This window comes from Tetrao urogallus (assembly GCF_951394365.1).
Source record: "Tetrao urogallus genome assembly, chromosome: 7".
In the NCBI taxonomy this organism is placed as follows: Eukaryota; Metazoa; Chordata; class Aves; order Galliformes; family Phasianidae; genus Tetrao; species Tetrao urogallus.
The window spans coordinates 51,602,772-51,725,156 of record NC_136820.1 but is presented as its reverse complement, the minus strand read 5'-3'; the positions used below and the strand labels follow the sequence as shown (position 1 = coordinate 51,725,156).

Here is a 122,385-nt window from a genome sequence, read left to right as displayed (position 1 = left end):
GAGCTTGCACAATGTAGCAAAGATGACAGGGGAAAAACCATGGAAAAAATGCCATCTTTGTGGATCGCTAGGGAATGCAGGTACTGGGTGAAAGTTACGGTTGATGGACAAGAGTAAGCAGTATGAGCTGCTAGGAGCTCCACCAGCCAGCAGTTCTCAACAGCTCACTGCCCACCCGTCCATCCCACGCCCTGACTCAGCTTACCTACAAGATGCTGCACAAGACGGGGTGAAAACGAAGGCACTCAGTCGCTGCACAAGGGCAACAAGCGAGCTACTCACGCAGAGCTCAAGCGCTCCAATGAAGGGACGCAGCACGCACTGCTCCTCCCCTCATTCCAGCCGCTTGTGACATCACTAAGGGCCACCAGGCTGCTCCGCCATGACGACAGGGTGGGGAGGCAAGACCATGTCACAGGACCAGAAGATTCCAACACCGCACCCAACATTCTAGAATCAGCGGGCGGTTGGAATTCCACCTCAGCCCAATCCTGCAGAAGCTGCCATGCGGTTGCCATGACCACAGCGCAGGACCCAGCGCTTGCTCCTGGGCAGCCTCGTACGGCTGGCCTCAGGCCGTCCCTCTGCAGGGCCTTCCTGCCCTCGGGCAGATGGACATTGCTTCCCAACAGCGTACCTTGCAGCGCAGGGCCTATGCAAAATCCACACTGGAGTCCTATATATCTCTATCAAGCTATCTATACCTAGACACACAGTCACCACTACCATCTTTTTTCTTAGTCTTGAGGTACACCATTCAGCTGTTTGTTTCATTGCCATCAAACAACCCCACTGACGTCACACTGCTGACACAACGTCCTTGCAAACACAGCAGCAACTCCTGGCACCGATAGCTCCGGCTACAACAAGCACAGGGCTCTGGCTTGCTTTGGATGCAGTTGCAGCATGCATCTGAGGGCTTTGTGGAAGGGGATATATTTCAAACTGCACCGACGTTTTCCGACCATTTCTCTTTCGGCATGGTCCCAGCACCTGGCATGCTGATCATCATCCTGAATATACATTTTGTCAAAGTTCTAGAACTAATGAAATAGTTCCTTACCAAACGCAATCTGATCACTCTTCTGGCCATATTTTGTTCCAGCTACCGCTTCCTGCGGGCGGCACGAATAGCGCTGCATCACCTATAGCTCTCTGCTCTTACCGTTCTCATGCTGTCTGGGCAGTCCTCGTGGCCTCAAAACTCTCTCATGCCAAACGTGCCACATTCTGAGGCACAGAATATATATCACACTACTTCAAAACGCCTTTTTTTTTTTTTTTTTTTTTAATATAATGATACTAGGGATAATCATCTGGAGCTAGAGCAATATGAAAAAATTCCCTTTAGTTCAACCATAAGTCTGCCCCATGGACTCCAGAAGAGCTCTAAGAATACGCAGGGTGGACATGGATGGCAGCTACCATAAGAGTAAGCAATGAAAAATGAGGTTGTGAGCCATGCTGTGTCATTGCATCTGCAGGCAGGGATTTCTCCTTGGACTGAGCAGAGTGCAGATGTAGCCTGAGAAAAGAACTTAGGATCATTCAGGAAAAGCAAATGAGTTGAGTAATTAATTGAAGAAACTCACGTTCCAAAGGTACTTAGAAGGAGAGAGTATTTCCCAACAGAATGGGTTTAACTGTCTATGACCTGTTTGGTTAGACAGGTCTACTCTATGTATGCTTAGACTGACCTGAGAGGGCATGCTTCAGCACACCCCAGAATTTCCAGTTTCCAAATCGTCCAGGCAGCGCAAGTGCGGTGTACGTCTCCCTTGGCACAGACATCAAGCTTTTCTTCCTGTGCAATAAACTAATTATGACGGGGGAAGGGGACAGTACAGGCCGCACAAGAGAAGAGCCTAGGGGAACGATTTTACAGCTGGGAGTGAGGCAAATGACTCGGCTCAAGTGCATCTATACCAATGCACGCAGCATGAGCAACAAGCAGGAGGAACTGGTAGCCATTGTGCACCAGGCTAACTATGATCTAGCTGCTGTTACTGAAACATGGTGGGACTGCTCCCATGACTGGAGCGTTGAGATTGATGGCTATGAGCTCTGCAGAAGGGATAGACAAGGAAGGAAGCCAGAATATTCATCAATATTGAATTGATCCTGCAATTCAGGAACCTCACAAGCAACCTGAAAAAAGCGTCTTAAAAAAAAAAAAAAAAAAAAAAAAAGAAAAAGGAGAAAAAGGTAATCAGCATACCAGCAGCTGTTCTTCTTTAAACCATGGTTCCCAAGCTACTGCAGCTGGACAAGCTATAGCTTATCACATCAAAAGCCATCTAGAAGATTCAGTTATTGGTACTGGCCATGTTGGCATTAGCTCACTGTAAGCATCCGCAGGACAAGTCTACGGACTGAATGACCTTGTGCACCCATCCTTCTGTCTCAGCTGCAAGAATAATCCTCACTCCCAGCCATTTCCAGTTTTCTTTCTTACAAAAGATGACAGACATCAAGAAGCTCTTCATTCAAGAGTTATCTTCTTATACAAACAACTGAATTCCAGCCTGGTTTAATCCAAAGTGCCATCTAGTTTGCATACAGAGAACTAGGGTGCATATAGGAAAGAACGCATGCACACTCTAGTTTTCAATGGCCAGAATATCATAATAAACACATAGAAAAACAGCCTGTACTCTGGAGGCTTGTATGGCAAAGCCAATTGTTTTGACCAGCTCATTAATATACTATATCTAGTTGGTAAATTCCAGCTACGTATTTTATATGTCATTATTATCAATGATTGTGGAAGCCCAAAGGGCAATCTCTCATTTTCAACAGACCTCCTTTTTGACAGAGATGGAATCTATTACATTTCAAATTCATCACTCCTTTTGGTTTGCAACATTGCCCTCTGCCAAACTCCTCAACACAATCAGCTGAAGTCTTCTACCTGAATTTCTGGTATGACTGTGACAAGTATTCCTTCACGATGCTCAGAGGTGCACCGTCTCCCATGAGCATCTTACTGGACGCAGCGTGCTGCAGCATCTTTGCAACAGAACCAAGGTTTCTTCGTTGATCTGTAGTCAGCTGCCCTCCAGCTGAAAGATCCATTATGTCAAATGCATCCGGTGCAACCATGGCTGGATTCACGTAGCGGTGATAGAGTAAGTTGCCAACAATCTAGGACAAGTTGAGGAGAGAAAAAAACACGTGGAAAACCAGTGGCACAGACCTCCACTGAGTCTTACTGAAACTACTCTCAGTGAGTTCTGACAAATTACTTGCCTGTGAACTGTGGGCCCCGTTCAAGATGCAGGGTCTACTGCGCTGCCATCAGCAAGCACGTGCTGTCCCAAAGAATCTTAGTTTCACACTGTAACATACATACACACACTAAATAAATGCACAACTGTCAACATAGAAGCGGTAAGACTGACCACTACTAGTTCCAGAACAACACAACTGCAGATATTCCTACACACAAAGGTTTTCAAATTTAACTTTTAATACCACCTGTCTATATATTTTTAGAAGTTACCAAAGAATTGCTCATACAAGCGTAAAAGTTACACTGAGAATTAAACAAAGCTTAGTCTAACAGAAGGCAGAACAACTACACTACAGAAAAACCTGGTACTGCAGTCTCATTAAGGGATAGGAGCTAATTCTTAACACAGGTGTGCAGAATTGACCACCATCTCCAACAAAGCAAAAATGGTGAAGCGTGGAAAACCAAGGAGCTGAGCTGAGAAAACAGCAACTACTTTCTGCCCCTTTTCCAGAGCACTTCTTTCTCTCTCTCAGAATACCTCTTTGATTAATCAGCAACATTTTTAGCTACAGATCCCCAGTTAAACACAACTGAGAGGAACTCAGAAACATTTAAACCAGAAGTAAGAAACTCAGAAGTACCGAAGATGAGCGGTATTTGACATTTCAAAAGAAGTCCAATTCACCCAGCTAAGTGAGCAGCAATGAACGCTGAGGCCCCAAAGATAAAGACATCCCGTTATCCACGTGCTCATCCATGTTCTTCTAACCCGTATTGGATATGTGCCTGCAGTAATTCCCACAACAAAAAGGCATTGGCCCAGCACGCTGACATGCAGCAAAAGGTCCCACGCCACACACTTCAGTATTCCCTGGTGTTTCACATCAACCTGCGCAGAGCCAAGTCACAGAATCTGGGCTTCTCCTGCTTCACGTGCGATTTGAATGCACAGGAGAGATCAGAGGTGTGAAGAAATGGCAAAAACAGAAAGAATAAGCTTCGCCATTGCTAAGCTGCCCCAGAAATTAACTGCTTTCAGAGAGGTCATGGTTTTGACAGCTGTTTCAGCTCTTGCTGTCCTATCCCAGATGACAGCACATGGTCACAACAAACAAAACCGTTCACTACCTGTCACAAGAAACACATTTGTGAGAGAAATCATGTTGATAATAGTAAAACTGGTAGTAGGAAAACAAGAACAGTACACTGTAGGAGTAGTTTCAGGCCCTAATGCATCTACAGGCAGTCACCGCACACAGCTGCAGTTCTGAGTGCGGCATGGACCGTGACATTGTTTCCACAAGGATTAATAATAACTGCAGCTTTCCACCTAAATTTACAGATGGAAAAAATGAATTCACCTGCACAGAAAGAATCCATGCCTCACAACGGGAAAGCACGGAACCAGAAGAGAGAAGAAAACGGCATTCAGATTGGTAATTACTTCGTAATGAAGCAGGGACAGAAAAGCTTAAAGAGACTGTGGCAAATAATGTAAAATCCACTCTTTGCTTTATTAAGAAGAAGAGCCCTCACAGACACAAAGACCTTTAAAATCACAAAAGCCAGGACAATTCCAATGAAAGCCACAATGCTGTGCTCATTTGGAAGCATTTACTACTAACATCCTTTTCGTTCTCCAAAAGTACGGAGATGTACTATACAAAACTGCCCACACATCATGAAAAATGACACCATATACTTTGGTGCAGCTACTGTAATGCCCTAGAATATTGTAAGGGAAGTGAGAATAGTAGAATTTTGCACACGGACCTTTCTAACTTGGCACTGTCTCTTTAAAAAAAGAGCAACTGACTCAGATAACACCAGCAAAACCAAGGTGCACCATTCAGCAGCAAGAGCATCCCAAAGTCAAGAAACCTCGGGGGCACAATGCCCAAGATGTTAAAAGCAAAAGGAAAAGCAATAGGGTGACTTCTTCTGAACGCTGTATTATGTCTCCTTTGACAAACATGTACCCAGCAATCCAAAGCACAATGCAAAGTGCTTTATACCCATAACAACAAATAGCCTGTCTACTTAAACTGCAGCTTTTAAACTTCTCTGCACACGTACACCCAACAAAGAACACTGAGATGCATCTGCTGCAGTCAGCGTGGCAGACAATTATTCACAGAGCTGCTCAGCTCCTTACCTTCAGAAGCTCCTCCTCGCCAGCATCAGGAACCTTGTCATGCCGGGAGTCTTTCAGTACCTTGGCCATGAAACGCATTCCGTAACTTCGAAGGAAATAAAAGGCAAGTGAGAATTCCTCACGGATGAACCCACTATTAACTGCTGCAGGATAATGCGGTGACACACCAGGCTTACGGCATTTTGTCAGCTCAACAACGATGGTTGTCGTTGACAACGAACTTGTCTGTCATTGCCTTCACATTTCAGATTGAGGCATCCTGGTGCGTCCTCACCTCACCATGATGAAGAGCTTGTTCAGGTGTAACATCGTACGGCAACTTGCTATTTGGAAAAGTCAGATGTGAAGGTGAGCACTCCTCAGCCTAATATACTTTTGTCAGTGCCAGGCAGAATTTTTGGCTTGACACAGAAACAGATCCACGCTCACCTGGCTGCAAAAGGCTGCACATGCACTTTAATTAGAATGCTAGCACTGAAAGAGTAAAGGACTTCTCACGTCCTCTGCTGTCCCTGCAGCAGTCACTGTGAGAAAAGGCCCAGCTAACTCTAAACTGTATCTTTCTGTACCACATGCAGACACGCTCTCTAGAGTCAAGAAGGTCACCTGCGATACGCAGTAGTACCTCAGGTCGCAAATAAATCAGTGAAAACACAAGCTGCACATTGCAGTGTTAACACAGTAACTCACGCAGCGTGCTGCGCTGGGAGAGTTGTCTTTGACTTCATAGCATTGCTTTTCCACCACTTCCCTTGAAGTGTGTTAAAAACAAAACAAAAACAACCAACAACAGAAGCCTCAAAATCTGGTGAACATCAAGCACTGGAAGAAACACAGAACTCTGACTGGGGACGGATGGGAGCCGATCAAGAGTTTATAGACACACATTAAAGGGAGGACAGGGACAGATGACGTAGCAGGGGATCTACAGGCCAACCAACCCAGAATGACCAAGTGGATGAAACCTTCTCGTGGGCAGACAGGAACAGCTGCCTGCTACGATTCTATGAACACGGCCTGTGTTGAGAAGGACCACAATGCTCATCTCGTTCCAACCCCCCGCTGCGTGCAGGTTCACCAACCGCCAGACCAGGCTGCCCAGAGCCACATCCAGCCAGGCCTTGAATGCCTCCAGGGATGGGGCATCCACAGCCTCCTTGGGCAGCCTGCCCGAGTTGTGGGCAGAGATTGGCTTGGAAGAGGAATATCTACGGCATCTGTATCTATGAGTTAACACAGAAGAAATGCTTTGGGGTCTTTTTTTGGCCTATCTCTTAATGAGATTCACTTCTAATAGTCTCAACACCCCTGTCACAAGATGATCTTTATACCATTCAGAAGAAAGCCATCTCGAGCTGATGGAAAAAAGCTGGTATCAATTGGACAGATGCATACCATGAATCCAGGGATGGTTTGCAACGATTAACAGAGCAATGCAAAGCAGCTGAGCAACTTGTAGAAAAAAACAGTAGCAACAGCTTCCATACCTGGCCTCACCATTCTGAGATCCCATCTGGTTAACCCAGGACTTGTAAATATCCACTGGATCCGTTTTGACGTTGAGCGATTCGTCCTCAATTATTTCCTTCACAACTGGGGCCAAGATCTGCCTCAGTGCTTCTGACCACGGGCACCACGGTTGAAAGAGCGCATCTCAAAAATACAGAGGAAACAAAGGGAGTTCTACACAGGCAGAACTATTTTATTTCAGTATTTAAACAAGTAAGCAATCAGCAACTAAAGCCATTCACAGCATGCCGCTATGGCAAATCCAGCAGCAGAGAATAAAGCATACGCATGCACTTTCCTGAACTACTACTCCAAGAAAAGATAATAATAATTAAACAAACCTTTTAGACGTTACCTGTTGGGGGGCACATACCATCCTCATACTTAAAAGCATCAAAAAAGGCATGATTGCCTCCAACATCGTATGTATTTGGTCTTCCTAGCAAGTCGTGAAGCTCCCTATCAGCCAGAAGTCATAAACACCAAACTCCTAAGGGACAATCCACTCAATTATGCCGACAGACAGCCAGAATCCTTAAGCCTGACAGCCAGTAAAAAACCCAAACCAGACAGCATCTGATTTTCAGCCTCCTCATCAGTTTTGGAAAACAGTGTCCTTCGCGTCAGCTTCACTCTGGCCTGTAAAGCCCAAGCTCGCAGTCTGTTCCAAGTCCTTCTTACTAGACAGCAGAGAACTTAGATTGGACTGAATCTTAGGAAAGCACTGCATTACATCAAAAATAGTGCCTCCCTGAGCAACAAAGCATTGGCTAAAGAAAAATGGCTTTAATCCTAAAGAACAAAGGTAATTCCTCCTCCTTCCAGGTTACAGAAAGGACTGACGCCAAACAGCACGAGCAGAAGGCAGGGACAGTTCAGCATTATCAGCAAATGAGCACGGGACATCACACCAGAACAGATTCAATTTTAGCAGCGGCCCAAACTGAGGCAACAGCAAGGCTGTGTCCTATGCTACAACGTACTTGATCTCTTCCTGCAATGCTGTTTGCAACAGCCGCAACAGCAGAGATTCCTCTCTCTGACTGCATGCGTAGTTATGCAGCGTGAAGATGGCTGAATCCATGAACTCTGTGGGTTTGTTTTGAGGCATCTGCAAAAGCAGCTTGGCCAAGTAAGTATGTTGGAGTAGTCTAAAACAAGAAGAAAAATTACTTAGTGCACGTGTATAATCAATGACTATTAAGATGCTGTAATTATGAAATAAACAAGAGAGTATGACTCTCTTGTTCAGTCAGACTAAGTCTCTTGTTAGTCAGACTAAGATAACGAAAGGAGAATAAATAGAAGGCTTACCCCTATCCTGGGCTCACTTACAAAACTCCAGCAGAGCAGATCTCCAGCAGAGATCCTTCCCCACTGGTAGCCAGCTCTTAAACAGGTCTAGGAGGGCTGTAGCCTGGCTGCACCCCTTCCAGCAGCACAGCTGCATTGCCTTCACCTGTGCTCCTCTGCCTGACTCACTGCTCGCCTCAGGTGATCAATCAGAGGTTCAGGCCATGACTCAGCAGTTCCCATACAGCACGTGTCCACAAAAGCCAACACCACAAAGACAGACAGTGCCTCAACACTGCAGAGCATAAGTACAGACTGTTCCAATACACGTAAGCATCTATGACAAGAGGAGTGAATGAAAAGCTGCATACCTCAAGTAGAAAAGATGCTGATAGGCTTCCAGCTTTTCCCTCTCCTCTTTGCTCAAAGCTTTCAAACCTCCCTTTTGCTCGTTCAGCGTCATCGCGTCAGAGAGCTGTTCCGTGTTCTTCTTGCTAAGATTTTTGCTATGAGAAACAACATCCTGCAAAGAACACAGAGGGACAGATTCCACATTTAAATAACACGCAATATGGGAAAAAGCTGCACGATAGCACTTCCTTTTGTGTGGATAAGGCAGTCAAGGTACATCAGGAGATCATGAAGTGAAACATTATCTGTTATAGCAGCGATTTCTGTCTTGTCCCCACGTTCCAGAATTGGTTGAGAACCTACAAGGACTAATTGCTTTGAGCAGGGACTACTGTCAGAGCTGGTAGCCTTCTGAAGATGCTTGAAAATGCCTTTCTTTCTCAACTGCGCTTGAAGCCCCAAGCCCTGTTTCCATTTTGCTGACTCACTGCCTCCACTGCTCTGATATCGATGACACTTTTTGCTGACAGCATCAGCCCAAGAGCTGGAGCCTCCTTTGGAACTGAACTTTACTGCTGCCATGGTTCAGATTTTACACAAGGTCAAGCCTAGCGCCACGCTATTCAGGACCAAAAGAAAAGGTGACTGTAACTTCAGCTTGAATTTAAAAAAGGCACCGCTGTATCAGCAATGTTGTTCTTGTGTGCAATCAATCGTCAGCAGTGACAGAGGGGGCTTCCATCAGCCAACCAACACCAAGCAGCCTGAGCACATTTCCTGCTTCGAAATCACCTCCCCCTTCTGATACAGCACACAAAACGTGAGAAGAAATTAAGGTGTGCAAGTCCATGACTAATGTAACCACAAGTGAACAGACAAACAGTTCTCAGAGCCTTCAAGCATACCATCTATTGCTTTCCCTTGGTCCCGAGTGGGTTCTTTTCTGGTGCTTTGTTTTTACAACACTTCAAGTCTTGATGTTTCTTCTGCAGTTATCTTTCTAGGGATACATAGTAATAAGTGGAACAGTTAGGAACTTACTGGGAGGAAAACCTGTAACTCTGGGGGAAACATTTCCCACTGAATCTGAGTAAGTGAGATCCAGGCTCAGAAGGTCCTCATGCTAACTGCCATTGGCCTCAATTCACTCTCCTAGTCTCCCAGCATTGCATTTCCTACCTGCAGTGTCATTCTGATCTTCACTAGCAGTCCAATCTTGATGTCCATGAGATTGAGGTAATTTTCAAGCTGTTGATTAGATCGGATCAAGCTCACAACTTCCTCACACAGTTTCATTAGCTCCAGCTCCTCCTGAAAATCTGGGTCCGATCGAGCAAGTGAACAAATTCCCGAACCACAGCCATAGCTGGGTTTTCAGCAGTAACTAAAAACAAGTGACAAAACATCAGAGGACAGGAAACAAATTACTGCACGTGTTACCTCTGTGCAGACAGCATGTCAAGCAGCAGCCAGTCCAGGATCAAATTAACACCAATGGGCTTGAATAACTCCAGACAGCATCCGGAACTTCTTGCATGGAATAAATCATCCTATAGCGTTGACTTCTGTCATGAAGTCAGTATCAGCTTCGGGGAGTCCACCTTGCAGAACTTACCCCAAAGATCAGCGCTCCTATTTCCCAGCAGCAAAAGTACTACCGTGAACCAAGTTTGCACAGAATCACAGAATGTCAGGAATTGGAAGGGACCTCCAAAGATCATCTCGTCCAATCCCCCTGCTCTGGAGCAGGATCACCTACATTAGGGCACACAGGAACATGTCCAGGTAGCTGCTGAATGTCTCCAAAGGAGATCCCACAACCTCTTTGGGCAGCCCATCCCAGTGGTCTGTTACCCTTGCCGTGAAGAAGTTTTTCCTCTTATGTATGCGGGACCTCCTATGCTCCAGCTTGCACACATTGCCCCTTGTCCTATCACTGGATGTCACTGAGAAGAGCTTGCCTTCGTCCTCCTCACACTCACTATTCACACATTTATAAACATCAATGAGGTCACCCTCAGTCTCCTCCAAGCTAAAGAGACCCAGCTTTCTCAGCCTTTCCCCATAGGGAGATGCTCCACTCATCAGGGCACAGTAGAGGGGAAAGAGAACCTCTCGACCTCCTATCCATACTCTTTCTCATACACCCCAGGATGCCCTCTTGGCCACGAGAGCACAGTGCTGGCTCATGCTCCTCCTACTGCCCACCAGGATCCCCCGATCCCTTTCTCCTACGCTGCTTTCCAACAGCTCAGCCCCCCACCTATGCTGGTACTCAGGTTGCTCTTGCCCAGATGCAAGACTCTACACCTGCCCTTGTTCTTTCTCATTCCGTTTCTCCCCACCCAACTCTCCAGGTCTCGCTGGAAGGCAGCACAGCCTTTTGCTGTATCAGCCACTCTTCCCAGTTTTGTGTCATCAGCAAACTTGCTGACAGCGCATTCCACTCCCTCAGCCAGAGGGAATTTTTCCTTCAGCCACCTTCCTACCTACCTATCTACTCTTTGCACCACTTCATCCCAACTGATTTTCATAGCTGTCTTCGTGTTGCAGATCTCACTAACAGCATTTTTCTGCAAATAGAGATTCAAAGCATATTAGCTTTATTCTCTTGGCCACACTTCCTGAGGGTTTTGTAGTCTTCTCCTGCTTTGTTTCCTCGGATAAAAGCTTGAGTTTTTATAAAGTCATTTATCTAGAATGGAAAAAAAAACCCAGCCACTTAAACTTGTTAAGGGCAGAGTAAAAAAAAAAAAAAAAAAGTGTCAGACACTGAATTCATTTCACAATCTCTTACGTGGTCTCTGAAATATTGCAGGTGATCTCTGTAATGCCTTCTGCCTTGATACATCCTGGCCAGTGACTGAATCTATAGGAAAGAATCCCAAAGCAGCTCAGATAAAAGTCTTTTCCACAAATTCCCAGCTTGAATTTAACCTAGCTGCTGGTGTGAAAAGGAATAAGAAACTCTTTTATAAATACATTAACAGTAAGAGGAGGACAAAGGAGAATATCCACTCTTTGCTGGATGAGGCTGGGAATGTGACCACTGAGGATAAGGAAAAGGCGGAGGTTCTGAATGCCTTCTTTACGTCTGTCTTTAAAAGTCAGACCAGTTATCCTCAGGATACCCCTCTCTCTGACCTGGTAATCTCGGCCGGGGAGCACACTAACCCCCCTGCGATTCTGAAAGAAACAGTCAGAGACCTACTGCTCCAGCTGGACTGTCACAAGTCGATGGGGCCAGATGAGATCCACCCAAGAGTGCTGAGGGAACTGGCGGAGGTGATAGCCGAGCCGCTTTCCATCATCTGTCAGCGCTCCTTGTTGACTGGTGAGGTCCCAGATGACTGGAGGCTTGCCAATGTGACTCCCATTTATAAGAAAGGTCGTAAGGAGGATCCGGAGAACTACAGGCCTGTCAGCCTGACCTCGGTGCCAGGGAAGGTTATGGAGCAGATCGTCTTGAGGGAGATCATGCGGCATGTGCAGGGTGACCGGGGGATCAGGCCTAGCCAGCATGGGTTCATGAAGGGCAGGTCCTGTTTGACCAACCTGATCTCCTTCTATGATCTAGTGACCCATCTGGTGGATGAAGGAAAGGCTGTTGATGTGGTCTACCTAGACTTCAGCAAAGCCTTTGACACTGTCTCCCACAGCATTCTCCTGCAGAAGCTGGCAGTCAGAGGCTTGGATGGGTACACTCTTGGCTGGGTGAGGAGCTGGCTGGAGGGCCGGGCGCAGAGAGTGGTGGCGAATGGAGTCAAATCCAGCTGGCGACCGGTCGTGAGTGGTGTTCCGCAGGGGTCGGTGCTGGGGCCTGTCCTCTTCAATATCTTTATTGATGACCTCGATGAGGGCATCGAGTGCACCCTCAGTAAATTCGCAGATGACACCAAATTGGCTGGAAGCGTGGATCTGCCTGGGGGTAGCGACGCCCTACAGAGGGATCTGGACAGGCTGGAGAGCTGGGCTGGAGCCAATGGGATGAGTTTCAACAAGGCCAAATACCGGGTCCTGCACTTCGGCCACAACAACCCCAGGCGACGCTACAGGCTTGGGGCAGTGTGGCTGGAGGACTGCGTAGAGGAAACGGACCTGGGGGTATTGATTGATGCTCGGCTGAACATGAGCCAACAGTGTGCCCAGGTGGCCAAGAAGGCCAATGGCATCCTGGCTTGCATCAGAAACAGTGTTGCAAGCAGGAGCAGAGAGGTGATTGTTCCCCTATATTCAGCACTCGTCAGGCCGCACCTCGAGTACTGTGTCCAGTTTTGGGCCCCTCACTTTCGCAAGAAAGATATTGAGGCCCTGGAACGTGTTCAAAGAAGGGCAACAAAGCTGGTGAGGGGTCTGGAACACAGGCCATATGAGGAGAGGCTGAAGGAGCTGGGAATGTTCAGCCTGGAGAAGAGGAGGCTCAGGGGAGACCTTATTGCTCTCTATAACTTCCTGAAGGGAGGTTGTAGTGAGCTGGGGGTCGGCCTCTTCTCTCGTGTCATTAGTGATAGGACCAGGGGGAATGGTTTCAAGCTACGCCAGGGGAAATTCAGGCTGGACATGAGGAAGTATTACTTTTCAGAAAGGGTGGTCAGGCACTGGAATGGATGCCCAGGGAGGTGGTGGAGTCACCGAGCCTGGGGGTGTTCAAGGAAAGACTGGATGTTGCGTTGAGGGACATGGTTTAGTAGGAGCTATTGGGAATAGGTGAACGGTTGGACTGGGTGATCTTTTAGGTCTTTTCCAACCTTAGTGATTCTATGATTCTATGATTCTATGATTCTAAATATTGCTACCAAAAATGTTAACAAAAAAAAAAAAAAAACAACCAAAAACCATAGCATTTGCTACCTTCACTACTTGGTCCTTGTGTGCTCGTCAGTAATCCAAACGGATTTGATATGCCTTCCTCTCTTTATAGCCACGCCACTGGGACTGAAAACACACACAAGAAAAAAGGCGACTTCTCAAATTGAAGAGCAGTAATTTACTGTTCTATGCTTCTTTCTGCTGCTCAGTTTCCACTTCCCTTTGGCTGAATAAAATGTAACAGAGACATGCTCATCTTACAAGACAGGCCGCAAGAGGTATGCAGTGAAGCCTTAACTATTTCTTCCACCACCAGCTGTCATGGTGAGGGACTTAGCAGCACCCCCCACCAAGGGCAAAACACAGCTAGAGAACAAATGGTGAGCTAAACAACCAAATGCACCATCCATTGCACAATTCTCAATGCCATCTTCAATTCTCCAAACCCACGGACTAATGGGAAGAGGGAGAGAAGTAATTCATACATAGTGATTCTCAGGGAGAAGGAAACGCCTTCCAATACTTTGCAAAATGAAGATAATTGTGCGTGGCAACTGCTTGAGTTGAACAAAACCAGTCAGTAAGCGTGCATGTGGAGAGCAACTGACAAGCACAAGTTTCAAACAGAATTAGGGGATTTCATACCTGCATGCAAGTGATGGCTGGAACTTGCTTCTTCAAAAACCTCATTCTGGAGTTGAATTCCTGACAAACAAGACAGCCTCAACAACAAGCCTGAAGCTTCACCATCAGGTTCTCTTGGGCCAGCCACAACTGCTCTCGGTCGTATGCTGCCGTGACTCCAGATACAGTGCTCTAGATTAGTGTTATGGTAGGGAGAAGAGCCAGGAAGAGAAAAGGGAGATGCAAAAATGACACGTTACACAGCAGCTTCTGTATTATGCTCAAGAGAAACTTACAAGTTGCTTTTCGGTGAGCAGCAACACCACCGTCTTGTTCTGGGGATAAAGGTGTGCACATTCTCCACAATAGCACAAAGAGGTGCTGACGCGCAAAGTAGACAATGAACAGCGAAATAAGATACAAAGCTTGCTAACATCACTACTGTGCTGAAACATTACTTCTTGAAGTTGCAATAAGGCCTGAAATAGGGGCAACTTCAACTGCAGAGAAAAAGAGCACGTACTTTACCTGCATCTCCTCCCGTGACAGCTGTGTGTCATGCTGCACAAATTCAGTCCGCTCATCCCATCCTCCCTCTCTGGTCCTCAGGTTATGATAATCATGACAGCCTCCTCTCACCCAGTGTTTCACCCGTTCACTGCCACTGCCTCCTAAAAGCAGAAATGGTGCTATGTTGAAGGCAAACACGTCTCTAGCTTCCGCACATACAAATACTACAAGAAGGAAATGCATGGAGAGGGCCCTTCCTCCAAGCAATAGAAGGAATGCCTCAGATTCCAATGAACCACCCCAACAACTACCTAAGCACAATATATTCTACAAGTGGGGAATATTTCACTGCTCACTTTTTCATTTCCTTCCTACCTTTTTCTTCTTTCCTTTAACAAAGACTTCAGTTTACAAGGCAGCCTCAATCTCCTGTAACATGAGATTCTAACAAGATACCCAGAACGCAAGGCTTCTCCTCACATTTCTCCCCCTCTGCTTTCCATCCTACAGGCAATCATCTTGAATTTACTGCACTAGCAGTTAGCTATTTGGGGTTCACCTGTTGCCATTGTTCTCCTTTCCACTTCTGCCAACTCTCGCTGCTATGTCTCTGCACACTCCGGAGCGACTCCGCACAGCCCCACATCTGGTGAGCGCAAGGCACTCAGGGTAGGGCTGGTATCTCCGTGATCAACTGCTTCATTCACAGCCAGAATTCCTAAGGAAACTTCAACAACAGGAGGAGGCAGGTTACCTGGGCAGTCAGGAGCTCAGTGACTCACAACAAACTTCAGAGAGCAAGGCACTGTGCGAGTGTACACAAATACCTTCCTGTATTTATGCATAAAAATACGGGTTAAAAAAAGACAACTTGGTGTACAACAATCTTTTCAGTACAGTGTGCATCTGTGTATGGCACAGTGTCTGACAGCGCTTTTTTGTGTGCTCTTAGTCCTACTACGGTGCTGACTTATCGACAGTATTTCTCTACAACCTTTTATCCATTCACTCAGCTGTACTCTGACAACAGCTGCAGTCAAGGCAGCTTCTTCTTGCAGAGCCCTGGTACAGCAGACAGCTGACTCAAAAAGCACCTTTCCAGCGACTGCACCGTTCCTAGCAAGAATAGCAACCTGAACACAGAACAGGTCATCAACAAGAAAAAGATGAGGAAAGAGCTAACCCAGGGCTACTCCAGAACGCTGTTGCAAACACAGTACAAAATCAACCACAGGTATCTCACCGATGCAGTAAACACGAGATACAGTCATTTTCAGCACTGAGCAAATGTCTGTTCACACACACAGAGGTAGAAGGGTATCTGAAGATCTTATTCTGGCTCAAAGAAGCATACTTTAATCCTGCTTTTGACCAAATGTTCTGTGGCACAGTCCACCTGCCAACTGCACTGATTTGTGTTTTTATCTGCACTTAGTGCAAAAAAAAAAAAAAAGTACTTTGAGAAATACTTCATAGAATTAAGGCAACAGTACAACACAAATGAAAGCTAAGATGCACCAGAACGGCGCACATGAACATCCCCACGCTTGACTACCCAACCACAGACAGACACAGTTATCTGCTAATGTCAAACACTTTGACAGAGATTCAATAGGTATCTCTGCCTAGGACGTAACACAGTCACAAGCACAACTGAAACAACGACATATGCTTCCAAAAAGATGTAAAGAATTGAAATTTAAAGGCTGCGACATTCATTGTTGAAAGAAAAAACTTCTACACCTACCTGAAGCAAACACTTGTATTCTAATTTCCTTTGCATGTGTACATTTCTTGCTCGCATTCTTCCATTTGGTGACGAATATTGGGTTGACAGTGGCATTGAACCACGGTATTTGCCACAATGCTTACATCTCTGTGACTCTTCAGTGTCCCTGTTAGCCTTCTGAATCCCATCCTGAGTTTCATCGAGCCAAAGCACAGCTGTTTCATCCTGAGTGTCCTGAAGAGAATATGATGAGGAAAGCATTCGCAGCATGAGGAAGAGTGTCACTGGTTGTGCAAAACAAAACCACCACCTCTGAGCAATTGCAGTCTCAAGGGATACAGGAAGCACTTCAGTATCTTTCTAATCAATTTCAACACAAGGCCATAATGGACATTTGTTACCAGCAGAAGCAACTACAGCATTACCAGGCCAAAACTCTTCTCAGGACAAGGAACTCCCACCAACAAGTTCCATCAGTGGTATCACTCCAACAAACATCAGGACATCCCAATGCCAAGCAATCCGCACTGGTCAGTCCTAAAGCTGTATTTGCCAACAGGACGTGCCTTTCCAAGGAGCCCAAAAAAGAAAATCACGGCACAATTTAAGATGGAAAGGGACCTCTGAGCTCATCTGGGACAATCCCCTTGCTCCAGCACGGACACCGAGAGCACATTATCCAGGACAGACCAGATCCAGATGGCTTCTGAACAACTCCACAGAAAAGACTCCAGTCCCTCTCTGCTCGACCTCCGCTACTGCTCAGTTCCCTCCACTGTAAAGTGCTGCCTGACGTTTAGATGGCACCTCTTGAACCCCAGTTTGTACTCAATGCCTCTTGTCCTCAACTGCATCCTCACTTCCAGCTTTCACATACACTGAACAGATTCCCCCCAAGCCCTCTCATCTCTAGACTCAAGAGTCTCCTCACCCTCAGCTTTCCTCTCTGGAGAGGTGTTCCAGTCCCTCAGGCACCTCAGGGGCCCTACGCTGGCCTATCTCCAGAACATTCGTGTCTCCTGTTTGGGGGGCAGGGCAGAACTGGACACAGTACAGGAGCAGCCTCACCAATGCCAAGTGGAAGGATCACCTCTCTACTGAAGCCTTCCAGGCAGCACGAGCACACTGCCGACTCACAGCCACCTGGGTGTCTGCCTACCAGCACTCCTAGGACTTTTCCTGAAAAGCTTTGTTCCGCCGAGGTGGACACAAACATAGACTAACAAGAGTCCTTCCCCAGTACCAGGCTGCAAGGACTTGTTCAGGGAAACTTTAGGAAGTGGAAATGCACATACAGGAGCAGCAACCAAAAACTGATGGCTAACTAACGCAACAGCAGGCTGCTCTTGTCCCGTCCACAAAGGGTTGCAGATTGCTGGACCAGCAAATCAAAAAGCACTGTATGTACTGGGGGTAAATACAAATGTACAACAGTAAAAGCATCTCTCAAGTCTCTCTTTTAACAGACCATCTGCTGTGGAGTACTGATCACACCGTATCTTATGTTTTGGCTGAAGAAACTCACTAAATAACGTTACACGCAGAAATTTTCCAAGAGACAAGTGTTTAGCAAACCCCAAAATACACGTAATGAACAATAGTCCAGCAGCTGCCAAGCACAGCTCCTCCACCCCCACTGTTGCCTCCTGGGGGTTACTATGGAAGGAGATCTTAAGAAGCAATTGCCATCCCTCCAACAACTCCTGATGTGCAAACAGGACACAGGAAACATCGACTTCTGACACGGACTAATAATCACTCTGCACAAAGAGCCACTGTATTCCAGCATGAAGAGCTCTGTGGCAGGACTGAAAATTGACATTTCCTTACATACCCTCCACATTACCACTGCTTTGGATTGAAACCTACATCCCTTTAACAAGTTTTATCTGAATGTCCAAGGAGTCCCATGACTGCTTCAGCAATGTAGAAATTCCTGTTGGGGAAGGGTGGCAGACTTAGAAGAACAAACTCTTGCACTGCCATCTCTACCAGCAGAGTCATCAATCCCAGGACTATCAAAACCCTCTGATCTTTCCCGTGCATTTACTGAACTACAATCCCTCTCAGTCCCAAGGTACAGAAGTCACCAGCTAGTAAGCACGTTGACTCAGGACAGCAACTGTTCTACCCACAGTGCTAGTCTGTACCACGATCTCACCATCTCTGAAATTGCTGCCATGTTGCAGGGAGGAGCCCTACACTGAACATATGCCTCAGTGAGCTAATTGCACGTCAACTGAAGTCACCAATCCAGCCTGGCAGAAGCTTCCATGCACACTAAGAACAACTCGTTCTTTCATTCTCACTCAGCAGGAGGAAATGCTTCAGCACAAAATGGGTTCCTGAGGAACATGAACCCTTTCAGGGCCACTGACGAAGCTGCTCAGTGATCTTCATCACCAGCGCAGTTTTCGGACACTGCCATCGTGAAGGTTTACACTTACTCAAAAAAAACAAAGCAAACAAACATACAAAAAAACACCAATGTTGAACACAGTATCATCCCAGTCTCTATGCTAAAATCCCTGCTGGAATTAGAACAATGAGCTCCACAACTGAAAAGATATTACAAAAAGAAATTAAACACACTTAGGCAACTGAAAGGAAGCACATCTGCTACTTCTGTGTAAGCATAAGGAAATAAAATAGCATCCCACTCATCTGTTAAAAAAAAAAAATCAGTAGCATGTACACCACAGAATCACAGGGTTGGAAGGGACCTCAAGGATCACGAATCTCCAACCCCCTGCCCGAGGCGGGGCAACCAAACACCACCCATACAGCGTTTCATCTTCCTTCCTAAAGCAGTAAGGTGAGATCATTCTTCCTCTCTCCATTTTCACCTGTACATACAGACCAGTTACACAAAGAGGCAACTCCACCTAAGTCAGGAGAAGTCCTGGGCTACCACAACACACAACCACCATGCAAAAAATGCATAGCATCTGCAGTGTCACCTAGTGAGTGACAGGCATTCATACGCATCTTGCTAGAAGCATATATTTTGTTTTCCATTTTCCCCTCCTTCTGAACAAATTCATCACCTAACAAGTTTTTTTTCCTATTTCTCAAACCTCATTTGTGCTTTATGTAACTACACCTATGGATACATTTAACAAATAGCACTGAAAAACGGAGACTGAACGAGACTTGCATTTGGAAATTCACAACTATTAGGATAAACACTGCCTTCTTATAAAAACAAATGAAACTGAACCATCTCCTTATATCTCCAAAAAGAAGGTACGTGTGCCACTCTGGACGTACGATTAGCTAGAGCAATCCATCTCAAGCAGTTCATATCTTTAAGCCCATCTCTGTAGTTCACAAAGATTCACGTGTTATGCCTGCATCTCTCTTGCCTTCATACAGACAGATCCAAACTGGCCAGGTGACATCAGCTGATAGCATGCAGCGTTCACCCTTTCATTTCCACATCTGTTTCCCAGCTTTTTTCCCAACATCAGGAATGCCCTCAGTACACAGATGCAAAGGCTTCTGGAGAGGTACTTTCAACTACACCCACCGGTGCTTTCTCTCTCTTAGCCCCAAGCAGTGTGCCCTGATAATGCTGACCTACCTGTGGGGTTACACCCTCCAGTTTTGCTGCAGGAACCTGTAAGGCTTGCAGAGTTTTTCTGGTGTCTCCTTCATCCAGTGCCTCGCTGATAAGCCCAACAGCCAAAACTGTGCTAACAGTATGCTAAACAGTAACAGCCAAAAGTGCTATTAGTGCTAAACCAAATACCCGCTGAGACCGGTCATGAGTGGTGTTCCCCAGGGGTCGGTGCTGGGGCCTGTCCTCTTCAATATCTTTATTGATGACCTCGATGAGGGCATCGAGTGCACCCTCAGTAAATTCGCAGATGACACCAAATTGGCTGGAAGTGTGGATCTGCCTGGGGGTAGCGAGGCCCTACAGAGGGACCTGGACAGGCTGGAGAGCTGGGCTGAAGCCAATGGGATGAGGTTCAACAAGGCCAAATGCCGGGTCCTGCACTTTGGCTATAACAACCCCAGGCGACGCTACAGGCTTGGGGCAGTGTGGCTGGAGGACTGCGTAGAGGAAATGGACCTGGGGGTATTGATTGATGCTCGGCTGAACATGAGCCGACAGTGTGCCCAGGTGGCCAAGAAGGCCAATGGCAGCCTGGCTTGCATCAGAAACAGTGCTGCCAGCAGGAGCAGAGAGGTGATTGTTCCCCTATATTCAGCACACGTCAGGCCGCACCTCGAGTACTGTGTCCAATTTTGGGCCCCTCACTTTCGCAAGAAAGATATTGAGGCCCTGGAACGTGTTCAAAGAAGGGCAACAAAGCTGGTGAGGGGTCTGGAACACAGGCCATACGAGGAGAGGCTGAAGGAGCTGGGAATGTTCAGCCTGGAGAAGAGAAGGTTCAGGGGAGACCTCATTGCTCTCTATAACTTCCTGAAGGGAGGTTGTAGTGAGCTGGGGGTCGGCCTCTTCTCTCGTGTCATTAGAGATTGGACCAGAGGGAATGGTTTCAAGCTACAGCAGTAGAGATTCAGGCTGGACATGAGGAAGTATTACTTTTCAGAAAGGGTGGTCAGGCACTGGAATGGATGCCCAGGGAGGTGGTGGAGTCACCGAGCCTGGGGGTGTTCAAGGAAAGGCTGGATGTTGTGTTGAGGGACATGGTTTAGTGGGAGCTATTGGGAATGGGTGAACGGTTGGACTGGATGATATTTTAGGTCTTTTCCAACCTTGGTGATTCTACGATTCTATGATTCTATGATTTTAATAGCAATCATTTTCTACTAGCAAAGAAAGCAAGACCACTTCTCCACCTTAAGGAAGCCACACATTTTTGGACATACTAATAAATAAAGGAAAAAGCAGAAAAAAAATCCCTCGGGGAGACCACGTGAATGGACACAACTGAGCTCTTCAACACGTAGCTCAAATCCACTAGAAGAGAATTATCAAAACCTCAATGGCCAGGGCTAGTAAGTCACAAGTTTTCAAGAATCCTTCAGAATAAAGCTCTTCACACCAAGCTATAGCTTTGCACAGAACGCCATTCAAAAATACAGTGCCTTCACTTCTGAAATACCAGGATTTACTGGATGCATGTACTATGAGCTGTATTACAACAGATGTCGGTGCTGCCAGGCACAGCGAGGACTACAGTTCAACTAACTGAAAACAGACATAAATAGACAGCTTACACTTAGCTAAATGTGAACAAAGCCTGAGTCACACATGCCAAACCTACAGCAAATCACAAAGTAACTTGGGTTGGAATGGACACCCTGAGATCGTGTGATGCAACGTATATTGAATATTCAATTCTTGCTTGCTGAAAGAAGCAACAGTTCAAATCGCAGTTGGAGAGTTTACAACAAAGATCTTTTGGAAGAAAGCGAGGAGCTCAGAGTGGATACAACTTGGGTTAAAATACCCAAAGACTGCAGCTTTTTCTTCTGCACGCAGTAGGAGAATCACAAAGTGGAACGTTTTATAGCAGGCACTGCATTTGGACAGTGATGTCTAGGCTGTAACAGCAAGTTTGTCTCAGCATCACTTGCATTTCCCTCTCAGTATTATCTTAGCCCATAGAATGCCTGCATTTGTTCTGTCCTTCATCTGACAACTCCCCGTCACCTAGGCAGACTACGGCACAGACTGCTTGCTTCCTCCTACAGTGCGTACACACACAGTATGCACACCTTTAGGCATGCTGCTCTCCCCATGAGAGAAAGCGGGGGGAAAGTAGGAAAAGAAAGACCTTTCTTACAAAAACACACACACTACGGTTGACACTACTCCATCTCATGAAGAACGAAGGAAAACAGACACAGCAACTTTTGACTTAGGAAAGGACAGAGAGGACAAGCAGTAATTACTTGAAACAGCCATTAAAAAAAAAAAGCTGAAAGTTCCATAGCTCAAATCAAGTAAGCCTTATGTCAGTAGGCAACAGGTAAGCTAGTTCTAACACCTCACGGAGCAATCCAGATTTCTGACACAGACCATGGAACAAAATTTAACACAAACTGCCTAGGAAAAGAATTATTGAAGGCAGACACAAGCCCCATGCTGCTCAGCATTTCATCTCATCTGCTGTTATCTCAAGCAGTATTTTTAAGAGCTCGATAGAAGACAGAGACAGCTGTCATGATTATTTTCCATGTGCCAGGAGCCTCAAACTACTTAAAGAACATCCACGATAGTCTGACATAGCCCTGCTATAACCTCATGTGAACACAAACACTGCGCTTTCCCATCCTTCTGATCACACCCCACAGCAACAACAACATCAGCTCATTCCGTGCAAATAGCTCAGCAAAGGGAATAAACAAACAGAAGAAAACAGCCTTTCCTTAAGCCACTTCAATTAGTCACAGTAATGCAACCAAGTCACAGTATGTTACACCCATTACGGACATATGCATCCAGCGCAGTGCCCAAGACCTACTTTGCTGAAACTGGACACATTTTTCTAGGCTCTGAAGGCACACGATCCCTTACATCTCTGCTTGGGTGTACCCTTTCAGAAAATAATGCACTGAAGACATACAGTACAAGTAACGACTTCACAATTTCACTTGCAGTCTCCTTTACTTCAGACTCCTCTTTTCCACAAACCAGCAAATCATCTACATACTGCCACAGCTTTACCAACTCTTCAACCTGAAACTTTCCCAAAACTTTCTCCAGCACTTCATTAGTTAAAACAAAAATAAAATATAAAATATATAATGTATATAAAATAACACATAATAACACAATATATAATACCTATAATAATATAACACATAAAATATAATAAAATCAATTAGGTGACTCTATGAACCCTTGGGGTAAAGCAATCCACCTATCTTGCTATTTTTGTCGCATTTTTGGATCCTCTCGTACAACAGCAAAAAGATCTAGACTCTCTGAGTCTAAAATGCAGGTCCAGAAAGCATCTTTGAGGTCTGTTACACTGAACCATTTGTGTCCGTGTGGGATTGGACTCATTAAATTACAGGGCTTAGGAAGCAGGGAGTGTCACTTGAGAACTATTTCATTCATTTCTCTAGGATCTTGTACCAGTCGATAGGTGCCACCTGCTTTCTGTAAAGGCTGTTTTCAATTATTTTGAAATCATTCTCCCTGTTTCCCTTTTCCAGAAGCACGGATCCGCGGATCCCTCCACCCCGTCAGTCACAGAACAGGGCCGAACCAGCCTGTAAATCACTGACGCCTGGGCAACCTGTTCTTGTGTGGCACCACCCGCTGTGCGAAAAACTTACTCCTAATATCAACCTAAACCTCCCCTGTCTCACTTTAAAACCATTCCCCCTTGTCCTATCACCATCCCCCCTTGTGAACAGCCGCTCCCTTCCTGCTTATACACTCCCCTCAAGTACTGCAAGGCTGCAATAAAGTCTCCCGCAGCCTACTCTTCTCCAGGCTGAACAAGCCCACTGCCCTCAACCTCTCCTCACAGCAGAGCTGCTCCAGCCCTCTGACATCTCAGTGCCTCCTCTGCACCCGCTCCCACAGCTCCACGTCCTTCCTGCGCTGCGGGCCCCACGCCTGGATGCAGCGCTGCAGATGAGGCCTCAAAGGAGCTCAGTCGATGAGGACAATCACTCTCTCTCCCTGCTGGTCACCCCTTTTGCAATGCAGCCCAGAACAGGGGCTTCATTTTTTATAGAAATCTACATACCCACGCCTACAGTCCCCCCACAATGCACTACAGCTTCATATTCCTTCCTCCCTACAGCTCCCAACAGCCCCCAATAGTCCCATATGACCCTATGGCCCACCACAGCCCCCTACCTCCTATACACCACCCTCAGAGCCCCGTATCTGCCTCTCCCCCCAGCAGCTCCCCATAACCCCTACATCACCTCCCAGGCGCCTACAGCCTCACAACTCACTATATCACCCCCCCCCCCTCCCCGTCGCCTCCCCGCAGCTTCCTGGAGCCCCCCACAGCCCCTCTCCCCGTCCGGCACCGCTCTCCAACACACCTCCGGCACAGCTGTCCTCAGCACTCGCTCCCGAGCTGCCGCGGCTTCCCTCCCGGTGCCGCCCGGACAGCTCCGGCTGCCGCCGCGGTCTCCTACGGGGCAGCACAGGCGGCTGCAGCGGCGCTCATGCGAGGAGAGCCGCGCCTCCAACTGCCAGCACCCAACGTCGCTCCCGCGCACGGCGCCTCAGCCAATGGCAGCCGGCGGCGCTGCCGCGGACCAGCGAACGCCCGGGGTCGGAGCGGCGCTGCCGCGGACCAACGAGAGGCAGGCAGGGGCGGGAAAGCGATGCCGCTGACCAATGAGAGACGGGCAGGGGAGGGGGGGGAACAGCGCTGCCGCTGACCAATGAGAGGCAGGCAGGGGCGGGACAGTGCTGCCTCTGACCAATGAGAGGCAGGCAGGGGCGGGACAGCGCTGCCGCTGACCAATGAAAGGCAGGCAGGGGCGGGACAGCGCTGCCCCTGACAGTGAGAGGCAGGCAGGGGCGGGACAGCGCTGCCCCTGACCAATGAGAGGCAGGCAGGGGCGGGACAGCGCTGCCCCTGACCAATGAGAGGCCGGGCCACGATGAGCTCGTCCTTCTGCAGTGTGATGAGGACACGGCTGCAGATGATCTGCGCAGGCAGCTCGGAGGTTGGGAGCCAGGAATGGACGCGGCCGGAGGAGAGAGGTGATAGGGAGCAGCCAAGGCATCACAGTGCATCCAAAAGCCCTGAAAGGCATCACAAAGCCACCGCCAGGAAGCTTGGGGTTATCACGAGCAGCATCCAGGATGCTAGAGATGGTTTGCTACTGTACCAAATGGGAGCTGCAGACATCCCGAAGCCAGACAAAACAGGAACAAACCTGGAGCTCTGCTTCGTGCACTCCACAGCCTCAGCGTTGCAAGCTGAGGTGCTTTGCTGTGTGTTGCATTCATCCCAGTCCCCGGGAATGAAAACTCCTCAGGCAGTCAAGGCGTTGAGTGAGCACAAGTGTGCTTTTATTACTAAAGGAAAAGACAGGAGGGCGTGAGAGGTCCAGGTAAAGATGGCAATCGTCCTCTCTTGGGTGGAAAGCTCACGGAGAGAGTGGCTCAGAGCTCTCAGTGCTGCTGCCCGGTGCCTGGGACTGGAGGCCCGATTCTAAGTCCCCCTCCAAGAGGCTCTGCTTCTCCTCGCTGGTGCTGACCTGCTCCTGTATGGAGGTGCTGCCGTCGGGGCACTCAGGCTCTGCTTGGGCTGGGCTGCACTGCACAGGCACCGGGTCACAGTCCAGGCTGGTGCCTGTGGTGTCTGGCAGGCTCAGGTCAGCATCTTCAGCAGAGCTGGGAGAAATGAGGGCTTCAACTTGGATGAGCTCCTTGTGTGCACCACTGTTGTTATGCGGCACGCTGTCAGCTGAACCGCAGCCATTTGTGCTTCCTGCGAGCTCTCCATTCATGGAAGCACACAGCCCAGCATCGCTACTTGCTCCAGCTCTGCTCGGTTGACAAGAGCTCGAATCACCTATAAAAGAATGAACAGGGCTTGGTGTCAAACTCTCCCAAGCTGAATTACAAAAGTGGTTCTTGATCAGGGGAGAACTGAAGGTGTCAGGTATGGGCTGGAACGCTAGAAGGAGATACAAGCCCACTGACAGCAAGAATTCTACGTTGCTGAGAAGCAGGGTGTTGAAAGCTGGATTTGCACCCTTACCTGCCAGCACTACAACGTCTGTCTCTGAGGGCTCCCTGGGACGGCGCTGCGGTTGGCGTTTGGCCACAGAGGATGGTTTTCCCAGGCTGAAGCAGGAACACCAACAGCCAGCTGGTGATTCCTTCATCCTGCTGGGTGGACTTGGTCTGGAGAGAGAAAACAGGGAATGGTGTGAGCCGTGCGTGGAACTTCAGAAGCATCTCTGACTCTGACGCTGACAGCTCATCGGCCCCATCTCACTGCCATGTCTAGTTTCTCGTGCCAGCAGGTCTGACCAACAGCTCTGCTTCGAGGACAACTGGAATTGGATTCAGGCACGTGGCCCTCAAGTCCGGAAAACCCCAATGTTTCCAGGTAAAGCCAGCACAGGCCGGGATGGACGTCAGCATGGCTTTATGCAGCTCGTGACTGCCTGCCCAGCTAGGAGGGAATGCCAGCCTTGTGTGGCTAAACTCAGCCCGGCGGGCAACTGAATGTGAGTTCAGTCTCACAGTGCAAAGGGAGTGGAGATTCACTGCAACACTTCAGGTACCATCAGTTTAACTGACTTTCAGCAAGCTTTGGCACTAGAAATAGTGGGGGCAAAAAAAAGAAAAAAAAAAAAAAAAAAAAAAAAAAAAACACCAAGACAAAAGGAAACCACAAAAACCCACCCAAACAATGATGATAAGGTACTGGAAAAGGAAGTCCTCTTTACCTTTCAGATGGAAAGTCGATGACTGTGTGGAATTTCCCCCATACAGCTGCGGAGCCTTCTTCCACCTCTATGTCCCTGCTCTCTGTCACAACCACAGGAGAGCTGCTGTGGCCTCGCCTCCGTGCCTGCGCCTCCTCCAGGCTGAGCAGCTCTGTGGCAGGAGAAGACGCCTGCACAGACTGGGGCCCTGACAGAGAACTGTGCCCTGTAAGGGAAAACCACAGGTGAGAGCCAGGATCAGAAAGCGGCAGCACTACGGCCATCACAGGTCCGGGGGAGCTGCTGTGTTTCTCTCAGATTTGCTTCTCCGAGCCGCTGCAAGAAGAGCAGCTCAAAACAACCATGTGCTCAGAGGTGTGTCTATGGCAAAGGACGCAGTCATAATTAAGAGCAGCTCCCTGTATCAAAACAGGCAAACAAAAACCCTAGAAAGCAGGTACGGTGAACTCAGAAAGCTTTGCTGCCACACATTAATCAAGCTTCACCTGCTTGCAAAACATCATAATGACAGTGACGGTTTTCTTCTTGTCATGTTTGGGCTTGCACATTCTCAGCATCCAGCAACAGGGTGCCAGATTCTCACCTAAGCCCAGAAGTCTGCTGTCCCCTCAACGGGGAAAGTGTATTTCAAAGGACTTGGAGAAGGCCTGCATTTGATCCAGGTGTCTGATCGAGATAAAGCTAATGGAGGAAGACACTCACCTGCTCCATCTGCGATGTCAGGTCCAGATGTGGAGCAGAAGAGGACGTCTGTGTGGTTGATGATGAATTCCACCACGGCCGACTGCGTCTGCAGTTCCATGCAGGCAGCTCTCCCGCTGGCACAGGCAGACTCGCTCTGCTGTGATCTGTAGAAAAGGCCGGTTTTAGAAGTCATTTATCCAAGATCGCTTCCCCAGGTCTGAACTGTTGCAGCCCAAAGCTGTCAAACTGGGCCCCGGAGACTTCCGCAGTGGGCAATCAGTGATGCCACTGAAGAAGTTCTCCTGGCTGATCAAGGACACACCAGTCCCACCTAAACAAGAGAGCAGCAATGCTCATCTAGAAATTGTGCCCACGTGGGGTTGGAGAACAGTCCAGGCTCCTGCTCTGCTGTCAGCCACTCACTGCAGATTTTACAGGAGAAGAGCACATGTGGTGCAGAAGAAGGGAGGACTGCTTTATTCTAGTGGAGAACAGACGTAAGCGTTCTGTTGAAATGGAAAAAGAAGTTTACCTTAGGAGGTTTGGAGCCCACACAATGGCTAAGTTCTTAGCGTGCATGTTGGTGACAGAGCTGTTCGCAGCCAGACAGGCCAAGTGTCTCATCAGATACGCCAGGGTCCTGGGAAACAAGAGCGGCAAATGTTCAGCACCAGCCAGCATCCCGTGCTGCGACTCACAAAGCAAACCTCAATTCACACTAGTTGTTATTACTGCTACTGATGCTGAAGATGAAGTCGACCCAACTTGACCAAGTGCCACGCTGCAGCACCCAGCTCCAGCACAGCCACAGCCATCAGCTGCTCCAAGCGTGCCCCCGTACCCAGGAACTGACCCCACAAATTAACCCCATGCAGTGTTTCAGCACACCCAGGCATCCCGTTGCTCGCGTGAGACAAAGCCTGGAATTGCACTTTGCCCCCTGAAGTGCAGCAGGGCTGAGCTCAGCGGGCTGAGGGCAGCACTGACCTGTAGTGAGGAGCGGGCAGCTGCTGGATGGCGTCCCGCATTCTGACCAGCTGCTCCTCCTCCGTAGTGGCACCAACAGCATCCTGGAAAAGGGCAGAAAGGGATTGAGACACAAATCAGGCGAGATACCTGCCGCAGGGTCGGGAACCATGGGCACAGCGCGCTGCTGGTCAGCACTGAGAAAGACTTTAGGCCTCCCCACAGGCATCTGGGGAACATAGCGGCACACAGCTGGTGCCACCACGGCCAAGGAGTCCAAGCACCGGGCCGGTTTACAGCCTGGTTGGGCAGCTCAGCTCCTCGCAGGGGGCATTCATCTCCAAGTACACTTGGCTATTAATCCCCTTCCCGTTCCAGAAATAGCTGGGGAATAGCAACAAACAAACAAACAAACAAACAACACAGGAATTCTCGCAAAGCATTGTGAATATGGAAATAACCACCTCCTGGGGCCACCAGAAGTGGCATCAGCACGATGCAGGATGTGGCAAAGACATGCAAGTAAACCCCATGGGGCTAACAGAAGAAGGGCCTCGGAGCTGGGGCACTGCTGCAGCCATCTCCCAAGAGGCCCACGGAAGAGGTAAAGGAACGGCGTTGCCTTGTGCTTACCGAGAACTTGTCGTACAGCTGGTCGGTCAGCAGGGGGTTCGGGAGCTCCCTGAAGTACATTTTGCAGAGGGAGCTCGCGCTGTGAACGTCGCGGACGGTCAGCTCAGGAACCTGCTCAGACTCAAACTCCTGGCTGCAGAGAAGGACACGAAAATGGTTGAGAAAGAGGAAAGCAAGTCCAAAGCCACACCCAACGCAATCCAGAGTTGGAAGGGCTTCCTGATGTACAGCAGAACACAAACACTCGGCCACCAGCACCACGTCAGCCGTGCTGGATGGGATGTTCCCAAAGGAGACCTTTACTCTGTGCTAAGGCATTGCCCGCAGGCCTCTGAACGCCCGCAACAGGGCCCGTGCCCCTGCTGGCAGCTGTGTCTGTCAGTCGCAGCACTCTTACCGCAGTCTCTGGACTCTGGACGCGACGCCGGACAGGCGGTATATCCCCTGCACCACACCGTGCTGCTCGATGAACTCGGCGCAGCTCTGGAGGACCTGGGGGACTAAAGAACACGTGCCGGCGGTTACTGGAGCTCCTTATTCAAGTCCTGGCTCAGGCTGCGCTCCCGTCACATCCCATCCACTAAGCCCAGCCAGGCTACTGCTTAGCTCTTCCTTCAAGGGGAAAGCTGTCAGAGACACCTCTGCAGGAGCTGCTGAGGAAACTGGACAGAGATGTGTTCTTTGCGTTCCAGAAATGCCAGGACCTAGGAATCAGCCTGGAGAAAGTAATTCCGGGGAAGCCGCAGACATTGCAAGTCCCATCACTGCTCCCACGGGAACGGAGGTGGAAAATCTCACGCCCGGAAGGAGCTGGGAAACTGATGCAGGACACTCTCTTTGGCCAAAAGGCTTCCTTTCTTTTCAGGCTACCAGGGGATTGGCTTACAGGCTTTGCTTTAAGCAAATACAAATGTGCTTGTCCCTTGGGAGCATTTACCTTGCAGCCATCACCTACTCAGTTGATCTTTCAGTCGTCAACTCCCATTCCCCGTTTCTCCACCTGTATCAACCTGCCCCTTGCTACATACCATCTCCCTTTCATCTTTAGGTTCCCAAACAGGGAAGCTCTCAGGCATGGGCCGTCCCTTACCATCACAACCAGAGTGGAGAAGATGCTCTCCCAGGTCACGGCCAAACACCCTTTCCTTCTCCACCTCCCGCTCTTTCTGTTGCTTTGGGCGGGCCTTCACCACGGAACAAAGGAAGGAGAGGAGCTTGCCGCGCTTCTTTGGCACTGCACAACAAAAGGAAGAAACCAGTTCATTTTAGGCTTGGCTCCGTTGGACGAGGCCGAGCACAACACATTCTACAGAGCACCTCAAAACGGGAAGAACATGATGAGCAAGTGCGTACAAAAATGGATTTTCCCCAACCCTGGAGGAGTCCAAGGCCAGACTGGATGGGGCCCTGGGCAGCCTGGTCCCACAGTCCCACATTAAATGTGGAGCTTGGTTGGCAGCCCAGCTTGAGGCAGGGGGCTTGGAGCTTGATGATCCTTGAGCTCCCTTCCATTCCCAAGCCATTCTACAAGGATTCTAGGATTTCCCCAACTCCAGTCATAAACACAGGAGGACCGGGCCAAATCTCTGCACGTTCTGATGGAGTTTAATGCACTCCTCTTGCTTAGCTTGCTCAACCTGGGGATTAAGGACCCTCTTGAAAAGCCACGTTCTGATCAAGCGTGTCACTAGCACAACCAGACCTCTATCTGTCCACCAGGGACGCTGGCTGTTCTCAGCCTCGTACTGACTTGCAGGAGAACTGCCTTTGCCTTCCCTCATTCTCCCTGCCTACAAAACACCAGCCATACGCCCCGTGCTATGCATGAAGGATCATCAGCACAGAGGATAAGGTGGGAAGGATAAGGGAGGTATTAAACACGGAACACACCCAAAAAAGACTCCATTTTGCTTCCCTGCACCATCAAATGTATCATCGTACCTGGCTTTGGCACTGAATTGATGAGACTCTCCGGGACTTTTCCGTTAATGAGCTCCACACACTCACCGGGGAAAAATCCAACCTGTAACAAGAAGAAGAAGAGAGGTGCGATACTGAAGGCAGCATTTCTCAGGCCTGAACTGTTCAAACATCACATTTTCCTCATAACGTGCCTGCCGGATGCTCCGTAAGACAATCCAACAAAAAAATGGCCTGCTTAAAATTAATAATTATTCAGAACTGGCAGCCAATTATCCATGTAACTGCATATGGAGCAGGGAAAGGACAAGTATGCTATGCACCCCTAAATCTCAAGCGTGCCCGAAGGGAAAGACTTCATACAGAAGCTATAGATTATGATAGATTGATGCAGCTAGATCTGACTTAGCACAGCCTATGAACTTTCTACTTGCTGACTGAGATGCAGCTGCCATCCCCAGCTCTGAGCTACCCAGCGTTCGGCAGCCAGCAGCAGCAGCAAGCACGCAGAGGCTCTGTTACCCTGCCTCATCTCAGCTGACAGGCAGCGACTTCCTGAAAGACACTGACTTCACCTTCTGCATGGGTGCAAGCACAAGTGCTCTGAGACACTGAAACACGTGTCCTAGCTGCTGCATTTCCAAAGGTGCGGTTCAGTGGCCGTGACCTGATGCATGTTGTGAGGGCTCTTCTTTCTAAGTTAATTGAGGAGACAGTTTGCTACAAAGACCAACTTTCAGCTCTGGCCTAAGCCCACAGCAAAAGGCAAAGTCCCCTGACACCGACACAGGGAAACCATTTTCCATGTGGAGCCATGCTGTGCAGGCAGGGCAGCTCTAAGCTGAGATTCCTGCCTCGACCGAAGTTGCGCTCTCACGTCTGAAGCTTGTGCCTACCTGAAAGCCGTGCTTGCCTCTCCAGCGGGGGCTCAGCTCCTGAGGCGGCATATCGATGACGCACACGAGGTCTCCCACCTGCAAGAGATTGCAACGTCAATCCCAGCTTCAGCACGGCTGGGAGGAAAGCGCAGCTCAAATGACTGCATTCTTCTGCACTGCCCAATATCGTCAAGCTTGAGAGCCATTGCACCAGTGCAGCTCTTCAGGCATTTGCAGTCGTACAACTGAACGTGGAGGTAGAAGAGTCACTACAATACACAACATACAGAATTCAGCTGTTCGGTATGAAATGGTTCTCAAAAGCAGCAGGCTCTTTGCCAAAGGGAGAGCTCCAATTAAACCGCAGGCATAAGTCAGCGGAACAGATCCTGAACAGATCTGCACACTCCATACACTGGTCTGCCATTGCTCAGAGACCAGGCTACAACACTGGGCAGTAGCTCTTTGATCAGGAGATTCCAATGCCAAATAGAGCCATACTTTAGAGGTGGCTGAACTCCTCCCTGCATCCAACCCACTGCAAGTCTAATCTGGAACTGAATCTTCTGGGCTTCACCTCACCAAACACTCTGAAGGTCTCAGAGAATATTCCTGATGCGTTCACGCCTTATACTCTTCTGTACACGACAACTAGGAACGCCCTTAACTGCTTACCTCCAAGGAGAGTTCACCCGGTGCCTGGGCAACGTATCTCTTGAGAACATGGGCAGCACCAATAGCTGGAATATTAAGAGATGACTCCTCACAGACCAGCAGGGGCTTCCCGTTGTTCTCAGCCTGAAACAGAGAGCACAGGCCACGGTGAGGAGCTGAGGGCTGCAAGGAGGATTTCAGGCTGAGGAGCACATCGGCAGAGAAAGCTGCAGGAAATGCACTCGGTCCTTATCACGAGCGCTTAACAAGAAACTGCAAGTCTAATAACAGCTGTTTCTCTTCCCGGCGCGCAGCACTATCGCCAGGCAGTGCAAAGATGCATCTCTCTACCCAGACTAAGAGGACAAACTCCACAACCAAGACGGCTCCGGCAGTTTCATAAACTTGCCACGCTTGCACTACTGCCTTTCCAAAGAGGAGCGTAAGAGTCTGCTCACTTCCTGCCACCTATTGCCTGGAGACCTCAGCCGTGGACTGGACACAGCAGCTGGGCCACTGACCCAATCCTTGGCTCACTACAAGTGCCAGCTTCCTTTAACTTGCTGAATATGAGAACAACACGTTGTCTGCGGGTGACAACATCCAGGCAGGACGGGGAAAATGCTTCCGCACGTTTATAACGCCGCATCTGATTTGTCGGTACTACGACTTCCACGGCCATCTAGATGCCCGCAGCAAGGACATGAAGCTTTTAAGGCAGCTTTTCAGTGACAACGATAGAGCTGGAAGGACTCTGCCTCTCTTGAAAAGCAGGAGAACACACCTGCGGCTCACTCTGCTGGCTCAAGTCAGGGAACAAAGACCAATCAGAGCTTCATACTCTACCTCCATCCGTGCGATGTCAGGCCCACGGCTGATCTCGCTGCACGCGACGCCCATCACAGCAGGCACGACAAGCTGGAATGAAAAGAAACACCCTCGTATTTTCTCTGTTCACACACCACTCCATTGAGAGACTTCTTCAGAACTACCCTCAGTTATCCACTGGCATAGGCAGATGTTCTAGAAACAGCCACTATCTTCAGTCAATTCAAACGAGAGCCTACTAGGCAGCATTTGACCAAGTGGCTATCCCTCTGCTAGCAGATGGGGACTGTGCTGTGCTCCCCACAGCTGTCGGGCAGCACACTCACACAGCCGAAGCAAGCGTGCTTGTGGTCACGCTGTGCAGCTCTGCACAAACCAGGGGTCGGACTCTGCCTAAGGGATTGGTCTCCTTAAGACCAGCTGGTCACAGCACCACAGACAACATCCTTCTGAGAGCTGAGCTGGAGGGAAGCGGAAAAAACCTACACATGACCAGTGTCCCATCAAAACTGGATGGGGCTGTGTTACTAAACATGGTGCGACGTGGGCTGCTAAACCACGTGGGAGGACAAAGCGTGGCACGTACCTGGCAGGAGATCAGAACAAGGTAGACAAGTGTCTTGAACTCGCAGCTGATTCTTGTCACTTTGCTCTGTTCTTCCACGAGCAAAAGCTGCACCAAGGGAGCAGGTAGAGGGAGGAGAGAGCAGAGAGAAAGAGCTGGTCAGTGAGCTTGCACCATTTAGCAAAGAAGACAAGGGAAAAGCCACGAGACAAATGTCACCTCTATGCATCGCGTTGGAATGTAGGTACGGAGTAAAAATTACGTCTGATGGTCAAGAGTAAGCAGTATGACACTACGAGCTCCACCAGCCAGCAGTTCTCAACAGTCACTGCCCACCCGTCCATCCCACGCCCTGTCTCAGCTTACCTACAAGATGCTGCACAAGACGGGGTGAAAACGAAGGCACTCAGTCGCTGCACAAGGGCAACAAGCGAGCTACTCACGCAGAGCTCAAGCGCTCCAATGAAGGGACGCAGCACGCACTGCTCCTCCCCTCATTCCAGCCGCTTGTGACATCACTAAGGGCCACCAGGCTGCTCCGCCGTGACGACAGGGTGGGGAGGCAAGACCATGTCACAGGACCAGAAGATTCCAACACCGCACCCAACATTCTAGAATCAGCGGGCGGTTGGAATTCCACCTCAGCCCAATCCTGCAGAAGCTGCCATGCGGTTGCCATGACCACAGCGCAGGACCCAGCGCTTGCTCCTGGGCAGCCTCGTACGGCTGGCCTCAGGCCGTCCCTCTGCAGGGCCTTCCTGCCCTCGGGCAGATGGACACTGCTTCCCAACAGCGTACCTTGCAGCGCAGGGCCTATGCAAAATCCACACTGGAGTCCTATATATCTCTATCAAGCTATCTATACCTAGACACACAGTCACCACTACCATCTTTTTTCTTAGTCTTGAGGTACACCATTCAGCTGTTTCATTGCCATCAAACAACCCCACTGACGTCACACTGCTGACACAACGTCCTTGCAAACACAGCAGCAACTCCTGGCACCGATAGCTCCGGCTACAACAAGCACAGGGCTCTGCCTTGCTTTGGATGCAGTTGCAGCATGGATCTGAGGGCTTTGTGGAAGGGGATATATTTCAAACTGCACTGACGTTTTCCGACCATTTCTCTTTCGGCATGGTCCCAGCACCTGGCATGCTGATCATCATCCTGAATATACATTCCACTGCCTGTGTCATTGGTAAGAAGTCCAGGTGACAAAGGCTCCTTCTGTCTGGGTAACGCTTCTGTGGTCCCATGGTTATGACTGGTGGGGGGAAAAAAAAAAAAAAAAAAAAAAAAAAAAAAGTAAAGCACGCAACCTTGTAAAAATTTACTACTCCGTTGTTCTTGTCAGCATGACAACTCAGATGAGCGTTACGTGTCCTGCACCTGACTGAAAAAGCATCCAAGCCCATATTCCACACAGCTTCATCTCAGGGCCAAAAAGAAACAGTGCAAAGATGTTTAGAAGATTCTTGGTGCAGATGAAGGCGCAGGGTGCATACGTATTCTCTTCAATAATAAATATTGATTCATAATCCAAAGATAACTTATCAAGAACTAGCATGAAAGGTCGATGAAAAGGAAATTACATGACAAACTATTTTCATTTAAGAAAATTTAAGATAATTTAAATAAAATTTAAAAAAATTAAGAAATCATTTAAGAAATCTACATTGTGAGGAATGCCACGGGTTATTCACAATAATCCCAACAAATCATCCGTATGACAGTAAATTTAACTGCTGCCATCAGACCTGCTCACACTGGGAATATTTTCTTTCCTGGTAATTTTTCTCCTCCAGAATTATCACACACACACTTTTACAGAGTGACAAATTCTTCACTGACAAAGAACTAGCAAGCACAAATTTAACAGCTACAGCATCTGAAAGAAATGGCTACGACCTCAATGGACTTGGAGTCACAGCACCACCTTTGCTCAATTTAAACTTCAGTTCTCCTACTTGCACAAACAGAACAGCAAGAAAATCCAGGTTCTGGTCTCCCTCTTCTCTGCAGAAGTACATCAGCCAGTTCATCTCTCACTTCCTTCAGCAGCACTGTCCTAGCATCCATCTCCGCACTTCCACCACCAGGAACATCGCATTTATCAGTGAGCGGGAGAGAAACCTCTGTTTCCGCCAGCATCTCCCCGTTTGGGTCATTAACGTTGCCAGACCCTTCGCCTGTCAAGTAGAAAAAGCTTTTACACATTACCTCACCTTCTTTACATTCTTGATTGCTACAGCTCTCTATCTTTTTCCTTATGTAACAGTCTACACACAAACCACACCATTTATAGTCAAACTTGTCACATGCCAGTGACAGCTTTTAAAAACATCTCGAACATTCCAGACTTTTTTTTTTCCTACAAAACTGGGACTATTCACACACCAGACAGCACCACGTAATCTCTAGTTTATATACCTCAGGCTTTACGCCTATTCCACACTGGTACTCAACATCTTACTCTCTATCAAAAAGAAAAGCTGGCCTGCCAATAGTACCCGATAAACTAAAGTATCAGTGTGCCCTTCTGTCCATGCGCTCAACAGAACGCGGTTTCCAATCTAAAAATTGCCCCTCTTAGTGACCAAGCTTGTAATTCTTCTAACAAAGCCATCCTGCCAAAAGCATTTTCCCTGTTCCAACTGTAGCTCAGTTCTCATCAGAACAGTCGCTAGGTTCTCTCACCTAACACTTTGTCTCTGTGTGCACTCAGAAAACATGCCGGCAATCATTCCTTTAAAAGCTCTTACTTTTCTTGAGGAGCAACACCCAGGGAACTGTTTCGATGTCAAAGCATCCTCCTGAAAGCTGTGTCCTTCCATCCATCCCCCGAGACCTGCAGACGAGATTTCATGCTTGCAACAGCAGAAATACAGAAACCAAAGAGAGACAGACTTGGGCAATTTCTTCATCTTGCTTATGGTGAAGCACCAAACGTTGACTCAGATCCCGTTCCTAGAAAACTGCCATGGATTAGCAACAGAGAAGTTAGATCCTGCCTCCCTCCAACTCAAAGGTTTTTTTCTCCTGCCCCTATTGTTCCTTTATCAGACATTCACTGATGGGTGCACCCAAAAGGAGGGAAAAAAGTTAATTGTCCACATGCCAAAAATTGCACTTCTCCTGCGTGACGCCTGTAACTTCATCTATTTACTACTGAACTCCTAAGGAGCACAGATCTCGAGACAGTGGACAGACCTCTGCAAATATGCCAGGATGCACAAAGCAACGGCTCCAACACAAGGGAACAAAGAACACATTGCACAATCTCTGTTCATCTCCTAGAAACTGAAGTGGTGTGACACAAGGTGTTTGGAGACAAGGAAAGAGAGAAGCCAGGCGTGTTTTTTTCCACAGGATAACAAGTTCTGAGGTCAGAAGAATGAACTGGAACAAATACACTTTGGCTTTGTTAGAGCACCAACTTCCAAACGGCCGCTGATTATTCCTTTGATAGTTTCTTCACTACCCTTCAAACCATCTACGGTAATACGACATAATTCTGCAGTAAAACAGACCACCTGTTAAGGACTCCATTGAAGGAACTTCTCCAAGGTCATCCAGCAATTCACGAATGGGATCATGATGCTCGGGAGCAATTGCACCTGGATGGTCCAAGAGCAGCTACACGAACAGAAGAACAAACTGCGCTGTTCATCACGAATCCTTCTCTACACATTGAAACTGTATTCCTTGGTGCTTTTAGAAACAAATCCTCACTTCACTGAACTCTAAAGCTGCAATATCACGGCTGAAAGTCGTACCATCTGCATATACACAGACACTTCCAGAATAAGCTTCAAACACCAGCAACTTACTCAATTCTAAAAGCTTACAAACCCTTGAACTCTACAGTCAAATGAAATCGCTTTAGATTTGGCTACTTGAGGTTTCAACAGCAGCAGCATTTTCTGTGTAAGAACTGCTTAAGAAGGAGCAACTGTGACTGACGTATCCTTACAGTGTGTGTACTGATGATTTCACCAATAGAAATACAAATAACTGGGTTAGTCAGAGTCACCAAGCCAGAATATTCATCAATAGTGAATTGATCCTGCAATTCAGGAGCCGCGCCAGCAACCTGAAAAAAGTGTCTGAAAAAAGAAAGAAAAAGGAGAAAAAGGAGAAAAAGGTAATCAGCATACCAGCAGCTGTTCTTCTTTAAACCATGGTTCCCAAGCTACTGCAGCTGGACAAGCTATAGCTTATTACATCAAAAGCCATCTAGAAGATTCAGTTATTGGTACTGGCCATGTCGGCATTAGCTCACTGTAAGCATCTGCAGGACAAGTCTATGCATCGAATGACCTTGTGCACCCATCCTTCTCTCTTAGCTGCAAGAATAATCCTCACTCCCAGCCATTTCCAGTTTTCTTTCTTCCAAAAGATGACAGACATCAAGAAGCTCTTCATTCAAGAGTTATCTTCTTATACAAACAACTGAATTCCAGCCTGGTTTAATCCAAAGTGCCATCTAGTTTGCATACAGAGAACTAGGGTGCATATAGGAAAGAACGCATGCACACTCTAGTTTTCAATGGCCAGAATATCATAATAAACACATAGAAAAACAGCCTGTACTCTGGAGGCTTGTATGGCAAAGCCAATTGTTTTGACCAGCTCATTAATATACTATATCTAGTTGGTAAATTCCAGCTACGTATTTTATATGTCATTATTATCAATGATTGTGGAAGCCCAAAGGGCAACCTCTCATTTTCAACAGACCTCCTTTTTGACAGAGATGGAATCTATTACATTTCAAATTCATCACTCCTTTTGGTTTGCAACATTGCCCTCTGCCAAACTCCTCAACACAATCAGCTGAAGTCTTCTACCTGAATTTCTGGTATGACTGTGACAAGTATTCCTTCACGATGCTCAGAGGTGCACCGTCTCCCATGAGCATCTTACTGGACGCAGCGTGCTGCAGCATCTTTGCAACAGAACCAAGGTTTCTTCGTTGATCTGTAGTCAGCTGCCCTCCAGCTGAAAGATCCATTATGTCAAATGCATCCGGTGCAACCATGGCTGGATTCACGTAGCGGTGATAGAGTAAGTTGCCAACAATCTAGGACAAGTTGAGGAGAGAAAAAAACACGTGGAAAACCAGTGGCACAGACCTCCACTGAGTCTTACTGAAACTACTCTCAGTGAGTTCTGACAAATTACTTGCCTGTGAACTGTGGGCCCCGTTCAAGATGCAGGGTCTACTGCGCTGCCATCAGCAAGCACGTGCTGTCCCAAAGAATCTTAGTTTCACACTGTAACATACATACACACACTAAATAAATGCACAACTGTCAACATAGAAGCGGTAAGACTGACCACTACCAGTTCCAGAACAACACAACTGCAGATATTCCTACACACAAAGGTTTTCAAATTTAACTTTTAATACCACCTGTCTATATATTTTTAGAAGTTACCAAAGAATTGCTCATACAAGCGTAAAAGTTACTCTGAGAATCAAACAAAGCTTAGTCTAACAGAAGGCAGAACAACTACACTACAGAGAAACCTGGTACTGCAGTCTCATTAAGGGATAGGAGCTAATTCTTAACACAGGTGTGCAGAATTGACCACCATCTCCAACAAAGCAAAAATGGTGCAGCGTGGAAAACCAAGGAGCTGAGCTGAGAAAACAGCAGCTACTTTCTGCCCCTTTTCCAGAGCACTTCTCTCTCTCTCTCAGAATACCTCTTTGATTAATCAGCAACATTTTTAGCTACAGATCCCCAGTTAAACACAACTGAGAGGAACTCAGAAACATTTAATCCAGAAGTAAGAAACTCAGAAGTACCGAAGATGAGCGGTATTTGACATTTCAAAAGAAGTCCAATTCACCCAGCTAAGTGAGCAGCAATGAACGCTGAGGCCCCAAAGATTAAGACATCCCGTTATCCACGTGCTCGTCCATGTTCTTCTAACCCGTATTGGATATGTGCCTGCAGTAATTCCCACAACAAAAAGGCATTGGCCCAGCACGCTGACATGCAGCAAAAGGTCCCACACCACACACTTCAGTATTTCCTGGTGTTTCACATCAATCTGCGCAGAGCCAAGTCACAGAATCTGGGCTTCTCCTGCTTCACGTGCGATTTGAATGCACAGAAGAGATCAGAGGCGCGAAGAAATGGCAAAAACAGAAAGAAAAAGCTTCACCATTGCTAAGCTGCCCCAGAAGTTAACTGCTTTCAGAGAGGTCATGGTTTTGACAGCTGTTTCAGCTCTTGCTGTCCTATCCCAGATGACGGCACATGGTCACAACAGACAAAACCGTTCACTACCTGTCACAAGAAATACATTTGTGAGAGAAATCATGTTGATAATAGTAAAACTGGTAGTAGGAAGACAAGAACAGTACACTGTAGGAGTAGTTTCAGGCCCTAATGCATCTACAGGCAGTCACCACACACAGCTGCAGTTCTGAGTGCGGCATGGACCGTGACATTGTTTCCACAAGGATTAATAATAACTGCAGCTTTCCACCTAAATTTACAGATGGAAAAAATGAATTCACCTGCACAGAAAGAATCGATGCCTCAGAACGGGAAAGCACGGAACCAGAAGAGAGAAGAAAACGGCATTCAGATTGGTAATTACTTCGTAATGAAGCAGAGACAGAAAAGCTTAAAGAGACTGTGGCAAGTAATGTAAAATCCACTCTTTGTTTTATTAAGAAGAAGAGCCCTCACAGACACAAAGACCTTTAAAATCACAAAAGCCAGGACAATTCCAATGAAAGCCACAATGCTGTGCTCATTTGGAAGCATTTACTACCAACATCCTTTTCGTTCTCCAAAAGTACGGAGATGTACAATACAAAACTGCCCACACATCATGAAAAATGACACCATATACTTTGGTGCAGCTACTGTAATGCCCTAGAATATTGTAAGGGAAGTGAGAATAGTAGAATTTTGCACACGGACCTTTCTAACTTGGCACTGTCTCTTTAAAAAAAGAGCAACTGACTCAGATAACACCAGCAAAACCAAGGTGCACCATTCAGCAGCAAGAGCATCCCAAAGTCAAGAAACCTCGGGGGCACAATGCCCAAGATGTTAAAAGCAAAAGGAAAAGCAATAGGGTGACTTCTTCTGAACGCTGTATTATGTCTCCTTTGACAAACATGTATCCAGCAATCCAAAGCACAGTGCAAAGTGCTTTATACCCATAACAACAAATAGCCTGTCTACTTAAACTGCAGCTTTTAAACTTCTCTGCACACGTACACCCAACAAAGAACACTGAGATGCATCTGCCGCAGTCAGCGTGGCAGACAACTATTCACAGAGCTGCTCAGCTCCTTACCTTCAGAAGCTCCTCCTCGCCAGCATCAGGAACCTTGTCATGCCGGGAGTCTTTCAGTACCTTGGCCATGAAACGCATTCCGTAACTTCGAAGGAAATAAAAGGCAAGTGAGAATTCCTCACGGATGAACCCACTATTAACTGCTGCAGGATAATGCGGTGACACACCAGGCTTACGGCATTTTGTCAGCTCAACAACGATGGTTGTCGTTGACAACGAAATTGTCTGTCACTGCCTTCACATTTCGGATTGAGGCATCCAGGTGCGTCCTCACCTCACCATGATGAAGAGCTTGTTCAGGTATAACATTGTACGGCAACTTGCTATTTGGAAAAGTCAGATGTGAAGGTGAGCACTCCTCAGCCTAATATACTTTTGTCAGTGCCAGGCAGAATTTTTGGCTTGACACAGAAACAGATCCACGCTCACCTGGCTGCAAAAGGCTGCACGTTCACTTTAATTAGAATGCTAGCACTGAAAGAGTAAAGGACTTCTCACGTCCTCTGCTGTCCCTGCAGCAGTCACTGTGAGAAAAGGCCCAGCTAACTCTAAACTGTATCTTTCTGTACCACATGCAGACACGCTCTCTAGAGTCAAGGAGGTCACCTGCGATACGCAGTAGTACCTCAGGTCGCAAATAAATCAGTGAAAACACAAGCTGCACATTGCAGTGTTAACATAGTAACTCACGCAGCGTGCTGCGCTGGGAGAGTTGTCTTTGACTTCATAGCATTGCTTTTCCACCACTTCCCTTGAAGTGTGTTAAAAACAAAACAAAAACAACCAACAACAGAAGCCTCAAAATCTGGTGAACATCAAGCACTGGAAGAAACACAGAACTCTGACTGGGGACGGATGGGAGCCGATCAAGAGTTTATAGACACACATTAAAGGGAGGACAGGGACAGATGACATAGCGGGGGATCTACAGGCCAGCCAACCAGGATGACCAAGTGGATGAAACCTTCTCGTGGGCAGACAGGAACAGCTGCCTGCTACGATTCTATGAACACGGCCTGTGTTGAGAAGGACCACAATGCTCATCTCGTTCCAACCCCCCGCTGCGTGCAGGTTCACCAACCGCCAGACCAGGCTGCCCAGAGCCACATCCAGCCAGGCCTTGAATGCCTCCAGGGATGGGGCATCCACAGCCTCCTTGGGCAGCCTGCCCGAGTTGTGGGCAGAGACTGGCTTGGAAGAGGAATATCTACGGTATCTATATCTATGAGTTAACACAGAAGAAATGCTTTGGGGCTTCTTTTGGCCTATCTCTTAATGAGATTCACTTCTAATAGTCTCAACACCCCTGTCACAAGATGATCTTTATACCATTCAGAAGAAAGCCATCTCGAGCTGATGGAAAAAAGCTGGTATCAATTGGACAGATGCATACCATGAATCCAGGGATGGTTTGCAACGATTAACAGAGCAATGCAAAGCAGCTGAGCAACTTGTAGAAAAAAACAGTAGCAACAGCTTCCATACCTGGCCTCACCATTCTGAGATCCCATCTGGTTAACCCAGGACTTGTAAATATCCACTGGAATTGTTTTGACGTTGAGCGATTCGTCCTCAATTATTTCCTTCACAACTGGGGCCAAGATCTGCCTCAGTGCCTTCTGACCACGGGCACCACGGTTGAAAGAGCGCATCTCAAAAATACAGAGGAAACAAAGGGAGTTCTACACAGGCAGAACTATTTTCTTTCAGTATTTAAACAAGTAAGCAATCAGCAACTAAAGCCATTCACAGCATGCCGCTATGGCAAATCCAGCAGCAGAGAATAAAGCATACGCATGCACTTTCCTGAACTACTACTCCAAGAAAAGATAATAATAATTAAACAAACCTTTTAGACGTTACCTGTTGGGGGGCACATACCATCCTCATACTTAAAAGCATCAAAAAAGGCATGATTGCCTCCAACATCGTATGTATTTGGTCTTCCTAGCAAGTCGTGAAGCTCCCTATCAGCCAGAAGTCATAAACACCAAACTCCTAAGGGACAATCCACTCAATTATGCCGACAGACAGCCAGAATCCTTAAGCCTGACAGCCAGTAAAAAACCCAAACCAGACAGCATCTGATTTTCAGCCTCCTCATCAGTTTTGGAAAACAGTGTCCTTCGCGTCAGCTTCACTCTGGCCTGTAAAGCCCAAGCTCGCAGTCTGTTCCAAGTCCTTCTTACTAGACAGCAGAGAACTTAGATTGGACTGAATCTTAGGAAAGCACTGCATTACATCAAAAATAGTGCCTCCCTGAGCAACAAAGCATTGGCTAAAGAAAAATGGCTTTAATCCTAAAGAACAAAGGTAGTTCCTCCTCCTTCCAGGTTACAGAAAGGACTGATGCCAAACAGCTTGAGCAGAAGGCAGGGACAGTTCAGCATTATCAGCAAATGAGCACGGGACATCACACCAGAACAGATTCAATTTTAGCAGTGGCCCAAACTGAGGCAACAGCAAGGCTGTGTCCTATGCTACAACGTACTTGATCTCTTCCTGCAATGCTGTTTGCAACAGCCGCAACAGCAGAGATTCCTCTCTCTGACTGCATGCGTAGTTATGCAGCGTGAAGATGGTTGAATCCATGAACTCTGTGGGTTTCTTTTGAGGCATCTGCAAAAGCAGCTTGGCCAAGTATGTTGGAGTAGTCTAAAACAAGAAGAAAAATTACTTAGTGCGCATGTGTAATCAATGACTATTAAGATGTTGTAATTATGAAATAAACAAGAGAGTTTGACAAAGCAGACTAAGATAACAAAAGGAGAATAAATAGAAGGCTTACCCCTATCCTGGGCTCACTTACAAAACTCCAGCAGAGCAGATCTCCAGCAGAGATCCTTCCCCACTGGTAGCCAGCTCTTAAACAGGTCTAGGAGGGCTGTAGCCTGGCTGCACCCCTTCCAGCAGCACAGCTGCATTGCCTTCACCTGTGCTCCTCTGCCTGACTCACTGCTCGCCTCAGGTGATCAATCAGAGGTTCAATCCATGACTCAGCAGTTCCCATACAGCACGTGTCCACCAGAGCCAACACCACAAAGACAGACAGTGCCTCAACACTGCAGAGCATAAGTACAGACTGTTCCAATACACGTAAGCATCTATGACAAGAGGAGTGAATGAAAAGCTGCATACCTCAAGTAGAAAAGATGCTGATAGGCTTCCAGCTTTTCCCTCTCCTCTTTGCTCAAAGCTTTCAAACCTCCCTTTTGCTCGTTCAGCGTCATCGCGTCAGAGAGCTGTTCCTTGTTCTTCTTGCTAAGATTTTTGCTATGAGAAACAACATCCTGCAAAGAACACAGAGGGACAGATTCCACATTTAAATAACACGCAATATGGGAAAAAGCTGCACGATAGCACTTCCTTTTGTGTGGATAAGGCAGTCAAGGTACATCAGGAGATCATGAAGTGAAACATTATCTGTTATAGCAGCGATTTCTGTCTTGTCCCCACGTTCCAGAATTGGTTGAGAACCTACAAGGACTAATTGCTTTGAGCAGGGACTACTGTCAGAGCTGGTAGCCTTCTGAAGATGCTTGAAAATGCCTTTCTTTCTCAACTGCGCTTGAAGCCCCAAGCCCTGTTTCCATTTTGCTGACTCACTGCCTCCACATGCTCTGATAACGATGATACTTTTTGCTGACAGCATCAGCCCAAGAGCTGGAGCCTCCTTTGGAGCTGAACTTTACTGCTGCCATGGTTCAGATTTTACACAAGGTCAAGCCTAGCGCCACGCTATTCAGGACCAAAGGAAAAGGTGACTGTAACTTCAGCTTGAATTTAAAAAAGGCACCGCTGTATCAGCAATGTTGTTCTTGTGTGCAATCAATCGTCAGCAAAGTGACAGAGGGGGCTTCCATCAGCCAACCAACACCAATGTGCCTGAGCACATTTCCTGCTCCGAAATCACCTCCCCCTTCTGATACAGCACACAAAACGTGAGAAATTAAGGTGTGCAAGTCCATGACGAATGGAACCACAAGTGAACAGACAAACAGTTCTCAGAGCCTTCAAGCATACCATCTATTGCTTTCCCTTGGTCCCGAGTGGGTTCTTTTCTGGTGCTTTGTTTTTACAACACTTCAAGTCTTGATGTTTCTTCTGCAGTTAACTTTCTAGGGATACATAGTAATAAGTGGAACAGTTAGGAACTTACTGGGAGGAAAACCTGTAACTCTGGGGGAAACATTTCCCACTGAATCTGAGTAAGTGAGATCCAGGCTCAGAAGGTCCTCATGCTAACTGCCATTGGCCTCAATTCACTCTCCTAGTCTCCCAGCACTGCATTTCCTACCTGCAGTGTCATTCTGATCTTCACTAGCAGTCCAATCTTGATGTCCATGAGATTGAGGTCATTTTCAAGCTGTTGATTAGATCGGATCAAGCTCACAACTTCCTCACACAGTTTCGTTAGCTCCAGCTCCTCCTGAAAATCTGGGTCCGATCGAGCAAGTGAACAAATTCCCGAACCACAGCCATAGCTGGGTTTTCAGCAGTAACTAAAAACAAGTGACAAAACATCAGAGGACAGGAAACAAATTACTGCACGTGTTACCTCTGTGCAGACAGCATGTCAAGCAGCAGCCAGTCCAGGATCAAATTAACACCAATGGGCTTGAATAACTCCAGACAGCATCCGGAACTTCTTGCATGGAATAAATCATCCTATAGCGTTGACTTCTGTCATGAAGTCAGTATCAGCTTCGGGGAGTCCACCTTGCAGAACTTACCCCAAAGATCAGCGCTCCTATTTCCCAGCAGCAAAAGTACTACCGTGAACCAAGTTTGCACAGAATCACAGAATGTCAGGAATTGGAAGGGACCTCCAAAGATCATCTCGTCCAATCCCCCTGCTCTGGAGCAGGATCACCTACATTAGGGCACACAGGAACATGTCCAGGTAGCTGCTGAATGTCTCCAAAGGAGATCCCACAACCTCTTTGGGCAGCCCATCCCAGTGTTCTGTTACCCTTGCCGTGAAGAAGTTTTTCCTCTTATGTATGCGGGACCTCCTATGCTCCAGCTTGCACACATTGCCCCTTGTCCTATCACTGGATGTCACTGAGAAGAGCTTGCCTTCGTCCTCCTCACACTCACTATTCACACATTTATAAACATCAATGAGGTCACCCCTCAGTCTCCTCCAAGCTAAAGAGACCCAGCTTTCTCAGCCTTTCCCCATAGGGAGACGCCGACCTCCTATCCATACTCTTTCTCATACACCCCAGGATGCCCTCTTGGCCACGAGAGCACAGTGCTGGCTCATGCTCCTCCTACTGCCCACCAGGATCCCCCGATCCCTTTCTCCTACGCTGCTCTCCAACAGCTCAGCCCCCAACCTATACTGGTACTCAGGTTGCTCTTGCCCAGATGCAAGACTCTACACCTGCCCTTGTTCTTTCTCATTCCGTTTCTCCCCACCCAACTCTCCAGGTCTCACTGGAAGGCAGCACAGCCTTTTGCTGTATCAGCCACTCTTCCCAGTTTTGTGTCATCAGCAAACTTGCTGACAGCGCCATTCCACTCCCTCAGCCAGAGGGAATTTTTCCTTCAGCCACCTTCCTACCTACCTATCTACTCTTTGCACCACTTCACCCCAACTGATTTTCATAGCTGTCTTCGTGTTGCAGACCTCACTAACAGCATTTTTCTGCAAATAGAGATTCAAAGCATATTAGCTTTATTCTCTTGGCCACACTTCCTGAGGGTTTTGTAGTCTTCTCCTGCTTTGTTTCCTCGGATAAAGGCTTGAGTTTTTATAACGTCATTTATCTAGAATGGAAAAAAAAAAAAAACCCAGCCACTTTAACTTGTTAAGGGCAGAGTAAAAAAAAAGAAAGTGTCAGACACTGAATTCATTTCACAATCTCTTACATGGTCTAGGAAATATTGCAGGTGATCTCTGTAACGCCTTCTGCCTTGATACATCCTGGCCAGTGACTGAATCTATAATAAAGAATCCCAAAGCAGCTCAGATAAAAGTCTTTTCCACAAATATTGCTAACAAAAATGTTAACAAAAATAAGAAAACCAAAAAAGCCATAGCATTTGCTACCTTCACTACTTGGTCCTTGTGTGCTCGTCAGTAATCCAAACGGATTTGATATGCCTTCCTCTCCTTATAGCCACGCCACTGGGACTGAAAACACACACAAGAAAAAAGGCGACTTCTCAAATTGAAGAGCAGTAATTTACTGTTCTATGCTTCTTTCTGCTGCTCAGTTTCCACTTCCCTTTGGCTGAATAAAATGTAACAGAGACATGCTCATCTTACAAGACAGGCCGCAAGAGGTATGCAGTGAAGCCTTAACTATTTCTTCCACCACCAGCTGTCATGGTGAGGGACTTAGCAGCACCCCCCACCAAGGGCAAAACACAGCTAGAGAACAAATGGTGAGCTAAACAACCAAATGCACCATCCATTGCACAATTCTCAATGCCATCTTCAATTCTCCAAACCCACGGACTAATGGGAAGAGGGAGAGAAGTAATTCATACATAGTGATTCTCAGGGAGAAGGAAACGCCTTCCAGTACTTTGCAAAATGAAGATAATTGTGCGTGGCAACTGCTTGAGTTGAACAAAACCAGTCAGTAAGCGTGCATGTGGAGAGCAACTGACAAGCACAAGTTTCAAACAGAATTAGGGGATTTCATACCTGCATGCAAGTGATGGCTGGAACTTGCTTCTTCAAAAACCTCATTCTGGAGTTGAATTCCTGACAAACAAGACAGCCTCAACAACAAGCCTGAAGCTTCACCATCAGGTTCTCTTGGGCCAGCCACAACTGCTCTCGGTCGTATGCTGCCGTGACTCCAGATACAGTGCTCTAGATTAGTGTTATGGTAGGGAGAAGAGCCAGGAAGAGAAAAGGGAGATGCAAAAATGACATGTTACACAGCAGCTTCTGTATTATGCTCAAGAGAAACTTACAAGTTGCTTTTCGGTGAGCAGCAACACCACCGTCTTGTTCTGGGGATAAAGGTGTGCACATTCTCCACAATAGCACAAAGAGGTGCTGACGCGCAAAGTAGACAATGAACAGCGAAATAAGATACAAAGCTTGCTAACATCACTACTGTGCTGAAACATTACTTCTTGAAGTTGCAATAAGGCCTGAAATAGGGGCAACTTCAACTGCAGAGAAAAAGAGCACGTACTTTACCTGCATCTCCTCCCGTGACAGCTGTGTGTCATGCTGCACAAATTCAGTCCGCTCATCCCATCCTCCCTCTCTGGTCCTCAGGTTATGATAATCATGACAGCCTCCTCTCACCCAGTGTTTCACCCGTTCACTGCCACTGCCTCCTAAAAGCAGAAATGGTGCTATGTTGAAAGCAAACACGTCTCTAGCTTCCTCACATACAAATACTACAAGAAGGAAATGCATGGAGAGGGTCCTTCCTCCAAGCAATAGAAGGAATGCCTCAGATTCCAATGAACCACCCCAACAACTACCTAAGCACAATATATTCTACAAGTGGGGAATATTTCACTGCTCACTTTTTCATTTCCTTCCTACCTTTTTCTTCTTTCCTTTAACAAAGACTTCAGTTTACAAGGCAGCCTCAATCTCCTGTAACATGAGATTCTAACAAGATACCCAGAACGCAAGGCTTCTCCTCACATTTCTCTCCCTCTGCTTTCCATCCTACAGGCAATCATCTTGAATTTACTGCACTAGCAGTTAGCTATTTGGGGTTCACCTGTTGCCATTGTTCTCCTTTCCACTTCTGCCAACTCTCGCTGCTATGTCTCTGCACACTCTGGAGCGACTCCGCACAGCCCCACATCTGGTGAGCGCAAGGCACTCAGGGTAGGGCTGGTATCTCCGTGATCAACTGCTTCATTCACGGCCAGAATTCCTAAGGAAACTTCAATAACAGGAGGAGGCAGGTTACCTGGGCAGTCAGGAGCTCAGTGACTCACAACAAACAAGAGAGCAAGGCACTGTGCGAGTGTACACAAATACCTTCCTGTATTTATGCATAAAAATACGGGTTAAAAAAAGACAACTTGGTGTACAACAATCTTTTCAGTACAGTGCGCATCTGTGTATGGCACAGTGTCTGACAGCGCTTTTTTGTGTGCTCTCACTCCTACTACGGTGCTGACTTATCGACAGTATTTCTCTACAACCTTTTATCCATTCACTCAGCTGTACTCTGACAACAGCTGCAGTCAAGGCAGCTTCTTCTTGCAGAGCCCTGGTACAGCAGACAGCTGACTCAAAAAGCACCTTTCCAGTGACTGCACCGTTCCTAGCAAGAATAGCAACCTGAACACAGAACAGGTTATCAACAAGAAAAAGATGAGGAAAGAGCTAACCCAGGGCTACTCCAGAACGCTGTTGCAAACACAGTACAAAATCAACCACAGGTATCTCACCGATGCAGTAAACACGAGATACAGTCATTTTCAGCACTGAGCAAATGTCTGTTCACACACACAGAGGTAGAAGGGTATCTGAAGATCTTATTCTGGCTCAAAGAAGCATACTTTAATCCTGCTTTTGACCAAATGTTCTTTGGCACAGTCCACCAGCCAACTGCACTGATTTGTGTTTTTATCTGCACTTAGTGCAAAAAAAAAAAAAAAGTACTTTGAGAAATACTTCATAGAATTAAGGCAACAGTACAACACAAATGAAAGCTAAGATGCACCAGAACGGCGCACATGAACATCCCCACGCTTGACTACCCAACCACAGACAGACACAGTTATCTGCTAATGTCAAACACTTTGACAGAGATTCAATAGGTATCTCTGCCTAGGATGTAACACAGTCACAAGCACAACTGAAACAACGACATATCCTTCCAAAAAGATGTAAAGAATTGAAATTGAAAGGCTGCGACATTCATTGTTGAAAGAAAAAACTTCTACACCTACCTGAAGCACTTGTATTCTAATTTCCTTTGCATGTGAACATTTCTTGCTCGCATTCTTCCATTTGGTGACGAATATTTGGTTGACAATGGCATTGAACCACAGTATTTGCCACAATGCTTACATCTCTGTGACTCTTCAGTGTCCCTGTTAGCCTTCTGAATCCCATCCTGAGTTTCATCGAGCCAAAGCACAGCTGTTTCATCCTGAGTGTCCTGAAGAGAATATGATGAGGAAAGCATTCGCAGCATGAGGAAGAGTGTCACTGGTTGTGCAGAGCAAAACCACCACCTCTGAGCAATTGCAGTCTCAAGGGATACAGGAAGCACTTCAGTATCTTTCTAATCAATTTCAACACAAGGCCATAATGGACATTTGTTATCAGCAGAAGCAACTACAGCATTACCAGGCCAAAACTCTTCTCAGGACAAGGAACTCCCACCAACAAGTTCCATCAGTGGTATCACTCCAACAAACATCAGGACATCCCAACGCCAAGCAATCTGCACTGGTCAGTCCTAAAGCTGTATTTGCCAACAGGACGTGCCTTTCCAAGGAGCCCAAAAAAGAAAATCACGGCACAATTTAAGATGGAAAGGGACCTCTGAGCTCATCTGGGACAATCCCCTTGCTCCAGCACGGACACCGAGAGCACATTATCCAGGACAGACCAGATCCAGATGGCTTCTGAACAACTCCACAGAAAAGACTCCAGTCCCTCTCTGCTCGACCTCCGCTACTGCTCAGTTCCCTCCACTGTAAAGTGCTGCCTGACGTTTAGATGGCACCTCTTGAACCCCAGTTTGTACTCAATGCCTCTTGTCCTCAACTGCATCCTCACTTCCAGCTTTCACATACACTGAACAGATTCCCTCCAAGCCCTCTCATCTCTAGACTCAAGAGTCTCCTCACCCTCAGCTTTCCTCTCTGGAGAGGTGTTCCAGTCCCTCAGGCACCTCAGGGGCCCTACGCTGGCCTATCTCCAGAACATTCGTGTCTCCTGTTTGGGGGGCAGGGCAGAACTGGACACAGTACAGGAGCAGCCTCACCAATGCCAAGTGGAAGGATCACCTCTCTACTGAAGCCTTCCAGGCAGCACGAGCACACTGCCGACTCACAGCCACCTGGGTGTCTGCCTACCAGCACTCCTAGGACTTTTCCTGAAAAGCTTTGTTCCGCCGAGGTGGACACAAACATAGACTAACAAGAGTCCTTCCCCAGTACCAGGCTGCAAGGACTTGTTCAGGGAAACTTTAGGAAGTGGAAATGCACATACAGGAGCAGCAACCAAAAACTGATGGCTAACTAACACAACAGCAGGCTGCTCTTGTCCCGTCCACAAAGGGTTGCAGATTGCTGGACCAGCAAATCAAAAAGCACTGTATGTACTGGGGGTAAATACAAATGTACAACAGTAAAAGCATCTCTCAAGTCTCTCTTTTAACAGACCGTTTGCTGTGGAGTACTGATCACACCGTATCTTATGTTTTGGCTGAAGAAACTCACTAAATAACGTTACACGCAGAAATTTTCCAAGAGACAAGTGTTTAGCAAACCCCAAAATACACGTAATGAACAATAGTCCAGCAGCTGCCAAGCACAGCTCCTCCACCCCCACTGTTGCTTCCTGGGGGTTACTATGGAAGGAGATCTTAAGAAGCAATTGCCATCCCTCCAACATCTCCTGATGTGCAAACAGGACACAGGAAACATCGACTTCTGACACGGATTAATAATCACCCTGCACAAAGAGCCACTGTATTCCAGCATGAAGAGCTCTGTGGCAGGACTGAAAATTGACATTTCCTTACATACCCTCCACATTACCACTGCTTTGGATTGAAACCTACATCCCTTTAACAAGTTTTATCTGAATGTCCAAGGAGTCCCATGACTGCTTCAGCAATGTAGAAATTCCTGTTGGGGAAGGGTGGCAGACTTAGAAGAACAAACTCTTGCACTGTCATCTCTACCAGCAGTCATCAATCCCAGGACTATCAAAACCCTCTGATCTTTCCCGTGCATTTACTGTCACCGTCCCCCCAGCAGGGACACGCGCTGTCACACACTGCAGGGTTAACACTTCTCTCACTGCTCATCACGTGAGAAATCGCATCATACGCCAGATCCCCTGCCTTGTGCTGAACTACAATCCCTCTCAGTCCCAAGGTACAGAAGTCACCAGCTAGTAAGCACGTTGACTCAGGACAGCAACTGTTCTACCCACAGTGCTAGTCCGTACCACGATCTCACCATCTCTGAAATTGCTGCCATGTTGCAGGGAGGAGCCCTACACTGAACATATGCCTCAGTGAGGTAATTTCACGTCAACTGAAGTCACCAATCCAGCCTGGCAGAAGCTTCCATGCACACTAAGAACAACTCGTTCTTTCATTCTCACTCAGCAGGAGGAAATGCTTCAGCACAAAATGGGTTCCTGAGGAACATGAACCCTTTCAGGGCCACTGACGAAGCTGCTCAGTGATCTTCATCACCAGCGCAGTTTTCGGACACTGCCATCGTGAAGGTTTACACTTACTCAAAAAAAAAAAAACAAAGCAAACAAACATACAAAAAAACACCAATGTTGAACACAGTATCATCCCAGTCTCTATGCTAAAATCCCTGCTGGAATTAGAACAATGAGCTCCACAACTGAAAAGATATTACAAAAAGAAATTAAACACACTTAGGCAACTGAAAGGAAGCACATCTGCTACTTCTGTGTAAGCATAAGGAAATAAAATAGCATCCCACTCATCTGTTAAAAAAAAAAAATCAGTAGCATGTACACCACAGAATCACAGGGTTGGAAGGGACCTCAAGGATCACGAATCTCCAACCCCCTGCCCGAGGCGGGGCAACCAAACACCACCCATACAGCGTTTCATCTTCCTTCCTAAAGCAGTAAGGTGAGATCATTCTTCCTCTCTCCATTTTCACCTGCACATACAGACCAGTTACACAAAGAGGCAACTCCATCTAAGTCAGGAGAAGTCCTGGGCTACCACAACACACAACCACCATGCAAAAAATGCATAGCATCTGCAGTGTCACCTAGTGAGTGACAGGCATTCATACGCATCTTGCTAGAAGCATATATTTTGTTTTCCATTTTCCCCTCCTTCTGAACAAATTCATCACCTAACAAGTTTTTTTTCCTATTTCTCAAACCTCATTTGTGCTTTATGTAACTACACCTATGGATACATTTAACAAATAGCACTGAAAAACGGAGACTGAACGAGACTTGCATTTGGAAATTCACAACTATTAGGATAAACACTGCCTTCTTATAAAAACAAATGAAACTGAACACATCTCCTTATATCTCCAAAAAGAAGGTACGTGTGCCACTCTGGACGTACGATTAGCTAGAGCAATCCATCTCAAGCAGTTCATATCTTTAAGCCCATCTCTGTAGTTCACAAAGATTCACGTGTTATGCCTGCATCTCTCTTGCCTTCATACAGACAGATCCAAACTGGCCAGGTGACATCAGCTGACAGCATGCAGCGTTCACCCTTTCATTTCCACATCTGTTTCCCAGCTTTTTTCCCAACATCAGGAATGCCCTCCGTACACAGATGCAAAGGCTTCTGGAGAGGTACTTTCAACTACACCCACCGGTGCTTTCTCTCTCTTAGCCCCAAGCAGTGTGCCCTGATAATGCTGACCTACCTGTGGGGTTACACCCTCCAGTTTTGCTGCAGGAACATGTAAGGCTTGCAGAGTTTTTCTGGTGTCTCCTTCATCCAGCGCCTCGCTGATAAGCCCAACAGCCAAAACTCCTAGAGAGAAAGGGATAGAAGAACAAATACAAGATCCAATCCTTGTCCAATCCTTTACCATCATCAGGAAACTGTGCTTTGGAAGAAAAGTGCTATTAGTGCTAAACCAAATACCCACTGAGAATAGCAACATTTTAGTAGCAATCATTTTCTACTAGGAAAGAAAGCAAGACCACTTCTCCACCTTAAGGAAGCCACACATTTTTGGACAAACTAATAAATAAAGGAAAAAGCAGAAAAAAAATCCCTCGGGGAGACCACATGAATGGACACAACTGAGCTCTTCAACACGTAGCTCAAATCCACTAGAAGGGAATTATCAAAACCTCAATGGCCAGGGCTAGTAAGTCACAAGTTTTCAAGAATCCTTCAGAATAAAGCTCTTCACACCAAGCTATAGCTTTGCACAGAACGCCATTCAAAAATACAGTGCCTTCACTTCTGAAATACCAGGATTTACTGGATGCATGTACTATGAGCCGTATTACAACAGATGTGGGTGCTGCCAGGCACAGCGAGGACTACAGTTCAACTAACTGAAAACAGACATAAATAGACAGCTTACACTTAGCTAAATGTGAACAAAGCCTGAGTCACACATGCCAAACCTACAGCAAATCCCAAAGTAATTTGGGTTGGAATGGACACCCAGAGATCGTGTGATGCAACGTATATTGAATATTCAATTCTTGCTTGCTGAAGGAAGCAACAGTTCAAATCGCAGTTGGAGAGTTTACAACAAAGATCTTTTGGAAGAAAGCGAGGAGCTCAGAGTGGATACAACTTGGGTTAAAATACCCAAAGACTGCAGCTTTTTCTTCTGCACGCAGTAGGAGAATCACAAAGTGGAACGTTTTATAGCAGGCACTGCATTTGGACAGTGATGTCTAGGCCGTAACAGCATGTTTTGTCTCAGCATCACTTGCATTTCCCTCTCAGTATTATCTTAGCCCATAGAATGCCTGCATTTGTTCTGTCCTTCATCTGACAACTCCCCGTCACCTAGGCAGACTACGGCACAGACTGCTTGCTTCCTCCTACAGTGCGTACACACACAGTATGCACACCTTTAGGCATGCTGCTCTCCCCATGAGAGAAAGCGGGGGGAAAGTAGGAAAAGAAAGACCTTTCTTACAAAAACACACACACTACGGTTGACACTACTCCATCCCAGGAACAACGAAGGAAAACAGACACAGCAACTTCTGACTTAGGAAAGGGCACAGAGGACAAGCAGTAATTATCCTTGATTAATTAGCCAACAGCGGCAGAAAAAGACTACCCTGTGAAACAACAATATGTTACAGCTCCTCATTAGAAAGCATTCTTGAATTTGAAACCAAGTTTCAGGACAGCAGAAGGGTACATGTCGCTATGGCTTCAGGACTTCCTCAGACACTAGATAAGAAGTATCCATGCACAGGGGCACACAAGAAACTGAACATATTTGCACTGGAACAGGTTGCCCAAGGAGGCTGGGGATGCCCCATCCCTGGTGGCACTCGAGGCCAGGCTGGATGTGGCTCTGGGCAGCTTGGGCCGGTGGTTGGCGACCTGCACACAGCAGGGGGGTTGAAACTAGACGATCACTACGGTCCTGTTCAACCCAGGCCATTCTATGATTTTATGAAACACTAACAGGTGAAAGAATTAAAAAGTTTCCTACCTAAACTATGCCATAAGACGTCAACTGATGTCATTATAAAATTCTCTGCGTTTTACGGTTGATGGTTTGGGTTCTCTGTTGTCTCTATTGTTCTAGGGTTATAGGAGTGTTACAAGAAACGAGGAGCTGGACTACATGAACTTCCAGGCTTCTGCTGTGATGCCTCACAAATACAAGGCTGCAAAACTAGTGCTCTGGTGCACGCATGCACGTGGCGTGCACTTGTTCGGGTCACGTGATCAGATGAACTGAAGCCACACAGGAAGCCTGTGTCTATTTGGAGATCCAGGAAGCAAGTTAGTCAAGATTCCAGGCTCTGACATAACATTTAAGCCTCTCTAGATTACAGCCTTTTCAGGGCAACTCAGCTACACAAGAAGCAGTGGCAAAAGCCAACTATCTCAGTCTATACGAATCAAGCAACAAGATTGTTCATTGGCATGCACCTAGTTTTAGCACACCTTATGATCTAGGATCAGTCTAGCACTAATCAAGCAAAACTTACTTTCATGTTCTTCACGCACAGCTAAGTGCACACGATCCACACGTGACTGGATATCATTCCACGTGATAAACTCATTTTCTTCTGCACGCATCCGAGCTTTCAGCTTCATCACATCATCCACACATCTGTCAAAGAACAAAAATCAAAACCAGCAAGTACCATGTCATGAAAAACTGGCCAGGGAACACACAAGACAGCAATGAGAACTAAACACAAAATGGAAGAAGTAACACAAGGGTTAAAACTGACATACGCAAAAGAAAGAAGGAATAGGAAAAAGACAAAAGACCGTGAGCAAGGTGGTCAGCTCCAGTGCAAAACAATCCAGAAAAGCACTAAAACACCACATGACACTTTCAGACAAAAAACACAGGGCAGGAGCTGGCCTAGTGCAATTGAGAACCTCGTAGGGCCAGAACACAGCTTTGTTGTGAAACCTTGATAAAGGTCTGAGAGACGGTACTCAGAGCAGATCAGTAAGAAACGGGGAATGCAAAGACAAGATGCAAGAACCGAGAGAGAATAAACTAATATTGGAGTCAGCAGTGAAAGAACCTGAAGTATAAGGGGAAGAAAAGAAAACCAAACCTCTCGGGAATGTAAGCAATATCAAAGACGGACACGAACCTTCCAAACACTCACCTCTGACAGTTCTCATCCTCACTGCTTGTCAGCCCTGGGACAGGATTGCTCAGTTGTCTCCATACTGCACTCACATCCCCTGAACCCAAAGCCCTGATCATCACAGCCACAGAAGAGAGCATCTCTACAGCAACAGATAATTCTGCATGGGTGAGGTTACCCTGCATACAAAGGGGAATACAGATCAATTACACTTGCTCTTCAAAACTATGGCTAGAATCTCACAGTGCCGAGTAGCTCAAGACTTCAAGATGAAGCATCACGTCAGAACAGACTAAGCATCAAGGCAGTTCTACAAACACTCAAGACAGGCACATTGAGTTAAACAGACAAGGCAGATTTGGTGATCCATATCAGTTCACAGACATCAGAATGCATTACTTACATCATGGCTTTGTTGCTGCAAGGCGGCCAGCTCCTTGGGATAAAGATCGGCAGCAAATGCATAAACCTCTGCTAGCTGGGCCTCTGGCTTCATCATTTCTGCCACAGCCTTCTCCGCATCACCCATTCTAACTGCAGCATTAGTGCTGGTCGCTGCTGCCAGCCCTAGCAGTTTGAAGAGGCAGCACATCAGAGAGGCAGCATGAGAACAACGGCGGCAGACAGTTGGGCTCCCAGTCATGCAAGCACTTGTACTGTATTCAATAGTAAGAACCCTAACCTAAAAAAAACAACCTAATTCCCTTACAGGTTTTCCAATCAGTTGTTTACCCAACTAGTCCTGCATTACTGTAAACAACCAGACCACACAAGGCCCTCTTTAAAGTAAGACTCATGTTTAAACCAGTTTACCTTTTGTCTGATTATCAGAGGACTGTCTCACCAACCTCTGCCAAGAAGAAGCCTCACAACTGTCCATGTTTTCCATCGGTAGTTCATAACAACTTTTCCTTCCAGTATCTATGACTGGTCGTGGCAGCACCAGGCATTCTACAGTGTTCTCTGCACCCTACAGTGCTTGCACTTGAACACAGCACAAATGCGTAAATAAACATCAAGCAGCACCGAGAACCAGGAAGGCACTTTGAAGGTAACCTCCCAGTTACTACACCTGCACCATCTCCCTCTTGTAATTTAAACCACCTGGAACCAGATCCCTATCAGCTTGCTTTTCATGTGTTCTAAATTGAACTAATTGCTATTGTGCAGCCAGAATTAAACACTGAAAGCTTCTGGAACTTTCTCCAGAAGAGAGTTTTGCATGGTGTCAGAAGCACCTGATTAAAACAAATCCAGCCACTGTGATCTACATTTTATTTGCTATCTGATACCTAGAAACAGCCATTAAAAAAACAAGCTGAAAGTTCCATTGCTCAAATCAAGTAAGCCTTATGTCAGTAGTCAACAGGTAAGCTAGTTCTAACACCTCACGGAGCAATCCAGATTTCTGACACAGACCATGGAACAAAATTTAACACACACTGCCTAGGAAAAGAATTATTGAAGGCAGACACAAGCCCCATGCTGCTCAGCATTTCATCTCACCTGCTGTTATCTCAAGCAGTATTTTTAAGAGCTCGATAGAAGACAGAGACAGCTGTCATGATTATTTTCCATGTGCCAGGAGCCTCAAACTACTTAAAGAACATCCACGATAGTCTGACATAGCCCTGCTATAACCTCATGCGAACACAAACACTGCGCTTTCCCATCCTTCTGATCACACCCCACAGCAACAACAACATCAGCTCATTCCGTGCAAATAGCTCAGCAAAGGGAATAAACAAACAGAAGAAAACAGCCTTTCCTTAAGCCACTTCAATTAGTCACAGTAATGCAACCAAGTCACAGTATGTTACACCCATTACGGACATATGCATCCAGCGCAGTGCCCAAGACCTACTTTGCTGAAACTGGACACATTTTTCTAGGCTCTGAAGGCACACGATCCCTTACATCTCTGCTTGGGTGTACCCTTTCAGAAAATAATGCACTGAAGACACACAGTACAAGTAACGACTTCACAATTTCACTTGCAGTCTCCTTTACTTTAGACTCCTCTTTTCCACAAACCAGCAAATCATCTACATACTGCCACAGCTTTACCAACTCTTCAACCTGAAACTTTCCCAAAACTTTCTCCAGCACTTCATTAGTTAAAACAAAAATAAAATATAAAATATATAATGTATATAAAATAACACATAATAACACAATATATAATACCTATAATAATATAACACATAAAATATAATAAAATCAATTAGGCGATTCTATGAACCCTTGCGGCAAAGCAATCCACCTATCTTGCTATTTTTGTCGCATTTTTGGATCCTCTCGTACAACAGCAAAAAGATCTAGACTCTCTGAGTCTAAAATGCAGGTCCCGAAAGCATCTTTGAGGTCTGTTACACTGAACCATTTGTGTCCGTGTGGGATTGGACTCATTAAATTACAGGGCTTAGGAAGCAGGGAGTGTCACTTGAGAACCATTTCATTCATTTCTCTAGGATCTTGTACCAGTCGATAGGTGCCACCTGCTTTCTGTAAAGGCTGTTTTCAATTATTTTGAAATCATTCTCCCTGTTTCCCTTTTCCAGAAGCACGGATCCGCGGATCCCTCCACCCCGTCAGTCACAGAACAGGGCCGAACCAGCCTGTAAATCACTGACGCCTGGGCAACCTGTTCTTGTGTGGCACCACCCGTTGTGCGAAAAACTTCCTCCTAATATCAACCTAAACCTCCCCTGTCTCACCTTAAAACCATTCCCCCTTGTCCTATCACCATCCACCCTCGTGAACAGCCGCTCCCTTCCTGCTTATACACTCCCCTCAAGTACTGCAAGGCTACAATGAAGTCTCCCACAGCCTACTCTTTCCCAGGCTGAACAAGCCCACTGCCCTCAACCTCTCCTCACAGCAGAGCTGCTCCAGCCCTCTGACATCTCAGTGCCTCCTCTGCACCCGCTCCCACAGCTCCACGTCCTTCCTGTGCTGCGGGCCCCACGCCTGGATGCAGCGCTGCAGATGAGGCCTCAAAGGAGCTCAGTCGATGAGGACAATCACCTCCCTCTCCCTGCTGGTCACCCCTTTTGCAATGCAGCCCAGAACAGGGGCTTCATTTTTTATAGAAATCTACATACCCACGCCTACAGTCCCCCCACAATGCACTACAGCTTCATATTCCTTCCTCCCTACAGCTCCCAACGGCCCCCAATAGTCCCATATGACCCTATGGCCCACCACAGCCCCCTACCTCCCTATACACCACCCTCAGAGCCCCGTATCTGCCTCTCCCCCCAGCAGCTCCCCATAACCCCTACATCACCTCCCAGGCGCCTACAGCCTCACAACTCGCTATATCACCCCCCGCACCCCCACCCGTCGCCTCCCCGCAGCTTCCTGGAGCCCCCCACAGCCCCTCTCCCCGTCCCGGCACCGCTCTCCAACACACCTCCGGCACAGCTGTCCTCAGCACTCGCTCCCGAGCTGCCGCGGCTTCCCTCCCGGTGCCGCCCGGACAGCTCCGGCTGCCGCCGCGGTCTCCTACGGGGCGGCACAGGCGGCTGCAGCGGCGCTCTGCGAGGAGAGCCGCGCCTCCAACAGCCGCCTCCCAACGTTCACTCCCGCACACGGTGCCTCAGCCAATGGCAGACGGCGTCACTGCCGCAGACCAACGAGAGCCCGGGGCCGGGCGGATGCTGGTCAGGGTGAGCTCCTCCTGCCTCAGCACAGTGGTGACAGGTGTGGAGATGGTCTGCATGGCCAGCTTGTAAGTGGGAGCCAGGAGCCAACACAGCTGCAGGAGCAAGGTGCTAGGGAGCAGCCAAGGAGTCAAAACGCAGCAAAAAGCCCTGGAAAGCATCACAAAGCCACAGCCAGGAAGCTTGGGGTTATCACGAGCAGCATCCAGGATGCTAGAGATTATTAGCTACCATACCAAATCATAGGCAGAGCTCTCACTGCAGACAAAGCAGGAACAAGCCTGCAGCTCTGCTTCATGCACCCCACAGCCGCAGCTGAGCAAGCTGAGGTGCCTTGCTGCGTGTTGCATTCATCCCAGTCCCCGGGAATGAAAACTCCACCGGCAGTCAAGGCATTGAGTGAGCACAAGTGTGCTTCTATTATTAAAGGAAAAGACAGGAGGGCGTGAGAGGTCCAGGTAAAGATGGCAATCGTCCTCTCTTGGGTGGAAAGCTCACGGAGAGAGTGGCTCAGAGCTCTCAGTGCTGCTGCCCGGTGCCTGGGGCTGGAGGCCTGATTCTAAGCCCCCCTCCAAGAGGCTATGCTTCTCCTCATTGATGCCGACCTGCTCCTGCACAGAGGTGCTGCTGTCGGGGCACTCGGACTGTGCTTGGGCTGGGCTGCACTGCACAGGCACCGGGTCACACTCCAGGCTGCCTGTGGTGTGTGGCAGGCTCAGGTCAGCATCTTCAGCACAGGCAGGAGAAATGAGGGCTTCAACTTGGATGAGCTCCTTCTTTCCATCACTGTTGTTATGCGGCAGGCTGTCAGCTGAACCGCAGCCATTTGTGCTTCCCAAGAGCTCTCCATTCATGGAAGCACACAGCCCAGCATCGCTACTTGCTCCAGCTCTGCTCGGTTGACAAGAGCTCGAATCACCTATAAAAGAATGAACAGGGCTTGGTGTCAAACTCTCCCAAGCTGAATTACAAAAGTGGTTCTTGATCAGGGGAGAACTGAAGGTGTCAGGTATGGGCTGGAACACTAGAAGGAGATACAAGCCCAGTGACAGCATGCATTCTATGTTGCTGAAAAGCAGAGCTTTGGAAGCAGGATTTGCACTCTTACCTGCCAGCACTACGACTTGCATTTCTGCAGGTTCCTGGCATTGCACTGCAGTTGGCGTTTGGCCACAGAAGATGGTTTTCCCAGGCTGAAACAGGAACACCAACAGCCAGCTGCTGATTCCTTCAAGGAATGGACGCGGCCGGAGGAGAGAGGTGTTAGGGAGCAGCCAAGGCATCACAGTGCATCCAAAAGCCCTGAAAGGCATCACAAAGCCACCACCAGGAAGCTTGGGGTTATCACAAGCAGCATCCAGGATGCTAGAGATTATTTGCTACCGTACCTACTGGGAGCTGCAGACACCCCAAAGACAGACAGAATGGGAACTAACCCAGAGCTCTGCTTCGTGCACTCTGCAGCCTCAGCGTTGCCAGCTGAGGTGTGTCTTGCTGTGTGTTGCATTCATCCCAGTCCTCGTGAATGAAGACTCTACAGGCAGTCAAGGCGTTGAGTGAGCACAAGTGTGCTTTTATTATTAAAGAAAAAGACAGGAGGGCGTGAGAGGTTCAGGTAAAGGTGGGAATCGTCCTCTCTTGGATGGAAAGGTCACGTAGAGAGTGGCTCAGAGCTCTCAGATCCGCTGCACGGTGCCTGGGACTGGAGGCCTGATTCTAAGCCCCCCTCCAAGAGGCACGGCTTCTCCTCGGTGATGCCAACCTGCTCCTGCACAGAGGTGCTGCTGTCGGGGCACTCGGGCTCTGCTTGGGCTGGGCTGCACTGCAAAGGCGCCGGACCACACTCCAGGCTGGTGACTGTGGTGCCTGGCGGGCTCAGGTCAGCATCTTCAGCACAGGCAGGAGAAATGAGGGCTTCAACTTGGATGAGCTCCCTCTCTCCATCACTGTTGTTACATAGAAGGCTGTCAGCTGAACCGCAGCCATTTGTGCTTCCCAAGAGCTCTCCATTGGTGGAAGCACACAGCCCAGCTTCGCTACTTCCTCTGGCTCTTCTGGGTGGACAAGAGCTCAGTTCATCTAGGAAGGATACACAGGGGTTGGTGTCAAACTCTCCCAAGCTGAATTACAAAAGTGGTTCTTGATCAGGGGAGAACTGAAGGTGTTAGGAATGGGTTGGAACGCTGGAAGTAGATACAAGCCCACTGACAGCAAGAATTCTATGTTGCTGAAAAGCAAGGCATTGAAAGCTGGATTTGCACCCTTACCTGCCAGCACTACGATTTCTATTTCTGAGGGCTCCCTGGGACGGCGCTGCGGTTGGCGTTTGGCCCCAGATGATGGTTTTCCCAGGCTGAAGCAGGAACACCAACAGCCAGCTGGTGATTCCTTCACCCTGCTGGGGGGACTTGGTCTGGAGAGAGGAAACAGGGAATGGTGTGAGCCGTGCGTGGCGCATGGTGAGGGAAGAGCTGCTCTGAGCTCGTGCCAACAGTTGCTTGTTCCTAGCACCGCCTGGTTCCTGCTGAAACACAGCTTAGAAACTCGCTCCATTTCAAGCAGTTGAGGATGGTTCCATTCCTATAGCTCAGCCCTGAAGTCTTGCTGGTTAAATTCCCCTCCACTGTGTCAAGCAAGATGCAGAGCATGTGAGTCCACAGGCTCCACACCTGTACAGGACAGCATCAAAGGATGGCTTTGATTGAGTAGGCAGGCATAACTGCTGGCTGAGGAATTGCACAGCCATAAAGGAACTTCAAAAGCATCTCTGACTCTGACACTGACACCTCATCAGCCCATCTCACTGCCATGTCTAGTTTCCAGTGCCAGCAGGTCTGACCAACAGCTCTGCTTCGAGGAGAACCAGAACTGGATTCAGGCACGAGGCTCTGAAATCTGGAAAACCCCAACGTTTCCAGGTACAGCCAGCACAGGCCAGGGTAGACGTCAGCGTGGCTTTGTGCATCTCGTGACTGCCTGCCCAGCAAGGAAGGAACGGCACCGTTGTGAGGCAAAACTGAGCCCAGCGGGCAACTCAATGTTACTTGAATCTCACAGTGCAAAGGGAGTGCAGATTCACTGCAACACTTCAGGCACCGTCAGTTTAATTTGGTCTCAGCAAGCTTTGCCACTAGAAATAATGGGAAGAAAAAGAAACAAACACAAAAACCCACCCGAATGATGATACGTGCCAGAAAACTAAGTCCTCTTTACCTTTCAGGTGGAAAGTCGATGACCGTGTGGAATTTCCCCCGTACAGCTGTGGGGCCTTCTTCCACCTCTATGTCCCTGCTCTCTGTCACAACCACAGGAGAGCTGCTGTGGCCTCGCCTCCGTGCCTGCGCCTCCTCCAGGCTGAGCAGCTCTGTGGTAGGAGAAGACGCCTGCACAGACTGGGGCCCTGACAGAGAACTGTGCCCTGTAAGGGAAAACCACAGGTGAGAGCCAGGATCAGAAAGCGGCGGCACTACGGCCATCACAGGTCCGGGGGAGCTGCTGTGTTTCTCTCAGATTTGCTTAACCGAGCCACTGGAAGAAGAGCAGCTCAAAATAACCATGTGCTCAGAGGTGTGTCTATGGCAAAGGATGCAGACATAATTAAGAGCAGCTCCCTGTATCAAAACAGGCAAACAAAATCCCTAGAAAATGGGGGCAGGGAACTGAGAAAGCTTTGCTGCCACACGTTAATCAAGCCTCACCTGCTTGCAAGACATCATAATGACAGAAACGGTTTTCTTCTTGTCACGTTTGGGCTTCCACATTCTCAGCATCCAGCAACAGGGTGCCAGATTCTAACCTAAGCCCAGATGTCTGCTGTCCCCTCGACAGGAAAAGTGTATTTCACAGGACTTGGAGAAGGCCTGCATTTGATCCAGGTGTCTGATCGAGATAAAGCTAATGGAGAAAGACACTCACCTGCTCCATCTGCGATGTCAGGTCCAGAGGTGGAGCAGAAGAGGACGTCTGTGTGGTCGATGATGAATTCCACCACAGCCGACTGCGTCTGCAGTTCCACGCAGGCAGCTCTCCCGCTGGCGCAGGCAGACTCGCTCTGCTGTGATCTGTAGAAAAGGCAGGTTTTAGAAGTCATTCAGCCAACATCGCTTCCCCAGGTCTGAACTGTTGCAGCCCTAAGCTGTCTAACTGGGCTCCGGAGACTTCCGCAGTGGGCAGTCAGTGATGCCACTGAAGAAGTTCTCCTGGCTGATCAAGGACACACCAGTCCCACCTAAACAAGAGAGCAGCAATGCTCATCTAGAAATTGTGCCCACGTGGGGTTGGAGAACAGTCCAGGCTCCTGCTCTGCTGTCAGCCACTCACTGCAGATTTTACAGGAGAAGAGCACATGTGGTGCAGAAGAAGGGAGGACTGCTTTATCTTACTGGAGAACAGATGTAAGCATTCTCTTGAAATGGAAAAAGAAGTTTACCTTAAGAGGTTTGGAGCCCACACAATCGCTAAGTTCTTAGCGTGCATGTTGGTGACAGAGCTGTTCGCAGCCAGACAGGCCAAGTGTCTCATCAGATACGCCAGGGTCCTGGGAAACAAGAGCGGCAAATGTTCAGCACCAGCCAGCATCCCGTGCTGCGACTCACAAAGCAAACCTCAATTCACACTAGTTGTTATTACTGCTACTGATGCTGAAGATGAAGTCGACCCAACTTGACCAAGTGCCACGCTGCAGCACCCAGCTCCAGCACAGCACAGCCACAGCCATCAGCTGCACCAAGCGTGCCCCCGTGCCCAGGAACTGACCCCACAAATTAACCCCATGCAGGGTTTCAGCACACCCAGGCATCCCGTTGCTCGCGTGAGACAAAGCCTGGAATTGCACTTTGCCCTCTGAAGTGCAGCAGGGCTGAGCTCAGCGGGCTGAGGGCAGCACTGACCTGTAGTGAGGAGCGGGCAGCTGCTGGATGACGTCCCGCATTCTGACCAGCCGCTCCTCCTCCGTAGTGGCACCAACAGCATCCTGGAAAAGGGCAGAAAGGGATTGAGACACAAATCAGGCGAGATACCTGCCGCAGGGTCGGGAACCATGGGCACAGCACGCTGCTGGTCACCACAGGGACAGATTTTAGGCCTCCCCAGAGGCATCTGGCGAACATAGCGGCACGCAGCTGGTGCTGCCAAGGCCAAGGAGTCCAAGCACCGGGCCGGTTTACAGCCTGGTTGGGCAGCTCAGCTCCTCGCAGGGGGCATTCATCTCCAAGTACACTTGGCTATTAATCCCCTTCCCGTTCCAGAAATAGCTGGGGAATAGCAAAAGAAAAAAAAAAAAAAAAAACCCCGAAGAATTAAAAAAAAAACAACAGAACACATTCTCGCAAGCCTTGTGAATATGAAAATAACCACCTCCGGGGACCACAAGAAGTGGCATCAGCACGATGCAGGATGTGGCAAAGACATGCGAGTAAACCCCATGGGGCTAACAGAAGAAGGGCCTCGGAGCTGGGGCACTGCTGCAGCCATCTCCCAAGAGGCCCACGGAAGAGGTAAAGGAAAGGCGTTGCCTTGTGCTTACCGAGAACTTGTCGTACAGCTGGTCGGTCAGCAGGGGGTTCGGGAGCTCCCTGAAGTACATTTTGCAGAGGGAGCTCGCGCTGTGAACGTCGCGGACGGTCAGCTCAGGAACCTGCTCAGACTCAAACTCCTGGCTGCAGAGAAGGACACGAAAACGGTTGAGAAAGAGGAAAGTCAAAAGCCACACCCAATGCAATCCAGAGTTGGAAGGGCTTCCAGATGTACAGCAGAACACAAACACTTGGCCAGCAGCACCACGTCAGCCGTGCTGGATGGGATGTTCCCAAAGGAGACCTTTTCTTTGTGCTAAGGCATTGCCCGCAGGCCTCTGAACGCCCGCAACAGGGCACGTGCCCCTGCTGGCAGCTGTGTCTGTCAGTCGCAGCACTCTTACCGCAGTCTCTGGACGCTGGACGCGACGCCGGACAGGCGGTATATCCCCTGCACCACGCCGTGCTGCTCGATGAACTCGGCGCAGCTCTGGAGGACCTGGGGGACTAAAGAACACGTGCCGGCGGTTACTGGAGCTCCTTATTCAAGTCCTGGCTCAGGCTGCGCTCCCGTCACATCCCATCCACTAAGCCCAGCCAGGCTACTGCTTAGCTCTTCCTTCAAGGGGAAAGCTGTCAGAGACACCTCTGCAGGAGCTGCTGAGGAAACTGGACAGAGATGTGTTCTTTGCGTTCCGGAAATGCCAGGACCTAGGAATCAGCCTGGAGAAAGTAATTCCGGGGAAGCCGCAGACATTGCAAGTCCCATCACTGCTCCCACGGGAACGGAGGTGGAAAATCTCACGCCCGGAAGGAGCTGGGAAACTGATGCAGGACACTCTCTTTGGCCAAAAGGCTTCCTTTCTTTTCAGGCTACCAGGGGATTGGCTTACAGGCTTTGCTTTAAGCAAATACAAATGTGCTTGTCCCTTGGGAGCACTTACCTTGCAGCCATCACCTACTCAGTTGATCTTTCAGTCGTCAACTCCCATTCCCCGTTTCTCCACCTGTATCAACCTGCCCCTTGCTACATACCATCTCCCTTTCATCTTTAGGTTCCCAAACAGGGAAGCTCTCAGGCATGGGCCGTCCCTTACCATCACGACCAGAGTGGAGAAGATGCTCTCCCAGGTCACGGCCAAACACCCTTTCCTTCTCCACCTCCCGCTCTTTCCGTTGCTTTGGGCGGGCCTTCACCACGGAACGAAGGAAGGTGAGCAGCTTGCCGCGCTTCTTTGGCACTGCACAACAAAAGGAAGAAACCAGTTCATTTTAGGCTTGGCTCCGTTGGACGAGGCCGAGCACAACACATTCTACAGAGCACCTCAAAACGGGAAGAACATGATGAGCAAGTGCGTACAAAAATGGATTTTCCCCAACCCTGGAGGAGTCCAAGGCCAGACTGGATGGGGCCCTGGGCAGCCTGGTCCAGTCCCACATTAAATGTGGAGCTTGGTTGGCAGCCCATCCTGAGGCAGGGGCTTGGAGCTTGATGATCCTCGAGCTCCCTTCCATTCCCAAGCCATTCTACAACGATTCTAGGATCTCCCCAACTCCAGTCATAAACACAGGAGGACTGGGCCAAATCTCTGCAAGTTCTGATGGAGTTTAATGCACTCCTCTTGCTTAGCTTGCTCAACCTGGGGATTAAGGACCCTCTTGAAAAGCCACGTTCTGATCAAGCGTGTCACTAGCACAACCAGACCTCTATCTGTCCACCAGGGACGCTGGCTGTTCTCAGCCTCGTACTGACTTGCAGGAGAACTGCCTTTGCCTTCCCTCATTCTCCCTGCCTACAAAACACCAGCCATACGCCCCGTGCTATGCATGAAGGATCATCAGCACAGAGGATAAGGTGGGAAGGATAAGGGAGGTATTAAACACGGAACACACCCAAAAAAGACTCCATTTTGCTTCCCTGCACCATCAAATGTATCATCGTACCTGGCTTTGGCACTGAATTGATGAGAGACTCCGGGATTTTTCCGTTAATGAGCTCCACACACTCACCGGGGAAAAATCCAACCTGTAACAAGAAGAAGAAGAGAGGTGCGATACTGAAGGCAGCGTTTCTCAGGCCTGAAATGTTGAAACATCACATTTTCCTCATAACTTGCCTGCCGGATGCTCCGTAAGACAATCCAACAAAAAAATGGCCTGCTTAAAGTTAATAATTATTCAAAATTTGCAGGCAAATATCCATAAAACTGTGTACGGAGCGGGGAAAGGACAAGTATGCTATGCACCCCTAAACCCCAAGCGTGCCCGAAGGGAAAGACTTCATACAGAAGCTATACATTATGATAGATTGATGCAGCTAGATCTGAGTTAGCACAGCCTATGAACTTTCTGCTTGCTGACTGAGATGCAGCTGCCATCCCCAGCTCTGAGCTACCCAGCGTTCGGCAGCCAGCAGCAGCAGCAAGCACGCAGAGGCTCTGTTACCCTGCCTCATCTCAGCTGACAGGCAGCGACTTCCTGAAAGACACTGACTTCACCTTCTGCATGGGTGCAAGCACAAGTGCTCTGAGACACTGAAACACGTGTCCTAGCTGCTGCATTTCCAAAGGTGCGGTTCAGTGGCCGTGACCTGATGCATGTTGTGAGGGCTTTTCTTTCTAAGTTAATTGAGGAGACAGTTTGCTACAAAGACCAACTTTCAGCTCTGTCCCAAGCCTACAGCAAAAGGCAAAGTCCTCTGACACCAACACAGGGAAACCATTTTCCATGTGGAGCCATGCTGTGCAGGCAGGGCAGCTCTAAGCTGAGATTCCTGCCTCGACCGAAGTTGCGCTCTCACGTCTGAAGCTTGTGCCTACCTGAAAGCCGTGCTTGCCTCTCCAGCGGGGGCTCAGCTCCTGAGGTGGCATATCGATGACACACACGAGGTCTCCCACCTGCAAGAGATTGCAACGTCAATCCCAGCTTCAGCACGGCTGGGAGGAAAGCGCAGCTCAAATGACTGCACTCTTCTGCACTGCCCAATATCGTCAAGCTTGAGAGCCATTGCACCAGCGCAGCTCTTCAGGCATTTGCCGTCGGGCAACTGAACATGGATGTAGAAGCGTCACTACGTTACACAACACACAGGATACAGCTGTTCTGCAGGAAATGGTTCTCAAAAGCAGCAGGGGACAGAAGAGCTCCGATTAAATTGCAGACATAAGTTAGCAGGGCTTCCTGAACAGACCTATACCACCCATACACCGGTCTGCTGTTGCTCAGACACCAGGCTACAATACTGGCCAGAATCTGTTTGATCAGAAGATTCCAATGCCATAGAGCCATAGTTTAGAGATGGCTGAACTCCTAACCCTAACCCTAACCCTAACCCTAACCCTAACCCAACCCTGCATCCAACCCAGTGCAAGTCTAATCTGGAACTGAATCTTCCGGGCTTCACCTCACCATACATTCTGAAGGTGTCTGAGAATATCCTGATAGCTTCACATGTTATACTCTTCTGTACATGCCAACTAGGAACGCCCTTAACTGCTTACCTCCAAGGAGAGTTCACCCGGTGCCTGGGCAACGTATCTCTTAATAACGTGGGCAGCACCAATAGCTGGGATATTAAGAGATGACTCCTCACGGACCTGCAGGGGCTTCCCGTTGTTCTCAGCCTGAAACAGAGAGCACAGGCCACGGTGAGGAGCTGAGGGCAAACGAGGAGGATTTCAGGCTGAGGAGCATGTCAGCAGAGAAAGCTGCAGGAAATGCACTCGGTCCTTATCATGGGCACACAAGAAGGAACGGCAAGGCTAAGAACATGCCCGCAGCAAGGAAAGAAAGCAGCTTTAAGGCAGCTTTTCAGTGACACTGATAGAGCCGCAAGGATTCGCTCTCTCTTGAAAAGCAGGAGAGCACATCTGCGGCTCACTCTGCTGGCTCAAATCAGGGAACAAAGACCAATCAGAGCTCCATACTCTACCTCCATCCGTGCGATGTCAGGCCCACAGCTGATCTCGCTGCACGCGACGCCCATCACAGCAGGCACGACAAGCTGGAACTGAAGAGAAACACGCTCATATTTTCTCTCTACACACACCACAGTATCGAGAGACTACTGGAGAACTACCCTTGGCTATCCTCTGGCACAGGCAGGTGCTCTAGAAGCAACCACTCTGTTCACTCCGTTCAAATGGGACAGCCCATTAGGCAGCATTTGACCAAGCGGCTGTCCCTCTGCTAGCAGATGGGGACTGGCACAAAGCAGCAGATGCATTCGCCCAGGGCGCTCTGACAGCGCAGCAGCAGGGCAGTGAGAGGAATCATTGCTGCAGGTGCATCTGCTCCCCGGCCACGGCTCCCAGCAGCCTCACCACCGGCACCTGCTGCAGCCCCGCACATCAAGGATTTCCTCTGCTTGCATCTCTGCTGTGCTCCCCACAGCTGCCGGGCACACTCACACAGCCCAAGCGTGCGGGCTTGTGACCTTGGGTCACGCTGTGCAGCTCGGCACAAACTGGGCCTAGGACTCTTTGCCTAAGGGTTAGGTTTCCTTCAGACCAGCTGGTCACAGCACCACACACAGCATCCTTCTGAGGGCGGAGCTGGAGGGGAAGGGAAAAAACCCACACGGGACCAGTGTCCCATCAAAGCTGGGTGAGGCTGGGTTACTAAACATGGTGCGACACAGTGCTGGTCAACCACGTGAGGGGACAAAGCGTGGCACGTACCTGGCAGGAGATCAGAACAAGGTAGACAAGTGTCTTGAACTCGCAGCTGATTCTTGTCACTTTGCTCTGTTCTTCCACGAGCAAAAGCTGCACCAAGGGAGCGGGTAGAGGAGAGAGAAGGAACAGGTCTGAGAGCTTGCACAATGTAGCAAAGATGACAGGGGAAAAACCATGGAAAAAATGCCATCTTTGTGGATCGCTAGGGAATGCAGGTACTGGGTGAAAGTTACGGTTGATGGACAACAGTAAGCAGTATGAGCTGCTAGGAGCTCCACCAGCCAGCAGTTCTCAACAGCTCACTGCCCACCCGTCCATCCCACGCCCTGTCTCAGCTTACCTACAAGATGCTGCACAAGACGGGGTGAAAACGAAGGCACTCAGTCGCTGCACAAGGGCAACAAGCGAGCTACTCACGCAGAGCTCAAGCGCTCCAATGAAGGGACGCAGCACGCACTGCTCCTCCCCTCATTCCAGCCGCTTGTGACATCACTAAGGGCCACCAGGCTGCTCCGCCATGACGACAGGGTGGGGAGGCAAGACCATGTCACAGGACCAGAAGATTCCACCATCACACACCCCAACATTCTAGAATCAGCGGGCGGTTGGAATTCTACCTCAGCCCAATCCTGCAGAAGCTGCCATGCGGTTGCCATGACCACAGCGCAGGACCCAGCGCTTGCTCCTGGGCAGCCTCGTACGGCTGGCCTCAGGCCGTCCCTCTGCAGGGCCTTCCTGCCCTCGGGCAGATGGACATTGCTTCCCAACAGCGTACCTTGCAGTGCAGGGCCTATGCAAAATCCACACTGGAGTCCTATATATCTCTATCAAGCTATCTATACCTAGACACACAGTCACCACTACTGTCTTTTTTCTTAGTCTTGAGGTACACCATTCAGCTGTTTGTTTCATTGCCATCAAACAACCCCACTGACGTCACACTGCTGACACAACGTCCTTGCAAACACAGCAGCAACTCCTGGCACCGATAGCTCCGGCTACAACAAGCACAGGGCTCTGGCTTGCTTTGGATGCAGTTGCAGCATGCATCTGAGGGCTTTATGGAAGGGGATATATTTCAAATTGCACCGACGTTTCAAGACCATTTCTCTTTCGGCATGGTCCCAGCACCTGGCATGCTGATCATCATCCTGAATATACATTTTGTCAAAGTTCTAGAACTAGTGAAATAGTTCCTTACCAAACGCAATCTGATCACTCTTCTGGCCATATTTTGTTCCAGCTCCCGCTTCCTGCGGGTGGCACGAATAGCGCTGCATCACCTATAGCTCTCTGCTCTTACCGTTCTCATGCTGTCTGGGCAGTCCTCGTGGCCTCAAAACTCTCTCATGCCAAACGTGCCACATTCTGAGGCACAGAATATATATCACACTACTTCAAAACGCCTTTTTTTTTTTTTTTAATATAATGATACTAGGGATAATCATCTGGAGCTAGAGCAATATGAGAAAATTCCCTTTAGTTCAACCATAAGTCTGCCCCATGGACTCCCGAAGAGCTCTAAGAATACGCAGGGTGGACATGGATGGCAGCTACCATAACAGTAAGCAATGAAAAATGAGGTTGTGAGCCATGCTGTGTCATTGCATCTGCAGGCAGGGATTCTCCTTGGACTGAGCAGAGTGCAGATGTAGCCTGAGAAAAGAACTTAGGATCATTCAGGAAAAGCAAATGAGTTGAGTAATTAATTGAAGAAACTCACGTTCTAAAGGTACTTAGAAGGAGAGAGTATTTCCCAACAGAATGGGTTTAACTGTCTATGACCTGTTTGGTTAGACAGGTCTACTCTATGTATGCTTAGACTGACCTGAGAGGGCATGCTTCAGCACACCCCAGAATTTCCAGTTTCCAAATCGTCCAGGCAGCGCAAGTGCGGTGTACGTCTCCCTTGGCACAGACATCAAGCTTTTCTTCCTGTGCAATAAACTAATTATGACGGGGGAAGGGGACAGTACAGGCCGCACAAGAGAAGAGCCTAGGGGAACGATTTTAGAGCTGGGAGTGAGGCAAATGACTCAGCTCAAGTGCATCTATACCAATGCACGCAGCATGAGCAACAAGCAGGAGGAACTGGAAGCCATTGTGCACCAGGCTAACTATGATCTAGCTGCTGTTACTGAAACATGGTGGGACTGCTCCCATGACTGGAGCGTTGAGATTGATGGCTATGAGCTCTGCAGAAGGGATAGACAAGGAAGGAAGCCAGAATATTCATCAATATTGAATTGATCCTGCAATTCAGGAACCTCACAAGCAACCTGAAAAAAGTGTCTGAAAAAAAAAAAAAAAAAAAAAAAAGAAAAAGGAGAAAAAGGTAATCAGCATCCCAGCAGCTGTTCTTCTTTAAACCATGGTTCCCAAGCATACTACAGCTGGACAAGCTATAGCTTATTACATCAAAAGCCATCTAGAAGATTCAGTTATTGGTACTGGCCATGTCGGCATTAGCTCACTGTAAGCATCTGCAGGACAAGTCTATGCACCGAATGACCTTGTGCACCCATCCTTCTGTCTCAGCGGCAAGAATAATCCTCACTCCCAGCCATTTCCAGTTTTCTTTCTTACAAAAGATGACAGACATCAAGAAGCTCTTCATTCAAGAGTTATCTTCTTATACAAACAACTGAATTCCAGCCTGGTTTAATCCAAAGTGCCATCTAGTTTGCATACAGAGAACTAGGGTGCATATAGGAAAGAACGCATGCACACTCTAGTTTTCAATGGCCAGAATATCATAATAAACACATAGAAAAACAGCCTGTACTCTGGAGGCTTGTATGGCAAAGCCAATTGTTTTGACCAGCTCATTAATATACTATATCTAGTTGGTAAATTCCAGCTACGTATTTTATATGTCATTATTATCAATGATTGTGGAAGCCCAAAGGGCAATCTCTCATTTTCAACAGACTTCCTTTTTGACAGAGATGGAATCTATTACATTTCAAATTCATCACTCCTTTTGGTTTGCAACATTGTCCTCTGCCAAACTCCTCAACACAATCAGCTGAAGTCTTCTACCTGAATTTCTGGTATGACTGTGACAAGTATTCCTTCACGATGCTCAGATGTGCACCGTCTCCCGTGAGCATCTTACTGGACGCAGCGTGCTGCAGCATCTTTGCAACAGAACCAAGGTTTCTTCGTTGATCTGTAGTCAGCTGCCCTCCAGCTGAAAGATCCATTATGTCAAATGCATCCGGTGCAACCATGGCTGGATTCACGTAGCGGTGATAGAGTAAGTTGCCAACAATCTAGGACAAGTTGAGGAGAGAAAAAAACACGTGGAAAACCAGTGGCACAGACCTCCACTGAGTCTTACTGAAACTACTCTCAGTGAGTTCTGACAAATTACTTGCCTGTGAACTGTGGGCCCCGTTCAAGATGCAGGGTCTACTGCGCTGCCATCAGCAAGCACGTGCTGTCCCAAAGAATCTTAGTTTCACACTGTAACATACATACACACACTAAATAAATGCACAACTGTCAACATAGAAGCGGTAAGACTGACCACTACCAGTTCCAGAACAACACAACTGCAGATATTCCTACACACAAAGGTTTTCAAATTTAACTTTTAATACCACCTGTCTATATATTTTTAGAAGTTACCAAAGAATTGCTCATACAAGCGTAAAAGTTACTCTGAGAATTAAACAAAGCTTAGTCTAACAGAAGGCAGAGCAACTACACTACAGAGAAACCTGGTACTGCAGTCTCATTAAGGGATAGGAGCTAATTCTTAACACAGGTGTGCAGAATTGACCACCATCTCCAACAAAGCAAAAATGGTGAAGCGTGGAAAACCAAGGAGCTGAGCTGAGAAAACAGCAGCTACTTTCTGCCCCTTTTCCAGAGCACTTCTCTCTCTCTCTCAGAATACCTCTTTGATTAATCAGCAACATTTTTAGCTACAGATCCCCAGTTAAACACAACTGAGAGGAACTCAGAAACATTTAATCCAGAAGTAAGAAACTCAGAAGTACCGAAGATGAGCGGTATTTGACATTTCAAAAGAAGTCCAATTCACCCAGCTAAGTGAGCAGCAATGAACGCTGAGGCCCCAAAGATTAAGACATCCCGTTATCCACGTGCTCATCCATGTTCTTCTAACCCGTATTGGATATGTGCCTGCAGCAATTCCCACAACAAAAAGGCATTGGCCCCACACGCTGACATGCAGCAAAAGGTCCCACGCCACACACTTCAGTATTTCCTGGTGTTTCACATCAACCTGCGCAGAGCCAAGTCACAGAATCTGGGCTTCTCCTGCTTCACGTGCGATTTGAATGCACAGGAGAGATCAGAGGCGCGAAGAAATGGCAAAAACAGAAAGAAGAAGCTTCGCCATTGCTAAGCTGCCCCAGAAATTAACTGCTTTCAGAGAGGTCATGGTTTTGACAGCTGTTTCAGCTCTTGCTGTCCTATCCCAGATGACGGCACATGGTCACAACAGACAAAACCGTTCACTACCTGTCACAAGAAACACATTTGTGAGAGAAATCATGTTGATAATAGTAAAACTGGAAGTAGGAAGACAAGAACAGTACACTGTAGGAGTAGTTTCAGGCCCTAATGCATCTACAGGCAGTCACCACACACAGCTGCAGTTCTGAGCGCGGCATGGACCGTGACATTGTTTCCACAAGGATTAATAAAAACTGCAGCTTTCCACCTAAATTTACAGATGGAAAAAATGAATTCACCTGCACAGAAAGAATCCATGCCTCACAACGGGAAAGCACGGAACCAGAAGAGAGAAGAAAACGGCATTCAGATTGGTAATTACTTCGTAATGAAGCAGGGACAGAAAAGCTTAAAGAGACTGTGGCAAGTAATGTAAAAATCCACTCTTTGTTTTATTAAGAAGAAGAGCCCTCACAGACACAAAGACCTTTAAAATCACAAAAGCCAGGACAATTCCAATGAAAGCCACAATGCTGTGCTCATTTGGAAGCATTTACTACCAACATCCTTTTCGTTCTCCAAAAGTACGGAGATGTACTATACAAAACTGCCCACACATCATGAAAAATGACACCATATACTTTGGTGCAGCTACTGTAATGCCCTAGAATATTGTAAGGGAAGTGAGAATAGTAGAATTTTGCACACGGACCTTTCTAACTTGGCACTGTCTCTTTAAAAAAAGAGCAACTGACTCAGATAACACCAGCAAAACCAAGGTGCACCATTCAGCAGCAAGAGCATCCCAAAGTCAAGAAACCTCGGGGGCACAATGCCCAAGATGTTAAAAGCAAAAGGAAAAGCAATAGGGTGACTTCTTCTGAACGCTGTATTATGTCTCCTTTGACAAACATGTATCCAGCAATCCAAAGCACAGTGCAAAGTGCTTTATACCCATAACAACAAATAGCCTGTCTACTTAAACTGCAGCTTTTAAACTTCTCTGCACACGTACACCCAACAAAGAACACTGAGATGCATCTGCTGCAGTCAGCGTGGCAGACAATTATTCACAGAGCTGCTCAGCTCCTTACCTTCAGAAGCTCCTCCTCGCCAGCATCAGGAAACTTGTCATGCCGGGAGTCTTTCAGTACCTTGGCCATGAAACGCATTCCGTAACTTCGAAGGAAATAAAAGGCAAGTGAGAATTCCTCACGGATGAACCCACTATTAACTGCTGCAGGATAATGCGGTGACACACCAGGCTTACGGCATTTTGTCAGCTCAACAACGATGGTTGTCGTTGACAACGAACTTGTCTGTCACTGCCTTCACATTTCGGATTGAGGCATCCAGGTGCGTCCTCACCTCACCATGATGAAGAGCTTGTTCAGGGGTAACATCGTACGGCAACTTGCTATTTGGAAAAGTCAGATGTGAAGGTGAGCACTCCTCAGCCTAATATACTTTTGTCAGTGCCAGGCAGAATTTTTGGCTTGACACAGAAACAGGTCCACGCTCACCTGGCTGCAAAAGGCTGCACATTCACTTTAATTAGAATGCTAGCACTGAAAGAGTAAAGGACTTCTCACGTCCTCTGCTGTCCCTGCAGCAGTCACTGTGAGAAAAGGCCCAGCTAACTCTAAACTGTATCTTTCTGTACCACATGCAGACACGCTCTCTAGAGTCAAGGAGGTCACCTGCGATACGCAGTAGTACCTCAGGTCGCAAATAAATCAGTGAAAACACAAGCTGCACATTGCAGTGTTAACATAGTAACTCACGCAGCGTGCTGCGCTGGGAGAGTTGTCTTTGACTTCATAGCATTGCTTTTCCACCACTTCCCTTGAAGTGTGTTAAAAACAAAACAAAAACAACCAACAACAGAAGCCTCAAAATCTGGTGAACATCAAGCACTGGAAGAAACACAGAACTCTGACTGGGGACGGATGGGAGCCGATCAAGAGTTTATAGACACACATTAAAGGGAGGACAGGGACAGATGACGTAGCGGGGGATCTACAGGCCAACCAACCAGGATGACCAAGTGGATGAAACCTTCTCGTGGGCAGACAGGAACAGCTGCCCGCTACGATTCTATGAACACGGCCTGTGTTGAGAAGGACCACAATGCTCATCTCGTTCCAACCCCCCGCTGCGTGCAGGTTCACCAACCGCCAGACCAGGCTGCCCAGAGCCACATCCAGCCAGGCCTTGAATGCCTCCAGGGATGGGGCATCCACAGCCTCCTTGGGCAGCCTGCCCGAGTTGTGGGCAGAGATTGGCTTGGAAGAGGAATATCTACGGCATCTGTATCTATGAGTTAACACAGAAGAAATGCTTTGGGGCTTCTTTTGGCCTATCTCTTAATGAGATTCACTTCTAATAGTCTCAACACCCCTGTCACAAGATGATCTTTATACCATTCAGAAGAAAGCCATCTCGAGCTGATGGAAAAAAGCTGGTATCAATTGGACAGATGCATACCATGAATCCAGGGATGGTTTGCAACGATTAACAGAGCAATGCAAAGCAGCTGAGCAACTTGTAGAAAAAAACAGTAGCAACAGCTTCCAATCCTGGCCTCACCATTCTGAGATCCCATCTGGTTAACCCAGGACTTGTAAATATCCACTGGATCCGTTTTGACGTTGAGCGATTCGTCCTCAATTATTTCCTTCACAACAGGGGCCAAGATCTGCCTCAGTGCCTTCTGACCACGGGCACCACGGTTGAAAGAGCGCATCTCAAAAATACAGAGGAAACAAAGGGAGTTCTACACAGGCAGAACTATTTTCTTTCAGTATTTAAACAAGTAAGCAATCAGCAACTAAAGCCATTCACAGCATGCCGCTATGGCAAATCCAGCAGCAGAGAATAAAGCATACGCATGCACTTTCCTGAACTACTACTCCAAGAAAAGATAATAATAATTAAACAAACCTTTTAGACGTTACCTGTTGGGGGGCACATACCATCCTCATACTTAAAAGCATCAAAAAAGGCATGATTGCCTCCAACATCGTATGTATTTGGTCTTCCTAGCAAGTCGTGAAGCTCCCTATCAGCCAGAAGTCATAAACACCAAACTCCTAAGGGACAATCCACTCAATTATGCCGACAGACAGCCAGAATCCTTAAGCCTGACAGCCAGTAAAAAACCCAAACCAGACAGCATCTGATTTTCAGCCTCATCAGTTTTGGAAAACAGTGTCCTTCGCGTCAGCTTCACTCTGGCCTGTAAAGCCCAAGCTCGTAGTCTGTTCCAAGTCCTTCTTACTAGACAGCAGAGAACTTAGATTAGACTGAATCTTAGGAAAGCACTGCATTACATCAAAAATAGTGCCTCCCTGAGCAACAAAGCATTGGCTAAAGAAAAATGGCTTTAATCCTAAAGAACAAAGGTAGTTCTTCCTCCTTCCAGGTTACAGAAAGGACTAACGTGAAACAGCACGAGCAGAAGGCAGGGACAGTTCAGCGTTATCAGCAAATGAGCACGGGACATCACACCAGAACAGATTCAATTTTAGCAGCGGCCCAAACTGAGGCAACAGCAAGGCTGTGTCCTATGCTACAACGTACTTGATCTCTTCCTGCAATGCTGTTTGCAACAGCCGCAACAGCAGAGATTCCTCTCTCTGACTGCATGCGTAGTTATGCAGCGTGAAGATGGCTGAATCCATGAACTTTGAGGGTTTGTTTTGAGGCATCTGCAAAAGCAGCTTGGCCAAGTATGTTGGAGTAGTCTGAAACAAGAAGAAAAATTACTTAGTGCGCATGAGTAATCAATGACTATTAAGATGTTGTAATTATGAAATAAACAAGAGAGTTTGACAAAGCAGACTAAGATAACAAAAGGAGAATAAATAGAAGGCTTACCCCTATCCTGGGCTCACTTACAAAACTCCAGCAGAGCAGATCTCCAGCAGAGATCCTTCCCCACTGGTAGCCAGCTCTTAAACAGGTCTAGGAGGGCTGTAGCCTGGCTGCACCCCTTCCAGCAGCACAGCTGCATTGCCTTCACCTGTGCTCCTCTGCCTGACTCACTGCTCGCCTCAGGTGATCAATCAGAGGTTCAGGCCATGACTCAGCAGTTCCCATACAGCACGTGTCCACAAAAGCCAACACCACAGAGACAGACAGTGCCTCAACACTGCAGAGCATAAGTACAGACTGTTCCAACACACGTAAGCATCTATGACAAGAGGAGTGAATGAAAAGCTGCATACCTCAAGTAGAAAAGATGCTGATAGGCTTCCAGCTTTTCCCTCTCCTCTTTGCTCAAAGCTTTCAAACCTCCCTTTTGCTCGTTCAGTGTCATCGCGTCAGAGAGCTGTTCCTTGTTCTTCTTGCTAAGATTTTTGCTATGAGAAACAACATCCTGCAAAGAACACAGAGGGACAGATTCCACATTTAAATAACACGCAATATGGGAAAAAGCTGCACGATAGCACTTCCTTTTGTGTGGATAAGGCAGTCAAGGTACATCAGGAGATCATGAAGTGAAACATTATCTGTTATAGCAGCGATTTCTGTCTTGTCCCCACGTTCCAGAATTGGTTGAGAACCTACAAGGACTAATTGCTTTGAGCAGGGACTACTGTCAGAGCTGGTAGCGTTCTGAAGATGCTTGAAAATGCCCTTCTTTCTCAACTGCGCTTGAAGCCCCAAGCCCTGTTTCCATTTTGCTGACTCACTGCCTCCACATGCTCTGATAACGATGATACTTTTTGCTGACAGCATCAGCCCAAGAGCTGGAGCCTCCTTTGGAACTGAACTTTACTGCTGCCATGGTTCAGATTTTACACAAGGTCAAGCCTAGCGCCACGCTATTCAGGACCAAAAGAAAAGGTGACCGTAACTTCAGCTTGAATTTAAAAAAGGCACCGCTGTATCAGCAATGTTGTTCTTGTGTGCAATCAATCGTCAGCAAAGTGACAGAGGGGGCTTCCATCAGCCAACCAACACCAAGCAGCCTGAGCACATTTCCTGCTCCGAAATCACCTCCCCCTCTGATACAGCACACAAAACGTGAGAAGAAATTAAGGCGTGCAAGTCCATGACGAATGGAACCACAAGTGAACAGACAAACAGTTCTCAGAGCCTTCAAGCATACCATCTATTGCTTTCCCTTGGTCCCGAGTGGGTTCTTTTCTGGTGCTTTGTTTTTACAACGCTTCAAGTCTTGATGTTTCTTCTGCAGTTAACTTTCTAGGGATACATAGTAATAAGTGGAACAGTTAGGAACTTACTGGGAGGAAAACCTGTAACTCTGGGGGAAACATTTCCCACTGAATCTGAGTAAGTGAGATCCAGGCTCAGAAGGTCCTCATGCTAACTGCCATTGGCCTCAATTCACTCTCCTAGTCTCCCAGCACTGCATTTCCTACCTGCAGTGTCATTCTGATCTTCACTAGCAGTCCAATCTTGATGTCCATGAGATTGAGGTCATTTTCAAGCTGTTGATTAGATCGGATCAAGCTCACAACTTCCTCACACAGTTTCGTTAGCTCCAGCTCCTCCTGAAAATCTGGGTCCGAACGAGCAAGTGAACAAATTCCCGAACCACAGCCATAGCTGGGTTTTCAGCAGTAACTAAAAACAAGTGACAAAACATCAGAGGACAGGAAACAAATTACTGCACGTGTTATCTCTGTGCAGACTTAGCGTTGACTTCTGTCATGAAGTCAGTATCAGCTTAGGGGAGTCCACCTTGCAGAACTTACCCCAAAGATCAGCGCTCCTATTTCCCAGCAGCAAAAGTACTACCGTGAACCAAGTTTGCACAGAATCACGGAATGTCAGGAATTGGAAAGGACCTCCAAAGATCATCTCGTCCAATCCTCCTGCTGGAGCAGGATCACCTGATTAGGTCACACAGGAACATGTCCAGGTAGCTGCTGAATGTCTCCAAAGGAGATCCCACAACCTCTTTGGGCAGCCCATCCCAGTGTTCTGTTACCCTTGCCGTGAAGAAGTTTTTCCTCTTATGTATGCGGGACCTCCTATGCTCCAGCTTGCACACATTGCCCCTTGTCCTATCACTGGTTGTCACTGAGAAGAGCTTGCCTTCGTCCTCCTCACACTATTCACACATTTATAAACATCAATGAGGTCACCCCTCAGTCTCCTCCAAGCTAAAGAGACCCAGCTTTCTCAGCCTTTCCCCATAGGGAGATGCTCCACTCATCAGGGCAGAGTAGAGGGGAAAGAGAACCTCGCGACCTCCTATCCATACTCTTTCTCATACACCCCAGGATGCCCTCTTGGCCACGAGAGCACAGTGCTGGCTCATGCTCCTCCTACCGCCCACCAGGATCCCCCGATCCCTTTCTTCTACGCTGCTCTCCAACAGCTCAGCCCCCAACCTATGCTGGTACTCAGGTTGCTCTTGCCCAGATGCAAGACTCTACACCTGCCCTTGTTCTTTCTCATTCCGTTTCTCCCCACCCAACTCTCCAGGTCTCGCTGGAAGGCAGCACAGCCTTTTGCTGTGTCAGCCACTCTTCCCAGTTTTGTGTCATCAGCAAACTTGCTGACAGCGCATTCCACTCCCTCAGCCAGAGGGAATTTTTCCTTCAGCCACCTTCCTACCTACCTATCTACTCTTTGCACCACTTCACCCCAACTGATTTTCATAGCTGTCTTCGTGTTGCAGATCTCACTAACAGCATTTTTCTGCAAATAGAGATTCAAAGCATATTAGCTTTATTCTCTTGGCCACACTTCCTGAGGGTTTTGTAGTCTTCTCCTGCTTTGTTTCCTCGGACAAAGGCTTGAATTTTTATAACGTCATTTATCTAGAATGGAAAAAAAAAAAACCAAAAAAACCAGCCACTTAAACTTGTTAAGGGCAGAGTAAAAAAAAAAAGTGTCAGATACTGAATTCATTTCACAATCTCTTACGTGGTCTCGGAAATATTGCAGGTGATCTCTGTAACGCCTTCTGCCTTGATACATCCTGGTCAGTGACTGAATCTATAGGAAAGAATCCCAAAGCAGCTCAGATAAAAGTCTTTTCCACAAATATTGCTACCAAAAATGTTAACAACAACAACAACAACAACAACAACAACAAAAAAAAAAAAAAAAAAAAAAAAAAAACAGAAAAACCATAGCATTTGCTACCTTCACTACTTGGTCCTTGTGTGCTCGTCAGTAATCCAAACGGATTTGATATGCCTTCCTCTCTTTATAGCCACGCCACTGGGACTGAAAACACACACAAGAAAAAAGGCGACTTCTCAAATTGAAGAGCAGTAATTTACTGTTCTATGCTTCTTTCTGCTGCTCAGTTTCCACTTCCCTTCGGCTGAATAAAATGTAACAGAGACATGCTCATCTTACAAGACAGGCCGCAAGAGGTATGCAGTGAAGCCTTAACTATTTCTTCCACCACCAGCTGTCATGGTGAGGGACTTAGCAGCACCCCCCACCAAGGGCAAAACACAGCTAGAGAACAAATGGTGAGCTAAACAACCAAATGCACCATCCATTGCACAATTCTCAATGCCATCTTCAATTCTCCAAACCCACGGACTAATGGGAAGAGGGAGAGAAGTAATTCATACATAGTGATTCTCAGGGAGAAGGAAACGCCTTCCAATACTTTGCAAAATGAAGATAATTGTGCGTGGCAACTGCTTGAGTTGAACAAAACCAGTCAGTAAGCGTGCATGTGGAGAGCAACTGACAAGCACAAGTTTCAAACAGAATTAGGGGATTTCATACCTGCATGCAAGTGATGGCTGGAACTTGCTTCTTCAAAAACCTCATTCTGGAGTTGAATTCCTGACAAACAAGACAGCCTCAACAACAAGCCTGAAGCTTCACCATCAGGTTCTCTTGGGCCAGCCACAACTGCTCTCGGTCGTACGCTGCCGTGACTCCAGACACAGTGCTCTAGATTAGTGTTATGGTAGGAAGAAGAGCCAGGAAGAGAAAAGGGAGAAGCAAAAATGACATGTTACACAGCGGCTTCTGTACTATGCTCAAGAGAAACTTACAAGTTGCTTTTCGGTGAGCAGCAACACCACCGTCTTGTTCTGGGGATAAAGGTGTGCACATTCTCCACAATAGCACAAAGAGGTGCTGACGTGCAAAGTAGACAATGAACAGCGAAATAAGATACAAAGCTTGCTAACATCACTACTGTGGTGAAACATTACTTCTTGAAGTTGCAATAAGGCCTGAAATAGGGGTAACTTCAACTGCAGAGAAAAAGAGCACGTACTTTACCTGCATCTCCTCCCGTGACAGCTGTGTGTCATGCTGCACAAATTCAGTCCGCTCATCCCATCCTCCCTCTCTGGTCCTCAGGTTATGATAATCATGACAGCCTCCTCTCACCCAGTGTTTCACCCGTTCACTGCCACTGCCTCCTAAAAGCAGAAATGGTGCTATGTTGAAGGCAAACACGTCTCTAGCTTCCGCACATACAAATACTACAAGAAGGAAATGCATGGAGAGGGCCCTTCCTCCAAGCAATAGAAGGAATGCCTCAGATTCCAATGAACCACCGCAACAACTACCTAAGCACAATACATTTTACAAGTGGGGAATATTTCACTGCTCACTTTTTCATTTCCTTCCTACCTTTTTCTTCTTTCCTTTAACAAAGACTTCAGTTTACAAGGCAGCCTCAATCTCCTGTAACATGAGATTCTAACAAGATACCCAGAACGCAAGGCTTCTCCTCACATTTCTCCCCCTCTGCTTTCCATCCTACAGGCAATCATCTTGAATTTACTGCACTAGCAGTTAGCTATTTGGGGTTCACCTGTTGCCATTGTTCTCCTTTCCACTTCTGCCAACTCTCGCTGCTATGTCTCTGCACACTCCGGAGCGACTCCGCACAGCCCCACATCTGGTGAGCGCAAGGCACTCAGGGTAGGGCTGGTATCTCCGTGATCGACTGCTTCATTCACGGCCAGAATTCCTAAGGAAACTTCAACAACAGGAGGAGGCAGGTTACCTGGGCAGTCAGGAGCTCAGTGACTCACAACAAACTTCAGAGAGCAAGGCACTGTGCGAGTGTACACAAATACCTTCCTGTATTTATGCATAAAAATACGGGTTAAAAAAAGACAACTTGGTGTACAACAATCTTTTCAGTACAGTGTGCATCTGTGTATGGCACAGTGTCTGACAGCGCTTTTTTTTTGTGCTCTCACTCCTACTACGGTGCTGACTTATCGACAGTATTTCTCTACAACCTTTTATCCATTCACTCAGCTGTACTCTGACAACAGCTGCAGTCAAGGCAGCTTCTTCTTGCAGAGCCCTGGTACAGCAGACAGCTGACTCAAAAAGCACCTTTCCAGCGACTGCACCGTTCCTAGCAAGAATAGCAACCTCAACACAGAACAGGTTATCAACAAGAAAAAGATGAGGAAAGAGCTAACCCAGGGCTACTCCAGAACGCTGTTGCAAACACAGTACAAAATCAACCACAGGTATCTCACCGATGCAGTAAACGCGAGATACAGTCATTTTCAGCACTGAGCAAATCTCTGTTCACACACACAGAGGTAGAAGGGTGTCTGAAGATCTTATTCTGGCTCAAAGAAGCATACTTTAATCCTGCTTTTGACCAAACGTTCTTTGGCACAGCCCACCTGCCAACTGCACTGATTTGTGTTTTTATCTGCACTTAGTGCAAAAAAAAAAAAAAAGTACTTTGAGAAATACTTCATAGAATTAAGGCAACAGTACAACACAAATGAAAGCTAAGATGCACCAGAACGGCGCACATGAACATCCCCACGCTTGACTACCCAACCACAGACAGACACAGTTATCTGCTAATGTCAAACACTTTGACAGAGATTCAATAGGTATCTCTGCCTAGGATGTAACACAGTCACAAGCACAACTGAAACAACGACATATCCTTCCAACATTTAAAGAATTGAAATTGAAAGGCTGCGACATTCATTGTTGAAAGAAAAAACTTCTACACCTACCTGAAGCAAACACCTGTATTCTAATTTCCTTTGCATGTGTACATTTCTTGCTCGCATTCTTCCATTTGGTGACGAATATTGGGTTGACAGTGGCATTGAACCACGGTATTTGCCACAATGCTTACATCTCTGTGACTCTTCAGTGTCCCTGTTAGCCTTCTGAATCCCGTCCTGAGTTTCATCGAGCCAAAGCACAGCTGTTTCATCCTGAGTGTTCTGAAGAGAATATGATGAGGAAAGCATTCGCAGCATGAGGAAGAGTGTCACTGGTTGTGCAGAGCAAAACCACCACCTCTGAGCAATTGCAGTCTCAAGGGATACAGGAAGCACTTCAGTATCTTTCTAATCAATTTCAACACAAGGCCATAATGGACATTTGTTACCAGCAGAAGCAACTACAGCATTACCAGGCCAAAACTCTTCTCAGGACAAGGAACTCCCACCAACAAGTTCCATCAGTGGTATCACTCCAACAAACATCAGGACATCCCAACGCCAAGCAATCCGCACCGGTCAGTCCTAAAGCTGTATTTGCCAACAGGACGTGCCTTTCCAAGGAGCCCAAAAAAGAAAATCACAGAACAATTTAAGATGGAAAGGGACCTCTGAGCTCATCTGGGACAATCCCCTTGCTCCAGCACGGACACCGAGAGCACATTATCCAGGACAGACCAGATCCAGATGGCTTCTGAACAACTCCACAGAAAAGACTCCAGTCCCTCTCTGCTCGACCTCCGCTACTGCTCAGTTCCCTCCACTGTAAAGTGCTGCCTGACATTTAGATGGCACCTCTTGAACCACAGTTTGTACTCAATGCCTCTTGTCCTCAACTGCATCCTCACTTCCAGCTTTCACATACACTGAACAGATTCCCCCCAAGCCCTCTCATCTCTAGACTCAAGAGTCTCCTCACCCTCAGCTTTCCTCTCTGGAGAGGTGTTCCAGTCCCTCAGGCACTTCAGTGGCCCTACGCTGGCCTATCTCCAGAACATTCGTGTCTCCTGTCTGGGGGGCAGGGCAGAACTGGACACAGTACAGGAGCAGCCTCACCAATGCCAAGTGGAAGGATCACCTCTCTACTGAAGCCTTCCAGGCAGCACGAGCACACTGCCGACTCACAGCCACCTGGGTGTCTGCCTACCAGCACTCCTAGGACTTTTCCTGAAAAGCTTTGTTCCGCTGAGGTGGACACAAACATAGACTAACAAGAGTCCTTTCCCAGTACCGGGCTGCAAGGACTTGTTCAGGGAAACTTTAGGAAGTGGAAATGCACATACAGGAGCAGCAACCAAAAACTGATGGCTAACTAACGCAACAGCAGGCTGCTCTTGTCCCGTCCACAAAGGGTTGCAGATTGCTGGACCAGCAAATCAAAAAGCACTGTATGTACTGGGGGTAAATACAAATGTACAACAGTAAAAGCATCTCTCAAGTCTCTCTTTTAACAGACCGTTTGCTGTGGAGTACTGATCACACCGTATCTTATGTTTTGGCTGAAGAAACTCACTAAATAACGTTACACGCAGAAATTTTCCAAGAGACAAGTGTTTAGCAAACCCCAAAATACACGTAATGAACAATAGTCCAGCAGCTGCCAAGCACAGCTCCTCCACCCCCACTGTTGCTTCCTGGGGGTTACTATGGAAGGAGATCTTAAGAAGCAATTGCCATCCCTCCAACATCTCCTGATGTGCAAACAGGACACAGGAAACATCGACTTCTGACACGGATTAATAATCACCCTGCACAAAGAGCCACTGTATTCCAGCATGAAGAGTTCTGTGGCAGGACTGAAAATTGACATTTCCTTACATACCCTCCACATTACCACTGCTTTGGATTGAAACCTACATCCCTTTAACAAGTTTTATCTGAATGTCCAAGGAGTCCCATGACTGCTTCAGCAATGTAGAAATTCCTGTTGGGGAAGGGTGGCAGACTTAGAAGAACAAACTCTTGCACTGCCATCTCTACCAGCAGAGTCATCAATCCCAGGACTATCAAAACCCTCTGATCTTTCCCGTGCATTTCCTGTCACCGTCCCCCCAGCAGGGACACGCGCTGTCACACACTGCAGGGTTAACACTTCTCTCACTGCTCATCACGTGAGAAATCGCATCATACGCCAGATCCCCTGCCTTGTGCTGAACTACAATCCCTCTCAGTCCCAAGGTACAGAAGTCACCAGCTAGTAAGCACGTTGACTCAGGACAGCAACTGTTCTACCCACAGTGCTAGTCTGTACCACGATCTCACCATCTCTGAAATTGCTGCCATGTTGCAGGGAGGAGCCCTACACTGAACATATGCCTCAATGAGGTAATTTCACGTCAACTGAAGTCACCAATCCAGCCTGGCAGAAGCTTCCATGCACACTAAGAACAACTCGTTCTTTCATTCTCACTCAGCAGGAGGAAATGCTTCAGCACAAAATGGGTTCCTGAGGAACATGAACCCTTTCAGGGCCACTGACGAAGCTGCTCAGTGATCTTCATCACCAGCGCAGTTTTCGGACACTGCCATCGTGAAGGTTTACACTTACTCAAAAAAAACAAAGCAAACAAACATACAAAAAAACACCAATGTTGAACACAGTATCATCCCAGTCTTTATGCTAAAATCCCTGCTGGAATTAGAACAATGAGCTCCACAACTGAAAAGATATTACAAAAAGAAATTAAACACACTTAGGCAACTGAAAGGAAGCACATCTGCTACTTCTGTGCAAGCATAAGGAAATAAAATAGCATCCCACTCATCTGTTAAAAAAAAAAAAATCAGTAGCATGTACACCACAGAATCACAGGGTTGGAAGGGACCTCAAGGATCACGAATCTCCAACCCCCTGCCCGAGGCGGGGCAACCAAACACCACCCATACAGCGTTTCATCTTCCTTCCTAAAGCAGTAAGGTGAGATCATTCTTCCTCTCTCCATTTTCACCTGTACATACAGACCAGTTACACAAAGAGGCAACTCCATCTAAGTCAGGAGAAGTCCTGGGCTACCACAACACACAACCACCATGCAAAAAATGCATAGCATCTGCAGTGTCACCTAGTGAGTGACAGGCATTCATACGCATCTTGCTAGAAGCATATATTTTGTTTTCCATTTTCCCCTCCTTCTGAACAAATTCATCACCTAACAAGTTTTTTTTCCTATTTCTCAAACCTCATTTGTGCTTTATGTAACTACACCTATGGATACATTTAACAAATAGCACTGAAAAACGGAGACTGAACGAGACTTGCATTTGGAAATTCACAACTATTAGGATAAACACTGCCTTCTTATAAAAACAAATGAAACTGAACACATCTCCTTATATCTCCAAAAAGAAGGTACGTGTGCCACTCTGGACGTACGATTAGCTAGAGCAATCCATCTCAAGCAGTTCATATCTTTAAGCCCATCTCTGTAGTTCACAAAGATTCACGTGTTATGCCTGCATCTCTCTTGCCTTCATACAGACAGATCCAAACTGGCCAGGTGACATCAGCTGATAGCATGCAGCGTTCACCCTTTCATTTCCACATCTGTTTCCCAGCTTTTTTCCCAACATCAGGAATGCCCTCAGTACACAGATGCAAAGGCTTCTGGAGAGGTACTTTCAACTACACCCACCAGTGCTTTCTCTCTCTTAGCCCCAAGCAGTGTGCCCTGATAATGCTGACCTACCTGTGGGGTTACACCCTCCAGTTTTGCTGCAGGAACCTGTAAGGCTTGCAGAGTTTTTCTGGTGTCTCCTTCATCCAGCGCCTCGCTGATAAGCCCAACAGCCAAAACTCCTAGAGAGAAAGGGATAGAAGAACAAATACAAGATCCAATCCTTGTCCAATCCTTTACCATCATCAGGAAACTGTGCTTTGGAAGAAAAGTGCTATTAGTGCTAAACCAAATACCCACTGAGAATAGCAACATTTTAGTAGCAATCATTTTCTACTAGCAAAGAAAGCAAGACCACTTCTCCACCTTAAGGAAGCCACACATTTTTGGACATAGTAATAAATAAAGGAAAAAGCAGAAAAAAAATCCCTCGGGGAGACCACATGAATGGACACAACTGAGCTCTTCAACACGTAGCTCAAATCCACTAGAAGAGAATTATCAAAACCTCAATGGCCAGGGCTAGTAAGTCACAAGTTTTCAAGAATCCTTCAGAATAAAGCTCTTCACACCAAGCTATAGCTTTGCACAGAACGCCATTCAAAAATACAGTGCCTTCACTTCTGAAATACCAGGATTTACTGGATGCATGTACTATGAGCCGTATTACAACAGATGTGGGTGCTGCCAGGCACAGCGAGGACTACAGTTCAACTAACAGAAAACAGACATAAATAGACAGCTTACACTTAGCTAAATGTGAACAAAGCCTGAGTCACACGTGCCAAACCTACAGCAAATCCCAAAGTAACTTGGGTTGGAATGGACACCCAGAGGTCGTGTGATGCAACGTATATTGAATATTCAATTCTTGCTTGCTGAAAGAAGCAACAGTTCAAATCGCAGTTGGAGAGTTTACAACAAAGATCTTGTGAAAGAAAGCGAGGAGCTCAGAGTGGATACAACTTGGGTTAAAATACCCAAAGACTGCAGCTTTTTCTTCTGCACGCAGTAGGAGAATCACAAAGTGGAACGTTTTATAGCAGGCACTGCATTTGGACAGTGATGTCTAGGCCGTAACAGCATGTTTTGTCTCAGCATCACTTGCATTTCCCTCTCAGTATTATCTTAGCCCATAGAATGCCTGCATTTGTTCTGTCCTTCATCTGACAACTCCCCGTCACCTAGGCAGACTACGGCACAGACTGCTTGCTTCCTCCTACAGTGCGTACACACACAGTATGCACACCTTTAGGCATGCTGCTCTCCCCATGAGAGAAAGCGGGGGGAAAGTAGGAAAAGAAAGACCTTTCTTACAAAAACACACACACTACGGTTGACACTACTCCATCTCAGGAACAACGAAGGAAAACAGACACGGCAACTTTTGACTTAGGAAAGGGCACAGAGGACAAGCAGTAATTATCCTTGATTAATTAGCCAACAGCGGCAGAAAAAGACTACCCTGTGAAACAACAATATGTTACAGCTCCTCATTAGAAAGCATTCCTGAATTTGAAACCAAGTTTCAGGACAGCAGAAGGGTACATGTCGCTATGGCTTCAGGACTTCCTCAGACACTAGATAAGAAGTATCCATGCACAGGGGCACACAAGAAACTGAACATATTTGCACTGGAACAGGTTGCCCAAGGAGGCTGTGGATGCCCCATCCCTGGTGGCACTCGAGGCCAGGCTGGATGTGGCTCTGGGCAGCTTGGGCCGGTGGTTGGCGACCTGCACACAGCAGGGGGGTTGAAACTAGATGATCACTACGGTCCTGTTCAACCCAGGCCATTCTATGATTCTATGAAACACTAACAGGTGAAAGAATTAAAAAGTTTCCTACCTAAACTATGCCATAAGACGTCAACTGATGTCATTATAAAATTCTCTGCGTTTTACGGTTGATGGTTTGGGTTCTCTGTTGTCTCTATTGTTCTAGGGTTATAGGAGTGTTACAAGAAACAAGGAGCTGGACTACATGAACTACCAGGCTTCTGCTGTGATGCCTCACAAATACAAGGCTGCAAAACTAGTGCTTTGGTGCACGCATGCACGTGGCGTGCACTTGTTCGGGTCACGTGATCAGATGAACTGAAGCCACACAGGAAACCCGTGTCTATTTGGAGATCCAGGAAGCAAGTTAGTCAAGATTCCAGGCTCTGACACAACATTTAAGCCCCTCTAGATTACAGCCTTTTCAGGGCAACTCAGCTACACAAGAAGCAGTGGCAAAAGCCAATTATCTCAGTCTATACGAATCAAGCAACAAGATTGTTCATTGGCATGCACCTAGTTTTAGCACACCTTATGATCTAGGATCAGTCTAGCACTAATCAAGCAAAACTTACTTCCATGTTCTTCATGCACAGCTAAGTGCACACGATCCACACGTGACTGGATATCATTCCACGTGACAAACTCATTTTCTTCTGCACGCATCCGAGCTTTCAGCTTCATCACATCATCCACACATCTGTCAAAGAACAAAAATCAAAACCAGCAAGTACCATGTCATGAAAAACTGGCCAGGGAACACACAAGACAGCAATGAGAACTAAACACAAAATGGAAGAAGTAACACAAGGGTTAAAACGGACATACGCAAAAGAAAGAAGGAATAGGAAAAAGACAAAAGACCGTGAGCAAGGTGGTCAGCTCCAGTGCAAAACAATCCAGAAAAGCACTAAAACACCACATGACACTTTCAGACAAAAAACACAGGGCAGGAGCTGGCCTAGTGCAATTGAGAACCTCGTAGGGCCAGAACACAGCTTTGTTGTGAAACCTTGATAAAGGTCTGAGAGACGGTACTCAGAGCAGATCAGTAAGAAACGGGGAATGCAAAGACAAGATGCAAGAACCGAGAGAGAATAAACTAATATTGGAGTCAGCAGTGAAAGAACCTGAAGTATAAGGGGAAGAAAAGAAAACCGAACCTCTCGGGAATGTAAGCAACATCAAAGACGGACACGAACCTTCCAAACACTCACCTCTGACAGTTCTCATCCTCAGTGCTTGTCAGCCCTGGGACAGGATTGCTCAGTTGTCTCCATACTGCACTCACATCCCCTGAACCCAAAGCCCTGATCATCACAGCCACAGAAGAGAGCATCTCTACAGCAACAGATAATTCTGCATGGGTGAGGTTACCCTGCATACAAAGGGGAATACAGATCAATTACACTTGCTCTTCAAAACTATGGCTAGAGCACCAAGAGATTAAAACAGAATCTCACAGTGCCGAGTAGCTCAAGACTTCAAGATGAAGCATCACGTCAGAACAGACTAAGCATCAAGGCAGTTCTACAAACACTCAGGACAGGCACATTGAGTGAAACAGACAAGGCAGATTTGGTGATCCATATCAGTTCACAGACATCAGAATGCATTACTTACATCATGGCTTTGTTGCTGCAAGGCGGCCAGCTCCTTGGGATAAAGATCGGCAGCAAATGCATAAACCTCTGCTAGCTGGGCCTCTGGCTTCATCATTTCTGCCACAGCCTTCTCCGCATCACCCATTCTAATTGCAGCATTAGTGCTGGTCGCTGCTGCCAGCCCTAGCAGTTTGAAGAGGCAGCACATCAGAGAGGCAGCATGAGAACAACGGCGGCAGACAGTTGGGCTCCCAGTCATGCAAGCACTTGTACTGTATTCAATAGTAAGAACCCTAACCTAAAAAAAAAAACCTAATTCTCTTACAGGTTTTCCAATCAGTTGTTTACCCAACTAGTCCTGCATTACTGTAAACAACCAGACCACACAAGGCCCTCTTGAAAGTAAGACTCATTTTTAAACCAGTTTACCTTTTGTCTGATTATCAGAGGACTGTCTCACCAACTTCTGCCAAGAAGCAGCCTCACAACTGTCCATGTTTTCCATCGGTAGTTCATAACAACTTTTCCTTCCAGTATCTATGACTGGTCGTGGCAGCACCAGGCATTCTACAGTGTTCTCTGCACCCTACAGTGCTTGCACTTGAACACAGCACAAATGCGTAAATAAACATCAAGCAGCACCGAGAACCAGGAAGGCACTTTGAAGGTAACCTCCCAGTTACTACACCTGCACCATCTCCCTCTTGTAATTTAAACCACCTGGAACCAGATCCCTATCAGCTTGCTTTTCATGTGTTCTAAATTGAACTAATTGCTATTGTACAGCCAGAGTTAAATACTGAAAGCTTCTGGAACTTTCTCCAGAAGAGAGTTTTGCATGGTGTCAGAAGCACCTGATTAAAACAAATCCAGCCACTGTGATCTACGTTTTATTTGCTATCTGATACCTAGAAACAGCCATTAAAAAAAAACTGAAAGTTCCATAGCTCAAATCAACTAAGCCTTATGTCAGTAGTCAACAGGTAACCTAGTTCTAACACCTCACGGAGCAATCCAGATTTCTGACACAGTCCATGGAACAAAATTTAACACAAACTGCCTAGGAAAAGAATTATTGAAGGCAGACACAAGCCCCATGCTGCTCAGCATTTCATCTCACCTGCTGTTATCTCAAGCAGTATTTTTAAGAGCTCGATAGAAGACAGAGACAGCTGTCATGATTATTTTCCATGTTCCAGGAGCCTCAAACTACTTAAAGAACATCCACGATAGTCTGACATAGCCCTGCTATAACCTCATGCGAACACAAACACTGCGCTTTCCCATCCTTCTGATCACACCCCACAGCAACAACAACATCAGCTCATTCCGTGCAAATAGCTCAGCAAAGGGAATAAACAAACAGAAGAAAACAGCCTTTCCTTAAGGCACTTCAATTAGTCACAGTAATGCAACCAAGTCACAGTATGTTACACCCATTACGGACATATGCATCCACCACAGTGCCCAAGACCTACTTTGCTGAAACTGGACACATTTTTCTAGGCTCTGAAGGCACACGATCCCTTACATCTCTGCTTGGGTGTACCCTTTCAGAAAATAATGCACTGAAGACATACAGTACAAGTAACGACTTCACAATTTCACTTGCAGTCTCCTTTACTTCAGACTCCTCTTTTCCACAAACCAGCAAATCATCTACATACTGTCACAGCTTTACCAACTCTTCAACCTGAAACTTTCCCAAAACTTTCTCCAGCACTTCATTAGTTAAAACAAAAATAAAATATAAAATATATAATGTATATAAAATAACACATAATAACACAATATATAATACCTATAATAATATAACACATAAAATATAATAAAATCAATTAGGCGATTCTATGAACCCTTGGGGCAAAGCAATCCACCTACCTTGCTATTTTTGTCGCATTTTTGGATCCTCTCGTACAACTGCAAAAAGATCTCGGCTCTCTGAGTCTAAAATGCAGGTCCCGAAAGCATCTTTGAGGTCTGTTACACTGAACCATTTGTGTCCGTGTGGGATTGGACTCATTAAATTACAGGGCTTAGGAAGCAGGGGGTGTCACTTGAGAACCATTTCATTCATTTCTCTTGGATCTTGTACCAGTCGATAGGTGCCACCTGCTTTCTGTAAAGGCTGTTTTCAATTATTTTGAAATCATTCTCCCTGTTTCCCTTTTCCAGAAGCACGGATCCGCGGATCCCTCCACCCCGTCAGTCACAGAACAGGGCCGAACCAGCCTGTAAATCACTGACGCCTGGGCAACCTGTTCTTGTGTGGCACCACCCGCTGTGCGAAAAACTTACTCCTAATATCAACCTAAACCTCCCCTGTCTCACTTTAAAACCATTCCCCCTTGTCCTATCACTATCCACCCTCGTGAACAGCCGCTCCCCTTCCTGCTTATACACTCCCCTCAAGTACTGCAAGGCTGCAATAAAGTCTCCCGCAGCCTACTCTTCTCCAGGCTGAACAAGCCCACTGCCCTCAACCTCTCCTCACAGCAGAGCTGCTCCAGCCCTCTGACATCTCAGTGCCTCCTCTGCACCCGCTCCCACAGCTCCACGCCCTTCCTGTGCTGCGGGCCCCACGCCTGGATGCAGCGCTGCAGATGAGGCCTCAAAGGAGCTCAGTCGATGAGGACAATCACCTCTCTCTCCCTGCTGGTCACCCCTTTTGCAATGCAGCCCAGAACAGGGGCTTCATTTTTTATAGAAATCTACATATCCACGCCTACAGTCCCCCCACAACGCACTACAGCTTCATATTCCTTCCTCCCTACAGCTCCCAACAGCCCCCAATAGTCCCATATGACCCTATGGCCCACCACAGCCCCCTACCTCCCTATACAACATCCTCAGAGCCCCGTATCTGCCTCTCCCCCCAGCAGCTCCCCATAACCCCTACATCACCTCACAGGCGCCTACAGCCTCACAACTCGCTATATCACCCCCCCCACCCCCACCCGTCGCCTCCCCGCAGCTTCCTGGAGCCCCCCACAGCCCCTCTCCCCGTCCCGGCACCGCTCTCCAACACACCTCCGGCACAGCTGTCCTCAGCACTCGCTCCCGAGCTGCCGCGGCTTCCCTCCCGGTGCCGCCCGGACAGCTCCGGCTGCCGCCGCGGTCTCCTACGGGGCGGCACAGGCGGCTGCAGCGGCGCTCTGGGAGGAGAGCCGCGCCTCCAACAGCCGCCTCCCAACGTTCGCTCCCGCACACGGTGCCTCAGCCAATGGCAGACGGCGTCACTGCCGCAGACCAACGAGAGCCCGGGGGTGGGGCAGATGCTGGTCAGGGTGAGCTCCTCCTGCCTCAGCACAGTGGTGACAGGTGTGGAGATGGTCTGCATGGCCAGCTTGTAAGTGGGAGCCAGGAGCCAACACAGCTGCAGGAGCAAGGTGCTAGGGAGCAGCCAAGGAGTCAAAACGCAGCAAAAAGCCCTGGAAAGCATCACAAAGCCACAGCCAGGAAGCTTGGGGTTATCATGAGCCATATCCAGGATGCTAGAGATTATTAGCTACCATTCCAAATCATAGGCAGAGCTCTCACTGCAGACAAAGCAGGAACAAGCCTGCAGCTCTGCTTCATGCACCCCGCAGCCGAGCAAGCTGAGGTGCCTTGCTGTGTGTTGCATTCAACCCAGTCCCCATGAATGAAGACTCCACAGGCAGTCAAGGCATTGAGTGAGCACAAGTGTGCTTCTATTATTAAAGGAAAAGACAGGAGGGCGTGAGAGGTCCAGGTAAAGATGGGAATCGTCCTCTCTTGGGTGGAAAGCTCACGGAGAGAGTGGCTCAGAGCTCTCAGTGCTGCTGCCCGGTGCCTGGGACTGGAGGCCTGATTCTAAGCCCCCCTCCAAGAGGCTCTGCTTCTCCTCTCTGATGCTGACCTGCTCCTGAAAGGCGGTGCTGCTGTCGGGGCACTCGGACTGTGCTTGGGCTGGGCTGCACTGCAAAGGCGCCGGGTCACACTCCAGGCTGGTGACTGTGGTGCCTGGTGGGCTCGGGTCAGCATCTTCAGCACAGGCAGGAGAAATGAGGGCTTCAACTTGGATGAGCTCCTTCTTTCCATCACTGTTGTTATGCGGCAGGCTGTCAGCTGAACCGCAGCCATTTGTGCTTCCCAAGAGCTCTCCATTGGTGGAAGCACACAGCCCAGCATCGCTACTTGCTCCAGCTCTGCTCGGTTGACAAGAGCTCGAATCACCTATAAAAGAATGAACAGGGCTTGGTGTCAAACTCTCCCAAGCTGAATTACAAAAGTGGTTCTTGATCAGGGGAGAACTGAAGGTGTCAGGTATGGGCTGGAACGCTAGAAGGAGATACAAGCCCAGTGACAGCATGCATTCTATGTTGCTGAAAAGCAGAGCTTTGGAAGCAGGATTTGCACTCTTACCTGCCAGCACTACGACTTGCATTTCTGCAGGTTCCTGGCATTGCACTGCAGTTGGCGTTTGGCCACAGAAGATGGTTTTCCCAGGCTGAAACAGGAACACCAACAGCCAGCTGCTGATTCCTTCAAGGAATGGACGCGGCCGGAGGAGAGAGGTGTTAGGGAGCAGCCAAGGCATCACAGTGCATCCAAAAGCCCTGAAAGGCATCACAAAGCCACCACCAGGAAGCTTGGGGTTATCACAAGCAGCATCCAGGATGCTAGAGATTATTTGCTACCGTACCTACTGGGAGCTGCAGACACCCCAAAGCCAGACAGAATGGGAACTAACCCAGAGCTCTGCTTCGTGCACCCTGCAGCCTCAGCGTTGCCAGCTGAGGTGCCTTGCTGTGTGTTGCATTCATCCCAGTCCTCGTGAATGAAGACTCCACAGTCAGTCAAGGCGTTGAGTGAGCACAAGTGTGCTTTTATTATTAAAGAAAAAGACAGGAGGGCGTGAGAGGTTCAGGTAAAGGTGGGAATTATCCTCTCTTGATGGAAAGGTCACAGAGAGAGTGGCTCAGAGCTCTCAGTGCTGCTGCCCGGTGCCTGGGACTGGAGGCCTGATTCTAAGCCCCCCTCCAAGAGGCTCTGCTTCTCCTCGGTGATGCCAACCTGCTCCTGCACAGAGGTGCTGCTGTCGGGGCACTCGGACTCTGCTTGGGCTGGGCTGCACTGCAAAGGTGCTGGGTCACACTCCAGGCTGGTGACTGCGGTGCCTGGCGGGCTCAGGTCAGCATCTTCAGCACAGGCAGGAGAAATGAGGGCTTCAACTTGGATAAGCTCCCTCTCTCCATCACTGTTGTTACATAGAAGGCTGTCACGTGATCCGCAGCCATTTGTGCTTCCCAAGAGCTCTCCATTGGTGGAAGCACACAGCCCAGCATCGCTACTTGCTCCGGCTCTTCTGGGTGGACAAGAGCTCAGTTCATCTAGGAAGGATACACAGGGGTTAGTGCCAAACTTTCACAAGCTGAATTACAAAAGTGGTTCTTGATCAGGGGAGAACTGAAGGTGTTAGGAATGGGTTGGAACGCTGGAAGTAGATACAAGCCCACTGACAGCAAGAATTCTATGTTGCTGAAAAGCAAGGCATTGAAAGCTGGATTTGCACCCTTACCTGCCAGCACTACGATTTCTATTTCTGAGGGCTCCCTGGGACGGCGCTGTGGCTGGCGTTTGGCCCCAGACGATGGTTTTCCCAGGCTGAAGCAGGAACACCAACAGCCAGCTGGTGATTCCTTCACCCTGCTGGGGGGACTTGGTCTGGAGAGAGGAAACAGGGAATGGTGTGAGCCGTGCGTGGTGCAGGGTGAGGGAAGAGCTGCACTGAGCTCGTGCCAACAGTTGCTTGTTCCTAGCACCGCCTGGTTCCTGCTGAAACACAGCTTAGAAACTCGCTCCATTTCAAGCAGTTGAGGATGGTTCCATTCCTATAGCTCAGCCCTGAAGTCTTGCTGGCTAAATTCCCCTCCACTGTGTCAAGCAAGATGCAGAGCATGTGAGGTCCACAGGCTCCACACCTGTACAGGACAGCATCAAAGGATGGCTTTGATTGAGTAGGCAGGCATAACTGCTGGCTGAGGAATTGCACAGCCATAAAGGAACTTCAAAAGCATCTCGGACTCTGACACTGACAGCTCATCAGCCCATCTCACTGCCATGTCTAGTTTCCAGTGCCAGCAGGTCTGACCAACAGCTCTGCTTCGAGGAGAACCAGAACTGGATTCAGGCACGAGGCTCTGAAATCTGGAAAACCCCAACGTTTCCAGGTACAGCCAGCACAGGCCAGGGTAGACATCAGCGTGGCTTTGTGCATCTCGTGACTGCCTGCCCAGCAAGGAAGGAACGGCACCGTTGTGAGGCAAAACTGAGCCCAGCGGGCAACTCAATGTTACTTGAATCTCACAGTGCAAAGGGAGTGGAGATTCACTGCAACACTTCAGGCACCGTCAGTTTAATTTGGTCTCAGCAAGCTTTGCCACTAGAAATAATGGGAAGAAAAAGAAACAAACACAAAAACCCACCCGAATGATGATACGTGCCAGAAAACTAAGTCCTCTTTACCTTTCAGGTGGAAAGTCGATGACCGTGTGGAATTTCCCCCGTACAGCTGTGGGGCCTTCTTCCACCTCTATGTCCCTGCTCTCTGTCACAACCACAGGAGAGCTGCTGTGGCCTCGCCTCCGTGCCTGCGCCTCCTCCAGGCTGAGCAGCTCTGTGGCAGGAGAAGACGCCTGCACAGACTGGGGCCCTGACAGAGAACTGTGCCCTGTAAGGGAAAACCACAGGTGAGAGCCAGGATCAGAAAGCGGCAGCACTACGGCCATCACAGGTCCGGGGGAGCTGCTGTGTTTTCCTCAGACTTGCTTAACCGAGCCACTGGAAGAAGAGCAGCTCAAAATAACCATGTGCTCAGAGGTGTGTCTATGGCAAAGGATGCAGACATAATTAAGAGCAGCTCCCTGTATCAAAACAGGCAAACAAAAACCCTAGAAAGCAGGTACGGTGAACTCAGAAAGCTTCGCTGCCACACGTTAATCAAGCTTCACCTGCTTGCAAAACATCATAATGACAGTGACGGTTTTCTTCTTGTCACGTTTGGGCTTGCACATTCTCAGCATCCAGCAACTGGATGCCATATTCCAATCTAAGCCCAGAAGTCTGCTGTCCCCTCAACGGGGAAAGTGTATTTCAAAGGACTTGGAGAAGACCTGCATTTGATCCAGGTGTCTGATCAAGATAAAGCTAATGGAGAAAGACACTCACCTGCTCCATCTGCGATGTCAGGTCCAGAGGTGGAGCAGAAGAGGACGTCTGTGTGGTTGATGATGAATTCCACCACAGCCGACTGCGTCTGCAGTTCCACGCAGGCAGCTCTCCCGCTGGCACAGGCAGACTCGCTCTGCTGTGATCTGCAGAAAAGGCAGGTTTTAGAAGTCATTCAGCCAACATCGCTTCCCCAGGTCTGAACTGTAGCAGCCCTAAGCTGTCTAACTGGGCTCCGGAGACTTCCGCAGTGGGCAGTCAGTGATGCCACTGAAGAAGTTCTCCTGGCTGATCAAGGACACACCAGTCCCACCTAAACAAGAGAGCAGCAATGCTCATCTAGAAATTGTGCCCACGTGGGGTTGGAGAACAGTCCAGGCTCCTGCTCTGCTGTCAGCCACTCACTGCACATTTTACAGGAGAAGAGCACATGTGGTGCAGAAGAAGGGAGGATTGCTTTATCTTACTGGAGAACAGATGTAAGCGTTCTCTTGAAATGGAAAAAGAAGTTTACCTTAAGAGGTTTGGAGCCCACACAATCGCTAAGTTCTTAGCATGCATGTTGGTGACAGAGCTGTTTGCAGACAGACAGGCCAAGTGTCTCATCAGATACGCCAGGGTCCTGGGAAACAAGAGCGGCAAATGTTCAGCACCAGCCAGCATCCCGTGCTGCGACTCACAAAGCAAACCTCAATTCACACTAGTTGTTATTACTGCTACTGATGCTGAAGATGAAGTCGACCCAACTTGACCAAGTGCCACGCTGCAGCACCCAGCTCCAGCACATCACAGCCACAGCCATCAGCTGCACCAAGCGTGCCCCCGTGCCCAGGAACTGACCCCACAAATTAACCCCATGGAGGGTTTCAGCACACCCAGGCATCCCGTTGCTCGCGTGAGACAAAGCCTGGAATTGCACTTTGCCCTCTGAAGTGCAGCAGGGCTGAGCTCAGCAGGCTGAGGGCAGCACTGACCTGTAGTGAGGAGCGGGCAGCTGCTGGATGACGTCCCGCATTCTGACCAGCCGCTCCTCCTCTGTAGTAGCACCAACAGCATCCTGGAAAAGGGCAGAAAGGGATTGAGACACAAATCAGGCGAGATACCTGCCGCAGGGTCGGGAACCATGGGCACAGCACGCTGCTGGTCAGCACAGGGACAGATTTTAGGCCTCCCCAGAGGCATCTGGGGAACATAGCAGCACGCAGCTGGTGCCACCACGGCCAAGGAGTCCAAGCACCAGGCCGGTTTACAGCCTGGTTGGGCAGCTCAGCTCCTCGCAGGGGGCATTCATCTCCAAGTACACTTGGCTATTAATCCCCTTCCCGTTCCAGAAATAGTTGGGGAATAGCAAAAGAAAAAAAAAAAAAAAAACCCCGAAGAATTAAAAAAAAAAAAAAAACAGAACACATGAATTCTCGCAAGCATTGTGAATATGAAAATAACCACCTCCGGGGACCACAAGAAGTGGCATCAGCACGATGCAGGATGTGGCAAAGACATGCAAGTAAACCCCATGGGGCTAACAGAAGAAGGGCCTCGGAGCTGGGGCACTGCTGCAGCCATCTCCCAAGAGGCCCACGGAAGAGGTAAAGGAAAGGCGTTGCCTTGTGCTTACCGAGAACTTGTCGTACAGCTGGTCGGTCAGCAGGGGGTTCGGGAGCTCCCTGAAGTACATTTTGCAGAGGGAGCTCGCGCTGTGAACGTCGCGGACGGTCAGCTCAGGAACCTGCTCAGACTCAAACTCCTGGCTGCAGAGAAGGACACGAAAACGGTTGAGAAAGAGGAAAGTCAAAAGCCACACCCAATGCAATCCAGAGTTGGAAGGGCTTCCTGATGTACAGCAGAACACAAACACTCGGCCACCAGCACCACGTCGGCTGTGCTGGATGGGATGTTCCCAAAGGAGACCTTTACTCTGTGCTAAGGCATTGCCCGCAGGCCTCTGAACGCCCGCAACAGGGCACGTGCCCCTGCTGGCAGCTGTGTCTGTCAGTCGCAGCACTCTTACCGCAGTCTCTGGACTCTGGACGCGACGCCGGACAGGCGGTATATCCCCTGCACCACGCCGTGCTGCTCGATGAACTCGGCGCAGCTCTGGAGGACCTGGGGGACTAAAGAACACGTGCCGGCGGTTACTGGAGCTCCTTCTTCAAGTCCTGGCTCAGGCTGCGCTCCCGTCACATCCCATCCACTAAGCCCAGCCAGGCTACTGCTTAGCTCTTCCTTCAAGGGGAAAGCTGTCAGAGACACCTCTGCAGGAGCTGCTGAGGAAACTGGACAGAGATGTGTTCTTTGCGTTCCGGAAATGCCAGGACCTAGGAATCAGCCTGGAGAAAGTAATTCCGGGGAAGCCGCAGACATTGCAAGTCCCATCACTGCTCCCACGGGAATGGAGGTGGAAAATCTCACGCCCGGAAGGAGCTGGGAAACTGATGCAGGACACTCTCTTTGGCCAAAAGGCTTCCTTTTTTTTCAGGCTACCATGGGATTGGCTTACAGGCTTTGCTTTAAGCAAATACAAATATGCTTGTCCCTTGGGAGCATTTACCTTGCAGCCATCACCTACTCAGTTGATCTTTCAGTCGTCAACTCCCATTCCCCGTTTATCCACCTGTATCAACCTGCCCCTTGCTACATACCATCTCCCTTTCATCTTTAGGTTCCCAAACAGGGAAGCTCTCAGGCATGGGCCGTCCCTTACCATCACGACCAGAGTGGAGAAGATGCTCTCCCAGGTCACGGCCAAACACCCTTTCCTTCTCCACCTCCCGCTCTTTCGGTTGCTTTGGGCGGGCCTTCACCACGGAACGAAGGAAGGTGAGCAGCTTGCCACGCTTCTTTGGCACTGCACAACAAAAGGAAGAAACCAGTTCATTTTAGGCTTGGCTCCGTTGGACGAGGCCGAGCACAACACATTCTACAGAGCACCTCAAAACGGGAAGAACATGATGAGCAAGTGCGTACAAAAATGGATTTTCCCCAACCCTGGAGGAGTCCAAGGCCAGACTGGATGGGGCCCTGGGCAGCCTGGTCCAGTCCCACATTAAATGTGGAGCTTGGTTGGCAGCCCATCCTGAGGCAGGGGCTTGGAGCTTGATGATCCTCGAGCTCCCTTCCATTCCCAAGCCATTCTACAACGATTCTAGGATCTCCCCAACTCCAGTCATAAACACAGGAGGACTGGGCCAAATCTCTGCACGTTCTGATGGAGTTTAATGCACTCCTCTTGCTTAGCTTGCTCAACCTGGGGATTAAGAACCCTCTTGAAAAGCCACGTTCTGATCAAGCGTGTCACTAGCACAACCAGACCTCTATCTGTCCACCAGGGACGCTGGCTGTTCTCAGCCTCGTACTGACTTGCAGGAGAACTGCCTTTGCCTTCCCTCATTCTCCCTGCCTACAAAACACCAGCTATACGCCCCGTGCTATGCATGAAGGATCATCAGCACAGAGGATAAGGTGGGAAGGATAAGGGAGGTATTAAACACGGAACACACCCAAAAAAGACTCCATTTTGCTTCCCTGCACCATCAAATGTATCATCGTACCTGGCTTTGGCACTGAATTGATGAGAGACTCTGGGATTTTTCCGTTAATGAGCTCCACACACTCACTGGGGAAAAATCCAACCTGTAACAAGAAGAAGAAGAGAGGTGCGATACTGAAGGCAGCGTTTCTCAGGCCTGAAATGTTGAAACATCACATTTTCCTCATAACTTGCCTGCCGGATGCTCCGTAAGACAATCCAACAAAAAAATGGCCTGCTTAAAGTTAATAATTATTCAAAATTTGCAGGCAAATATCCATAAAACTGTGTACGGAGCGGGGAAAGGACAAGTATGCTATGCACCCCTAAATCTCAAGCGTGCCCGAAGGGAAAGACTTCATACAGAAGCTATACATTATGATAGATTGATGCAGCTAGATCTGAGTTAGCACAGCCTATGAACTTTCTGCTTGCTGACTGAGATGCAGCTGCCATCCCCAGCTCTGAGCTACCCAGCGTTCGGCAGCCAGCAGCAGCAGCAAGCACGCAGAGGCTCTGTTACCCTGCCTCATCTCAGCTGACAGGCAGCGACTTCCTGAAAGACACTGACTTCACCTTCTGCATGGGTGCAAGCACAAGTGCTCTGAGACACTGAAACACGTGTCCTAGCTGCTGCATTTCCAAAGGTGCGGTTCAGTGGCCGTGACCTGATGCATGTTGTGAGGGCTCTTCTTTCTAAGTTAATTGAGGAGACAGTTTGCTACAAAGACCAACTTTCAGCTCTGTCCCAAGCCTACAGCAAAAGGGAAAGTCCTCTGACACCAACACAGGGAAACCATTTTCCATGTGGAGCCATGCTGTGCAGGCAGGGCAGCTCTAAGCTGAGATTCCTGCCTCGACCGAAGTTGCGCTCTCACGTCTGAAGCTTGTGCCTACCTGAAAGCCGTGCTTGCCTCTCCAGCGGGGGCTCAGCTCCTGAGGTGGCATATCGATGACGCACACGAGGTCTCCCACCTGCAAGAGATTGCAACGTCAATCCCAGCTTCAGCACGGCTGGGAGGAAAGCGCAGCTCAAATGACTGCATTCTTCTGCACTGCCCAATATCGTCAAGCTTGAGAGCCATTGCACCAGCGCAGCTCTTCAGGCATTTGCCGTCGGGCAACTGAACATGGATGTAGAAGCGTCACTACGTTACACAACACACAGGATACAGCTGTTCTGCAGGAAATGGTTCTCAAAAGCAGCAGGGGACAGAAGAGCTCCGATTAAATTGCAGACATAAGTTAGCAGGGCTTCCTGAACAGACCTACACCACCCATACACCGGTCTGCTGTTGCTCAGACACCAGGCTACAATACTGGCCAGAATCTGTTTGATCAGAAGATTCCAATGCCAAATAGAGCCATAGTTTAGAGATGGCTGAACTCCTAACCCTAACCCTAACCCTAACCCTAACCCTAACCCTAACCCTAACCCTAACCCTGCAACCAACCCAGTGCAAGTCTAATCTGGAACTGAATCTTCCGGGCTTCACCTCACCATACATTCTGAAGGTGTCTGAGAATATCCTGATAGCTTCACATGTTATACTCTTCTGTACATGACAACTAGGAACGCCCTTAACTGCTTACCTCCAAGGAGAGTTCACCCGGTGCCTGGGCAACGTATCTCTTAATAACGTGGGCAGCAGCAATAGCTGGGATATTAAGAGATGACTCCTCACGGACCAGCAGGGGCTTCCCGTTGTTCTCAGCCTGAAACAGAGAGCACAGGCCACGGTGAGGAGCTGAGGGCAAACGAGGAGGATTTCAGGCTGAGGAGCATGTCAGCAGAGAAAGCTGCAGGAAATGCACTCGGTCCTTATCATGGGCACACAAGAAGGAACGGCAAGGCTAAGAACATGCCCGCAGCAAGGAAAGAAAGCAGCTTTAAGGCAGCTTTTCAGTGACACTGATAGAGCCGCAAGGATTCGCTCTCTCTTGAAAAGCAGGAGAGCACATCTGCGGCTCACTCTGCTGGCTCAAATCAGGGAACAAAGACCAATCAGAGCTCCATACTCTACCTCCATCCGTGCGATGTCAGGCCCACAGCTGATCTCGCTGCACGCGACGCCCATCACAGCAGGCACGACAAGCTGGAACTGAAGAGAAACACGCTCATATTTTCTCTCTACACACACCACAGTATCGAGAGACTACTGGAGAACTACCCTTGGCTATCCTCTGGCACAGGCAGGTGCTCTAGAAGCAACCACTCTGTTCACTCCGTTCAAATGGGACTGCCCATTAGGCAGCATTTGACCAAGCGGCTGTCCCTCTGCTAGCAGATGGGGACTGGCACAAAGCAGCAGATGCATTCGCCCAGGGCGCTCTGACAGCGCAGCAGCAGGGCAGTGAGAGGAATCATTGCTGCAGGTGCATCTGCTCCCCGGCCACGGCTCCCAGCAGCCTCACCACCGGCACCTGCTGCAGCCCCGCACATCAAGGATTTCCTCTGCTTGCATCTCTGCTGTGCTCCCTACAGCTGCCGGGCACACTCACACAGCCCAAGCGTGCGGGCTTGTGACCTTGGGTCACGCTGTGCAGCTCGGCACAAACTGGGCCTAGGACTCTTTGCCTAAGGGTTAGGTTTCCTTCAGACCAGCTGGTCACAGCACCACACACAGCATCCTTCTGAGGGCGGAGCTGGAGGGGAAGCGAAAAAACCCACACGGGACCAGTGTCCCATCAAAGCTGGGTGAGGCTGTGTTACCAAACATGGTGCGACACAGTGCTGGTCAACCACGTGAGGGGACAAAGCGTGGCACGTACCTGGCAGGAGATCAGAACAAGGTAGACAAGTGTCTTGAACTCGCAGCTGATTCTTGTCACTTTGCTCTGTTCTTCCACGAGCAAAAGCTGCACCAAGGGAGCGGGTAGAGGAGAGAGAAGGAACAGGTCTGTGAGCTTGCACCATTTAGCAAAGATGACAAGGGAAAAGCCATGGGACAAATGCCATCTTTGCGGATCGCTTGGGAATGCAGGTACTGGGTGAAAGTTACGTCTGATGGACAACAGTAAGCAGTATGAGCTGCTAGGAGCTCCACCAGCCAGCAGTTCTCAACAGCTCACTGCCCACCGTCCATCCCACGCCCTGTCTCAGCTTACCTACAAGATGCTGCACAAGACGGGGTGAAAACGAAGGCACTCAGTCGCTGCACAAGGGCAACAAGCGAGCTACTCACGCAGAGCTCAAGCGCTCCAATGAAGGGACGCAGCACGCACTGCTCCTCCCCTCATTCCAGCCGCTTGTGACATCACTAAGGGCCACCAGGCTGCTCCGCCATGACGACAGGGTGGGGAGGCAAGACCATGTCACAGGACCAGAAGATTCCAACACCGCACCCAACATTCTAGAATCAGCGGGCGGTTGGAATTCCACCTCAGCCCAATCCTGCAGAAGCTGCCATGCGGTTGCCATGACCACAGCGCAGGACCCAGCGCTTGCTCCTGGGCAGCCTCGTACGGCTGGCCTCAGGCCGTCCCTCTGCAGGGCCTTCCTGCCCTCGGGCAGATGGACACTGCTTCCCAACAGCGTACCTTGCAGCGCAGGGCCTATGGAAAATCCACACTGGAGTCCTATATATCTCTATCAAGCTATCTATACCTAGACACACAGTCACCACTACCATCTTTTTTCTTAGTCTTGAGGTACACCATTCAGCTGTTTGTTTCATTGCCATCAAACAACCCCACTGACGTCACACTGCTGACACAACGTCCTTGCAAACACAGCAGCAACTCCTGGCACCGATAGCTCCGGCTACAACAAGCACAGGGCTCTGGCTTGCTATGGATGCAGTTGGAGCATGGATCTGAGGGCTTTGTGGAAGGGGATATATTTCAAATTGCACCGACGTTTTCCGACCACTTCTCTTTTGACATGGTCCCAGCACCTGGCATGCTGATCATCATCCTGAATATACATTTTGCCAAAGTTCTAGAACTAATGAAATAGTTCCTTACCAAACGCAATCTGATCACTCTTCTGGCCATATTTTGTTCCAGCTACCGCTTCCTGCGGGTGGCACGAATAGCGCTGCATCACCTATAGCTCTCTGCTCTTACCGTTCTCATGCTGTCTGGGCAGTCCTCGTGGCCTCAAAACTCTCTCATGCCAAACGTGCCACATTCTGAGGCACAGAATATATATATCACACTACTTCAAAACGCCTTTTTTTTTTTTTTAATATAATGATACTAGGGATAATCATCTGGAGCTAGAGCAATATGAGAAAATTCCCTTTAGTTCAACCGTAAGTCTGCCCCATGGACTCCAGAGGAGCTCTAAGAATACGCAGGGTGGACATGGATGGCAGCTACCATAACAGTAAGCAATGAAAAATGAGGTTGTGAGCCATGCAGTGTCATTGCATCTGCGGGCAGGGATTTCTCCTTGGACTGAGCAGAGTGCAGATGTAGCCCGAGAAAAGAACTTAGGATCATTCAGGAAAAGCAAATGAGTTGAGTAATTAATTGAAGAAACTCACGTTCCAAAGGTACTTAGAAGGACAGAGTATTTCCCAACAGAATGGGTTTAACTGTCTATGACCTGTTTGGTTAGACAGGTCTACTCTATGTATGCTTAGACTGACCTGAGAGGGCGTGCTTCAGCACACCCCAGAATTTCCAGTTTCCAAATCGTCCAGGCAGCGCAAGTGCGGTGTACGTCTCCCTTGGCACAGACATCAAGCTTTTCTTCCTATGCAATCAAACACGTAGCGAGTCAGAAAGGACTCGTGAACGTGAAACTCATTTTGCACGCAGCGTTAGAATATAGCTAAGGTACCTCCACTGAGATGAGCAAGCTTCGGTTTGGGTTTAAAGGCTGCCAGCTTAGATAGAAACACTGCCATTAGGAAGGCTAAGAAACCTTGGCGCTTAAAATTCCTGGAGACTTGGAGAGTTCTCAAAGAAACCTTGAAAAGCTGCCTTGAAGTATTCCTGTTGAAAACTGCTGGGATGCCTTACCACGTCATTCACCACAACTATTCATATCATACACCATAGATTAAATCAGTTTTAAAACCACGGATTGTAATTATCGGCAATACTTCCTCCCTGTGGATCTCAAGCCCTCGTGAGTGACTGGAATGGGGGGCGGCAAGGGGATTCTGGTGCTAAGCTGAACATCATTCCAGAAATCTGTTCTCCTGAACTAAAAATACGGGCTAAAGGAAACAAGGCGTGTATTCATCATTACACTGACTGCATTAGAGTGTGCTTTTGTGCACACGTGGATCTAGAGACATCGCTAAGAATTTAATTGGTCCACCCAGTCCTTAAGCAACTCAGTAATTCAAGACACCGAACAAGGATGGAGGCTCAGTGGGCCATGGGCAAAGCAGGGAGGACAGAGGCAGGAAGGAGTTCAACTCCAGCTCTCCCACACAAAAGACTGGGAGAGCAGAGTCAGCACCACGGGAGGAGCTATGACACAGCTTGGGAGCTTACAGAGAGACCTGAGATTGCCAAAGGACGGCACCAGGGTAACTCTCACCAGTCCTGTGTAGGGGTTTCATGGATGCTTGGGATGCTGACTTCCACTGCCTGTGTCATTGGTAGGAAGTCCAGGTGACAAAGGCTCCTTCTGTCTGGGTAACGCTTCTGTGGTTCCATGGTCATGACTGAAAAAAAATTAAAAATTAAAATTAAAAAAAAAAAATAGCATGCAACCCTATAAAATTTACCTCTCTGCTTTTCTTGTCAGCACGACATCTAAGATGAGCATTACAAGTCCCTGCACATGATTGAAAAGTCATCCAAGCCTGTGTTCCGCACAGCTTCATCTCAGTGCCAAAAAGAAACACACACAGACGTTTACAAGATTCTTTGCACAGATGAAAAGCGCGGGGTGCACGTGTATTCTCTTCAGTAATAAATAGTAATGTAGAATCCAAAGGTAACTTTTCAAGAACTAGATAAAAGAAAGGTCAATGAAAAGAAAATAAGGGATTAATTATTTTCATCTAAAAAAATCCTTGCTAAACCTCTTCCCATCAAAAAGGAAGCATGCTGGGCACTGTTAGCAGCAGTGCGGAGAACATCCTGCACCACAAGATGCGACACAGTCTTTTTGTCCACAGGCCCCTCATTTCTCTAACTGGTGTCAGATTCACTCAAAATACATGGACCAGAACGGCCGTTCGGTTCTGCTGAAGTAGGAACCCACGGCTGGGATGTCCCCCCGTCCCGTTCCACACTATTTCCAACATCGGGGGGGGAAAGTAAGAGCAACTGACTTCACCTACCCAGGCTTCTGCACGGCCTCCAATACGGTCTCACAGCACAGGGAGAAGCATGGCGGAGAGCTCTGGTGGCTGCAGAAATCAAGGTTGCCCCTACGATGCTGCTTTATAACAACATGACTTACTGCACGTGAGACATGAAAGACAAGGCTAAGGTGAAAAAGCCTCCACTCCCTATGGATGTGGCTGTCTGCACAGACAACAGCTGCCTGCTGTCCAGCAGAGTGATGCTCACCCACCAAAGCTCTCACCAGCAGATGCCTTTCATGGAGACATAAAATTAGCAAGCATGGAAAAGATCTCCAAGATCATCCAGTCCAATCGTCCACCTACCACCAATATTCCTCACTAAGCCACATCTCTCAGGACAACATCTAATGTTTCTTGAACACCTGCATGTCTCTGGGCAGCCCGCTCCAGCGTTGGACCACTCCTGTGGAGAAGTGTTTCCTAACATCCAGCCTCAATCTCCCCTCGTGCAACTTGAGGCCGTTCCCCCCAGTCCTATCACTACTTACATGGCAGAAGAGGACGACCCCCACCTTGACATGACCTCTCTTCAGCTAACTGTAGAGAGGAATAAGGTCTGCCCTGAGCCTCCTCTTCCCCAGACTAAATAATCCCCGTTCCCTCAGCCGCCCCCCCATAAGACTTCTGCTCTACACCCCTCACAGCTTCACTGCTCTTCTCTGGACATATTTCAGGGTTCCAATGTCCTTCATGTAGTGAGGGACCCAGAACTTAACACAGCACTCAAAGTGAGGACTCACCAGAGCTGAGTACAGGGGGATGATCACATCCCTGCTCCTGCTGGCTCCAGCCCTTTGCACTGCACTTCCAATCTCAACCATCCCTTCTGCAGTAGCGCTTGCATCCTCACTTAGGGCTGGAGCTCAAGAGCTCAATACAACAGGAAGAACACAGCGTGCAACTGGAAGATGCGTCTCAAAGCGGACAAGAGTCACCTCTCTGACCTTGGGCACAACTCACCAACCGAGAGCCAGGCCTTGCCAACTTGGCTTATCTGAGCACGTCAGAGGGGGCTGCACATCAGACCACAAGCATCCATTGCAATTGCAGCTCCACGTAGAGAAAAATGCCAATTAACAGGCGTGAATGAATTCACTCACAAGCTGCACGAGTCTGTTCTTCATTAAAAAACCCACATGGATTCCTAAGCCAAAAAGAGAACAGCAAGAGCTAATAGTGATGGAAGATGTTCCTGGTCCTAAACCTCATCCTCTTACCCCCATTTTCCTTGCCTCGTACCCTACCCCAACTCCTGGACGATGCCCGCAGCCTTAAACTCAGACATCAGATCCATGAGCTGAACATGAACAAATCTACCCGGAACAACAGGATGGCAAACACACAGTGGAAGACAACCAACCTGCAGAACCAGCTCCGTTGGGGCTGCTCCAGATGTTTGTATGCTGCCTTCCATGGCTCAGGCTAAGCTTGCTGAGCTGCTCCTCCTTTGTGCAGGGGGAGAGCGGTGCAAATGCTATGTGCTGGCTATGCATAGTGTGCCTTTCACTTGCTTTTCCTCTCTCCATCTTCTATTAGCAAACAGCATTTCAAATCTTTCCTCGTGAAAAAAAATCACCTATGTAAAAAAGAATTGGCAATCTTGCTTTTGAAGTTTCCTTATTTATACAACTTGATGTTTTAAAGCCGAAGCTCACCTAACAGTGACCTACCTTAGACAAGCCCAACCTGCAGGGAAAAGTCATTCCTCTGGGTGCAGAGTCTGCAGACACATTTCCAGGGGCAGCAGTCAGCCCAGTTCTCAGCACAGCTTTACCAACCACAGAAATCCAGCTGATGCCCACCGTGCTTTTCTCTATCCTGAAACACTGCATTGCTGCAAGAAGCAAGAATTAAAATCACAGAACCACAGAATTGGGGTTGCAGGGGACCCTCAGGGATCACTGAGTCCAACCCCCCTGCAAAACGGGCTCCCTACAGCAGGCTGTGCAGGTGGGTGTCCAGGAGGGTCTGGAATATCTCCAGACAAGGAGAAGCCGCAGCCTCCCTGGACAGCCTGTTCCAGCACTCCATCATCCTCGCCATGAAGAACTTCCTTTGCATTTTGGTGCAGAACTTCCTGTGCTCCAGTTTGTGGCCATTTCCCCTTCTCCTGTCCCCACAGATCGCTGACAAGAGGTTGGCCGTGTCCTTTGGACTCCCACACTTAACAAATAATAAGCATTAATCAGATCTGCTCTCAGTCTTCTTTCCTCAAGGCTGAACAGACCCAGGTCCCCCAACCTTTCCACACTGGGGAGATGCTCCAGGCCCTTTATCATCTTCCTGGCCTTCTGTTGGATTCTCTCCAGGAGATCCCTGTCATTTCTGCACAAGGAAGGGAGCCCAGAACTGGATGCAGTACTGCAGGTGAGGCCTGACCAGGGCAGAGCAGAGTGGGAAAATCACCTCCCTTGCTCAGCTGGCCATGCTCCTTTTAAAGCACCCAGCATGCCATTGGTCTTCTTGGCCAGCAGGGCACACTGCTGGCTCATGGCCGACCTGTCATCCACCAGGACCCCCAGGTCCTTCTCTGCAGAGCTCCTCTCCAGCCAGCCAGGTCCCAGCCTGTACTGATACTTGCGGCCATTCCTTCCCAGGTGCAAGGCTCAACACTCGCTTTTGTGGCATCTCATCTGGTTAGATACTGCCCAACTCCACAGCCTGAATGGCAGCACAGGCTTTTGGTGTGCCAACCAAGAGTGAGCACGTTTGTTCTGCCCTGTGCCGGGCTCTCTCTCTCCACCCTGCACATTTGCCTTATTTTGTGCCTGGCTCAATTCAGAACACCCCAAATCTTTAACTTTTCACTCTGCTCAGCAACTTTCTTAATGGAAGGCAAACAGCTCTTTCACAAGAGGGCTGTAAGTTCAGTAAAGCCAGTACTACACACAGAAAATACTAAAAGCTTCTACAGCAAAAACACAATCTCCCCTTCACAACCAGACCCAGCACCAACCCCCGGGAGCACCGCCACTCACAGCTCTCCAGCCGCACTCTGCGCCGCCGATCACCACCACTGAGCTCAGCCAGTAAACCAGTTCTCAGCCCACCTCATCATCCACTCCTCTATCCCACACTTCCTCAGCTTCATTACCAGGATGTCACAGGAGACTGTAACAAAAACGTTGCTGAAGTCAAGGTAGGCAACATCCACTGCAGTACCTGAAATGATCCATTCCATCCCACTCAGGCTGAAGCCTTGATTTCTTCCAGGCACGTAATAGGACCAGCCTCCAACAGGGGATGAGTGCACTGGAAATTCCAGAAATGGAGTTTGAGCCAACAGCCCACATTCCTTAAGGGATAATAGAGCAGCAGACAACCCGAGTACACAGTTCTGAAGAAACTTACCCTTGGTTTCAAGAGAGGGCATCTCACCATTCCCAAGTACAGCAACCCAAACAGCACTTCATATGGTGATACTCCTAAGCCTTTTCTGTGAATGGTTCGTGTTCTGACAAGGGCTACAGGTAAACACTTTGTCCATGGTAATTTGGTCTCTAAAACCAATTTTGACAAGTGCTTTTTCAGCATCTGATTGATTCATTCTACTTTCCCTGAAGAAGGAGGGTGCCATGGAGTATGGAGCTTCCACTTCATTTCTGAAGTTCTCATCAGCTCCTGTAGGACTTGTGAAGTAAAGAGGCTTCCCTTATCTGAGTCTATATTCCACACAATCCCACATCTAGAGATCGTGTCCAGATGTAGAGTCCTCAGTGCAGAAGAGACACGGACCTGTTGGATCACATCAGAGGATGGCCACAAAAAAAAAAAAAAAAAAAAAAAAAAAAAAGAACCAAGGGATCAAACAGCTCTCCTCCAAGGACAGGCTGAGAGAGCTGGGGCTGTTCAGCATGGAGAAGTGAGGGCTCCGAGTTGACCTGGTAACAGCCGTTCAATACCTAAAGGGGAGCAAAAGGAAAGAACAAGGGAAAAATTAGGTTAGATGTAAAGAAAATATCTTTTACAGTAAGGGTGGTGAGGCAGTGGAACAGGTTGCCCAGAGATGTGCTGGATGCCCTGTCCCTTCCAAGGTGAGGTTGGATCGGGCTCTGATCTAGCTGTGGATGCCCCTGTTCCTTGTGGGGGAGTCGGACTAGATCATCACAAATGGTCCCTTCCGACTCTAAGGAGTCTATGGTGTGACAGCTGATGCCATGAGGCACAACGACACAAAGGACGTCAATGGCCTGGTGAGCAATCAGGGCAGGCAGGGAAGTCTGAGTGCTCAGCAGCTCTGGGGACACTCAGCAAGTAGTGCAACCAGGAAGATCCACATCGGCACAGAGCCTGCCCATGGCAGTCCCAGTGTTCAGCAGACCAGAGGCCTTGTTTCATCACACTGCTGGGTCCTGTAGCTGCAGAGCTAGCTATTCAACGGGAGTCAGGGGGTGGAAGGAAGGGGGGGCTGGGTATCACACAGATTAGCAAACTAAGAGCATCCCCTGACAATTGGGATGGAGACCTGGGCTGATCCTGACAAAGTGGTCCAGAAGAGGGAAATCTTACCTCTAAATACGTTTCCTATAAATACAAAGCAAGATCTGCAAGAAACAGAAAAAAACATAGGACCCCAGGGTGGTCAGCTACAGCATGCTCTGAGCTCCATGCCCTGGCATCTGTTACAAATTCATAAGGGAGACCTAGGAGAGAACCAGACAAAACAGGAACAGAACACTTGTGTTCAGTGTGCTCAAGTAGTGGAGACTGCATTGCACTAAGTGAGGACGAAGAAAAGGGCCTCTGGGGCCCAGAGATTTTCTTAAGCTCAGGTCCCAGCCTGATGGATGCACCACACTCTATCACCAGTCACATCGCTTATTGCGCTGGAAGAACAGAGCCCAGGGAGCCCCTTGTGACTCCCACTCCATCTTCAAGTGAGCTTCCAACAGCCATCACAAAACCCACCTGCATACAAGTGATGCATGAACAGGGGGCTCATGAGGGGCTCCATTGCCTGCTCCACAGATTTCACAGAGCTTAAACCAGTAACTAGAGGAACCCCAGAAACCCTTAAATCCCATCGAGCTGCAAAACAGAACGAGATCCAAAGAGACATGGAACATAATTTAAATACGTGCCCTCAAACAACACTCAGCACAGGTGGAATTAATACATGGCACAGGAGACAAGAGGGGACATGGGGAGAGGACACAGGGAGAACACAAAGACACAGGTGGATGCAAGGACACAGTGGAAGGGGACACAGAGGGTACATGTCATTAAATGGGTTGGGACAATGTGGTAGCAGACAAACCAAGTTTGGAGCCTCAGGTTGGAAATTATGCAGTAAGAATCACCAAAGAGGGAACAGAGACTTCATGAGAAGTATTGAGTTTAAAAAGAGCCGCAAAGAAGATCTGAAGAACACAGAATCCTGTTATGGAAAAGAGCATCAGCTCCAGACATTTCCAGAGTTGCAATGCACAGCCAACCAGCGTTACCTTGGGGCTGATTGGTGCATTCCAGAAATTAGATAAGAGCAAAAGAAAGGAACGAACATCAGTCCCTGCATTACCAGTTCAGAGAAAGGGAGGTACGCCCTTTACTTCCCCCAGAAAACAATTGAAGGGCACCATAAAGACAGGCAAAGCAGATAGTGCTACTCTAAACCAGCTTAGGATCCCCACAGGAATGGAAAGATCAAAACCCTACAATAAAGAAAGAATTGCTTACCTCTTTCCAAGAACCAGAGCCCCCCAACAACCCATAGGAGGGGGAGGGTGAAGAGACTGGGAAGAGCCTTGCTGGGAAGAGACACTGCCTTTGGGGCTGCCAGCTCTCAGATGAGGTGAGGGAGGGCTGGAGCCAGGCTCAGCCCCATCTGCTCCCACTGCTTCATTGCTTCCACCTGTGCCGGCAGGGCTGCACCCCCCACCACGTGCTCCATCACTGCTTCAGGCTGTGATCTCAAAGTTCCCATAAAGGCATGAAGAAAAAAAAAAACAAAAAACAAAAAAAAAAAAACCACCAGCAGCCAATTGGGTCTGCCTGTCTGGCAAGGGGAGCTTTATTGACAGGCGAGCTAGGATGGCCCACATATTTTGATTCCAGTCTGTCCTCCATGGCAATTGGTGACATTTGTAATAAATAGGGGAGCACAGATTTCAGTGCTGATACAGCAAGGTGCTCAGAAGCTGCATGTGCAGCACAAGGCCTGAGATGAGTGGCGTCAATGGAGCGAGTGCTGGCTGCCCAACTGCCAGGCTCAGCTTACGGCTCCCCAGGGAGAAACGCGCGTCATCTCCTCGCACAGCAATTAAAGGCTGCTGTGACATTATTGCAGGGTTTGGTGTCCTCAGGGGGTGAACCTGGCACCTGCCTGTATGGCAGCGTGTGGCCTTTGGGCTCCAACAGCAATCACCAACATGCAGTGTGTCCTTCATGCAGCCCTGCGCTCCTCAAGCCAGAGATCGCTGACGTGCTGCAGTGCCCCATTGCTGCTGTGGCTCGACACAGGATTGCTGAAGTTGCTGCAGATGGAGAGAAAAGACAGATCATCTCAGAAAGCGCTGCCCGTACAACTTGCCCACGTGCGTGGGGCACGAGCCCCATTTTGTGGGCAATGACCCCCACTTGCAGGGCACTACCCCCCCCCCCCCAATGTCACAGCTGTGCACCGAGGGCACCATCACCCCACTGCGCACAGCCATCAACTCGTCCCAGGCCTCCATGCATCCCACAGGCATCCCTGTCCCCATCCTCAACCTCACAGTGACATCAGCAAGGAGCAAAGTGGGGCAGGGGACATGAGAGGGCATATGGGGACACAGGGACATGGGGGGACATGGGTTTGATGTGTGGGGTCAGAACTACAGAGGTGAGAGGAGGTGACACAGGGAGGTGGCAGGCCGTGCCAGGAGGTGCTGGTGCCATTTGAGCAGCACTGCAGGGCAGATGAGCAGCACCAGCCCAACCTGGGGGTGATGGTGATGCTCCAGGATGAGGAGCTGATATTGGTCTTCCAGCAGGTAGGAGTTTGTTATCCATACGTAATACTGTACTTCTTTGGCTGTTTTAAAATCAGTGATAGTATGTGGTCTGATCCCATGTCTTTGAAAAGTGTGGTTTAAGGATCGTCAGCTGAGAAGAGCAGCAGAACATGGGGTCATTGCAGGTAGAAGGCATGGGGAAGGAAGTGAGGAAAGAAAGGAGAAAACCTGAAAAAGGAATGGGCGAAGAAAGGGGGCAAGACATAGGGGAATGAAGGGGAATGGACAGAATAGCTGTAGAGCAGCCTAAAAAGCAGCAAGAAGCTCTGGGAGGACTGTAGAGTGCCAGATTCTGTATCAGGTGTGTTTGTGTGTGCGTGTTGTCATTACCTGCTTGGGTCAGGGTTGCTGTTGCTTCTGAGCTCCTGCAGTGGGAAGAGCTTGAGCAACTGGTGCAGTCGCTGCAGACCTGTGGGATGGGGGAGTGCTTGATAAGGACAGCCCTGCAGCCCTCAGCTGGACAAACTTGCTCCGTGTGCCCAGACTGTGAGCTGCACAGTGCCCGGCCGCACTGCTCCAGCTCAGAGCCCGCTGCCTGCAGCTGCATCTTTGCTTCCTTCCCTCCTGCCCAGAGCCTTGAGGGTGCTCCCACAGTCCCCTGCCCACCCCCAGAATGTCAGAGAAGACAGCTGGCAGCAAGCTGCAGGAATCCCAGCACCCTGTTTTCCTTCTGCCTGCAGCTCTCTCCTCCTCTGCCACACAGGGCTCCAGCCTGCGAAATGGGAATGGTCGGGGAGAAAGGGAGTGCTGGCAGGAGTGACTGCTGCAGCTGGCCGGGGAGGGTCTGCGTACCCCGTGCCCTTCTGGGCTATCTGTCCTGCTGCAGGAAGACCAGGGTAGGGCAGCTGAGAAGCTGCCCCCATCAGAGGGGGGAACAAGCTGTCCTTCCACAGAGACATTCCTCTCACAGCCAGATGCACCCACACAACTCTCGGGCCATCTTGCCAATGGCAGCTGTGACACATCAATTCTTTCTAGGCAGGTGAATTAATTTTTTCCATCTGTAAACTTAGGGGGAGAACTGCAGTTTTTGTTAATCTTTGTAGGAACACTGTAATGGTCCACACAGAACTCAAAGCTGCAGCTTTGTGCTAGATCTGGCTGCTTAGACTTGCTAGGACCTAAAACTTCCCATTTTATGGCATGAAGAGAACAAAAAGCCAAAAATGAAACCCGCAGTGAAAGAAAGGTCCTTGGAAAAAAAATACATGGAAGTATAAACAAGACAGAGACTGAGCAAACATTAACACGGCCCGGTGCTTTCTGCCAATGGGCTCTAATTCCGTTATCATTAAATTTGCTGGGCAGTTGCATTTTGGTATTTGAACATTTAGAAACAATGCAACAGACGTTGGCAAAAAGAAAAAAGAATTAAAAAAAAGCAACTCCTTTTTTACAGCTATTTATATGCACTTGGCACAGCTCTCCTGGGTTTGGAGTAGTTTCCCTCTTTCTTCTTCGTCTTTCCCCCCACAACCCCTCCACTTCGAACTTCGTGCTCCTCTCGTCTCCCGTCCTCACAGCACACACACCGGATCGCCAGGCACTGCGCCGCCGCTCCCCCAGTCCCGTCGGAAAAGTTCTTTCCGCGGTCTCTGCTGCCACCTCGTGGCCAACGCGCGGAACTGCCGCTGTCTGCCGCCGAGTCCTGCCAGCAGCACAACGCATGTGCCTACAAATGCGGAAGTGGCGTTTTAACCGCTCTGCGCAGCTAATCCGCCACTCTCTATGGTGATCAGTCCTCCAGCTAATAGCGAACACGCGCCCATCAACATAACAATTGCAATTTTTTCGAAACACCACTACAGGTACGGGCAAGCAGCCGATTCTCGGACCGCCGGCTCAGCAATCTTCTCCCCCTTCTAATCCAGGATGCCTCTCATTTATTTCCGCCGTTTTATGCCCGAACCCACCAAGGAACGGAGCGGTTGGGCTCACAGCTGCTCCACAGCGCCTCGTGCCACGCAATTTGCTCGCCACCCCGGTGAATTAGCGAACGGCCCTTCCAGCCCCAGCCCCGTAAAAGCCCTCGCAGCGACAGCGGAACGTGAGCAGCCCGGAGATTCGCTGTCGCGGTACCGGCGTGCAGCAGCACCGACTCCACAGCAACCCGGGACCAGAAGTCTCAGGAAAGCAATACGCATGCGCGAATCAGGGCACTGCTTCACTCCAGCGCCAGTCCCGGCACAGAACTGCGCATGTGCCTTTATCGGCTCGGCGCTACTCTCGGCACCGCACTGCGCAAGCGCCGCTGGCGGCATCACGCTGCAGGCATGCAAGTAAGCTGCTCCCAGCTGTCCTTGTAGAGCTGCAGCCCTCGCCAGGTGCTCAGTCACTGCTTCAGGTCGTGACCTCACAGCTCCCGTACAGCCATGAGGCAAAAAAAAAAAAAAAAAAAAGTAAAATGAATGTCTTCCAAGGGTGGTTTATCAATGGATGAGCTGCGATGGCCAATGTGTGTGGATCACAGTCTGTCCTCAAAGATATTTCTAGCAGATAGGGAAGCAGACATTTTAGTACTGACACATAGCCCTGGGTCCCTAGGAACCTCCAGTGTATTCCAGTCTACCCCATCAGATACCTGGAGCCCCCCCTGGGTTCTGCAGTACATCTGTGGGTCAACCCCTGTACTCAAAGTCACACGAGTGCCCCTCAGTGAGAAACACTCAGCTCCAACCATTGCCCATCAGGACCACATGGAGCAAAAGAGTCACCCCTTCCAAGACCCCCAGTGTGTGCATGTTTGAACCTGGAGGACTTCTACCATAGCGATGAGGGGCACAGAGCAGAGACAGCAGAGCGATGTGCTGCACAACTGCAGTTGCAGTGGTGTGCAGGACAGTGCCCTCTATGGGCCCCCGGGTCCCTGTGCCCCCCACAGACCCCACAGCATGGTCCGCACAGCCCTCCACGGGGCCCGAGATTCTCTGTGAACCCAAATACCTTCCATGGTGCCCTGCATACCTCTCATCCCCTTTTGGACCCCCATGGTCCTCCACAATCCCCTATAGGTCCCCACGTCCCTCATTTCCCCTACTGACTACCATGTGCCCTATGATCCCGTGCTCCACTATGGTCCCTGTGCCATTCTGTGCTCACTGAAGTTCCCCACAGACCCCAAAGTCTCATACAGACACAACAGTGGTCCCCCACAGTCCCCACAGACTCCCATGGTTCCCTATAGACAAGTCCCGCCGATCCCTGTGCCCCACTTTTGTGGCCCCCTTGGCACCCCACAGCACCCACCCCCACCCTACACCCCCTTCTGCTGTGGGGTGGAAGGAAGTGGTGGCCCCAAGGTGTGGCCCTCCTCACAGTGGTCCTCATGAGCATGGTGCTAGGGGGGTGAGGGGAGTTGCAGCATGGGGGTTGTGGGGGAGACATGGAGACACTGGAGTAGTTCTTGGGATGAATGAGGTGCTGTGGGGCACTGTGGGGTCCTATGAGGCTGTCACTGCCCCACGATGACCCCACTGTACCCCCAAGTGTTGTCCTCCCCATGGGGATCTTCAACATTCATTCAACCCCACGTCATGTCCTGGAGCTCGGTGGGACCCACAGCTTTGGGCATGGGTGCTGGCACTGCTGGAGGCACGGTACGGATCTCCTGCCCCATTTGTGATCCTGAATCCCTGGGGCTATGGGTCAGCCCCACATGTGTGTGTTCCCTCAGCATGGTGGTGGAGGCCCCAGATGTGGAGCGGTTGTATGGCTGTGAGGTGGAGAGCAGGGAGCCCACAGAGGTGGAGTTGTGGGGTGAGTGGGAATAGGGGGTTGGGTGGGGTTGGCCAGGAGAACAGCACTGCGCTGACCCACAGAGAACTGCACTGCTGCCCACATGGGCATGGCTTTGGCCCATGATGGCAACGCCACCATTATGAGTAGGGCCATGGGGCAGCCATGGGGCAGCCATGGGCTCTGCCCCATATCACAGGTGTGTGGCCCCAGGTTGATGTGGGAATACAACCACAACATCCATATCAGTGGGGTCTGTACCATGCTGGGCCCTGACCTGCAGCTGCAGGAAATGTTGGAGCCTGGACACCAGAAGATGAAGGGATGGAGCCCATTTAAGGGCTGGCACAGGGGGCTTTCACTGTGGGTCTCTTCCTACCTAAGGCCTTCTAATGTGGAGCTTATTGGTTTCCTTCGTGTCTGTGCTCATGAATGGTGCACCGGAACTGACCTCCCACGTGGTCAGATGAGCCAAGTTGGCAAGACATGGCTCATGGTTGGCGAGTTGTGCCCAAGTCAAAGAGTTGACTCTTCTCAGCTTTGAGACATGTCTTCCAGATGCACACTGTGCTGACGTCTAGAGCTCAAGCCCTAACTGGGGATCTAGATACTAACACAGAAGGAATGGTTTAGATACATGTTAGCCTTGATTGGAAAGATAGTGCCAAGGGCTGCACATGCTTGTAACAGTTCTGAGCGTAAGGAAGCAGCATCTGCTGCTGAGCATTTGCTGGGTGAGCATCACCCTCCTGAAGAGCAGGCAGCTGTTGTCTTTGCAGACAGCCACATGCACAGGGACTGGAGGCTTTTCAGCCTTTCAGCTCTTGGCTGTTGCTGTGAGAGTGGAGGCTCTTGCCCTGAGAGAATTACCAGCGTAAGGGATACTGTGTGTTTCTTTTTGGCACTGAGATGAAGCTGTGTGGAACATCGGCTTGGATGACTTTTCAACCAGGTGCAGGGACGTGTAATGCTCATCTTAGATGTCGTGCTGACAAGAACAGCAGAGAGGTAAATGTTATAGAGTTGCATGCTACTTTTTTTTTTTCAGTCATAACCATGGAACCACAGAAGCGTTACCCAGACAAAATGAGCCTTTTTGTTTCTACAAATGACAGAGGAAGTGGAAGTCAGCATCCGAAGCATCCGTCAGAGCCCTGCACAGGACTGGTGAGAGTTACCTGGCGCCGTCCTTTGGCAATCTCAGGTCTCTCTGTAAGCTCCCAAGCTGTGTCGTAACTCCTCCCGTGATGCTGACTCAGCTCTCCCAGTCTGTTGTGTGGGAGAGCTGGAGTTGAACTCCTTCCTGCTTCCTGCCTCTGTCCTCCCTGCTTTGCCCATGGCCTGATAGGATTTTATTCCTCGCACCCAGATTGGCACGTGTGGATAAGTTAATGTACATTTATTTTCTGCTTGTGGTGTCAGGCTGAGGAACAGTTCACAGCTGAGCTTGTGGTCAGTGAGACGCACGATAGCTGGAGATGCACTTCTGTGTGTCACTAAAACACGAGCTTCACGGCTGCCACGAGCAAAGAAACAGAGTTGTGTGTTCTACTTCTCTGTTTGGCTGAGAGGTGAGAGCAGGGCAAGGAGGCTGATTTGGACTTGCTGCTTTCAAAATACTGTGCTGTCTGCTTCTGGTGTTCAAAATCCTGTAACTGTGAGATGTAAATACTTTGTTTAGTTGACATGTGCAGGTGTCCTTCTTCTGAACCATGCCTGTACGCTTCTGTGCATAACCACGACCTTTGCCTCTTCTTTTCTTCTTTCTTTGTCGTGTTTGACACTCTGCAAGTTCTGAATTGCTGGGGAACAGCTCAATGTGCCCTGGAGTTCTGGAGGACAAGCTCTCAAGAAACACTGTGCAGCTTCAAAGCCCCGAAGCTTGGAGAGATGAGAGATGCACGGCGCTCTGCCTGGTGCAGGACACGATGTGCTCCGCAAGGCCTTTCCACGGAGGCCTCAGATCCGTGCTCAAACTGCATTCAGAGCAACCCAGCGCCCTTTGCTGCTTGTACTCAGAGGTATTGGTGCCAGGAGTTGCTGCACTAAAAGGACATTTTGTCAGCAGCGTGACGTTAAAGGTATCCTATGCTCTCAGTCATTCAAAGCATCCTCGCAAATGTTTTTATTGAGGGAAAGGTTTCATTGACGCCATATGTTGTTTTATGGAAAATGAAACAGTTGAATTGTGTAACTCAAGCCCATTTTCATTTCTTCCTGACCGCAGTGCACTTCATGTTGCTCCCGTTGCCCTGCAGCCCTGTTGTGGTTTAAGCCAGCGGGTGGCTCAGCACCACACAGTCCTTCGCTGACTCCTCTCTTCCCCGTGGAATTGGGTGGAAAGAGAAAAGTCGAACTAATGTGTTGAGATAAAACCGTTTACTAAGATAAAAAGATAGTAGTTACGTATGTACATATCTGTGAATACATATACATATGAATAAATTACAAGTGATGTACAAGCAATGGCTCACCACCCGCCAACCAATGTCCAGCTAGCTGTTTACATCAGCTGTCTTCATTCTCTTCCCTCCCAGCCTCTTGCTGAGAGCTTTGCTGAGAATGGCCTTGGCTCTGTGCAACTTTGCTTATCAGAATCTGTAAACATCGGAGTGTTATCAGTGTGATTTTTCTCCTAGAGCCTAAACATACCATCATACCAGATACTCTGAAGAAAAATCCCTCCACCTGAGACTAAGGCAGCCCCCCAGTGTCTGTGCAGTGAGCCATGTGGGGCTGCAGGCAGTGCATTTCCCTGGCAGCGTCGGCCAGGGGAGCTGGGGAGGTTTTGCTGCTCAGCTTGGATGCCGCAGCACTGCTGTGCCTGTCAAAGCGGCGTGCTGCGTGCCCTCTGAGCAACAGAGCAGCGTTTCATCAACAACGTGCCATACTAACTCCTGGAACCAGA

The 122,385-nt window shown here is 48.5% G+C and overlaps 2 pseudogenes across 2 annotated transcripts; both read right to left on the bottom strand.

Moving 5' to 3' along the window:
* Positions 1–2,907: 2,907 nt before the first annotated feature.
* Positions 2,908–69,681, bottom strand: LOC306948541 (ras GTPase-activating-like protein IQGAP1; annotated as a pseudogene). Its single transcript has 32 exons — positions 69,628–69,681; positions 69,214–69,319; positions 56,922–57,085; positions 56,537–56,697; positions 55,895–56,019; positions 53,560–53,723; positions 50,057–50,147; positions 48,750–48,917; positions 48,209–48,351; positions 47,702–47,872; positions 47,099–47,182; positions 46,918–46,989; positions 46,740–46,815; positions 45,338–45,542; positions 44,175–44,330; positions 43,525–43,695; positions 42,526–42,692; positions 41,255–41,363; positions 41,041–41,157; positions 38,562–38,794; positions 37,685–37,817; positions 37,245–37,347; positions 35,761–35,900; positions 11,037–11,116; positions 10,398–10,524; positions 9,723–9,854; positions 8,564–8,715; positions 7,883–8,050; positions 7,255–7,358; positions 6,878–7,043; positions 5,391–5,475; positions 2,908–3,144 (listed from the first exon to the last, which is right to left on the bottom strand). The product of its transcript is annotated as a ras GTPase-activating-like protein IQGAP1 (transcript).
* Positions 69,682–72,558: 2,877 nt separating this feature from the next.
* LOC306948540 (ras GTPase-activating-like protein IQGAP1) lies at positions 72,559–118,003 on the bottom strand (annotated as a pseudogene). The gene is made up of 25 exons: positions 117,883–118,003; positions 117,275–117,414; positions 111,801–112,045; positions 109,995–110,063; positions 95,636–95,819; positions 94,882–95,131; positions 91,775–91,938; positions 91,369–91,529; positions 90,727–90,851; positions 88,392–88,555; positions 84,891–84,981; positions 83,580–83,747; positions 83,039–83,181; positions 82,532–82,702; positions 81,929–82,012; positions 81,707–81,778; positions 81,525–81,600; positions 80,191–80,395; positions 79,030–79,181; positions 78,376–78,550; positions 77,380–77,546; positions 76,109–76,217; positions 75,895–76,011; positions 73,415–73,647; positions 72,559–72,664 (listed from the first exon to the last, which is right to left on the bottom strand). The product of its transcript is annotated as a ras GTPase-activating-like protein IQGAP1 (transcript).
* Positions 118,004–122,385: the final 4,382 nt, after the last annotated feature.